At 56.3% G+C, this 103,483-nt stretch overlaps 4 protein-coding genes and 2 long non-coding RNA genes across 24 annotated transcripts; 2 read left to right on the plus strand and 4 right to left on the minus strand.

Annotated features, from left to right (window-relative positions):
- Nucleotides 1-17,722: 17,722 nt before the first annotated feature.
- Cdk5rap3 (CDK5 regulatory subunit associated protein 3) lies at nucleotides 17,723-26,011 on the minus strand. 4 transcript variants are annotated; one of them, XM_004859579.3, is made up of 14 exons: nucleotides 25,877-26,011; nucleotides 25,683-25,728; nucleotides 23,288-23,419; nucleotides 22,774-22,874; nucleotides 22,349-22,397; nucleotides 21,592-21,770; nucleotides 21,275-21,411; nucleotides 20,834-20,978; nucleotides 20,469-20,564; nucleotides 19,949-20,030; nucleotides 19,553-19,641; nucleotides 18,696-18,901; nucleotides 18,099-18,270; nucleotides 17,723-18,019 (listed from the first exon to the last, which is right to left on the minus strand). In XM_004859579.3, exons 1-14 carry the CDS (start codon nucleotides 25,880-25,882, stop codon nucleotides 17,954-17,956), a joined length of 1,506 nt encoding a protein of 501 aa, XP_004859636.1. In that variant the 5' UTR covers nucleotides 25,883-26,011; the 3' UTR covers nucleotides 17,723-17,953. The 4 variants fall into 4 exon arrangements, with proteins under 4 accessions (XP_004859636.1, XP_087058286.1, XP_087058285.1 ...); XM_087202160.1 differs by having other exon boundaries at nucleotides 25,405-25,728; nucleotides 25,877-25,900; XM_087202159.1 differs by lacking the exon at nucleotides 25,877-26,011 and having other exon boundaries at nucleotides 17,723-18,012.
- Nucleotides 26,012-31,888: 5,877 nt separating this feature from the next.
- Prr15l (proline rich 15 like) lies at nucleotides 31,889-36,514 on the plus strand. 2 transcript variants are annotated; one of them, XM_004859578.4, is made up of 2 exons: nucleotides 31,889-32,056; nucleotides 35,419-36,514. In XM_004859578.4, exon 2 carries the CDS (start codon nucleotides 35,432-35,434, stop codon nucleotides 35,729-35,731), a length of 300 nt encoding a protein of 99 aa, XP_004859635.1. In that variant the 5' UTR covers nucleotides 31,889-32,056; nucleotides 35,419-35,431; the 3' UTR covers nucleotides 35,732-36,514. The 2 variants fall into 2 exon arrangements, with proteins under 2 accessions (XP_004859635.1, XP_087058641.1); XM_087202515.1 differs by lacking the exon at nucleotides 31,889-32,056 and adding an exon at nucleotides 32,672-32,856.
- Nucleotides 36,515-39,184: 2,670 nt separating this feature from the next.
- Nucleotides 39,185-45,172, minus strand: Pnpo (pyridoxamine 5'-phosphate oxidase). Of its 4 annotated transcripts, none has more exons than XM_004859577.4 (7): nucleotides 44,880-45,172; nucleotides 43,172-43,296; nucleotides 42,243-42,342; nucleotides 41,291-41,344; nucleotides 40,984-41,112; nucleotides 40,811-40,881; nucleotides 39,185-40,596 (listed from the first exon to the last, which is right to left on the minus strand). In XM_004859577.4, the coding sequence occupies exons 1-7, from the start codon at nucleotides 45,015-45,017 to the stop codon at nucleotides 40,428-40,430; spliced, it is 786 nt and encodes a 261-aa protein (XP_004859634.1). In that variant the 5' UTR covers nucleotides 45,018-45,172; the 3' UTR covers nucleotides 39,185-40,427. The 4 variants fall into 4 exon arrangements, with proteins under 4 accessions (XP_004859634.1, XP_012933093.1, XP_021095954.1 ...); XM_013077639.3 differs by having other exon boundaries at nucleotides 40,984-41,115; nucleotides 44,880-45,157; XM_021240295.2 differs by having other exon boundaries at nucleotides 39,185-39,603; nucleotides 40,984-41,190; nucleotides 44,880-45,157.
- A 70-nt stretch (nucleotides 45,173-45,242) lies between these two features.
- Nucleotides 45,243-82,235, plus strand: LOC147821037 (uncharacterized). Of its 2 annotated transcripts, none has more exons than XR_015447814.1 (5): nucleotides 45,243-45,401; nucleotides 51,020-51,104; nucleotides 60,576-60,748; nucleotides 65,854-74,058; nucleotides 77,269-82,235. It is a non-coding gene; the product is annotated as an uncharacterized LOC147821037 (long non-coding RNA). The 2 variants fall into 2 exon arrangements; XR_015447815.1 differs by lacking the exon at nucleotides 77,269-82,235 and having other exon boundaries at nucleotides 65,854-66,010; nucleotides 67,239-67,398.
- Nucleotides 51,490-73,566, minus strand: Sp2 (Sp2 transcription factor). Of its 11 annotated transcripts, none has more exons than XM_087202512.1 (9): nucleotides 73,477-73,547; nucleotides 72,397-72,466; nucleotides 61,956-62,126; nucleotides 59,587-59,672; nucleotides 57,893-58,888; nucleotides 54,792-55,104; nucleotides 53,653-53,827; nucleotides 53,350-53,543; nucleotides 51,490-52,547 (listed from the first exon to the last, which is right to left on the minus strand). In XM_087202512.1, exons 4-9 carry the CDS (start codon nucleotides 59,656-59,658, stop codon nucleotides 52,447-52,449), a joined length of 1,851 nt encoding a protein of 616 aa, XP_087058638.1. In that variant the 5' UTR covers nucleotides 59,659-59,672; nucleotides 61,956-62,126; nucleotides 72,397-72,466; nucleotides 73,477-73,547; the 3' UTR covers nucleotides 51,490-52,446. The 11 variants fall into 11 exon arrangements, with proteins under 11 accessions (XP_087058638.1, XP_087058635.1, XP_021095946.1 ...); XM_087202509.1 differs by having other exon boundaries at nucleotides 72,359-72,466; nucleotides 73,477-73,511; XM_021240287.2 differs by lacking the exon at nucleotides 72,397-72,466 and having other exon boundaries at nucleotides 73,477-73,566.
- A 111-nt stretch (nucleotides 82,236-82,346) lies between the features above and the next one.
- On the minus strand, nucleotides 82,347-90,655 carry LOC147821038 (uncharacterized). The gene is made up of 3 exons (XR_015447816.1): nucleotides 90,519-90,655; nucleotides 89,660-89,791; nucleotides 82,347-83,363 (listed from the first exon to the last, which is right to left on the minus strand). It is a non-coding gene; the product is annotated as an uncharacterized LOC147821038 (long non-coding RNA).
- Between the last annotated feature and the right edge of the window lie 12,828 nt (nucleotides 90,656-103,483).

Here is a 103,483-nt window from a genome sequence, read left to right on the forward strand (position 1 = left end):
ATTGAAGGTGTACAAATACTCAAGGTTCCCACTGGCTGCATTTGACTGACTTCTTGGCCAGGGAGGGAGGTTTACGAACTCTCCAGCGACAAGATAATAGGACCAGGGCGGGGGATTTAGCTCAGTGGTTCCACTGCCTGCCCCGCAAGCTCAAGTACCTGAGTTCAATCCCGGGTACAAAAAAAAAAAAAAAAAGATAATAGGACGGAAGGATGAGAATTGTATGTAGGAAGACTATTTCTTGTTTGATATGAAAAAATTTCTTTTTTTATTTATTGAGAAACATTTCTACACATTAAAACAGTCTGAAAATAGAAAGGTGTTACCTAGCCATGTTGTAAGTTCCCTGCCATTGGAAATATTCAAAGAACAGTATTATCAGGGCTACCAGAAGAAGAGTTATCATTTGTTTGTTTGTTTTGTTTTGAGATAAGGTCTTGCTGTGTAACCTAGGCCTCGAACTTGTGGTAATCCTGCTTCAGCCTCCTGAGTGCTAGTATTCCAGGCCTGCACCACCATGCCTGGCTTGTAATGAGAATTCTTTTTTTTTTTTTTGGTATCGGAGATCGAACTCGGGTCCTTACTCTTGCAAGGCAGGTGGTGGAACTACGGAGCTAAATCCCCAGCCCTGTAATTAGAATTCTTACAGCAAAAAGGACTCTGGGTTAAATGAACCTCTGATCTCTTGAACTCTGAAATCCTAGGTAATCATGTATCTGTTTAGGAGACAGCTACCCACACCCTCATTACTCTAGGGCCTGTTTTACAGAACGTTTAGCGACATTGCCCACAAACCCCCTGACTGTGTCCAGCTTCGGAACCCCTGGCCCGGAGCCTCCTGGTTTTGAATTTCCTGCCCGTCTCTGTCCTACCCCCATCTGCCCCCTGGTTGTTGCTGCCCACAACTTTCATGTCTCCTTGCAGGATGAGGTTTCCCGGGAGATCTCAAATGTGGAATTGCTAGAGATGCATCAGTCTGTCTCCTGAGGCGGACCTTAACCTATATATTTTTGTTTCTTTCTTTTTTTTTTTTTTTTGGTACTGGAGATAGAACTTGGGTCCTTTCGCTTGCAAGGCAGGCGGCAAAACCACTGAGCTAAATCCCCGGCCCTTCTTTCTTTCTTTTTGAGACAGGGTCTCACTATGTAGTTCAGACTGGCCTCAAACTCGCAGCCATCCTCCTGCCTCAGCCTCCTGAGTGCACCACACCTGGCATCACCTATAGTTGGCATCTTCGAGGCCACAGTGCCTGTATTTGGGAGAGTGGTGGCAGTGGCGGTGGCATAATGAATTTGAACCCCTGAGGGTCCCCCAAGGATGGATTGCAGATCTCAAAGCAACAGAAGCAGAAAGCAGAGGTAGAAGCAGGCTGCCTTCTGGGTCTTCCCCAGCTCCTTCCTGTGTAAGTACCGGAAGTGAGATTAGCCTGCCTGTCTTGGGGGATGGCAGGAGAGAGCTGCTGAGCCGACCACCTGGTCGACTCGGGGTCTCCTCCGTGCCCACCCCGCCCCCTGCGCCTGTCCACAAGAAAGATCAGCTGCCCTTCTCCCCACCCCCTTCATTCCACGGAGTGTTGCTAGGATAATTAGAGCCTGCTGTGTCTGTCCTTTTCTCCTACTCCTGGGAGCCTAGACATTTTCTCCCTTCCGCAGGGGACAGAGAAGCTTGGTCAACTCAGTAGGGAGCTAGAATCCAGGTTTCTGCCCACAGAAATGGCCAAGTTCAACTCTCAGAAGCCGTCCTCCTTATTGTTGTTGTTTGTGGGTTTTTTGTTTTGTTTGTTTTTTGAGACAGGGTCTCACTATGTAACCCAGGCTGGCCTCAAACTCACTGAGATCCTCCTGCCTCAGCCTCCCCAGTGCTGAGGTAACAGGCATGCGCTACTGTGCATGACTTGCATCGATGAATGCACTTGTAAAATGCATAATCATAGGTATCATTTCTGTAAAAAGTCAGTGAAATAATATGAGTAAAGCTGTTGACCAGTGACTGGCAGGGGGCTTGAGACGAACTAGAATGGTATGGATTTGGTTAAATGCAGCTCTCGAGAGGCAGCGAGGGAGGGAAGATTGGCTGAAGAAAAGGGGAAGAGGGAGCTCATCGCAGACCAGCCTAGTGGGGAAAGAAAGTCATGGCGGGGGTGGGGGCCAGGGATTTAGCTGGAAAGAGCAAAGTCTTGAGTTCGATCCCCGGTACCAAAAAAAAAAAGTTAGAAGGGACAGAGTAGGGATGGACAGACTGCAGGTGGGAAGGAAAGAGGGACAGAGGTGGCCCCCGATGCTATGCTCAGACACAGGCAGAGAGAGAGAGAGAAGGAAAAGAGGGAACCTAGGGGTGGGGGGTCAAGATAGACGGACAGACAGATGGCAGCGGCAAGAGGGTGCCCCGCCTGTGTGCTGCTGTGTTTACCAGCTAATTGAGTTAAATTGTTGTCAGAGAGGTAATTAAAGGGTAGAGCGAGCTCTCTGGCAGGCCAGAAACAGATGGAGGGGCTTTAATTGGTAATTAAATCCTTCCTTGGCAGCTGAGGAAGGAGCTGTGTCCCCATCTTCCAGGCCACCACCCCCTCTCCTGTACCCTCTCGGGGCCCTTCGGGAGGGGGCTGAGCTCCACGCACCCGAAGCCTGGCAGGTGGCGGCCTGGTACCGGTGGGGGCACGGATGCCAACACGGGGGAACTGCTTGGCTCCCAGGGGCTGCCCCTTCCGAGCCCAGACTGGCAGTGAACGCCCAGGGCTGGCCCCGAGGGCCACAGGGCTAGGGAAGGATGGCTGGGGTGGCCACGGACCCAGGCGGACTCTTCTGCTGACGCGGCTCCCCCTGGCCGCCCTCAGGGGACCCTGGCGGAGATGCCAGCCTGCTGTTTCCATCCTTCCTCAGCCCCAGCACCAATAAGACAGTGACGGGCAGAGCCCCGGTGGGGAACAGATCGGTTAAGGCGCAGGATGGGGGATTCCTGCTGCAATCCCCGCTGGACCCCAGCAGGCTGTGGGCCATGGGCTTCCTGCAAACCCACCTATTCGCGATGTGTTCCGCTTCAGAGAGAGCAAAAGGTGAGGCGTTCTGAATGAAGCCAAGCTGGCTGTGGTGGCACACACCTGTCACCCCAGCACTCAGGAGGGTGAAGCAAGAGGATTGCTGTGAGTTCAAGGCCAGCCTGAGCTACATGGAAAGACCCTGTCTCAAAACAAAAAACAATGAAGCAAACAGAAAATCTAGGACGCACCCTGTGCATTGCTTGTGCGTTGGCAGCATGTAGCTAGGTTACAAAACCCAGGCCCTGCATTTGCTCACCCCCCCCCACCCCCCCACCCCGATGCAGGGACAGAAGTTTTTTGTCTTGCTGTGGGCTGTGTGGAGCTCAGAGGCTCATGGGAGCTGCATGGGGCTCTGGGAAGGGCAGAAAGACTGGCGGTCTTCGGAGGTGACAGGAAGACGGTGGAGGTTCTCACTGTGTAGAGCTGCTTGGCCACTTTCCCCTCCATCACGCAGTCTGCTCTCTGCCTGGCCTGCCTTCTACCTCCCCAGACTCACTGCCACTTAGCAAGGGGTGCAGCAGAGCCCCATTCCCTCAGGATGCTACCCACCCAGCATCTCCCCATCCCAACACCGCACCACTGCTAGTCTGGCTGACTTCTCCCCAATTCACTGAGCCAAATGTCAGACTGTGATCCTAGCACCCTTGGAGGCTGAGGCAGGAGGATCACAAATTCAAGCCCAGTTCGGGCAATTTAGCAACAAAGCGAGACCCTGTCTCAAAATAAAAAAGAGCTGGGGATGCAGCTCTGTGGAGGCCCCAAGTTCAATCCCCAGTTACACACACATGCACACACACACGCACACACACACACGCACACACACACGCACGGCCAAGATATGTGTCATTTTCCCATTTTGCACCCTGCTCTGCTGTCTCCCATTGCCTAGCAAAGGAGCTGGCAGTGAGTGGGTGCTGAATCAATTTTTGTTGAATGAAGAAAACCAACTCAGGATGCTCACAGTGAAGAGGTAAACTCTGAAGGTGGCAGCAGTCACTATGCCATACAGATGAGAGAGACAAATGGAGCCAAGATTTAGGTTAGCAGCAGGGAAGAACTTTTTATTCCATTGTTCAATATTTTGCTAAGAAAGAAAAGAAGCCTCTCACCTGGGCGTGGTAGTGCACACCTGGCATCCCAGCACTCAGGAGGCTGAGGCAGGAGGATGTCAAAAGTTCAAGGCCAGCCTGGACTACATAGGGAGACCCTGGGCCAGGGGATTTAGCTCAGTGGTTTCACCGCCTGCTCCGCAAGCGCAAGGACCCGAGTTTGATCCTCAGTATCAAAAAAAGAAAAAAAAAAAAAAAAAAAAGACATAGGGAGACCCTGTCTGGAGATTTTCATCAGGAGTTCTGGGCACAGGGACAAAAGGGTGTATTTTTAAAACCCTCCCAGGTAATTCTGACAACTGGCAGAGAGAAACCAGAAGGTAAAATACAGTACTGATCTCTTTCAGCTACATACGTTTGATTTCCTTTTGCCCGTTGGCATCTCCTTCCCCTCAATAGGCTGTGCTAATTCCAATAGTCCCAAAAGCAAGCTGGCCAGGAACGTGGGGTCCTTCACAGAGCCCTGACAAAGGTAGCTCCCAAACTGGCTTGCTTATTGGGTGACCCCTTCCTTCATTACGCTATAAACAAGGTTATGGGCAGGTCTATCTCTACCTCCCCTGGTGAAAGGACCAATTTATTTATTTTTATTTCTTTTCATTTAAAGTAATTTAATTTTATCCCATTCCCCGCCTCAAGCCCCCTCTCCTCCCTATGTACAAAAGCTTTGTTTCCATTATTTCCTTCTATTTTCACTTTTTTTTCTTGTCTCTTGCGAAAGGAGCAATTTAAAATAAAGATTTTGTTTTGTTTTTTGGTACCAGGGATCGAACTCGGGACCTTGTGCTTGTGAGGCAGGCAGCGGCGGCACCACTGAGCTACATCCCAGCCCTTGCTTTGTTTTTTGAAACAGGGTCTCGCTATGTAGTTCAGGCTGGCCTTCAACTCACTACATGGCCCAGGCTGGCCTCTAACTGGCAGCGATCCTCTGGCCTCAGCCCCCTCAGAGCTGATTCCAGGCCTGGCCACCAGGCCCAGTGTTTAAAAAAAGGGGGGGCCGGGGATTTAGCTCAGTGGCACCCTGCCTGCCTCGCAAGCACAAGGTCCTGAGTTCAATCCCTGGTACCGAAAAAAAAAAAAGTCCTCTTTTCCTGCTGCCTCATTCATGTGCTCGGGAGTAAATGATCCCCCTCCCAGGCTGGAAGGAAACGGGAAGCCCTCTCTTCCCTGAATCCTGGAAGTCAAGGAATGAACTGAGGAAGAACAAATCCTTTTAGACAACCATGGGAATGATTACTTTAGCACCTGTTATCTTTTCTCCCTGGATAAGGGGCCAGGCAGGGGCCAGCACAGCAGTAAGGGGGGGACCTGGGTCTTCTGGACCCCCAGGTTCTGGTTCTAGCCCTGCCACTCATGTAGGGCAGGTCTGCCTCCCTATCTGTGCAAGGGAAAGCTACAAATGATACTTCCCAGTGTCCCCTTCTATTAAAATGCCAGGAATTGGGGGCCAGGAATTTAGCTCAGTGGTGCTGCGCCTGCCTCGAAAGCACAAGGTCCTGAGTTCAATCCCTGGTACTGCAAAAAAAAAAAAAAAAAAAAAGAGGAAAAAGAAGAAAAAGAAATATTCAATTTATAATAGTTGTTTTGTTTTTGTTTTGCGGTGCCGGGGATCAAACTCAGGACCTTGTGGTTTTGAGGCAGATGCAGTACCAGAGCTAAATCTCCAGCCCAAGAAATATTCAATTTAAAATTCCAGGAGTCAGAGCCAGACATGGTGATTCACACCTGTATTCCCAGCACTCAGGAGGCTGAGGCAGGAGGATTGCTGCAAGTTCGAGGCCAGCCTGAACTGCAATAGTGAGACCCTGTCTCCCCACAAAAAACCACTAAAAATATAATAAAAATAAAATATATAAAAATAACCCCTTCCTTGTCTAAAGATGCTCCATCCAGATATCTTTAGAGCTGCTGTCTCCCATGTCCCCACGCATGTGTGGTCAGGAGACAGCATCTCCAGGCCTGGATCGCTGGCCGGGCAGGTAGCTGGCTTCATCTCCTGGGACTCTGTGTCTGTGACTCCTAGCAGAGGGGTCATGGTGCCAGGGAGCAGGGCTGAGAGGCGGGGTGGTGTCTTTCTTCCCATCTCCCACCCCACTCTGGGTGATTTTCCAGTGCAGGGCAGGGCGGGCCGGGTGCCAAAGAGCCCTGGGCCTCCGAGCTGGTTCTGTCCCTGTCCTCAGGCCTGGCCCGCTGTCCCTGCCAGCTCCACACCAGGAAAACTGCTGCTCAGCGAGGCCCTTACCACCAGCCTGACCCTGCAGCTGCCTCACAGCACCGGCCCACCCGCCAGAGCCCATCTCATTAAGGGGTTGCTGCACAGCCTCCCAGCCGCCCCCATCCATCTTGGGCCTGGGCTGAGGTCTGGCAGGCGACAGGGTTAATGGCACAAGAGGGCAGAGGACAGAGGGCAGGCAGCTCAGAGTGGCGGGAGGGTGTCTGGGGATCCTGGGGTTCCATGCAGCGCGGGGGGGGGGCTGTAAGTTACAACAGCACCTGGGGGGGGCAGATGAGCCTGTTCCCTTGGGAACAGAGGGGAGGAGGGTGCAGTGGCCTGGGGAAAAGGGCGAAGGCGCTTAGGTGGGAAGAAGGGCTAGAAAGGGGGGACCTGGATATTGTGGGCTCAGCAAAAGAACTGCCTCATAGACCCCTGGATGCTCTTTGGCAAAGAGATACCTATTTTGGCAGGCGTGGCAGTGCATGCCTCTAATTTCAGCATTCAGGAGGCTGAGCCAAGAGGATCACTGCAAGTTTGAGGCCAGCCTGGGCTCCACAGTTCAAGTCCAGCCTGAGCTACATAGCAGAGACTGTCTCAAAAAACTAAAAACAGCCAGGTATGGTGGCGCATGCCTGTAACCCCGGCACCTGGGAGGCTGAGGCAGGAGGATGGCTGCATGTTCATGGCCAGCCTGGGCTACACAGTGAGTTCAAAGCCAGCATAGTAAGACCCTGTCTCAAAAATAACCCCCAAAATAAAAAATACCTAATTTTCAGACATGTGTGAAGCCAGCTGGTATTTTGGAGCCCCGTGGTTAGGATCCAGAGTGAACAGTGTGTGCCAGAGTCTGGCTCAGGCACTGTGTGACCCGGGAAAGTTCCTCAGCCCCTCTGAGCTGATGTTCCCACCTGCAATGTGGATGTGGCAGCTGCCAGCTCCCAGGAAGACGAAGTCGCAGGACACAGAAAACACCTGGATCGCTGCTGTCACCTTTGCTGCTGTCCCTCAGGCCCAGCTTTCCCAGAGCTTCCCCCTCCTCTGACCTCCTCCATGCCCCTGCTGTCCCCTCCAGGGCTGACTGCTCCCCAGGGGCCTCCAGGCCTTTGAAGCCCAGGGAAGAGGGGGGAGGGCTGCCCTGTGCACCTAAGGCTTGGGCACCGGGCGGTGGCTCTGAATGGCAGGGACCCTGTGTTGTGATGTGGCCTCCTGTATGGAAGCTGCCTAGAGCCATTCCAGAAGGGTAGCAGGGGAACCCTCAAGTGCACCCCAGCCCAGGGTGGGTGAAGGAGCCAGCCAGCGCTGCGGTTCCTCGGGCTGATCACCTCCATTAGGTCCTCAATCTTGCGAGGATAATGCACAGCCCAGCTGTGCAGAGGGGACAGCAGGTCGTGCAGGTGGGGGACAGGACGGGGGCACTGAGCCTGAGCAGAATACCAAGCAGCCTGCAGAAGCCGGGCTCCTCTCTCTGCCCGGCACCGCCCCAGCCATCTCTGTGCCCCACCGAAGCCAGACTCCTGAGCCAGTGGACCCTCCTTCTGGTGCCACCTTCTCCATGGGAGCAGCTGTGTGCAGCGCCAGGACAGGGAGCCGCAGACCTCGGGGTAACCCAGCAGCACCCTTGCTAGAGGGGGGAAGACAGTGCAGAAAAGTGCTGTTCCCATCCTGTCACTGTAGGTCACACTTGCAGGGCAGCTCCTGGCTAAGCTCCTCCTATTTCGGTGTGGCTGTCGGCTGCCCCTCACCGTGGGGTCCAGACCTCTGGGCTCAGGCCCCAGACCCCAAACTGAGGGCTTCCACTTCGACCTCTTAGAGCACTTGCTGTGACACCACAATGCATGACAGAGCCCTGTGCATGCGGGGCTCCTCGAATCCACCCTGGAAGGCAGTGTGGCCTGGTAGTTGGGAGCCAGGGCCTGGAGTCAGACCAAGCAGATTGTAAAGCAATATCCCCGGTTACCAGCTGTGCCACCCTGGGCTAGTTCCTTCATTTCTCAGAGTCTGCATTTCCTAAACGAGGCTTCAATTAGCGTCTTATATTAAGGTTGTAAGAATTCATTAAATAAGGTAGTGCTAATGTAAAATAGTGCAGCCCTGGGCGCATTAAAAGGGATAAAAAATGGCCAAAGGAGTAGCCGCATGTGGTGCCCCATGTCTATAATCCCAGCACTCTAGGAGGTTGAGGCAGGAGGATCAAAAATTCGAACCCAGAACGTTATCATCATGCATATCTAAAATATATCGATAAATGTTTTTCTAAAAAATAAAAAAAGAGGCTGGGGATTTAGCCTAATGGTTTTGCCGCCTGCTGCGCAAGCGCAAGGACCCGAGTTTGATCCCCGGTACCAAAAACAAAACAAAATAAACAAAAAGAAAAGAAAAGAAAAAAAGAAAATTAGAGGGCCAGGGACTTGGTGGCCCACACCTGCCTTGCAAGTGCAAGGTCCTGAGTTAGATCCCTTGTACCAGAAAAAAAAGAAAATTCAAACTCAGCCTTGGCAATTTAGCATCTTTGGTGAGACCCTGTCTCAAAATAAAATGTTCTTTAAAAGGGGTGGGGATGGCCAGGCGTGGCGATGCATGCCTGTGACCCCAGCACTCAGGAGACTGAGGCAGGAGGATCGACACAAGTTCCAGGCCAGCCTGGGCTACACAGTGAGTTCAAGCCTACTCTCTGCGGGTTTCCAGAGGGTGAAGCGTCTGTGCCTTGGGCCTCCGGGTCTTTCCTGCAGCTCTGGCTGGTTCTCTGCCTCCAAGCATCACATGGAAAGGTTTGCGGCCTCAGGAACGACGATTAGCTGTCTGTCAGGGCTGCCACTGTATCCAGAATGTGTGTTGAGAAGCACACGGTGCTCTGGAGAGCACATGGAGGTTGAGAGCTGGCTCGGTTTATTAATTCTTTCCCTTCGGGAGTGAACTGGGCCACGGAGGGAGAACGTGAAATTATCTGTGGAAATGATGCCGCTAGGGAGTCGGTGGCTCCTGCAGACCCCGAGGCCTCTCCCGGCCCCTATCCGTCACCTGGCCTCGTCCTACACAGGGTCTCTTATTCCCTTCTGGATCACCTGGACCCCTTGTCTACACCAGCAAACTGTGCGGCCAAGCGAGTAGGAGTGACCTTACACTGTTTCTTGCCAGAAACCAGAACGCCCGTGGGACACGGAAGAGTGGGCACCTGTAGGGAGGATAGCTTGGCATATTTGAAATAAGCTGTGGTCTAGACAATCAGAGACCCAAAGATCAATATTCATAATAAGTCACACTTAGCTGCGTGGGGTTCTGACCTGTGGGATGTCCCAGACACCCTAGGCTGTGGGCACTGATGTGACTAGGACAGAGAGGGCCTTTCACTAGCTTTTGGTTTGTTTGTTTGGAGACAGGGTCTCACTTTGTAGTTCAGCCCTGCCTTGAACTCCCCGAAATGCTCCCGCCTCAGCCTCCTGAGTGCGGGGATCACAGGCAAGCGCCACCACACCGGGTGCCTTCCCTAGCTTTAGCCGTCTGCCACGCCATCCCAGCCTGAGCTGAGTGGGTGATTCCCAAGGCCCGAGGGCTTCTTCCTGGCTCACAGCCGAGGTCCTGGGTCCCTAGCAGAAGACAGGCATGGCGTGGGGCGGTCGCCGTCCTCATTCCCACTCGCGACAGGCACATCAGAGCCCGCGTGTGGCTCAAGCCAGGGCAGGACCGGCAAATCCCAGCTGCAGAGGCCCTGCCAGGGTCTTGGCCTTCTGCTCCCTTGGCTCGGGCCTGGGTCGAACCCATTTCTGAGAGCCTGGATTCCCAGGCGACCCAGCCCCGCCGGCGGGACCCGAGGCCCGGTCATTTAATTGCACCTTAGAAGCGCAGGGCCCTCCCCTTTCCCCCGCCGGCTCCCTTCCAATCACAGCCGAGACCCCAGAGGGGGCTCGACCTGTGTCCTCGGGGGAGGTCAGCCGGGGTGACCCCGCCTGTGTGCAGGAGCGGGAGAGAGAGGCCCAGCTGCGGGCCCCGAGGGCTGGAAGCGCACCCGGAAACAGGCCCAGGTCAGGAGGGCGGCGGCCGGCGCGGGGAGGGGCCGGCCGGGTCTTTGTGCGCGGTGGGCAGGGGGAGATTAGTTCCACAGGCGGCCCTGTGTCTCCAGAGAAAGGGGCCATTATGGCCCGGCCCAGAGGGATGGAGGGGGAGAAAGAGGCCGGGGAAGGGAGGGGACCAGAGGGGACCAGGGCGGGAGGAGAAGGAGGGAGAGAGGGGAGGGGCTCGGCAGCCTCTCCCAGCAGAGTGGGTGGGAGCCGGGTCCCCTCCCTCTGTCGCCTCCCCGCTGCCCTGCGGCTTCGCCCACGACCCTGCAGCTGGCCTGTGACCTCCGGGCCAGTGTCTCGCCGGCTGGGATTGACTTCAAGATGGCCACAGGGAAGGCAGCGGGGGACAGCTGCTGGGCCTCGTCCTCCTGCAGGACTGCACCTGCACCGAGAGAACAGGCTAGGCGTTTATTATATAGAAGGAGCAGATAAAATCCGGACACTTCTTGATGGGAAAAGTTTTCAAAAAGGTACTGAGAAGAAGCCAGGCATAATCATAGCACCCTGGGAGTCTGAGGCAGGAGCATAAAAGAATAAACATAAAAAGGGCTGGGATGCAGCTCAGTGTGAAGGTCCTGGGTTCAATCCCCAGTGCTGGAACAAAGCAACAAAGCTACCAGGAAGATAACTTCGTTGTAAATAAAAACAGTCCACAGTTTAAAAAGCACCCAAAGGTCAGTAGAAGGCCTGGATGGGAAGTGATCCTGGCCCCTGGACACTGGGTGGGCAGGAGGTGGGACACGGCGAGATGCCAGGGGCCTGGGCACTGCCCTGGCATCACCTCAGGGCAGGACAGAGCCATGTGTTTCAGCAAACCAGGTTTTAGGTGAATATGGAACCCACAGGGAGAGTGGGGACCAGAGCCAGGATTTGACAGGAGTCCTGGCTGCTCTGTGGCTGCCTGCCTCAGTCTATCTCTGATGCAAGCTGGAGAAATGTCCTCCAGTCCAACCTCAAAGCTCTTGGAAAGAGGGCCAAGGAGCCAGGCACGGTGCCACAGGCTGGGGATCCCAGAACTCGGGAGGCTGAAGCAGGAGGATCTACACAAGACTGTTTTAAGGGGTGGGGGGCACAGAGCCAGAGGCCCTGTGTTCTTTTCAGGATTCACGGGTGATGGGGTCCCCCACTGGGGAGATTGAAGCTCCAGCCTGCGTACTGGGACACACACCTGAGGAGGCTCAGCTTGGTCTCTGGCTCCAGAAGACTCTGTAGCAAGGTGGGTGAGGCTGGAGCCTGGAGGGTGGAAGAGGGAAAAGAGACAGGAAATTCTTTGGGGAGTTAAAAATAGGGGCCCTAGGGCCAGGGATTTAGCTCAGTGGTTCCGGTACCTGCCTCACAAGCGCAAGGTCCCGAGTTCAATCCCCGGTACCAAAAAAACAAAAAACAAAACAAACAAACAAAAAAAATGGAGGCCCTGATTCTCGAATCAGGAGAAAAGGCTTATTTGCTTGCTTCTTGTTTTTTGAAACAGGGTCTCCATATGTACCCCAGCCTGGCCACAAACTCCCAGAGATCCTCCTGCCTCAGCCTCCTGAGTGTTGGGATGACAGGTGTGCTCCACCACGCCCAGCCCAGTTTCCTGTTTGAGCAATGCCAGGGAGAAAGCCAGAGGCACTGTGGCCTTTTCCCACTCAACTCCCAGGCTCCTGCCCAAGCCAGCGTCCATGTTGTATTTATGACTGTTTTAAGAAGGGGTGACGCGGCCCTTTAATATCCCTGACAGCCAAGATGTTTTAATAGATGGCGGAGCTGGGCTTCAGGAGGGAGGAGGTGAGTGGAGTAGCTGAGGGAGCTGTCAGATCCAGTTTCTATGACGGACCTGGACCTACTGATCGACTTCATAACAAAATAAAATACGGGGCTGTGTCTCTTCTCCGCCCTGTCAGGGTGACAGGCAGCCTGCCACCACTGCTTGTCATCTTTCACCTCCGGATCACTCAGGCGTGGGGAACCTGTGTTTAACAGGGAGGCCCTGCAGGATTTCCACCCAAACCCACGTCCCAGAGGAACCTCAGGTCTTCTCTTAATCTCTGGGCTCCAGTCAGTGGCCTCTGGTCTCCTGCATTTCCAGTGGGACATTTTTGTGTACACAGCCCCGCCTCAGTGGCTGCTGTTGTCTCGTTGTCTCGCTATATAGTTCAGGCTGGTCCTGAGCTCACTATGTAGCCCAGGCTGGCTTCAAAGTCACGGTGACCCTCCTGCCTCAGCCTCCTGAATGTTGGGATTACAGGCTCACATTCTTTCTGGAGTGGCTGAGAGAAACTGGAAGTGAATGAGTTCTTCCTCTTTCGGGTTAAGTTTGGTCGGGCTGGGTCCCCGGCCCCTCCAGGCACAGGGACAGAGCTGACACTCCACTCTGTGACCCTGGTCCCAGACTGCAGACCAGGCGGCCCCTGCCCAGCGCTCTGCATTCGAGTCCTCTGGCAGGAGAGAGTTAAGGGCTTGGGTTTAATTTGCCCGTTAATCACAGTTAAAAGAAGTAATGAGCGGCTCCCAAAGCGAGTGTTTCTCTGCAGATTAAGCAGCAATTTGCATAGCCCCTCACTCATCTGCGCACCTTCCCTCGGGGCGGCTCTCCTCCTTTCAGACACAGCCGAGCACGGCCTGAGGAGGGAGCCGCTTGACAAATGGCTTTGCCTTGCGCCATGGTTTGGGTGACAGGCAGGGAGGGGGGTGCCGGGAGGGACAGGGCAGCTCCCGACAGTAATGGATAGCGGGGCGTTAAATAGCGCAGGACTTTTCATTAGACGCACAGGAGAAGTTTAAATATTCAAACTGGTTTTCTTTGGAGCCGGGAGGGTGGCAGGCTGCCGAGGGTGCAGTCTCCCAGGACTGGTTTGCTCAGCGCCTTGCTCATCCGGGCAGCTGAGAAGCAGGGGAGGTGGTGGCACAGGCACTCGATAACCTGGCCCAGGCCCAAGCTCTGGTAGCAAGCCTGGGTCTAGGAAGCAAGGAGATGGCCGAGAGCATGGGGCCACAGCTCTCTGCCCCAGACGCCCTGGGAATCTAACAGGAAAGAGGACAAGGGACAGGCCGAGGGTCCCTCGGGGAGGTGGTCCCACTGCACAAGTGGTAGAGGGGTTTGGGTCTAACCACTGATCCATTTAAAAAGCTGATTTCTTTTTTTTTTTTTTTTTTTTTTGGCACCAGGGATCAAACTGCGGTCCTTGCACTTGCACAGCAGGTGGCAAAACCACTGAGCTAAATCCCCAGCCCTTAAAAAGCTGATTTAGCCGGTTGTGGTGGTGCATGCACGTAATTGCAGCACTGTGAGAGGCTGAGGCAGGAGGATCGCAAGTTTGATCCCAGCCTGGGGAGTTTGGCCCTTTGGAGATCATTAAGACAACTGAAGTTTAGAGAAGTTAACTTTGAGACTCCAAAGGGAACATTAGAGCGAGCAAGACCCAATTCCTACTCTCAAGAAGCATAGTCTGGACATGGGTGCAGTTTATAATCCTAGCACTTGGGAGGCTGAGGCACGAGGATCGCAAGTTTGAGCCCCACCTGGGCAATTTACCAAGACCTAGTCTTAAAATTAAAAGGAGGCTGGACCGGGGATTTAGCTCAGTGGTTCCACCTCCTGCCTCACAAGTCCAAGGTCCCGAGTTTGATCCCGGTACCAAAAAAAAAAAAAAATTAAAAGGACGCGGGGGCTGCAGCTCAGCACAGTTTGGGCCAGGCACATTGGGCGTGGCTTACAGTGCGGCGGGCGGGAGGCCCCCGTGCGGGGGTGTGGGGTGAGGAAAAGTCCGTGGAGACTTTTCTGACTTCATCTTCCGGAACCTCGGTGGGCAGAGGCAGCCGGGAAAAGGACCCAGGTGGGTTGGACCCCGGGTGGGCAGCGGGCCGGAAGCAGGGGAAGGCCAGTTACCAGGGGAGCGGGGGCGGGCGAGGAGGCAGAATCCCTGAGCCAGAAATGGTTGGGGGAGAAGGCCCAGGGGCACCTGAGGAGGGCGGGCGAGGGGGAGCCACCCCGGAGCCCAAGGGGAGGACGGGAGTCGGGGGGGGGGGGCTTGGTGTGGGGCACCCTGCGGGGCTGTCACGCGCGGCCCGCTAGGCGCAGGTTTCCAGCCTCAGCGCAGGACCCTTCCGCCAGCCACCCTACAGCAGCTGCTGTCTGCCCCACCCCGTGCTGCGAGCAGGCCCTGCACACCCTCAGCTGAGCCGCTGCCCTTAGGCCACAGGAGTCCTTGTCCTCCTTTATTTTTTGTGGTGCTGGAACCCAGGGCCTCTGCACCGAGCTGCATCTCCACATTTCCAGCCTTATTATTTTGTTTCCCCCACACAGGGTCTCATTAAGTCACTAAATTGCCCAGGCTGGGCTTGAACTTGCAATCCTCCTGCCTCAGCCTCCCAGAACGCTGGGATAACAGGTGTCCGCCACCTTGGCTGGCTCTTGTCCTCTTGTACAGTGACAGAAACGAGGCAGAGAGGGGTGCAATGAGAACCCCAGTTCACACAGGGAGGAAGAACAGCACCAGAACTGGAGAACACACTGCAGACCCCAAGCAGCACTGCCTGTGTCCCTTCCCCTTGCTGTTATTAGACTGTTATTAGAGTGGGGAGTGGAGAAAGAGGATCTGTCCCAGTGGCAATTAGAAGAAAAAATACCAGAGATGGTGGTGCAGGCCTTTAATCCCAGTGCTCAGGAGGCTGATGCAGGAGGATCACCAACCCAGCAAGATCCTGTCTCAAAAAGTAAAATAATAAAACATGAACTACGAATTTGTAGCAGGACAGGTAGGAGTGTACAAAAGGTGGCAAAGTACTGCAGGACCTGGGTTTCTAGGGGAGAAAAATAAGCAACACCTGGGGAAGGAATGGGGCAGGGGTCCTCGCTATGCAGCAGGACCCCAGTGCCAGGCAGCTCCTCCTGGTTGAGGCCAGAAGTGCTTTTCTTTCAACCCGGCTTCAGGAGCAGGTGATGCTTTAGAGGTGAGGAGATGTTGGATGTGAAGGCAGCAGCTGGTTCCCTGCCCCGCACCAGCAGTGGGAATGAGTTCCAGATGTGCAGGGCTCCTCAAGCCCCTGGCCAGCCCTCCTCGGGCACAGGGAGCAGGCTGCTGAGCAGAGGGGCGACCCTGAGCCATCCGCTGAGTTTGCATTCATGGTCAGCCACCAGCCTGCAGGCAGGGACCCTGGCTTGGAGAACACTTGGAGAGGACTGGGGATGGCGTGGGCAGAGGCCCCCAGGCAGGGGCACAGCTCCTGGGCTTAGCTGTGTAGTGAGAGGCGCTTCCCTACATTCTCCCTGGATGGAGGCGAAGTTGCCTCAAAACCAGTGTGGCCTTGGCTAGAAATTCACATTGCCCGGACAATTCTCGGGCCTTCCCCCTTCTCCCGATGTTTTTCCCACGGCTGGGAAGCCTGCTGCTGGAAGCCAGGGCTTCAAGCCCAGGAGCAGCCCTCGCCTCTCCTTCCAAGGGAAGTCAGGCCAGGAGAATCCAAAATGAACGAGTTAGCCGGGCATGGAGTGCGGGGAACTGAGGCAAGAGGATTGCCGAGAGTTTGAGGCCAACCTGGGCTCTATAGCAAAGAACCTGTCTCAAAAGAAACAATCAAAACAAAGAGGTCAGTGGTCCAGCCAGTGCACAAGTGCCTTGCACAGTTCTGAAGCAAATGAGCAGGAGCCTGCAGGCACCTGAGTGAGGCCAAAGGAATTCAGAATCAGCCCCCAAAAGCCACAGATCCACCCTGACACACACAGGGTGAGCCAGCCAGGTGACCCTTCAGTGCCCCTGGCCTGCCCAGGAGGGCTGGACCCAGAAGGCAAAGGAGGGCAAAGGTTCTGGAGAACAAACTCAGTGAGTTGAAGGTTTTTTTGTTTTTTATTCTTTTGATGTAGCCCAGGCTGGCCCCAGACTCCTGGCTATCCTCCTGCCTCAGCCTCCCGAGGCCTGGGATTACAGGCATGTGCCACCATGGCCTGATGACCAGGTGAAAGACATTGAGGAAACCTCGCCTATGGGTTAGCGAGGGCCTTCATTTCTCCAGCCAGGCAGTGAAGCAGACCTGGCCCTCCAGAGCCAGAGCAGTGCCTACCCAAGCCACGACCCTTCCTGGGGCCAGGGTGGTACCACTTGCCGCAGCTCCAGGTGGGCAGGCAGGTGACCCAGCTGCTGGAGTCCCATGATCCTCAGGGCTCCTCCATATGGCTCTGGCCTGGGAACAGCAGAGCCTTCGTAACAGCTGTGACCGGGCACAGATGTCAGAGTGGCAAGGGCAGCCAGGTGGTACCTGGAGTGGGCAGTGACTGGGTGGGCGGAGGCAGCAGAGGGCAGCAACCCAGGGCAGCTCCCCAAGCTGAGGCGCGCTCCGTGTCCTTCTGAGGTCGACTTCCCAGCACCACTATTTCTCCTGCCTGACTCTCCCAAAAGGAGGTGACCAGATGGGGGACGTGGACGCTGACATTAATCGATAGGAGCGGCTCGAAGCGGTTCCTTCAGCCTTATCTCTCCCTCCTCCGGCCCGCGTGTGTCCCTGCGTCCGGGTCGGTGATTAATAGGGGCCATCACTCACCAGGCCAGACTGGCTGAAAGGCAGTGGGGAGGGGCGGCCCTCCCCAGAACTGAGATAACAAGCAGCAGGAATAATGAGTGGTGTCATTCCACTTTTCATTTTGATGGAAAGTCATTACAGGAGTCAACGCCAGCGACAAAGAGCCATGAATCAACTGCTCTGCTATGAAATTAAAATCGAATTGCTGGCCACCCCTGGCCCCTGCCCTTCCTGGGAAACGGGATGGGTAGGCAGCTTGGAGAGGGTGCCATCCCAGCAGGAAGTGGACAGGCAGCCTGAGAAGGTGATAAGTCCTGTCCACACCTTGTTTATCAGCTTCTTCCTCCCGGACTGCAGGGAAGCCTGGCTGGACCCACGGAGCCTGCCAGTCAGCTGCTCCCTTGGGCTGTGGGCAGGAGGGGGCACCATGGGCCTGGTAATGAGATAGCAGGACCCAGAGCTCCTGGCTGAGCCATCTGCAGATAGGAAGAGGATCCCCTGTAGCACCAGAACCACAGAGGAAGTCCCTAACCTGGGCTCCATAGTAATAGCTGGTGGCCCCAAGAGGCCACCTGGATCCAGAACCCACAAAAACAGGTGCCTGCTGCAGCTGCCAGCTCAGGGAAATGAAGCGGTCAGTGTGGGAAGCTGTCAGCAAGCCGGGCATGGTGCCGCACACCTGTGATCCCAGCACTTGGGAGGCTGAGGCAGGAGGATCGCAAGGCCAGCTGGGCTACACAGAGTGCAAGGCCAGCCTGAACTACATAGTGAGCTGCCTCACACAGAAACAAACTGTCAGCAGCAAAGCGAGAGTCTTTTCCTTTTTTATTAAGTCCAACTCAACCAACTAGGAAGCTGTGGTCCACAGCAGCAGGGCCGACTGCAACAGCTCCCTGGAGACGGGTGTGTGTGTGTGTGAAAGCCAGTCATCAGGTGACGTTTCCTACTGTTGCTCTCCATGCTCCACGCTGCCGGGCTCTGGCTGGGAAGGCCTAGATGTCGGCTGGCCCCCTCCATCCAATGGCAGGTGAGGACTGGATCACAGGGAGGTCCCCAGCAAGTTCACGGGGCGCCCACCGTATCTCCTGGAGATGTCAGCTTCAATCTGTGGATAGTGATGCAATGGGCAGGAGTGGAAGTGGCAGGGCCTCGAGCCCCCAGCACCTGGCAACCCGTGGCCTCACCAGCCCCTGCAGCTCCCGGGTCTTCGCCAGCAGCAGGTCCAGCTTGGGCTCCAGCGCCGCCTGCTCCTGCAGCGCCTCCTGCTGCTTCTGCACCATCAGCTCCCTCTTCAGGGCCAGCAGCTCTGCCTGCTTCAGCTTCTGCTGCAGGAATTCAGTCACGCGGTCCACATACCTGCATGGAGCCCTGTTGAGTGTCACGAGGCCCAGGGACCCAATCCCCCAACTGGCCTCCACCTTAAGGCATTCTGGGGTGAGGAACAACAATCCTAGGTACCCCTGTGCTACTTGGCTTTTGTTTTTGTTTTTTTTTTCCCAAAACAGGGTCTTGCCATGTAGCCCAGGCTGGCCTCAAACTCACAGTGATCCTCCTGCCTTAGCCTCCCAAGGGCTAAGACCACAGGTGTGGGCCACCATGCCTGGCAACCCGTCCTCCTGGTTGGGAAGCAGGTTCCACCTGCATACGTGAACCACCCGATCCTGACCCAGAGAGAAGTCTATGCTCAGGAGAAAGTGACGTCAAAGTTGGCAGGGATGAGCTGAGGGCCATGGAGAAGAGGAGGGAGCAAGAGGGCAGGGCCCGCATCAGGGGAGCCAGACCTTGGTGAGGCCAAGATCATGAACAGGTGCTGCATCTGCAGGCTGGTGAGCTGGCCAATCAGCTCCTGCAGCGTGGACACCATGGCAACCATCTTCTCCCTGGTCTGGCCCTGCAGGATGGCAGGAGCCAGCTGGAACTGGCTCACCGACAGGATGTCGGCCTCCTCACCCATCTCCACTGCTCTCTGAGACAGGAAGATCTCGAGCTGCAGGCAGAGGAGGAGGGAGTTCGGACCAGGAAGCAAATTCAGAAAGGCAGCCCCAGGTCATTCCAATGTGCATCGTGAGGGCCACACTCCGGGTGAAGCAGGGTCTCCTCCGGATACTGTTGTTGCTAGAAACTCAACAGCTGCGACCTAAGAGCAGGGGACACAGGCCACAGCCCCCATCTTCCCAAGCCCAGGAACCCTGGCCCCTCTCACCGCTCCTCCTTAGCCATGGGATCCAATGTCACCACCCATGAGGTCTCAGCTCAGAACCTGCCCCAACCCGACAGCTTCCTGGTGCCCTGAGTCAACTCAAAGCCCACCCACCTCTCTGCCCCCGTCCACTCCCCAGTTCACTTTGCTTAGCCTAGCAGCCTCCTGTGGCCCATGTGGGCAGTACGTCCACATCTGTACCCTGAGCCCCAGCCGTGAAACTACAGGCTTCCCGGCATCCTGTGTTTCTCGGCGCCATCTCCCATGCAGCACTGTCGATTCCGGTCGGCCTTTCCCACCGGGACCTGAGCTCCTGGGGTCAAGGACTCTGTCTCATGGGCCGGAGACTGGCAGGACCCCCGGTGACAGGAGAGGACAGGGAGGCGACTAGACAGGGTGTCCTCCATGCCCCCAGGAAGGCCCTCCGGGTGACAGAACCTCCATGAGCTCGTCGATGAACTGGTTCCGCGTCTCCGGGAACTCCAACAGACTCAGGGCGTCTGGGCCTCTGGCCACACCTTCTGGGGCTACCGGGAAGGGACAGAGATGAAGAAGGGTATGGGCACCAGGGCAGGGGTCTGTTTTCCTCCCTCAAGCTGGAGAAGCCCTGGGGGGGAGACTATGGCCACAGAAGCTGCACTAAAGCCACTCTGCCGGGGGTGGGGGTGGCCCAGTGAAGCCCCCTGCCGTCTCCAGCCGGCCTGGACCCCAGCTCAGCTCTGCTGGCGGCAGTGGGAGGCAAAGTGCCGTCCTGCACTGCCCTCTAGTGGACAGCCTCTCTGCTGCCAGGGACTCGGTAAACCGCGGAGCTTGCCGCCCTGCTTCTGCACTCACCCTGGGTCCCCGCCTCCAGCACTGTGATCTGCAGAGCCACAGGGTCGGCGTCGCCCCAGTCTACCCCGTCGCCCCCCAGTTCCTGCATGGACAGCAACAGAGCCAGTGAGGTTGGGAGAATTCCCGGCCAGGGGAGCCAGCAGAACAGGTTCAAGGACGGCTTCCTGCCCACAGTGAGGTCTGCAGCCCTGGTGGTGACATAAGTGGCAGTGCAGGCTTGGCTGTGCTGCCACCCTGCTGGTCAGGTTACCACCCTGCACCAAACCCCAGGCCAAAGGAGACAGGGTTTCACTATGTAGCCCAGGCCCGCCTCGAACTCACGGCGCTCCTCCTGCCTCAGCCTTCCAAGCATTAGGATTACAGGTGTGCACCACCACACCCAGCCTCTATCTCTTTTATACTTGAACCGCATCTGCCCTTGAAGGCATGAACTTGGAGCGATGCCTCCACAGACACTGACAACTCTTTCTACAGCTGAAGGGAAGCCCAGAGGGCCTCGGGGACAAGAGGCTGTCCTAACCTTGGACTCTGAGTCCAGGGAGATGCCCCAGTTGATGCCAGCAGCCTCAGCAGAGATGCCAGGGTCCAACTCCACCCCAAAGTCGCCCCAGTCGATCTGGAAGGTGAACACAAGGTGAACACGGTTGGCCCAGGCCAGTGGGGGAAGGAGGCTGCCCTGCAGGCCTGGGCTGCTTCTGCAGGGAGAGAGAGGTCAGCGTGACAACCCTGGGCCCAGGGAGGAGAATGGTTTCAGGAACTCCCGCAACCCAAGGGCTCCTGGTGCGGCTCCAGCCCTCGCCCTCACCCGGCTCTGGTCTCAGGAAGGCCAGGAACCAGGGAGCAGCACCCTCTGCTGCCCTCTCTCCCAGCTGGGGCTGCCCTTACCGCATCCTCCTCCACCGGCTCGGGAGGCTCCTCCAGGCTCGGCCGCTCCACCACGGTGGGTTCTGTGCCCGTCCTCCACTCATATACTGTCGAGTTTCCCCGCCGCTGCACGAACCGCAGCATGGGCAGCACCTGCTCTTCTGAACTACAGGAGGCACAGCACTGACCCTCAGCCTGGCCGCACCACTAGGGGCACAAGGCTCCCAGGCCCAGCGGGGACAGCACAGCCATGGGTCATGTGGGAAAATATGAGTGGAGGCCAGGATCAGTGGCACACGCCTCTCATCCCAGCACTCGAGAGGCTGAGACAGGAAGATCCCCACAAGTTTGAGGCCAGCCTGGGCTACACAGTGAGACCCTGTCTGACAACAAAGGAAAACACAAGGGGAGGGGGAGGGGAGCCCGGGAGAAGGGAAAGCAGCAGCCTGCTGGGCCCCGTACCTCTCACATACGAAGCCCACACAGGCCTGGTACAGCTCGATGGCTTCACCCAGGGACTGCGCCCCCACCCCAATCTCGGTCAGCTGGCTCGGCAGGTCCTTGATCAGGGCCAGCAGCTCCCTCCGGACGTTGTCTCCCTATATGGGGGACAGGAGGAGGACTGAGAGGGATGGGGTTGGAGGCAGAGTCCAGAGGTGAGGCCAAACATCCAAAGGCCACCAAAAGGCCAGGCGCAGTGCAGGGCGGGAAGAGGATGGCGAAGGATGTGCGGCAGCCTTGGGCTGGAGACCCTGGCCCCAGCCCCTGCGCATGCGCACCGTGATGCCGTACTGCTTGCACGCATGCCGGAAGTGCTCTCGCTGAGAGGCTGCCCCCGCCAGGCCCTCCTCCTCCTTGCGGCTGTACTCGCGCTGCAGCTGCTGGCACTTGGTGATCCGCTTCCTTAGGGAGGGCAGCTCGTAGTTGATGTTGCGAACCAGGAGGCTGCAGAGTTCCACTGCGAGGGACCTGGTTAGTTCACCCACCCGGGGAATCTGCACCCTGAGGCGAGCCCGCCCCAGAAGCCCCTGTGTGGTGGATGTGGGTTAAGGGCACCTCCAGCCCTAGGCGGGGTGACGGGGACAGTGTTCACCATGTGGGTCCACTGAAACACCAGGCGGCACAATCCTTGCATTTAGGTGCATGGGAATTATTAGTGATTATCATTGTCTTTTTTAATTTTTTTGGGGGGGGTACTGGGGATCAAACTTGGGACCTTGTGCTTGCGAGGCAGGTGGCGGAACCACTGAGCTAAATCCCCAGCCCCTCTATCTTTTTCTAAGACAGGGTCTCACTAGGTAGCTCAGGCTGGGCTCAAACTCAGGGTGATCCCCCTGCCTCAGCCTCCCCGTGTGATGGGGTGATGAGTGTGCACCACCATGCCCTGCTTGGAATTGGTTCTCTCAGCTATGAATAGGCAGGTTCTTCACTCCAGCCCCTTCCCACACCCAGACTAAGCTTTTCATACGCCCAGTGTCTTGGCACGTGGGGAGTGGGTTTCCCATGGATGCCAGAGCCACTCTGGGGCCAATTTACCTAAGTAGGTGTTGTCCTTCTCATACAGGGCTACGATCTCCTGCCAGTCCTGAGGATGGAAGAAGGAGTCAGCCAGAGACACACGTGGCAGCCACCTCACAGCTCAGTTGGGGCACAGGGAGGCTCTGCCCTGCTCCTCACACTGGCTGGGCTGCCCAGATGAAGACTGTGGGACCAGGCTTGCTGGTGCCTATCTGTAAACCCAGCTACTTGGGAGGCTGAGGCAGGAGGATTTTGAGCTTGAGGCCAGGTTGAGCTACCCAGGAAGAACCTGTCTCAAGAGACTAAAAGCTGGGGACATAGCTCAGCACTCCCTGGGTTCAACTCCTAGCACCACAAGAAAACACCCAGCCCTCTTGACCAGAGGCGCTGACCCATGGACGAGATGTCCCCAACTGTTCCCTGCAGGCCCTTGCCACACTTGCCTTCATCCGCTGGGAAGAGTACCGGCCAAATATGTTCTTTGTGGAGGCCTCAGTGCCTTTGAGAAGATCCACAATCCTCAGGCAGTGGAAGTAGTGAATGTCTAGAAAGCAAGGCAGAAGGAATTTGGTTTTCTTTCTCTTTTTTGTAGTACTGGGGATCAAACCCAGGGTTGCTCTGCTGCGGAGCTATGCCCAGCCCTTTCAGTTCTGAGGCAGGGTCTCACTATGTTGCTCAGGCTGGGCTCAAACTGGCGATCTTCCTGCCTCAGCCTCCCTAGGGCTGGGATTACAGGAGTACAAGAGTGAGGGCTTTGGGGATTTCTCTGGCCGATGCAGGTGGCTGCCTGCCAGCAATGTGAGCATGAGAACCCCCTCCATCATTCTGTTAGAAAAACCAGCATTCATACCCCAGGTAACCTCCCCTTCTGGGGTCAGCCCTGGTGGCTAAAGGGGGTAGTGCCTCAACTCCCTGCCCAGGCAAGAGGGGACCTGGTGACAGCCCGAGAGCACTCACAGGACCCAGAGAGCAGCTGGGTGATCTCCTCGCTCTCTGGCATGTCCTGGATGGCAGTGTTGATCTTCTCCCGGATGGTCAGGACCAGGCTCTGCCATTTCAGGTTGCAGTGGCGCCGGTCCACCAGCCAGTCTGCAGGGGAATACCCAGAGCACAGCTGCCTCCACCACCCAGCCACCTTGCTCTGCAATGCCACAGGCCTGGGATCCCAGTACTCGGGAGGCTGAGGCAGGAGGATCGCCTCGAATGTGAGGCCAGCCTGGGCTACACACCAAGACCATGTCTCAAGACAGACAAACAAAAAACTTGCATCACTAATTCAGCTGGAACATGCTGATATTGGTAAAAAGCTGTCCTCATATCGGTTAAGGTATGGGGGTGGGTTCCCAGGAAGATCAGAAGGAAGAGAGGCACCGAGAGAGGCCTGGGGCTAAGACTCCAGCGGCCTAACTTTATCCCCTGCAGCATGGTTTGTTGTTTTTTACAGAGCAATTGCCTCAATATGGAGATAAAGAAAAACCGAATTGGTCCTGACATGAGGTCCTGACATGAAAGCGCCTCTTTTGACCATTCTAAATTCTCCACAATACTTTGTTTCTTGAGTAATTATATCTTTCCTGTTGACAGAGGCTGCTGCCCGACTTCCACCTCCTGGGGCTGGGATTAACCGAGACAACGCAAAACACAGGCGGCTATGCCAAGAACCAGATGAATGAGCAACTGCAAAGACCCTAATACCTCCAGCGCCCTAAGGACTGGATAGGGAACACCAGGCTTGTTTTTTTTTTTTTTTTGAAACAGAGTCTCCCTACGTAGCTCAGGCTGGCCTCCAACTCACAGCGCTGCTCTTGCCTCAGTTTCCTGGGTGCTGGGATGGCAGGTGTGCACCACCATGCCCAGCTTCACACTGCATTAGTCTTAAAAGTGCAGACCCACCCTGTACGTGTGACTAAACCGACCTCAAGGGGTGTGGGCTTTAGAAACATGCGCATTTTCTCTGCAGATGACCTCTGTAGATGGTCCTGGGTTTTTTTTTTTAAATAGTAAGTAATCCTTTATTTTTTGCAGTATCAGGAATCGAACTCAGGACCTTTCACTTGCAAGGCAGGTGCAGTGCCACTGAGCTACAACCCTGGCCCCCTGGGCTCTAATTATCAAGTTTCTTAGCAAAGTCTCTCTACCACTCTGCCTGTTTCCCAACATGTAAAATGGGCATAGTAATAGCAGGGTGTGGTGGTACATGTCTGTAATCCCACACTCAGGAGGCTGAGGCAGGAGGATCGCCACAAATTCAAGGCTGCCCTGGACTACATAGTGAGTTCAAGGCCAGCCTGAACTACCTTGTGAGACCGTCTTAAAAAACCAAAGCTGTGCATTCCCTGAAGTGGTTGGAAGGAAGAGACCCCTCCCTGGTGCTAAGCCAGAGGTGGCTTGGCCACCAGAAACTCTCTATGCTCAACTGAGTCTTGGGGTCCTTATTTCCCTACAATAAAGATGGAAGCTTTTGTTTTGTTTTTCTTTTTTGGTACCGGGGATGGAACTTTGGACCTTGCGCTTTCAAGACAGGCACCGGAACCACTAAGCTAAATCCTCGGCCCGGGGTTTTTCTTGTATCTTTTTTTGGAAGCTTTTTAAAGGTCAGTTTTTAAAAATTTTTTTCCTGGCACAAACCAAGAAGCATGCACATTTAGTCATACTAAAGCTCCAATTGACATCTGCCACTTACTTACTGACCACCCTTAAATAAGCCATTTATCTCATCCCTAAATGATATTTACTTACTTATTTTTTGAGACAAGGTCTCACAAGCTGGCTTTGAACTCACTCTGTAGCTTAGGCTGGCCTCAAACTTAAGACAATCCTCCTGCCTCAGCCTCCTCAGTGCTGGGATTACAAGCATGCGCCACCATGCATGGCCTACTTTTCTTTTTCTTTGGCATTACTGGGAACTGAACCCAGGGCTTTCACAATCAGCTACATCCCCAGCCCTTAAAAAAAAAAATTTAGGGGCCGGGGATTTAGCTCAGTGGTTCCGCCGCCTGTCTCGCAAGCACACGGACCCGAGTTCGATCCCCGGTACCAAAAAAAAAAATTTATATTTTGAGACAGAGTCTTACTAAGTCGCTAAATTCCTCAGGGTGGGCTTGAACGATCATCCTGCCTCAGCCTCCTAACGTGTTGTGGCCCTGAATGACATGCTTTGGTAATGCGCATGCTACAGATGTTAAAGCAAGAAAGCGCAGGTCCAGCACAGACTCCACATAGGTCCTTCGGGCTGCTCTTGGCGAGACAGGTCCGGCCACAGAACGAGGCTGGTCGGCGCCTCCACCCAGGCGCTCGGGGCCCCGCTGGCGACAGGGGGCAAAGGGCACCGGCGCGCGGGGCGCCCTCCTACCGAGCAGCTTGCCGGTCTGGATGTCGATGGGCACGTGCTGATGGTCCTGGGGGGGACAGGAGGGGACGCGGGCGTGAGCGCGGCCACGTCCCGGCCCGGCCGCCACCCTGCAAGGCCAGAGCGACGGGCCGAGGAGACCTCGGGAACCAGGATTCCCCGGCCAGGATCCCGCACCCGGAGCTCCATCCCCACACCTGCATCTTTCCTCCACTTCCGCTTCCGCCACGGCCAATCCAGAGTTCAGAAGCAAACAGGTCTCTTCGGCCACGTCACTGCCTTCAGCAGAGCCAATCCGGGCGCACGCACCACCCGCTGGGGCAAGCTCCGCCCACCTCAAGGCTCCCCCTGGCTGAGCCCTTAAGGGCGGGAAAACACAGGCCAGCCAATGGAAGCCGGGAGGCGGGCTCTGGGCCGGGAAGGGGCGGGACGCCCGGAAAGAGCTGCAGGGGCGGGATGGCCACGGTAGGTGGCGCCCAAGAGCCAATCCCGACAGCTTCTTCCCCAGGAGGGCGCGGAACCCCTCTGGGCGGCCCGGGATGGTCCTACCGCCGATCACTTCCCTGCTTTCCTCTCTACCATCTACAGCAGCTGTTGCTGTCCTGGCGCTCTTGACGCTTTCCCTTCCCCTTCTGTTTATCTAACAGACCCAGGCCGAGCGCTGCCTTCAGGATGTGCGATTGGGACAGGGCAAAGTGGAAGGGAGATGCCCCAGATGTGGAACGTACACTGGGTGTTTTACACACACACACACACTCACACACACACAGGGTCTCACTATGTGGTTCAGGCTGGCTTTGAACTCATTATGTAGCTCAGGCTGACGGCCGGATAATCTCAGCTCTTGGGAGGCTGAAGCAGGATCACTGCGAGTTGGAGGCCAGCCTGGGCTACATAGTGAGTTCAAAACCAACCTGAACTACATAGTGAGATCCTGTCTCACAGGAAAAAAATTCTTAAAAATATGGTGCAGGGCCAGGGATTTAGCTCAGTGATTCCGCCGCCTGCCTTGAAAGTGCAAGGTCCCGAGTTCGATCCCCGGTACCAAAAAAAAAAAATGGTGCAGGTCCTGCATCAGTCTGCAGCCAGCCTCTGGGCAGTTGGGAGGGGGGTTTAGAGAGAGGAGAGGTCAGGTCCAGCCGAGCTTCATTCAGGAAGGTGGGCACCCACCCACCTCCAACCCTGCAGATAGAAAAACCCCTGGAGGACTAGGAGGCTGAGGCAGGAGGGCCTGGTACAGACTGGCTTCAAGGAAGGTGGGCCGTGGGAGGTGAGACTGGAGAGACGCTGGAAGGAAGTTGTTCTCCACAGGCTCGGGCTTGGCCAGAAGGAGCAGAAGGTTTTGGCGAGGGGAAGGGCAGGTTTGGGGGATGTGTAGAAGGGCGATGAAGGGGATTCGGCTGCCCCAGGGACAGGTGGCAGGGAATGGGGACTGGCAATGCCAGGCGCCCCGGTGGGAAGTGTGTCAAAGGCCTCGTGTCTAAAGCTGTGGGATGCAGGGTGTTGTGGGCTGGCTGAGCTGCAGCCGGGGGCAGGTGTGACATGGACAAGGAGTGGCCGAGGGAGTTGAGAGGGCACGGAGATTCCTGGGGACCTCACTGAGCTGGACACCCCGTTTATGACCCCGCCTAGACGGAGCTGCTTGATGTGAAGCTATGGTCGGTCGGAAGACCTAGATTCCCACCCTGGAACCCTGGACCGTTTCCTTAACACTCAGACGGCCACTGCTTCCTCCACGTGGAGATGACACCTCTCACATCTCGGGATTTCTGTTCAGAGCCTTCAATAAGCAAACAGACTCGGTGGGTGTTGTGGGTCACACCTGTAACCCCATCACTGGAGAGGCTGAAGCAGGAGAATCACCATGGGTTCAAGGCCAGCCTGGGCTACATAGTGAGACCCTGTCTCCAAAAAATAAAAATAAAAATAAATATTAAACATCCTAGATGAACATAACTCTTTACAATTTGTGATGTCGGGGATGTTGGCGCACCCCTGTAATCCTAGTACTTAGGAGGCTGAAGCAGGAGGATCACTCTGAGTTCCAAGTCAGCCTGGGCTACACAGTGAGACTCTATCTCAAGACAAACAGCAACAAAAAACCAAACCAAAACAAAAAAACAAAAAATACAACTCAACAAATTTCAGGTGGGTGTTCTTATACTTTAGAACCTGTGTATAAAACCTCTGACGCCTTCTTCAAGATTGAGCCAGAGCTGAGCGCCTGTCAGCTCTCGTGGGAATCTGGCTCTGACCTCAGAGCCTGACTCAGGCAGGAGGAATTGGACAGGCTCCCCCAGTACTAAACAAACACTCCACTCACAGGGCTCCAGCTCTGTGCGGCTCTCAGGGACACCCCAAGGGGCTTGGCGCTGCCCCACCCTGAATCAACAGGTGGGGCACAGCAGGGTGGGGTAAGACGACCCCGGCCCTTCGGCGGCTCCCATGCTGCCCAGGTGGCTTGGAGGCAGCAGAAGGATGTTTCAGAACAGTTACTTATTGATTTTTTTGGTACCGGGGATCGTGCTCGGTTCCTTGCACTTCCCAGGGAGGCGGCAGAACCACTGAGCTAGAAGTCTCACTGTGTAGCCCAGGCTGGCCTGGAACTCCCTCCCAGCGATCCTCCTGCCTCCACCTCCCTAGTGCTGTGATGAAAGGCAGTGGTTGTGATGAGTGGAGCCCGTGCCGCTTGGTCCCCAGCTCCTTTCCTCAGCCCTCCCTTCACAGCTCAGGCCACAGCGTCCACCCCCTGACACGGGTTGGTCACCCCCGCGTAGCACGCAGGCAGCCCAGGGCGGTCCTGGCTCTGCTCCCGCTGAGGGCCGCACCCTCAACCTTGTCCGGCCCCAGCGCCTGCCCTTTCACCTTCCTGAGTCATCCGGAAACAACTCACTGCGCGCTGTGTGTCGTCTCCCAGGATACCACGGTTGTTTATCCCCACCCGAAGCGCCGGGAGGGGGTCAAGGCCCGTCCTGGGAGGCCCACGCTGGCCCCGCCCTCTGCCCAGGCGCTGGGATCTTCCGTGCCAAGACTCGACCCCGAGGGCGAGGGCGGGGTGGAGGGCCACACACCCCGCGTCCCAGGGCGCCCCAGGCCTCGCCCTGGCCTCACGCACAGCAGGATCACACCTGCGATCCGAGCACTCAGGAGGCTGAGGCCGGAGGAACACCACAAGTTCAAGGCCAGCCTGAACTACATAGTCAGACTCTCAAAAAATCAAAAATAATAAAAAAAAAATTCCACATGAACCATGTCCAGAGTTCTGGGGGCCCAGGAAGGAGTGAGTGTCCAGTTCAACTCAGGCCTGAAGGCGCCGGGAGAAGCACGTGGGCCAGATGAGTGTGAATGAAGGTGTAAGGAAGAGGGGACAGGAGGAGGGGCCGTGGCGAGCGCCATTCAGGGAAGAGGGAAGCCAAGGGCCCAGAGGTTTATCACAAGACCATGGATGTCTATGGAGAGATCACAGAAAAATTATTTATTAGTAGTAGTTTTTAAATTTTTCATGGTACTGGAGTTTGAACCAGGGGCCTGACGCATGCTAAGCAAGTTCTATACCACTGAGCTACATCCCCAGCCTATTTATTATTATCAATCTTTTGAGACAGGGTCTCACTCTGTAGTCCAGGCCTTGAATTCATGGCGACCCTCCTGCCTCAGCCTCCAGAGTGCTGTGATGACAGGTTGGCATCACCTCGCCAGGCTCAAAGAGTGCCACTCAGCCAGAACAGGTTTCTCTTTTTTTCTTTTCTTTTTGGGTACCAGGGATTGAACTCATGACCTTGCGCTTTCGAGGCAGGCGCAGTGCCCTGAGCTACATCCCCAGCCCTGCAAGGACACGCTTCTGAGGACGCCCACCCCCCTTCCCCTGTGAGCGGGGTGCTGGCTCGCGCCTGGCTGGCTTCAGAAGCCTCGCTTGGAGGCACAGCCGCGCTTGGAAGCACACGTTTCCCCAGGCTGTAAGGCAGCGGAGCGGGAGCGGGAGCGGGGGCGGGAGGGGGGCGGGGGCGGGGGGGGGCGGGGGGGGGCAGCGGTGTCCCTGCTCCCCGATAACCTCACCTTGCGCTCCGCCCATGGTGAATGCCCTGCGGCTGGAGTTGGGCTGTCCCAGCCGTCCCTCCCCGAGACCCCAGAGGCCTGGACTTCAGGGCCAGGGGGTGCGGGTGGGAAGCAGGCCCTGACCTGTTTCCTGTCCCCAGGCCCAAGAGCACCCCGACAGCCTCGGCGAGCTGCGATGAGTTTTCTTTTGTTTTGTTTCAGACTTGGGGGGAGTTTTTTGGAGACAGAGTCTCCCTGTGCAGTTCAGGTTGGCCTTGAACTCACTATGTAGCCCAGGCTGGCGTCGAACTTGGGTCGATTCTCCTGCCTCAGCCTCCCTGGTCCTGAGATGACAGATGTGCGCCACAATGCCTGGCTTCTGCAAAAAGCAGTAGACAGGGCTTCCAGAGACTGAGGATCTAGAGGGTGTGGCTACTTCCCGTGACAACTTCCTGCGCCCTCACTAGAGGTGAGGGGACCTTGCAAATAGCTTCTCCCAATCCATATGAACCCCCCTGTATCTCCCAGGGAGGGGGCTGGCCGCATACACAGGACTACGTGAGGTCAAAGACATGGCTTTCCTTTTACATTTACCTGCCCTGGGACAGCAGGGTAAAGCAAAGGGCTGCATGAAGTTTCTGTTTCTCATTCACATTTTCAAGTCGGCCTGAAGCTCTTGCTGAGTGTAGTGTTAGGTCTGTAGCCGAGATTCAGAATTCCTGGTTTAAGGAGCCAAATAAACTAGATGAATAGATAATTATACACTACACGTGTGTGTGTGTGTGTGTGTGTGCGTATGCATGTCACAGTGTGGAAATACACAGAGAATGTTTAAAATGAAACATTTTTATTACAGTAAAAGGCATTGCTATGAGTCCCCCTCAAAACCTGCCCCTCCTTGCCACTTTCTGAAGCAGTTCTGGGAGTCTCTTTCCTTTGCCCAGGTTATTGGGGTCAGGGAGCTATTCGGAGTAGAGGGGAGTAGGGACCCAGGCCATAGGAAGCAGGGTTGTGGATGGTGGGATGAGTTTGAAAGGGGGCCGGTTAGAATTTAAAATGGAGGGAGGAGCGGGATGCGGTGGTGCATGGCTGTAGCCCCAGTACTCGGGAGGCTGAGGCAGGAGGATCGCCGCGAGTTCGAGGTCAGCTTGGGCTACATAGTGAGACCCTGATTAAAAAACAAAAGGGGGAGAGCCCAGAAAGGGGAGCTGGTGATCCCTTTTCTGTCCCCAGTGCCTCGCTCTGCACCTGTCACACACACAGCCCAAGAGGATGGCGGCTGCCGGGTGGATGGGGCAGCACCAGGCACTGGTGTGGCAGAGGGCACGGGGACGGGGCTGCAGGCCCTGAGCGAGGTGCCCCGGGAGGGCACACACTGTCCCTGTCCCTGGTGCGGCCGCACCTGAGCTCCCGTTGCCCTCTTCCCCGCCCCAGGCTGCCTCTCCCCTTCTTTCCAGAGAGCGAACCCCTGGGATGGCCAGCGCCTAAGTACCTACCGAGGAGCCCCTTCCAGTCCGCCTGGGAGTTGGGGGCACTTGGGCTGGGGAACCCGCCACTGTCCCCTGAGGGTCTGAGGGAAGCGTCACCCTCCGCGGAAAAGCCAGGCCCTGGACCACGCAGGGATCTGCACGCGAGGACGCTGAAGTCTGGCTGCGAACACCCGGCCCCTTCCCCCCAGGGAGGTCCCAGGGGGGGCTTGGTGTCGGGGAGGCGCAGCCCCCCACCCAGCCCCACCGAGGCTCCAGGCCCGGGAGGAGCGGGGCGCCCGGAACCGGTCTGCCAACCAGTTTAACCAGGACTGGTTTCGGTTCGGAGTTCAAAGGCGCTGGGGTGCCGGCCCCCCGGGGCTGCGGCCCTGAACCCTTCGGGGTGCGCCCGGCGGGGGTCCCTGCTGGAGCCGGGGTCTGCCCCCTGGCAAGAGCTGGAGGTGCAACCAGACACCCGAGAGCGGGGGAACAGAGAGAGGCGGGGGCGCCCCCTCCCTGACTTCCCTTGGGGTCCCCCGCTGCGGCAGGGCAGTCCCTGGAGGACCCCGGCTTGGGGTGGCGCCGGGGCGCTGAGCTTGAGTTTCTCGGTGATGAATATTCATCAGCCTCGGCCCCTGCTGCTGTTTACTTAGCCGGGAGGGGCTGGGTTTCAGGTTCACCTTGACGCGCTGCGGGGCAGGTTCGGCTCCTGCACCTGCCTCTCTGGCACCTGACAGAGCAGCTGCGCCGCTCACCGCTCACCGCTCACCGCTGCAGCCAAGCCTGGGCACCCTGAGGGCGCCCTCTGCTCCCCACCTCAGCCTCCTCCCCAAGCTTCTGCCCGCCGCTCCTCCAGGGACGCAGCCGGGATTACAGGTACGGGATTACAGAGGGCTAGCGAGTGGGGAGACTGAGCCACGGCCCGGTGCTGCCCGCGTGGTGCACAAGCGCCCCTCCCTCCAGTCCGGTCGGAACTCCAAGCACGCGCGCCTGGGCTGCCAAAGTTCCCTCCCAAGCCGCTCTCCTTGAAATCCCCAGCTCCAGCCCCCTGTGACCCAGGCAGCCTGGACCGTGGGTTTCTGGCTGTGTGGTAGGAGCAGCTCCCCGCTCCTGCCCAGGGCTCCCCAGTCCCGTCCAGGGAGGACAAGGGCCATTAGGGGCCCTGCAGAGGAAGGGTGTCCTGGGTTCTGTGCCCAGCTACAGCCACTTCCTCCCCCACCCCAGGCAATGGTTAACTTGCCAGGCTCCAGGGCAGCCTGGCCCAGTCTGTGCAAAGCTCTTCAGGGCCTCCCAGAACACGGGCAGGGCAGTGGGGCCTGTCCCGGGCAGCCGGGTGTGTGCCATGGTGCTGGTCTCCCATGCAGGGAGTGTCAGGCTGTCCCTGGAAGCCAGGAGGACTCTGATGAGCCCCGAAGCTGTGCTGAGAGGGGAGGCCAAGCTGGCATCCTCAGGGGCTGATTTCCATCTCGTCAAGGATTGCAGGGCCCCGGGCAAGGGCCTGGCACTCAGCGGAGCTAGCCCAGGGCCCGGTTGGAGCAGATTGCAGGGCCTTGCACAAGTCCAGGCCTGGAAATGCTGGATGTGTGAGGTCTCCAGACCCCTTTGGGCAGCACATTCCCCCTGGTTCCTGTGATGAGTCCTGGGCTTGCAACTGGGGATACCCTGCTCTGGCTACTGTAGGTATCTGGACAGCGCGCGCACACACACACACACACACACACACACACACACACACCCTCCCTCCCTCCTTTTAAAGTCAAATTTTACACTGTCTGTTATGCCCACTATTGAAAGATTCCTGCCACTGGATTCTTACGTAAGACAGAAAAGCCCCCAATCCAACTATCTTGCAAATTCAGTTTCCACATGTCAGATTTCCCTGAAGGGACAGACACCTGCTTGCTGAGCCTCAGGTGTCCTGGACAGAAGGGCGGAAGGCCTGCCACAGAGCGTCCTAGAGAGACAGAGGTACCAGTCCAGGACACGAGGGTACCGATGGTTCTGGTCCCGGGCGGAGGCCCCACAGCCGAGCACAAGGTTATTCCTGTCCCCACGGTTTTCTGCCAAGCTCCTTGTGACCTGGGGCTCTCAGTGCTCCAAGGAGAGTCAGCATCTCAGGTGCCAGCTGGAAACACGGTATCTGTATGGCAGGGGCATCTGAACTGGCACGGCTGGGAGCTGCGTGCCCAAAGGAAATGGTGTGATCGGAGTGGGTTTAGGAGCTGAGCCTCCTGTCCCTCTATATCCTGATCCTCCAGCACTTCCAGATGCCAGTGGTCAGGGCACCATTAAGGCAGTTACTGGGCACCCACAGACCATGCCAGCCCCTATCCCTCCTCCCGCCCTCCTCAGCAGCCCCTGCAGAACGGCCTGGAACACAGAGTCCTGTGCAGGCCGTGCAGAGCCTGGTGGGGCGAGCTGCCAAGGCAAACCTCTCCCTTTCGCCCTCCAAGTGGCCCCACAGGGTCTCCCCGGGGCTTCTCGAACTACATGAGCCTCTAGGAAGGGGCAGAGTGGGCAATGCGCGGGCTGTTTCCTGGACAAAGAGCTGAGAAGGCTCCCCCCAGCCTGAGCTTAGGAGATGGGGTGCCCTTTGGAGGGGTGCAGCAAGGAGGCGGCTGATGCAGACTTACAGCTCCTTCCCAGCTTTAGTTTGTCTTTAGCTGGGGTTGATGCCCCTTTAAAAATGTCCATACCCATTATGGTGTTTTGTTATTTTATTATTTATTTATTTATTTATTTATTTATTTATTCTGATTTTTGGAGACAGGGTCTTGCTATGCAGTTCAGGCCACCTTGAACTCTCTATGTAGCCCAGGATGGCCTCGAACTCACAGTGATCCTCCTGCCTCAGCCTCCTGAATGCTGGGATTACAGGTGTGCACCACCACTATGATGCCCAGCCATATTTGTTATGGAAAGTCTAGAAATCAGAAAACCAAAGAGGAGAAAGCATTTTCTATTGCTACATAAAGAAAATCACTGGGGCCGGGGATTTTAGCTCAGTGGTTCCACCACCTTCCTCGAAAGCATAAGGTCCTGAGTTCGATCCCTGGTAACAAAAAATGAAAAAAAAAAAAAGCAAAACTGCAAAGGAGGTGATCTCTCTGGCGGGCCCCGGGCCACCTGGCCATCCAGCTCTGGTGTTCTTTGGGTCCCGTCTGCTCCTCCCTGGAGCTGTCACAGTCACACCTAGGAGTGCAGAGAACCAGACCCCCCCCAGCCTGAGCCTCTCTGGGCGCTTTTACTTTAGCTCTGGGCACTGTGCTGTTGTAGATCTTAGTCCTTCCACCCTGCTGTCCCCTGCTGCTAGCTTCCACGCTGCAACTGCAGTTTCCTTCCCGGAACTTCTGCCAGCTCCTCCAGAGCCCAGGGCGCAGCTCATGGGAGGAGAAGCCTGGCTTTCCCGTCACGCTCCTCGCTCCTCTCCAGAGGGTGCCCTTGTGCGGGGGTACAGCCCGGGGTGCTATTCTCCCCCACCTCTGGCTCGACCTTGCTCCCTTTGGGAGCTGTCCCTTGCTAATTGCTGTCATGCTTCTGCTCCTCAATTTGGCTTTGCGAAGCCCGTCTCCTACAGCGAGTGGGGGTCAGTGGTGGAGCAAATGTTAAGGGCCGGTGGGACACAGTAGGAAAGAGGCCAGAGAAGTAACGTGCCAGGGGTCAGCAGGCCACACAGGGTGCAGGACCTCCGCTCCCAGCCCAGGACTCCCTGGCCTCCCCCTTAGAAAAAGCTCCTCGGACTTCAGCCCTGAGGGTCACGGCCCGGGACCCAAATAGTGTGGAATATCCCAAATCCTGTTTAGGCTGGTGTGAGCTCCGAGCGACACGCTCAGGGTGTTTCCGCGTGTGAGCCCCCTCGGTGGTGGAGGGGAGGGCAGCTACAGTGCCAAAGTCCTCTCTGTCGACTGGCCTAGTGGCTTCCCTGTTGATGTCTGCTTTGGTGGCCCTTTCCCCAGGCCGGCCTTTCTTCTCACATTCTCCAAAAACGTGGGGTCGGCCGGGGATTTGGCTCCATGGTTCCGCCGTCTGTCCTGCAAGCGGAAGGTCCCGAGGTCCATCTCCGGTACTCCCCCCAGAAAACAAACACCTCAAGCGTGGGGTCACACCGCCACCCCAGTGCTGGGCTTCTGTAGCCCTACCTCCAATCCTGTCTTCCGCTCTTGGAATAGCCAGTGATTATAAATGAGCCCAGCGCTCCTCCCGCTGACCTGTCCCCACCCTTTTTGTCGCCCCACCAGTGTCAGGAGCACCATGACCGAGGTCGGGTGGTGGAAGCTGACCTTCCTGCGGAAAAAGAAATCGACGCCTAAGGTGCTGTATGAGATGCCAGAGACCTACGCCCAGACGGAGGGCGGTGTGGAGCCCCCGAGGCCAGGCGCCGGAGGCCCGGACGGCGACTTCAGCACGCGGCTGGAGAAGATTGTGGACAAGAACATGAAAGGCAAGCACGTGAAGGTCTCCAACTCAGGCCGCTTCAAGGAGAAGAAAGTGCGGGCCATGCTGGCCGAGAACCCCGGCCTCTTTGACAACCGGGAAGACAAGGGACAGTGAGGGGGACCCGGGGGGACGCTTGGGCCTCCTGCTCCCTGCCCTCAGCAGGGTCTAGACAGGGGCTCGCTACGCTGGCCTCTTGGTCATAGTGGAAGCCAAGGGGACATTCTGCCTGCTGCCAGGAAGTGTCACTTTTTAGGGTTGTATTTGTGCCCCCAGCTCTGTATAAGCACAGGGATCCCGGGCTCTTCCCACTGTCCCCTGACCATGACATGAAGGCCCTCCAGGTCCAGGATGGTGACCGCCATCCGCAGCAAGGTGGCCGGGCCATGGGAAGGTGGGCACAGTGGGCAGTGGAGAGAGGGGACCCAACCACACTCCACCTTCTCCTGGGCGTGGGCAAGGGTGAGCCTGAAGGCTGCCACCTCTACTCCTTCCGCCAACCCCCGGAGAACATGTCTGCCGCAGCCACGTGACTGGCCACAGGCGGTTTCCTTGGTTCCAGAGCAGAGGTGTTGAACTTGAGCTCACATCTTAACGCAAGTGGTAACTTCCTGGAACTCTGTACCCAAGTGGAGGGCCAGAGGGCCCAGGAGCGCTGGGTTGTGCTGGTTTGAGTCATACATCTCAACGGTCAGCCACACTGGCCAGGAGTCCAAACTGGGGTCACTCTGGCAGGAGCTCAAAGCAGCCAGTTTTCTTTTCTCCCTTCCCCCATAGTATTTAAGATGGATCAGCCCCAGATGAACTCTGGAGCCTTGAATTTTCTTTAAAAAGTAACTGTGGGTTTCTTTGTAATAACAAAGCTGCAAAAGCGGAGAACGCATGTATACTCACATTGCATTTATGGAGGTGGCTGTTTTAATTTGTCCGGGGTGGGCTTGAACTCAGTGATCCTCCTGCCTCAGCCTTCTGAGTCTGGGATGACAGGGGTGCATCACCATACCTGGCTATCTTGGGACCTTTTTGTTTGTTTTTTTGTTTTTTGAGACAGGGTCTCAATATGTAGTCCAGGCTGGCCTTGAACTCACTGTGTAGCCCAGGCTGGTGTGAAGCCTGTGGCAATCCTCCTGCCTCAGCCTCCCGAGTGCTGGGACGACAGGCATGCACCACCACACCCGGTTTGACCTTGGGAACATTTCTGTAAAGAGTCCTCTGAGCCCAGTTTCCTTCCTGTCTAGGAGCAACTGTGTAAAACCTGTTTCATAAGAAGTGGTCTGGGGGCCAGGGATTTAGCTCAGTGGCTCCACTGCCTGCCTTGAAAGCACAAGGTCCCGAGTTTGATCCCTGGTACCAAAAAAAAAAAAAAAAGAAGTGGTCCATAGGAGTGGCCTGTAGCAGTTCCATAGCTCAGTTAAACACTGGTTCCTGTCCCCTTCCTTTATTATGGAATTCTGCCATTCCCATGGCCTCAGTTTAAGAACAAGGCAAGAGCTTTCTTCCAAGAATGTTAGGTCTGGCTCTTTCTCAAGCCACAAGACCAAGGAACTGAAAAAAATTGCCTATATCTCTGGAGCTCATGGCGGAAACAGGCAGAGACCACGCAGAGACCTGCAGCTTCTAAGTCAGCCCCCTGTAGGCTTTGGGGGACACCCCACCCCGGAAGCTGTTGCTGGGGAAATTTATTGCCAAAACAAACAGGCCTGGACAAGGGGGCCTTTGTTAGGTGCCTCACCCAGCCTGGGGAGTGCAGGGGACCAGTGAGGCAGACAGGGGCTCGGGGACCAGAAGGGGGCTTGGGGTGCTGCCTCCTCCTGTCCCCACTACCAAAGCATTCTGGTGTCTTACAAGCCTCTCTAGGAGAAGCCCACATTCACAGCCCTGCCCCCTGGTTTTGTCCCGTCTTCCGGATGAATTAGCCGAGGCTTGGGGGGCGGAGCAGGCTGACCCTGGGCCAGGCACTGGCAGAGGTGGCGCAGGCTCCAGTCAGAGCTGCAGGTGCACCTGACCCCGGCCCCACAGCGGCTTCCACACTGGGCGAAGGGGACGGGAGAGAGGGCAGGGTCCAGGCCTCAGGGTCCTGCCTCTGAAGGCCCTAGGTTCCGGCGCGGGATGAGGGAGCCTCACCACAGGTTCCTGTTCTCCCCAGCGATGTCCCTGCCTGGCCACCTACTCCGATATCACTGTGCCCTCTTCAGGGAGAGGGACCTTGGCCCCGCCCTCTTGCAATTCGTGGGGCGCCTGGCTGGGGTGAGAGCTGGCCGCCCAGGAGTCAGAGCCCGGCAGCTGCGGGTTTTCAGACCAGAGGAGGAGCAACTGAGAATGCAAATATGTGCAGGAGCCGGGAGAGGCTACGGGTTATCGAGCCCAGTTTCACTGGGAAGCAGCCCAAGGAGGAAGGTGAGGCCGGGCAGCACGGGGACCTGCGTCGGCTGCAGAGGACAGCGGCGCCCCCTGCTGGGCGCCGAGCCCGGCCCGAGGAAGGCGGGAGAGAGCAGCCCAGGTTAAACTTTAGCATCGCACAAGGCTTGGGCTTTCATTGCACAACTGGCGCGGTTTCCAGAGAACTGCGGGAACATCGGAGCAGGCTTAAAACTGGGGGACATGCAGCCCCTCTCAACGCAGGTGGGCGCAGCGCCTCTTCACGCCCATACCCAGGAGTCATGGCCCAGGGCACAAAAACAAGGCTGGGTCCCTAAGGGCACCGCAGGGTCCCCCAGGGTCCGAGAGCGGGTCGCACTCAGAGGTGTGAACGCGGGGCAGGGCGGCCCGGGAGGAACCCACAGCGCACGCGCGTAGTCAGGGAAGCCGTTCACAGAGGAGCAAGTCCAAGGCCGAGCGGTACCAAGGAGTCAATTCTCTGCTCCTGGCTTAGTCTCAGCAAACATTTATCAGCCTGGCTGCTCTCCATTGCTTGCCCACGTCCTGGGGCAACAGTTGTGCTCAAGGAAGCAAATGTGCAGGGTGTGGTGGCACACACATGTGATCCCAGCACTCGGGAGGCTAAGGCAGGAGGATCGCTGGGAGTTTGTGGCCAGCCTGGGCTACATTGTGAGTTCAAGACCCTGAACTAGATAGGGAGACCCTGTCTCACAAAACAAAAAAGCAAATGCATCTTGGCAGTTGGCTTATATAAGAGGGGTGCAGATGGTGAAGGTGAAAATGACAGCTTCGTGGGTTTAGAGGCTGGGCCACTGCATCCATTGCTTGCTTGTCTGGTCAAAATTCCAAAACAGGGCCAGGGGTTTAGCTCAGTGGTTCCACCGCCTGCCTTGCAAGCCCAAGGTCCCGAGTTCAATCCCCGGTAACAAAAACAAAAAAATTTCAAAACAGACCCAGTTGGTCTGGGTTGGAACTCAGAGCCTGCACCCTGATTGCCTCCCAGTGACACTGTGGTGTGGCCCAAGGGCGACCGAGGGGAGCAGCGAGGATCGAAGACCAGGACATTCGCTCTGGGCCACACTCAGACCCGTTAAGTCACAGTGGGTGTGGCTGTCCAGATTTTCAAAGCTCCCCTGTGGGTGAAAACCCCAGGGATCCAGGAATCATCTCTAGGAGAGGTGGGAATGCAAATCTCTTTAGTAGTTTTATTTTTGGAAAATGAAATCCATATATTTGTGTACCACCCCACCCCCACGCCCCGCCCCGACACACAAAGTTTCCAAAGGTGACACAGATGGCAAAGCTGAGGAAGCAGCGCATGCACCTTCCAGCTCCGTCTGGCTGGGATCGAATATGTCTAGGGACGGGACACTCATCACCGAGCAGAGAGGACCCTGAAGACTCTCCCCACACTGAGGTGCAACCTGTGGGCCCCTTGGTGGTACAAAGAGTAAATTTAATCTCTTTTCCACATCAGCATGCTTCACATAACAGAAGGCAGCAATCAGTTTGAGGGAAAGGCTATAAAAATATCCTGTCGGGCCAGGGATTTAGCTCAGTGGCACCGAGCCTGCCTTGCAAGTGCAAGGTCCTGAGTTCAATCCCCGGTACTGAAAAAAAAAAAAAAAATCCTGTTGGTGAAGAAGGTTTTTTTTTCTTTTTGGTATAAATCAATTCTAGCTAGTTTAAGAGAGAAAAAAACAATGTGCAGAGACACTGGGGCATTTGGAGGTGGGAGGAGGAGCACACACAGACAAAAAGAGGGACCCCGGCGGCCCTGGAAACTGTACTTCTGGGCTCCCATGGAGCACTTAACCACATCACTCCCCAGCCTCTGACTCTCTGTTTCAAAGTCAAAGTATCATTTTAGGGCTGGGGATTTAGCTCAGTGGTTCCACCACCTCCCTTGAAAGCACAAGGTCCCGGGTTCAATTCCCAGCACCAAAAAAAACCCTATTATTTTATTAAAAATGTATTATTTTACCTTTATTTTTTATTTTGGGATAGGGTCTCAGTAAATTGCTAAATTGCCCAGCCAGAGCTTGCACTTGTGATCCTCCTGCCTCAGCCTCCCAAGCATGCTGAGATTTCAGGTGTGCACCTCCATGCCTGGCTCAAAGTCTGACTTGTTGATGAGGTATCTGATTGGCTATTCTGGCTTCAGTAGCATGAATCCCATGGCAACAGACAGGGCTGCTGGGAACCAGCTCACTGGAGGGGAAGTCACCAAGCCTGCTACCCTGGGGGCTATTCTGGAAAAGGCATAGGCAAGGTCCAGAAAACCACCAGGGTTGTGACTCTGTGACACCCTGACCTTCCACTCAGCAGCTGAGACCCAACTGGGGATGGCTCCAGGGCCCCAGAGGAGGGAGGGAGGGAGAGGCTGTGTGGAGGCGGTGTCTCTACCGATGGCCCCGTGCACCAATGATGCCAGTCATGGTGCCAGCCTCTCATAGAGCCAGCCTTCCTCCCCTCTGCGGGTCATGGGCCCCAGGGAGGGGTCCCCCGTGGGGAGGCCCCGCCGGAAGACGATGCGGTCGTGCAGGCGGTTCGTCTGGCCTTGCCAGAACTCTATCACCTGTGGGTACAGCACATAGCCTCCCCTGGGAGGCGAAGCAAGGTCTCATTATGTGGCCCAAGCTGACCTCGAACTCACGCGATCCTCCTGCCTCAGCCTCCCGAGCACTGGGGTGACAGGAGTGCACCACAACTCTCAGCTCTCTTGAAGGAAGCCTTGGGATTTGCCTGACCAGGGGTCCCAGGAGGGTTAGATTTGTAATTCCCCACTCAGGGGTCCTGGGTCCAGGCGTCCCTTACCAGTATGTCGGCTTGGGCACCTCCTGCTCCCGGTAGAGCTGCTCCAGTTCCTCATTTTTCTTTCGAAGATACTGCAGGGAGGAGGCGGGCAGCGGTGGGTGGTGTATTGAGCATGCGCAGACTGGGGCTGTGGGTGTGGGCGGTGCAGGGGACGAAGGCGCAGCGCCACTCACCTCGCGGTCAGGGATCACAGAGCTCTGGCGGCTGACCACAGCCCCGATCTGGCTGCTCTTGGGGCGGGAGTGGAAGTAGCTCTCGGCCTCGGGCTCCGGCAGCCTCTGCACCAGGCCCTCCACGCGCACCTGCTGGGGCGTCCTGGCTGGGCGGGTGGAGCCCTTGGCCCTGCCTGCCACTCCGGCTCCAGCAGCCCCCGGACCCACCTGGCCCAGCAGGTGTGGGTCCTGTCCGGGGGCCGGCCCTGGGCTCGGGCATAAAGTCACCTTCGCCACCCCACCCGGGCTGTCCCTGGTGCTCACTCACCTGGCGGTGAAGGGGCTCCCAGTAGAAGACAAGGGAGGCAAAGGGATTTGAGTCCTGGAAGTGACAGAGAAGACAGAGGCTGCCATGAGGCCAGGGCGCGGCTCAGCCTTCAAGGGACGCAGGGGTCCGCAGGGCACAGGCCCTCATGGTCCATTCATTTAATGGTACCTCGTCAAACCCTCAAACCAAACCGGGCGTGGTGGGCTTGCCTGGCATCCCAGCACGCAGGAGGCTGAGGCAGGAGGATCTCCATGAGTTCAAGGCCAGCCCGGGCTACCTACTGAGACTATCTCAAAAAGCCAAAAACAAACAAAACAAAAACAACTCCAAAAACAGACCCACTGTCAGTTGTGGAGACAGCTCAGAGAGAGTGAGTAACGCACCAAAGCTCACACGGTAAGTGGGAGAGCTGGGCTTGAGGAGTCTGACTCCAAATGTAAGGCCTGGCCACGTCTCTCACCCACAGACTGTGGGGACTGCGTGTGGGGCTGGTGCTGACCCAGAGAGGCCGACATCATGGGCTCACTCCTCGGGGCACACACAGTGCCAGCTCTGTGTCCAAAGCGAGGTGTGGGGGATGACAGAGACGGAACAGGTCCGACCGCTCCTCCCGCAGAGCTTCCCGTGTGGCAGAGGGACCGACAGTAATCCCACAACACATCCCTAAAACCCAGGCACACATTCAACCCCCGGCAGAGAGGGAAGCTGGGAGTTACAAGGGCAGAGGACAGCACAGGGCCTCACTGGGGGTCAGTCAAGGAGGCTCCTTGGAGGAGGCAGCATCTGGGCCAAGAGCTAAAGGAACAGGAAGTATCTGTCAGGGACAGAGTGGGGCAGCTCACTGGTTCCCAGCAAAGAGAGGGGCAGGTGCAAAGGCCCAGGGACAGGAGGGAGTGGCCAGAGAGGAGTGGGGTTGGGGATGGAGGGTCGGGGACCGACTGAGAGGCCTCACCAGTTCCTTTCCTTTCCGGCTCTCATAGTTGGTGAAGAAGCGAAAGCCGTCCTGACCAAAGCCCTTCAGCAGCAGCATGCGGGCGGAGGGCTTTCCGTCCCTGGGACACACAGAGGAGACCATGTCAGGGCCCAGGGGTCCCCGCTCCATTCCCACCTGCAAGTGGCTGGTGCCCCCCACCCCCCTCAGCAGAGCCTCCTCATCCCTGAGTGCCCCCAGGGGATGTTCCTGCAGAAACAGGGTGACAACTCCGCCAGGAGCCTATGATGGACTGAACCAGGGCCCAGGGCCTCCCAAACCCCCGCATCCAGATCCTCACTCCCGCCACTGTGTTAGATATGGGGCCTTTCTTCTTTTTTTGCTGGTGGTGGTATAGGCCAGGCAAGTGCTCCAGCACTGGGCTTTGTCCCCAGCCCTGTTTCATTTTGAGACAGAGTCTCACTAAATTGCTCAGCCAGTCTAAGACTTGCAGTCCTGCCTCAGCTTCCCGGAGTGCTGGGATGACAGGCTTGTACCACCAGGACTGGCTGAGATGTAGCCTTAGGCAGAGAGGGAGCCAAGGCAGGCAAGGGGTCACATGCATCAAGGACAGGCGTGGAAGCACATGGCTGTAATCTTAGCACCCAGGAGGCTGAAAATTCAAGGCCAGCCTGGGTTACGTAGTGAGACCTTGTCTCAAGAAAATCAAACGAGGACAGAGATGTAGAAGGCACTGCATTTTATCACTGAAATGGGATTTAGTGGCTTGCTCTTCGGTTTACAACTAAGGACACTGAGGCCCAGACAGTACAAGTTACTTACCTGAGGCCAAACAGCATTTTAATAACAGAGCTGGAACCACAAAGTTGGCCACCACTGGGTTAAGCAAGAGCCTCCCAGGCTTTGACTTCCTCTGTAGCCAACTGTACTGGGCCCGCAGCTGTGCCTACCTTGTGCAGGTAGCCAGGCACATGGCGTTGGCTTCCCCTATGTCAGGACACTGGACAGCCTCTTCAAACCAGGAAGCAAACTGCTTCATGGGATCCAGGGAGGCCAGGTGAGTCTCCTCAAATGCCTGGGGAGGGAGTTTTAGTCTTTAGAAAGATGCACAGTACATACAATGTACCTGGCCCCCATCTAAGCACTCTAAACAGTGTTTGTTTTTTTGAGGCAGGGTCTCGCTATGTAGCCCAGGCTGGCCTCGAACTTGCAGTGATCCTCTTGCCTCGGCCTCCTGAGTGCTATGATTACAGGCATGCGTCATCATACCTGGCTCTAGCCACTTTCCAAATATTAATCCACTCTGTTCTTATAACAATAAGCCCCTAACAAAAAAGAGTACCTAGAAAGTAGAATCTGTGTCCCACTTTACAGGTGACAAAACAGGCATAAAAAGGTCAAAAACCCCCGGCTGGCTGGCACAGCCAGTAAAGGATGGCTGTGGAGGTCAAGGTGTCACAATTCTCTATGTATCCAAATCTTTGGAGGAGCTAAAAAGACCCGGGCTGCACCCTCTAAATCCTCACGCAGGTCTGAGGTTTAATCAATGACTGCATTTTCGGGCCGGGGATTTAGCTCAGTGGTTTCGTCACCTGCTGCGCAAGTTCAAGGACCCGAGTTCGATCCCCAGTACCAAAAAAACAAAAAACAAAAAAACTGCATTTTAAGCAAGCTTTTGTGCAAATGCTCACATGCAATCTGATTGTGTAACCACAGCTCAGGATTCCCAAGTCCAAAAAGTTCTCTTAGTCCTGGCCATGAGGAGGGAAGCTCTCCCGGAGCTGGGCAGAAGGAATGACCATGATGAGAGCTGAAGTTCTGCCTCCCCTAATTCACTTACTTTATTTATATTTTTTGGAGTACTGGAGATTGAACCCAGGGATGACTGCAGGGCCTTCACACTGAGCTACAGACCAAGGCCTTTTTTAAAATTATGAGACAGGGCCGGAGATTTAACTCAGTGGTTCCGCCACCTGCCCCACAAGCACAAGGACCCAAGTTCAATCCCCGGTACCAAAAATATATATAATAAATAAAAAATAATTACAATAAAATTATGAGACAATAGCCAGACATGGAGGTGGATCCCTGTAATCCCAGCATTCGGGAGGCCGAGGCAAGAGAATCACTGTATATTTGAGGCCAGCCTGGGCTACATAGTGAGTTCAAGACTAGCCTGGACTACATAATGAGACCCTGTCTCAAAAACCCAAACCCAAAACCAAACAAAAAAATTAAAATAAAATAAAATTGTGAGACAAGGTCTCATGACATCACTGAACTGCCCAGACTGGACTCAAACCTGTGATCTTCCTGTCTCAGCCTCCCCAACTCCTGGGATTACAGGAGAGAATCATCATGCCCGGCTACTTATTTTATTTATCAAACATTTTATAAACTACTTTTTAAATACCTAAGTCCACAGCATCCTCATGGGAAAGGGGGCCCGAGACAAGGTCAGTACACTCACTACACAAGTGACACGGCCACTTAGTGGCTGGATTCCAACTCAGGGTTCTTGCTAAGCGGGGCCCACCTTGGATCGCAGTCCCCTGACCCCATCCTCCCACCAGGTGACCCCAGCCCTGGCTCCCCGCTGGGGCCCTGAAGGCGCGGCCCTCCCCGCTCCTCGCAGGTGACCCAGGGCCCCGGCCGCACCTCGCGGTCCCCACGGTAACTCTTGCGCATGGGTCCCAGGTCCATGACAGCACCGCGACCACACAGCTGGCAGAGGTACCCTAGCCACCTGGGAAGTCGCCGCAACGTCCCCGTGACGCCCAGCGGCCCGCGCGTCATGGGAGCCGCCGGCCACGTGACCCCGCGCCGCCCGCCCCGGTTACGCTAGGTTCGGAACCAAAGTCCCAGCGCAGACGTCCAAACCGGGAAGGAAGGATTTGCCAGGGGCCCCGGCAACCTAACAGGTCCGAATCCTCGGAACCGATGGGCTTCCGGGATTGGAGGCAGGAGACGAACGCGGAAAGGTCATTGGTTAGGTTTTCCGAGAGCGAGGCCAATTAGCTGGCAGAGGAGTCGAGTGACCAATGAGGAGCGCCTCCGGGGGCGGGGACAGAGACACAAGGAACCGCTGTCACCACTGTTGAAGTGCACGTGGTGTGTTCAAGGCGTAGGGACGGCGGCAGCCTGGGCAGGGGCAGGGGAGGAGGCCTGCTTAGGCCTGTGGTGAGTACCAAGTGGCTGGGTCATGGGAGGTGGCTGAGGGTGTACTCTGGGGGCTGGGGAGGTGCCCCGCGTTCAGGAAGGGACAGATAGCCGATTGCTGCCACCATGGTTTTCCTCCACCCGCCTAATGGAGAGAGAGTTGGCTGGACTTGCTTTCTGGTTGAAGCACGTGTTTCCACGTGTGACGTGCTGTCCTCCCCTCCTCCCAAGCCCCTTAGTTGAACCTGTGTGACAGCAATTAGTGCCCTTCATGGGACCATGCCTCTCATGCCCCTTGGGTTCCGCTACCCTGAACCTTATTCCAAAGACACCAAGACTACCATCATTTGAGCAGTTTACTTAAAAGCCAGGACCTCACTGGGCATGGTGGCGCAGGCCCTTAATCCCAGCCCACAGGAGACTGATGCAGGAAGATCTCTGTGAGTTCAACGCCAGGCTGGAACTACATAGCAAGACTGACTCAAAAAAACACAAACAAAAAACCCCCAAGAGCTCAGCAGAGTGAGTGGTACATGTTCAAATACTCACTCAGCAGAGATTTGTTAAAGATCTGCACTGGGCCAGGCACTAGGCCTAATCTGAGAATCCTAAAGTGAAGACCAGGACTGGTCCCTGCCCACCAGGGGCTGGTAGTCTCCGGAGAGGCAGAGGCATGGGCTAGAGAGCTGTCGGTTCTAAACGTGCTATGTGTGAGGTAGAGGGACGCAAAGCCAAGCAGGGCAGACATGAAGGAGCAGACCCTGGGTTTGTCCTCACGAGTGTTTGCCGATGACAATGGACCGGGGATCGAGGGGAAGGGGGAATTGGAGCGCTGGGCGCTCACAGACCTCCTTGAGAAAGACCCGGGGAGATGGCAAAGGTGGCAGGGGCCAGGCTTAAAGACACAGTGATTTGAATTGTTCCTCCTGTGATATTGAGGAGGCAGAAACTAGTTCTTTTTTTAAAGATAAGAAAAGGAAGAAAAAAAGTGCTAGATTCTGACAGCCTTTCCCTTCCCTAGCAATTACTCAGGAAGTTTGTAGCTGACTCCCCTTTGTCGTGAAGATAATGAGTAGATTTTTCTTGTGCTTTTCTGCTTGGTTGGATTTGGTGTCCAGAATCACAAAGTAGCCCTGAAGTGCGGCTTGCTGTTTCTGCTGCTGCCCCGTAAGGGCTTCGGAGAGGGAGAAATGAATTTGTTACTAGAACTACTTGCTTGCTCGCTCTTTCTTTTTTTTCTTTTTTTGGTATCAGGGATCGAACTTGGAACCTTGCGCTTTTGAGGCAGGCACTGGAACCACTGAGCTAAATTCCCAGCCCTTGCCCTTTCTTTCTTCTTTTCTTTTCTTTCCTTTCCTTTTTTTTTTTTTTTGGTACTGGGCATTGAACTCAGGACCTTGCACTTGTGAAGCAGGCACCAGAACCACTGAGCTAAACCCCTGGCCCTTTTCCTGTCTTTTAAAAAATTTTATTTTATTGAGACAAGGTCTCACTATGTGGTCTAGGCTCGCCTTGAACTCACTATGTGGTCCAAGCTGGCCTCCATCTGGCCCTGGAACTGCGTTTTTCTAACACTTTGTGAATCCATTCCCCAACTTTGTAGTATTGCTAATAGTTTCTCAAGAAAGGCTTACATGATGAACCAGGTGTGGTGTGCACACCTAAAATCACAGCACTCAAGAGCCTGAGGCAGGAGGATTACCACAAGTTTGGGGCCAGCCTGGGCTGCATAGCAAGTTCAAGGCCAGCCTGAATTACAGAGAGAGACCCTGTCTCAAAAATAAACAAACAAATAAATAAATAAGGCTTACATGAAGATATTACAATTTTTTTTTTTTGGTACGGGGATTGAACTCGGCACCTTGGGCTTGTGAGGCAGGTGCCGGAACTACTGAGCTAAATCCCCAGCCCGATATTACAAATTTTTATCTTACAGAGAGTTATACTGGTTCCTTGATATGAAACCAAAAACTCTATGTTCAGGGACTATGCTTTGCCTGTTTTCTTCTAATGCTTTTGCATTTTTTATTTTTTTAAGCCACCTATTTGTCTAATCATTTGATAGGATTGTACAGTTCAATATTTCACATTCGTGATTGGACTTGTGTTTTGGGACCTGGCTGTGGTGACCAAGTGGCCGACAGGTAGGGAGGGTGAGACCAGTGGCAGAGAGGTTCCACCACACACTGCTGTGTAGTCTGAAGTGGGAGCTTCGTTGGGGGTGGCTGACGCAGGAATATTGGGCCGGGTGTGTAGAGGGCCAGGACTGAGTTAGGAGGAGGCCGATGGCAGCCCCGAGGGTGAGTGTGCCGGGGGCCTGCAGCTCAGGACTTTTTAGTACTGGAGTGAGCTCAGCCTGGGGCCCCAGCAGCAGCACCACCACCAGGACACGAGCAGGGTGAGTACTCGGTTCCCTGCCAGCAGTTGCCCGGGCTCTGAACAGGGTACTGGGCTCAGCTGGGTGGGGTGAGGGGCCCAGCCCTGTCCGTAGCTGAGGGGACCCTGTGTCTGGCCCTCTGTCCCCCGAGGGGCTCCCCAGCTGACCACAGTGTGTGGACCTGTGGCCGCCCCTCTGAAGCAGAGCCGGAGCCTTCTCTCGGGACAGACTATGTCCCTCACTTTCTCCTGCTCCGCTCAAGACCCCCGCCAGCAAGGCGCACACAGGAAATGCTGGTCTCTAGTGATTGTGTGTAAGCTGTTTTTATGAAGCTTCTCTCTACCTTGAGTACTATGCTTAGTGAGTGGGGCGTAGGGTTCTTTTTTTGCACATGGTATCAGCATGGAGACAAAATGTTAAACTTTCAAGGGCTGAGTGAAAGCCAGGGGTGGTGGTGCCTGCTTGTAATCCCAGCACTTGGAGGCTGAGGCAGGAGGGTCTCTTTGAGTTCAAAGCCAGCCTGAACTGCATAGCAAGACCCTGCCTCAAACAAAAACAAAGGACTGAATGACATCAGTCTAAGTCCTCAGACTGGCAGCTTTGGGTTTGCTGAAACTCACCGCCTCTGTCCTGTGTTTTGGGTTTTTTTTGGTACTGGGGATCGAACTCGGGACCTTCCTGAGTTCTTTTGAGGCAGGCTGCGGAAGCACTGAGCTAAATCGCTGGCCCCTTGCCTCTGTCCTGTGATCGTGGTGGTTCCTATGATCCTGAGGCCATGGTGGTTCCTTTCTGTTAGTGTAACACAGATGCCTGAGATGATCAGTTTGAAAAGAGGGCCAGGCATGGTGGTGCATGCTCGTAATCCCAGGACTCAGGAGGCTGAGGCAGGGGGATTGCTGCAAGTTTGAGGCCAGCCTAGGGTATATAATGAGTTCAAGGCCAGCCTGGACTACATAGTGAGACTCTCTCTCTCTCTCTCTCTCTCTCTCTCTCTCTCTCTCTCTCTCTCTCTCTCTCTCTCTCACACACACACACACACACACACACACACAAAGCCAAAGGAAAGGTTTCTTTTAGCTCACGGTTTTGTAGGTGTAGTTCATGGCTAGCTCTCTTGCTTTCAGTCCCGTGGGGAGTCACAGGCATGGCCCCCAGAGGCCCAGTTTCTTTCACTAGGCTCCACTGAAGCACCCCCCCCCATCTTGGGTTGGGGACCAAGCTTTCCACTCATGGGGACATTCAGGATCCACAGCACCCCCACTTTCCTGGCTCCTCTTACAGAAGCCAGAGCTGCCATTCTAGCATTCCACCACTTGCCAGAAGCCAAGCTGGGACCCCCAGTTGGTGGAAGCAGTGCCCCAATTCTGCAGTCACACACTCCCCAGTATTTTACCCTAGGGCAGAGTCTGGGACATTTATCATGAGTTTCATTTCTGGTCCCCACAAGCCCTGAGTGTCTGAGACAGTGCACTGGAATGTGTGGGTGCTGGAGAGGAAGGGCCCCCCAGTGGTGGTGGGGTTAAGTGCACCCCGAGAAGAAGGGGTAACTAGGAGTCTGAAATTCGAGGGAGCAAGCAGACAGCCTCTGGGGGAGGAGGGGCTCCCATGAGCTCAACAGGAAGGGAGGCCCCCAGACCACTGCTTGGGAAGGTTTGGGGTACAGTAACTAAGAACAGACCAGGGCTTAGGAAGCAGGGAGAAGATGGCTTCATTTTTGCTGTTTACTTTGGGGTTTTTTGGTACCGGCAATCAACTCAGGTCCTCGAATTTACCAGGCAGGCGCTTCACTGCTGAGCTACATCCCTGTCCCCATTTTTGCTCAGTTTAATAATTTTTTTTTTCAGGGCTGGGATTTAGCTCAGTGGTGCCACCACCTGCCTCGCAAGGGCAAGGTCCTGAGTTTGATCCCCAGTACCAATAAAAAAAAAATTTTTTTTTCAAACTAAGGATTAAACATGGGGCCTTTGCACTGAGCTACAACATCCTTAGCCCTTTATAAATTTTCTATTTTGAGACAGTCTCCCTAAGTCACTAAGTTGTCCGGGCTGGGGTCAAACTTGTAATCCTCCTGCCTCAGCCTTTCAGAGTGCTAGGATGTGTGACACCATGTCAGGCATCATTTGTATTCAGAATCTAAATAATCTACAGCTCAGTTTTCGGCTCAGCAGCCCAGCTCCTTCCCCTGGGCCAGGTCTGAGCCCTCTTCTTGCCCTAACCTGGCTTCTTCAAAGTAAGTCATGAAGGTGAGGCTGCCTATAACTTCAGCCTCGTGGTCCAAAAAGTAGGGGCCTCACAGGGGCCCTGGAAAGATGCTCATAAAGGTGGGCTGATTGGTCTAAAGGAAGTTTGTGTGGAAAAATAAAGTACTGGTTTGGATTTGCCCTCAGGCTCAGAGTCCTGCGGCAGCCAAGGGTGCAGGGCGGAGAGTCGCAGTGTTGAGCGACCCCAGAGCAGGGAAGGGTTAAGGGTGGCCTTGGTACAGGCGACCCTGTCAGAGCGGCTGCACCCAGATTGTCATCAGGGGCTGCTGAGGATCCCTGAGGCCTCTCAGGTTCAAAGACCCTGGCCGTGAACCCCTGGATAAAGGATGGAACAGAACCAGACAGGGCCCAGTTTGCTCCAGGTCTTCCTAGGCTTTGTCCTTCCCTCCTCTTCCACTAACTCAGGCTCCCCGGGGAGCAGGGGTGGCCGAGGAGAGCCCTGCTCCCGCACCCAGCATCTTCATTTGCGCAGGGTGCCGAGGAGACATGTCTGTTTCCGCTTGGGAAACGGGAAGTGCTGGTCTTGGACCAGCGCCCAGGAAAGATTGTCCTTCGTGCCTGAGAGCAAAGCTGAGGGAAATGTGTAGAAAGGCCCGCTGGCTAATGAGCCTTCCCTCCTGGCCCACCCCCTTGCTCGGTGCCAGGGAGGCCCTTCCAGTCTGTAACACAGAGCAGATGGGCACACCGCACCCCTGCCCTGGCTGCTAGGGCAGCCCCAAGTCCTGGGGCCCATGGGCTGATGGAGAGGTCTCTAAACCAAGAACCCTTCAGCTGTTCTAGTGGTTTTTGGTTTCATGAGACAGGGCCTTAAATTCACTATGTAGCCCAGGCTGGCCCTGAATTTGCAGCCATCCTCCTGCCTCAGCCTCCTGAGTGCTGGGATAACAGGCGAGTCTGGTCTGGTATTGCCCAGGGGCAGGAAGGGTCTCCCCGTCTACTGACAAGAGACCAAGGGCAGAAAACCCAGCTCCACCTGAGACCTGTGTCTTGTATCTCTTCAGCCCTGGGAAGTTGTTTGCCAGCACAGCAGGAGGCCAGCAACAGAGGAAGGAGTGAGGACAGACACACAGCTGGGTGTCCTTGGAGGTGAGTGAGGGCCTCCTGCTCTTTTGGGCTTGGAGCAGCCTGGATGCTCTGGGCCCCGGGAGGCTGCACCTTAATCTGCACAGCCGCACAACCCGACTTCCTGAGTGGAAAGCAATCCCCGCCAAATCTCAGCTCGCACCCCTCGGGGAACCCCGGGGGCCCGGCCGTCTCCGAGAGGCTGGGCAGGGAGAGAGGAGCAGCGGAGGTGGCAGCGGCCTGTGCTCGCCCCACACCTGCCGGCCCTGTTCCTTGGGCATGGAGCCTTCTCCCCACTCCCAGCCTTAGCCGCCCGATCTCCCAGCAGGGTGAGGTCCTGGGGACAGCCTCAGCTGTCCCAGGCCTCTTCGCCCTCCAAGGTGACAGACAGGAAGTTCAATCGCTGAGGTGCAGATTTTGCCTCAGGCAACTAAATTTATTAGCAAGAAAATTTTTTTGTCAGCCCAGCACCGACCAACAAAGTCCACTGTTAATAAAGGATAACAAATCTGTCACTTAATTCAGAAAACATACCTCAAGCAGTTACAACTAAAAATAAAGTTGAATTTGTTTAATTTAAAAGCCTCAAAAATAACAAGCAATATGTTTTTAAAACATGTAGTAGACGCAGTCATCTATTATACAATATACACTGTACACAGCCGGTGGCCAGGGGCCGGGGAGGGCACCTGTGGGTGTGGACCTGGGGAAATGCGGTGTCACTCGGGATGACATGAAGTTCATACCCTCATCACTGACCCCCCCAAACCCCAAATGAGAGCAGGCACAGGAGCTGACAGGAGGGGACCAAGGGAGCAATTAAATAAAACTTGTTAAAGCAAACAATACACAGTGTTCATCATCGGAAGTAGAGTATAAGGCAACGTTCTCCGCAGAGGGACGGGGCCCACAGCGCCGACCCTGGCTGCAAGTTGGAATGTCTGGAGCGGTCTCTGCCGCTGCGAGGGCGGCCGCCCGGGGAGGCTGCGGGGCCCTGGGACGTCCCTGGTGGCCGGGGTGGGGCGGGGGCTATGGCACGATGGGACCCCGGCAGTGTTGGGGGTGCTGGGGCAGGAGGGGGGTGGAGGGGGCTCACTTTGCTCCTCGACGGAGTGAAATGCACGTTTTCCTTTGGAAATAAGGGTCCCACGCGTCCTGGGTCAGAACGTCTCGGGCAGGGCCCCACTGGGCAGGGCCGCACTGGGCAGGGCCAGTGTCCCTGGGCCAGGTGGCCAGCACCCGAGGTGAGAAAGGGAGGGCGGGTGCAGAGCCCCTTCCTGTGGGGACTCGACCGCACACAGGAGCCGGGCCCTCGGGACTGGGGGAACCGAGGGTCCGAGTCTGCAGGGCCTCCCGCTCGCTGGCCTCACAAGTTCTTGGTGACCAGGTGGGTCTTGTAGTGCTTGGTGAGGTGGTCGCTCCGCATGAAGCGCTTCTGACACTGGGCACACTCGAAGCGCTTGTCCCCTGGAAGAGGCGAGGCCTGTCACCCACATAGCCACCACCGGCACCGGCAGCCCCGAAAAGAGGCTGCCACAGCCTCAGCGCCTTGGTACGAGGCTTCTTGTTCACACTTCTCGGTTCTCCACTGACCCGAAGTCCCATCTCGACCTGGTCCACCCTCTGCGGCCTCCTCTGCCCGCCCGGTTCCTGTCCTTCGCCAACAGCCCTGCGCCTCAGCCCCTGCCCCCAGCCTCTCCCCACACCTGGCTGCGTTGTCCTGACCTGTTTCCCCTGCACCCACGCCCCCCCCCCAAGCTGCCCCAGGCCAGGGCTGGGCCAGGGCCGTGTCTGCTCTCGTCCTGTCCCACCACCCTGGCCGGGAGCCAGAGCTCTGGCACCACAGACGCAGTCCCTGGGCTGCTCCCTGGGCCAATTGCAACAGCAGCGCTTCCCACAGTTGGGTCTGGACCTCCGGGAACCCCAGGGCCTCTGCAGACAGTGGGCAGACAGTCTTCTATGTGCCACACTTCTCTGCCAGTACCTTAAACTCGGAAGCAGGATGTCAAATGTGACACCAGAAATAATGCTGCTTAAAACATAAAAGAGTAAAGAAAAGATGAAACGATTTAAAACACATACTGAGGTAAGTAACAGTTGGAGGGCACCCAGATATAACTAAGAAGGTGGATTAGGAGCCAGAGGGCCTGGGTTTGAGCTGTCCCACCATCAAGAGCTGTGACCTGGACACCTCAGGTCAGCCAGACAGGCCTCTGCCAGTCCCGCCCAGTCCGGCCCCCTGCACGCGCTGGGTGACGGCGCAGCTGACCTGTGTGTGTGCGCGCATGCCTCTGCAGCTCGTCACTACGTGTGAACCTCTTCCCACAGAAGAACCAGTTGCACACAAAGGGCCGCTCGCCAGTGTGCAGGCGCACGTGGGCCCGCAGCAGCGATGTCTTCCGGAAGGTCTTGCCGCAGTCTGGGATGTGGCACACGTGCTTCTTCTTGCCCTGCTCCCCGGACCTGGGCATCGGGGAGAGGAGAGGGGAGGAGACCGGACAGAGGGTGACAGGCCGTGGGGGCAGTCAGTGAGCACAGCGGAGGCCCCGCCCTTGCTGCCCAGCCCGCTCACCTCTTCTCCCCGTCCTTGCAGTTGGGACAAGTGCAGGCCATGCGGCGTCGCTTCTCCCCCGGCTGCGCCTCCCCAGCCAGCGCCTGCTCCATCTGCAGCTGGATCTGGGTGGGGCTCAGCCCACTGATGGTCAGGTTGTTTCCGGAGACATTCTGTACTGTCAGCTGCTGCTGCCCTGTGGGCATGGGAAGGGTTGGGTCAGGTACTTGAGTCTCAGCTATTAGGGACCTCAGGCAGGCTCAGAAGTGGTGGTTACCCCCTGCTTTAGATGGGAGCCCAGGACTCAATGACACAGCAAGGTCACACGGCTAGAAGTGGCAGAACACAATCTGAAGTCAGAGAGTTCACATTAATGCGATGCCTCAGCCCAGTGTGGTGGCTCAGGCCTATAATTCTAGTTACTCAGGAGGCTGAGGCAGGAGGATGGCAGGTTTGAGTCCAGCCTGGGCAACATAGCAACTTAGTGAGACCCTGTCTCAAAAGTTAAAAAAAGAGGGCTGGGGATTTAGCTCAGTGGTGTCTTTGCCTGCCTCATAAATTCAATCCCCGGTACAAAAAAAAAAAAAAAAAGTTAAAAAAAGAAAGGCTGGGGATGTAGCTCAGTGTGGAGGCCCTGTGCCACTAAAAAGGGTCGGGGGGAAGGAAGCAGACTCTATTGACTTTGGGAAAAATCAAGCCCTCTAGAACACCTTGTCCTCCCTCTTCAGGTTCAAATGAGAAAACTGGATTGCAGAAAGTGCCACAGATCCATTAAACATAGGGAGAGGAGCCTCAGGTTTCACGGCCTTGAAATGTGTCCTTTGTCCAGGCACGTGATGCAAGGACCACATGGTGGGCACCCTGGCCTCCCCTTCCCAGCCAGGCCCCTTCTGCTCCTCCTGGCAGAGCTCTCAGGAGCCCTCTGGGACCTCGCCCTGCACCCCGCATCCCTTGGAAAGCGCTCCTTTCCATGTCCCTTCTCCATTGCCTCTGAGGCTGCCATTGTGCAACAGACAGCGTGCTTCCTCTATGCCCCAGCGCTACCGCAGAGCCAGGCGAAAGGAAATCACGGGGCGAGCCGGCTGAAGGAGACTGGGCGTGACCGCGCACCTGCTGCCCAGGGTCAGGTGGCCCTGGGTTCCCCCCACAGCTGCCCTCACCGCCGGTGTTGGTGATGGTGACCGGCACACCCTGGACCTGGACACCGTTGATGTTGATGGTCTGCATGGCCTGCGCGGCGGCCGCCAGCTGCGCAGCATTCAGACTGATGACGCTCCCGGCCGGCGCGATCTTGGGCAGCGGCCGCTCCTTGCGCAGGATGGCGGCCGAGTGCTTTTTGCTGCTCCCGCTCAGGCTGGGGGCGCGGGGCGCGGGGCTGCTGCAGGGAGTGGTGGAGGCAGTCACAGCTGTGGCTGGCGGGCTGTCCTGGACCAGGACCGTCTGCACCTCCCCAGAAGGCGTGCGGATGTAGACCTGGGGGAGAGGCAGCGTGACCGAGCCGCTCCCAGCCCGGCTGTCCTCCAACCAGCTCACCTGCTGCCCACACCGTGCCCACCACGGCCGGGCGGTGCTGGCAAAAGCCGTCTCTGATCACACCGCTCTTAGCACGGAGAGCCAGAGCACTAGAAGGCAGGGTACCGCAAATGACCATCAAAGGAACAACCACAGGTTCACCTCGGTCCTCAAGAGCCATGCAGTAATGAGAAACAGTTGTTCTCCCATTCAGACTGGCAAAGATGGGAACATAAAAATATACTGCACATTGCCAGATGTGGTGACACGCACCTGTCATCCCAGCACCTGGTAGGCCGAGGCGGGATTGGCCTGAGTTCCAGGCAGCCAGGCTACATATTGACTTCAAGACCAGCCTGAAGTACATAAAAAGTGTCATTGTCGGCCAGGGATGTAGCTCAGTGGCACCGTGCCTGCCTCATGAGGACAAGGTCCTGAGTTTGATCTCTGGTTACGGGGGGTGGGGTGTGCCATTTTCATAAAAGGATGAAGAAGCTGGACGCGGGTGTGCGCATCTGTAATCTCAGCTACTTCAGAGGCTGAGGCAGGAGGATCTCAAGTTGGAGGCCAGATTGGGCAACTTAGCAAGACCCTGTCTGAAAATAATAAAAAGGGCTGGGGATGCAGTTCAGTACCCCAGTAGTACAAAAACAAAAAATAAAAAAAGCAGTTATACTTTAATCTTTCTGCATATGTGTAGTTATTTCCTCAGGAAAACCTGGCCTAAGTCCTGTCCCTTTCACTCTCCAGATGGAGGAGCTCATGGAAGAGAAGGGCAGGGCACCCCAGCAAGGGCACATACCTGAGCAGATGCTGCCTCAGGCCCTCACCTCACCTGGCAGCACATAACACAGCCAGAGGCGACCTCTTGCCTGACTTCTGGGTCCCCAGCTCCAATTCAAGGCGCTCTTCTTTCACACCCAGGAAATCACTCAACTTCCAGCTGTCAAGAGTTAGTTCTCTCCAAACAACTCCATTACAAATTCCTTGATGGCAGGAGCTGTTCCTTGCAGGTTTCTCTTTTGTTTTTATGTGGATTTTTTTCCGGGGAGATAATCTCACTAAATTGCCCAGGCTTGCCTTAAACTTGCAATCCTCCTGCCTCAGCCTCTTGAGTAGCTGGGATTATATGCACACATTATAATAAAGAAGCTTGGTCCCCAATTTCAGGGGCAGCTGTGGAGAGCGAAGGGTTGAAAGAACACTGAAAGACTCCTAAGCCCCTTGAGATTCTTGAGTCAGATAAGAACATCATGAGCCAGGATATGAACCTGGTACAAAAACAAGGATGTTGACTTTTAAAGAGAACAACGAATATAGAAAGGATTTGAATGTCTACTGGACAAGAAAGTAACATTCCCGGAATTGTAAAGATGTATTTGACCTTTTCTCTGTAAAAATAATTAGTCACGAGATCATGAGGGGAGGAAGGGAGGGAGGCTGTGGGTAATGAAGGAGGATATATAAAAGGCTCAATAAAGTGGGAAGGAGAAGGCCCTCGCTCTCTCCTCGTCTTTTCTCTCGAGTTGGTGTTGTTTTTTCTTAATCCTCACCCCTCCCCTCAGGTACTGTTCCGACTAGTGACGGCTGGCTCCCCCCGTCAGGCAGTGCCTGTCACAGAGTCGAGGTAGAAACTCCAAGAGTGTGGGTTTGAAATTAAACGTCTGATAGGACTGGGGCCCTGTCGTTTATGTCCTGTGAGGTGCTGGTACTTCACCCTCTCGGTTCCTGCTTCTCCATCTGCCACATGGGCTCATCTCTGGCATTTAAGAAGCACAAACAATGAATGGTCGTTGCCTCCCAGAGCCAAAGAGATCTGGGGTAGCAGGTAAAGGCCAACAAGAACATTCTTGTGAACTCAATATCCCAGATGATCCAAGCCTAAATTTTAGCTCCCAATAGAAAGCTCTTCCCTTTATCTTTCTTGTCATTAACAATGAGCAACAGTTTTCTCCTTAATTGTCTGCTATATCAAATTCTACAGTCCTGACTATAATTTTTTCATTCTTGCTAGTTCTGAATATATAAATTCCATGATAGAAAAAATAAACTAGGCTAGGGGTGTAGCTCAGGGACAGAGGACTTGCATAGCACACGGGCCTGGGTTTGATCCTCAGCAAAACAAAACGAAAAGCAAAACTTGGACCGGGGATTTAGCCCAGTTGTTTTGCTGCCTGCTGTGCAAGTCCAAGGACCCGAGTTTGATCCCTGGTACCAAAGGAAGAAAAAAAAAAACACCCAAAACTTTACTATTAAAATGTGTACATGGGGGCCAGGGATTTAGCTCAGTGGTTTCGCTCCCTGCCTTGTAAGCACAAGGACCCGAGTTCGATCCCCACTACCAAAAAAAAATGTGTACACGGGGCCAGTTGTGGAGGTGCCCAGCTGTAATCCCAGCACTCAGGAGGCCGAGACAGGAGGATGGAGAGCTCATGGCCATTCTGGACCACAAAGTGTGACCTTGTCGCAAAACACCCACAAAAATACTGTACCTCTGAGCCCTGCCCAATCCCCGAGAGACCTACGATAAAGAAAGGGAGGGATTTAGATCAGCGGCCCCTCGCCTCTCTGGCAAGTGCAAGGTTCTGAGTTTAATTCTTGGTACTGAAAAAATAAAAGAAAATAGGGCCAGGGATGTAGCTCAGTGGTTCCACTGCCTACCTCACAAGCACAAGGTCCCAAGTTCGATCCCCGGTACCAAAAAAAAAAAAAAAAAGACTAAATAAAGAGAGGCAAAGGGCTGGCATACCTGAGTGGGAGCGGACTCCGCCGTCTGGATCTGGAAGTTCTGGGACGGCTTCTGCGGGACGGTGGGCAGCGTGGCGGACGCGGCCTGCACCACGCGCAGGGCCTGCGGGGGGATCTGCACCACCTGCTGCGGCTCGGCCTTGGGCGGCACCACGTGCAACTGCTGCACCACGGCGGGCTGCCCGCCGCCCGGGCTCTGCACGATGAGCAGGTTGTTCCCCGCCTGGATGATGTTGTCTGCCGTGGTCTCTATCAGCACGGTCTCCACCTGCTCGGCCACGGCCACGGGCGGCGGCGGCGGGGGCTGCGTGGCGGGGACCCCCTTCTTCCGGGCCTTCTTGGTGGCCTTGGACAGGGGGGCGGGGGGGCTCTCGGTGAGGAGCTGGGCGGGGGTCCCGGGGTCCCCGGCGGCGGCATTCACGAGGTTGTTGAGGTTGTTGACGGGCAGCGTGAGGGTCACGTTGCCGCCCCCGCCTGTCAGCTTCACCACGTTGGCGCTGCTCTGCACGGGGGTGGCGCCCGGCTTCTGGACCGGGGCCGGCTTGATGGGCACGGGCTTGTGGCCCGATGGCGAGGGCGTGATGATGGCCTGGTTGGTGCCGGGGATGATCTGGATCTGGTTGGCGAGGCCGGGCTGCACCTGGATGGTCTGCGTGCTGCCCGCCTGCAGCTGCGGGACCGCCTGGTACTGGATGCTGGCGCCGGAGCGCGCGCCCTTGCCGGCCATGGTGGGGTTCTGGATGGCGAACACCAGCTGCCCGCCTGGGTAGGAAGCGCTCAGCTGCGAGCCCTGGATCTGGAGTATGTTGCCTTTGGAGGACAGGATGCCGAAGCTGCTCTTGCCAGGACTGAGCGGGAGAGGGGCGGGTTTGATGGGGACCAGCTTCCGGGGCGTGGGCTGGGGGGGTGCCGGAGGCGCCACAGCCGATTCCACCGCCGGGGGGCCGATTTTGCTACATGTTGCAGCCAGTAAGGCCAAGGGAGAGGGCTGCGATTCCTGCGGAAACAAGCGGGGTGGGCGTGAGACAGCCAGGCCCTGCCGCACCCCTGCCCTCCCTGCTGCAGTGAGGGCCTCGAGCCCCGCAGGGGACACACGCCTGCCATCCCAGCACCCGTGCTGGCAGGAGGATCGCAAGTTTGAACCCAGCTTCCGCAACGTGGTGACCTTAGTGAAACTGTCTCAAAATATTTAAAAAAAATTTTTTTTCAGACAGGTCCTCACTATGTGGTTCAGGCTGGCCTCAAACTCACCGCGATCTTCCTGCTTCAGCCTCCCAAGTGCTGGGATGACCGGTGTGCACCACCATGCCTGGCCTCAAAATACATTTTTTTTTTTTTTTTTTGGTACCGGGGAAGGAACTCAGAACCCTGCGCTTGCCAGGCAGGCACGCTGCCACTGAGCTACGTCCCCAGCCCACAACTTTTTAAAAGGGCTAGGGATGTAGCTCAGTAGCCAAGTCTTGGGTTCAATCCCGAGTACCGGTGGAAAAAACAACAAATCCAGCAAGGGGACCCTGCTTTCCTCTTAGGGACAGTGGGCCTGCTGGAAGGAGCAGAGCTGAAAATGGCCTAGCCCCTACCGCCTCAGGTAACGGACACGGACTCTCAGATCAGGAGGCCTGGCCTCATGCACCTTCGCCAGGCTCTGGTTCCACAGGAGCCGAGATGACGGGTCCGCAGCCACTGTGCACTCACCTGGGCGGCGGCGGCGGCGGCGGCGGCGGGCTGCAGGTAGTCGCTGGGACTGACAGCGGCAGTGGCAGCCATGCTCGATTGTGGGTCTGCGGAAGAAGGAGCCGAGTGACGCACAGGACGCCGCCGAAGAGGCCCCGGCCCAGCTCTTCTCCCTGCCTCCCCTGCTCCTCCAGGAGCGTCCCTCGCTCGGGCAGCTGCCCCCACACGGAAGGCCCAGCCCCGAGGACAGCTGAGCTTCCTACTCGGCCCTGTCCTGCAGCCACATGGTCTGGGCTCAGGAGCCGGGCTGTGGCGCCCCCTGCTGGGCACCCAGCTCCCCCATGCTGCGCCGGAACCTGTTTGGTACAGGGGAGCCAGCCCCCAGGAGGCAAATCTCCTCTAAGGCAAGCTTCCCGCCAAACCAGCCTGGGAGGGCAGGCTGGGCTACTGACTAGGACACCCCTTTCCTCTCCTAAGGCACAGGGCAGAGGGGGCCCTTATTTATTTTCTTTTTTATTATTATTTTTTTTTGGTACCGGGGATCGAACTCGGGTCCTTCAGCTTTCGAGGCAGGCGGTGAAACCACTGAGCTAAATCCCCGGCCCTACTTATTTATTTTGATGCAGGGCCTCGCTATGTAGTTCAAGCTGGCCTCAATTATGTAGCCCAGGCTGGCTTGGAACCCTCCTGCCTCAGCCTCCCGAGTGCTGGGATTACAGGGGTCCACCGGACAGGGGTACTTTCTTTAAGTGAATTTACACTTTTACACAGGCAACAGGTATGGCCCATAGATATCACCAAGACTAGGTCAGCTAAAGACTGAATACAAGGAGAATGAAAATACAGGAAATTCTATTTTGTCTAAATGTGTAGGTATTTCTACAGATGAATACAGCCAGACAGAAAAAAAAATCTTTCCAAAAGAGCTGGATGTTAAAAGCTGTTATCTCCTGGAGGTAGAATTTTGCTTGACAGAGAATTACTGTCCTTATTTCTCTGTCTCCTCACAGTGAGTGGCGATCGCGCTCTGCAATCCCGACTTCCGCGTCCACAGATCTGACCAACCTCAGATGAGACAGTGGGAAGACAAGTGCACCGCCCCGAGCATGCACAGACTCTGTCTCTGCCCCCTGAACAGTCCAGGAGGACCATTTACAAAGCACTCAATGCTGTTTTAAGGATGGTGAGTAATCCGGGGATTAGCAAAATACGAGGGAGGAGCTGGAGGTGGTGGCACACACCTGTCATCTCAGCAGTGAGGAAGCTGAGGCAGGAGGATTGCTGTGAGCTCGAGGCCAGTCTGGGCTACATAGTGAGACCGTGCCTCAAAACAAAACAAAATCAAACAACAACAAACAAAAACAACAAAACAAAATTGAGCCAGGGATTTAGCTCAGTGCTTCCGCTGCCTGCTTGCAAGCGCAAGGTCCCGAGTTCGATCCCCGATACCAAAACAAAAAAAAACAAAAGAAAAGAAAAAAAACTATCTCCATCTATCTATCTCTGGATGCTCTGGCATTTTAGGTGAGGAACTTCAGCATCTGTGGGCTCTGGTGTCTGCGGGGTCCTGGGAGCCAGCCCCAGTGAACACCGGGGACAACTGTACCTTACTGTATTCTAAGTGAAGGAAAGTAAAGAAGGTTGAAGAAATAACAGCAATCTCGGTCCCGCACTGAAGCCTGATTTAAAAGGAAACAGGCAAAGTGGTAGCCATGAGAATGGAGTGAAAGAAGGGAGAGAAGGTAGGCAGAGCCAGACTGGGTCCCAGACCTCTGGAAAGTAGGCGCCAGGGTCCAGAGACACTGGGGATGCCACATTGATGCAGCTCAGTGGGGGCACTGGACGAGAAAATGATGAGACCTGGCAGAGGTGGTACCGAGCCTTCTAGCCCTCAGCTGCTCCACCTAGCAGAGTGGCTCTGGGACGGGAAAGGGACCAGTACAGGAGGGATGGGACCGGTACAGGAGGGATCGGCCCGGGCCAATGCCGCCTGGAAGGAGGCACCCCAGTGCCTCCTGAGGTCACCCAAGCCCACTGACCAAACGGCCAGGGAGGCCTGAGGCGGCCCAGTCAGGAGGATGTGCAGATGGGAGCCCTCCCGCACCCCACCCCTGGAAACCCTACAGCAGGTAACCCAAAGATGCTGCTGCTCCAGGGAAGGAGGGAGTGAGCTCCAGGAATACTGGGGAGCTGAAGAAACCACACCCGAGTCCGGTACAGTCTGGGATAGACACAGGAGAATGCGCAGACCAAGGGTTTGACTTGAGCAGGCACCAATGACATTTTCAGTATGTTCTTTTTTTTTTTTCAGTAGTGGGGATTGAACCCAGGAGGACTGAGCTACATTCATAACCTCTTTTTTATTATTTTATTTTGAGACAGGGTCTTACCAGATGCCCAGGTTGGCCTTGAACTTCCAATCCTCCTGCCTCAGCCTCCCAAGTAGCTGGAATTACAGGTGTCTGCAACCAAGCCTAGCTTCATAATATTCTTGTGAGAGGCTAGGCATGCAGCTCAGTAGTACAGCACTTGCCTAGGATGTTCGAGCCCCTAGGTTCAATCTCCAGCACCGGAAAAAAAAAAAAAAAAAAATCTTGTGAACAAGAAGGGGGGAAAAAGTGCAGGCACAATACTAATGCAGTGTGGGGGCTCTGCTGAACATGCCTCCCCGAGTCCTGAGGGCTGGCTGTCACAAGGTCAACCCTGGACCACGGGCCATTTTTGTTTTTGTTTTTTGAGACAGGGTCGCTATCTAGTCCAGGCTGGCCTTGAACTCACTATGTAGCCCAGCTTGGCCTCATACTTGAAGTGATCCTCCTGCCTCAGCCTCCTGAGTGCTGGAATTGCAGGTGTGTGACACCATGCCTGGCACAACTGTCTTTAAAAATGAACCCCGCAGGGCCAGGGATGTAGCTCAGCAGCACCAGGCCTGCCTGACAAATGGAAGGTCCTCAGTTTGATCTCCAGTACCAAAATAAATAAATAAAGGCTATCAAAGATTAAGTTTAAAAATGAACCCCGACCACAGATCACGGGCCATGTCCCCCATATTTCAAGGCCTGTGTGACCTCACAGGCACAGCACTACCCTGCGTGGACACATCAGGGCTGCTGCAGCTACATGTGCACCGCATGGCACGCCTATTCCTTGCAGAGCGAGGCGCGCGGGGGAGGATGGCGTCGGCACGGGCGTCACGGGGGCTCGGCTAGGTGCGGCAGGAGGGCCCTGCAAAGCTGCACTCTGGGAGAGCTCCCACCAAACATCCTCCTCCCAGGAAGATGCGGGCTTTTCTGTAGTTAACTTCAGCGAGGCGGAATCGAATCGATAAGGCAACTTTCAGATTTACTATGTGCCTCCAAAATTAAGTTGTAGTTTTGTCCTGGAAATACCTGAAGTCAGCCCCCAAACATAGTTTTTTTCCCTTTAGGGTACTGGTATTCAGGCTATTAGAACATGAACAACAGTTAGAAAAGCGATTTACTTCCGGTCGGGCTGGGGCAGAGCGCAGCGTAGGCGGCTTGCCTGGTGTGGCCAGTCCTGGGTGGAAGCCGCAGCACAGAAAAGGAAAAATCACCCCAAGCCTCAGCACAGATACTGGCACACAGGAGGTATTCCCGTCTTGTGCTCGGCACGAAAGCTTCCTGAAACAAAATCTGCCCTTATTACATATGATACAGCTGACATCTTTCTACTCTATCGCACTTTTCAAAATGCCGATTGTGACCTATTAAATTGGGTTTGTACCCTACTGGTAAAAAACATCTGTCTCTCCGTCCCTTTGTCCACCCCTTTCCCTCTTAGAACAAGGTCTAGTTATGCAACCCAGGCTGGTCTTGGACTCTGGATCTTCCTGCCTGAGGCTCCCAAGTTCTGGGTTCATCACTACACCCAGCTGAAAACACAGCTTTAGGGTAGCCTGTTTGACAAGCTAGATGGCCAATTAAACTTGCCAATGTCACAAAACTGAGAAGGACTGGAAATACAATGGGTAGCCTGCTAGGGTTCAAAGAAATCTTTAAAAACTGGTAGGATGGTTGGGCATGATGACACACGCCTGTAATCCTAGCACTAGGGAGGCTGAAGCAGGAAGATTGCAAATCTGAGGACAGCCTAGGCTACAAACTGAGTTCAAGACTCCTGGACTACATTGCAAGACCTTGTCTCAGAAAAACAAAACCAAACAAATAAAATACAGTACTGGTAGGTAAGACGGGCACACATGTGTAATCCCAGTGACTTGGGAGGCTGAGGCAGAAGGACCCCAAACTCAAGGGCAGCCTGGGCAACTTAGCAAGGCCTTGTTTCAAACCAAAACTGGCAGGTGCAGTGTTTAAGAACACAGACTGCAGCCCTGTGCGAGGTCCTCTCCCCAGGTGATCCAGCCCCTCATGTGACACCGGGGTCAGCAGCCCTAGCACTCAGTGGAGTTTTAGTCCATGCCGTGCTGAGGGTAAAACCAAGTGACTTGCGTACAGGATAGGGTGACAGGTGGCTGAACGGGAACCAGTGCAAACTACACAATTGCCAAAAGTGCCGCTGTAATCTGAGTCTGCATTTCTAAACATCCAGTCTCAGGATGAGAAAAACAACAGCCCCCATGTCCCCTGCACACGTTCGCCCACAGGGACGGTGGGGCTCTGTTCCGGGGGCCGCTTGGAGAGGGCAGTCTTTAGTTGGGGGAGCAGTGGCGAGTGGGCCTGAGTGGGGTGTTCTGCAGCGTGCTCACCTCACACCCGGCCCGGGGTAAAGCAAGACTGTGCGGCGGCCATTTAAAAAGGCAGATTTCAGTTCAATACAAGAGAGACAGGTTTCAAGCGAGGAGTGGTGGTGTTCACCTGAATCCCAGCACTCTGGTAAGGCTGAGGTACGAGGGTTCTAAATCTGAGCTCAGCCTGGGAAACTTAGTGGAATCTTGTCTCAAAATTTGAAAAAAGGGGCTAGGGATGTCGCTCAGTAGATACAAGCCCTAGTGCAATTCCAAAAATAAAAAAAAAAAAAGCAGGCTGAGAACTTTCACAAGGCAGAATCAGTTGCCTTGGGGTAATATTCTTCTTCCTCTGGAATCATTTACCCAAAGCCAGGATGTGGGAGCCGGGACTTGGAGATAATGTGAAAGTTGGAGCATGTGATCTTTAGATTTTTATACTTTCCGGGGCTGGGGGTGCAACTCCGTGGCAGAGCACTTGCCTAGCATGTGAGCCTTAGGTTCAAAATCCAGCAGTGCGAAAAGAAAAAGACCTTTAGAGTTTTCAGACTGTGCTACTGATGAGAACACAAGCTGAGCTCCGCGATGGGGCTGGGAGGGAGGCAGGGGACCTCCCAGGAGGCTCCGGGCTCAAGTTCACTTTGCTAACATTGGCGAAAGGCTCTCCTGGCCCCGCCACCGCTGTCACCCTGGACCCGCCCCCGCCCCACCCGCGGGTCTGGCTCAAGCCCGAGCTGTTACAGCAGACGCTACCGCTACCGAAGCTGCACCACTGCAGGCCGCGTTCGCTTTCCTTCCCCGGAGTCCCCTGGTGTCACTTAGAGCTTGGACCTGGGTGATCCCAATAGGGAACCAGAGTCTGGCCTGGGAGCCACCTCGAAAGGGAGATTTAGTAAGTGTGGGAGTGAACGGCGGATAAGGGGAGGCCGTACCCACACGGCACTGCAGGACTGCGGCCGAGGGACACAGAGCCCCGCAGTTTGGAACCTTCCCTTTAAACCATGTAATCCGGGTGTAAACAGTATACGAGTTCCCCCCATGCTGGTCAAGGCCTGGCCGGGTGGTGTGCTCGGTTACAGAGCTGCCTACACTACCCTCCTTGGGATGGGGCTTTCTAGGGGCGAGTACGTGGGTCTAGGAGACTCCGAGAGGCAAGGGCAGCGCGTGTTCCTGAGAAGCTTCCCGCCCTCAGCACAGCAGCGCTCCGAGGCACAGAACCAGCAGGGCGGGCGCCAGGTGACCCTGCCACACCTGAGCTTGCTTTCCCACAGGAGGGAAGGCAGCTGGATCCCAGCACAGGAAGAGCCCACAGGCCCCACCCCATGTCCCCTCCCTGGGCAAACTTGGGAAACGGCTCTCGGGATGTCCGGCTCTCGGGATGTCCGCTCCCGCTCCAGCGGGTCCCCGGGACCAGCTCCCGGCTGCCCGAATCTCCCATGGGCGCTTGCCCACCTCTTCCCTCGTGGGCTCCACTTCTTTACCCTTAGCCGCGCCTTCAATTCTCACGTCCCTCAGCGCGGCACCCGCTCGCGTGGCTCCGGGTCTGGTGCTGAGCCCCGATCCCTCCCCCTTCCTCCTCCCAGTCTGGAAGAACCCGGATCCCTGCGCTCCGCCCTAGCCCCAGCATCTCTGACTTCCCGGTACAATGGGGCCTCCTCCCTCGGGTCTCAAGCGCTGACAGCCGCCATATAACAAACAGGCTCCTCATGTCTCCGAGGCCTTCCTGGACCCGTGAGGAGGGTAAGTCCTTTGGTGACACAGGCCACCCATTCATTCAATCCAACGTGTGGGAGCAGGGGCGGACGCCCCCTAGCGGCTGGCTCTGTCTGCGCCAGCGGCTGATGCCCAGCCCGGCAGGCTCACGGCCGCTCTCGCTCTGGCTCTGGCTCTCTGGTGGCCTCCACACAGCACACGGCAGCCTCTCCCCACTTCACCGCAAACCCCACCGCCCTCTGGCCTCGGCCCCTCTTCCAGCCTCTCTAGCCAGGTGGGAACAATCTGGGGAAATGTAAATCGATCAGCTACTCCCAGACTAGGTCCCGGCTACCAGGTGCCCCCAGGATAGGCCAGGCCCCAGCCTCCCGGACCCCCATGGCCAGAGCCGGGGACCCTGCCGTGTACCAGGCCTGCTCTCCAGGGGACCCCACAGCACCGACCCCCACGGAGCACAGGTCTGTCCTGGGCTGTCTGCTGCGACTGGATGGAGAGAGCGCTGAGTCCCACTCGGTCCACTAAGGAAACTTTTTCTCTCTTTGCAACACTGGGGAGTGAACCTGGGGGTGCTCTACCACTAGCTCCAGCTCCAGCCCTGTTATATTCTGAGAAAGGATCTTGCTAAGCTGCCCAGGCTGGCTGGAAATTGCGATCCTCCTGCCTCAGCCTCACAGGCCTGCACTCCCATGCCTGACTGGCTTTTGTTTTCTGGTGCTGGGCACTGAACCCAGGGCCTTACCCGTGGCGGGCAGGTGCCCTACCACTGACTGCACCCCTCGGCCCAGACCACTACTCCTCTGGGAGAATTCCCTCTGAGGGAATGAGAGAGGGAAGGGGCCCTCCGAAATAGACCCAAAGCTTGCGGAAGCTTTTCTCCTGCAGGGAGCTGGGACAGAATGTGGCTGAGCCCCACACGCAGGCCTGGGGTCCTTGGCTTGGGCCTCTGGCTCCTACCTCTCAGCCAGGCTTCCTGGGCCCTGGTACAGTATTTCCACGGAGGACTCACCGTGCAAACAGCTCTTCTGTGGCTATTTTGGTCAGCTCAGCCGGGCCAGGAGCCAGCGCAGCAGCCTCTAAGGCCAGGCTTTCCCAGTCGCCTGGCTGGGAGAACTGAGGCCCGTGATGGGAGAGCAAGCCATGGCTGGTTTGAGAACAAAGCTGGACTCACGGGCAGCTGACAAACGGGCTAAAGAATCAGCCTGGGCGGAGGGAACAAATGGGTTGTGAAAGACTCCAACCTGCAAACTGTTTTCAGGAAACAAACCTCCAGCAACCACAGTGGCTAGCACAGAAGAGATTTCACTACAAGAGAAGGGGACACCTGGCAGCCCTGCACTCTGGAGGCTGAGGCAGGAGATCCCGAGTCCAAGGCCAGCCTGGACTACACAGCGAGACCCTGTCTCAAGAAACCAAAAAGAAAAAGGGGGGGGCAGTGACCAGGAACAGAGAACTCTTCTCACCTCTGGTCTCCCCACCCCTCAACTCTGATCAAAACTTCACCAAAATGAAAAATGTCCCTTGGGGCCGGGGATTTAGCTCAGTGGTTCCGCCGCCTGTCTTGAAAGCGCAAGGACCTGAGTTCGATCCCCGGTACCAAAAAAAAAAAATGTCCCTTTTCAGCTGGGATGCGCTGTTTCTCTTCCCCTCCAACACAACTTGCCAGTCACCGTGGCTGATGTAGTGGTTTTTCAACGTCACCCATACCATCATTCTCTCTGCATTCCCTGTGCAATGCTCAGTGAAACCACAAGACCCATTCACCTTGTGGTGATAAGGCGGCTGGGGGGGGGGGCGCCGAGGAAACAAACTGCAGGCTGTCTGACTCCAGGGTGGTGGGCGGCGGGGGCAGTGCTCCAGTCCGTCTGCCTCAGCCAGGCCCAGCAGCCCCGCCCTTCATCCCTTCCTCACTGCACACGGAGCTGCCTTGCCTCGGGCTTCTGCCTGAGTCCCCTTCTCTGCCAGACCTTCCCTGTCACCTGGAGGGAGCTGCCCTGGCCCCCAACACAGCTCTTGCCTACCCTCCCTCTCTTCTTCTTCTCTGTTTCGTTGTTTTTGAAACAAGGTCTCACTACGTAGTTCAGGGTGGCTCTGAACTCAGTCCACAGCCCAAGCTGGCCTCCAACTCGCTGAGATCCTCCCGCCTCGGCCTGGGATTACAGGCGTGCCCCAGCACACCCAGCTTCTTCTATTTTTATGCTGAACACGTCTGACTTTTTAACAAATACCTACTAGTGGTGTCCAACTAAGAACACATGCTTCCTAAATTAAAGATAAAGGGCTGGGGATTTAGCTCACTGGCTCCGCTGCCTGCCTTGCAAGCACAAAGACCCCATATGGAAAAAAAAAACACCTTTATCTAAATTAAAGATAAAGGCTTCTTTCTCTCTTACTGATGTAACACCAGTGCCCAGGACAAATGATTTGGTGAATAAAGTGATGTATTAACAAATCCTATAGGAATGCAGAGGGAGAGCTTAAAAGGAAAGGAGAAACCTGGCAATCTGCATATCCTGGTGCAGGGTCCACTCCCTGGGACCTGGCTCATCCCCAGGGGATGCTCATAGGGCGGGGCCTAAAAGGCCCAGCAGGGTCCCCCCCACCTCGCCCCCCCCCACCGCACCCACACTGGACTCCAGACAATGGCGGTATCTGAATATGAATGCCCTCCCTTCCCCAGTCCCCACCTGGAGCTCCTCGCGCCAAGGAGACGTCCTTTGGCCAGTCTGCGTCCAGCCTGGGTTCACCACACTCTATGGGAAGTGGGGGGACAGCAAGGGCAGGGAGAACTTGCCGCCCTGCCAAGTGGTCCCAGGAAGTAGCACAAAGTTTTTTGGGTTTTGATTTGTCAAAGAACACAGAGCCTCAGCATGTTCTTAGAGGTCAGGAAAGGAAAAAGCAAGCCGACCCACCTTCCCCCTTAAAGTCCCACGAGGCAGAGTGTACCGCGCCTCCCCAGGCATGCGCACTGGCTCACTCCCCACGCGCCCGCGTGCTGCTGCTGGGAGCCCCTCTGTGCCCCGAGAACACTGGCCGGCCACCACTGACTCTCCTGAGTGCTGGGACTTGTCCTGGTAGTTTTTCTAGGCCTATCTGAGATTTCCAGTTAGACACCCAGTGGGAGCTGAAATATTTCGTTGGGATTACAGCCCCCACTTGCTGTCCTAGTCTCTGTTCACTCTCTCCCGGCCAAGGCGATTCCACACATCCCAGGAGAGATGAGAACCCTAAAGAGGAAGCCCCGGGAGGACAACATCTGGAAAAGTGCAGGCCTGGCCTGCTGGCTCCCCCTCAAGCCACTACACTCAGTGGCCAAGACAAAAAGCCACCTAACATCTGGGCAGGGTGACACAAGCCTGTAATCCCAGCACTCAGGAGGCTGAGGCAAGAGGATCGCTGCAGGTTCGAGGCCAGCCTTACATAGTGAATCCAAGGCCAGCCTGAACTACACGAGGGCCACCCTGAACTATGTAGCAAGATCCAGTGTCAAAAAACCAAAAGCAAAACAACAACAACAACAAAACCAACAATAAGACGCCACCTAACAATCCAAGGTGCCACACATGGCCAAACTGGCATCTCAGGACACTTGGCACCAAGCAGGTCACCGTGCTAAGCCTCTGCATGACAAGGTACAAGCGGAGAGCAGCTTGGAGTGAGACCACGGGTGAGAGAACCCAGTGTGGCCCACAGCCCACCTGCCTGGGTGCCCTCTCTGGGGCAGCTGGAAAGCGCTCTGCCCATCCCCGCGGTGCTGGGCAGAACTGATTCGCCCAGAGCACCAGCCTGAGGGCCACTCCGAGGAGCAGCACCATGACCCCACAGCTGCACCCAGAGACATGCAGAGGAAGCCCGCTCCCCACACTGCAGCCGCAGAGTCAGTCACCTGGAACCACCTCCCTGTGCCACCTGCGCCCCTCTTCAGGGGCAACCGCTCTGGCTCCGTCCCAGTGGCCTGCAGTGTGAAGGCCTCTATGGTGTCCCTGCTCACCGTGCACCCTGCTCCAACACAGTGCAGACAAGAAGGTGAGGCCTCACCACCAGAGGTCCTCAGAGAAAGCTGCTCCCCAAAGACTGGCTGGCAGCTCAGCAATAGAGTTTGTCCAGGGGGTGGGAGGAAAGGGGATGAAAAAGGAATTAAGATGCGTTACGGGCAACTTCACGCAAGGACTGTAAACATTATATCTACACATATGTACTAACAAACTAAAACTAGAAATAAATAAAATGAGGCCACTAGAGTGAGTCATTTAAAAAAAAGCCCGGGGATTTAGCTCAGTGGTTCCGCCGCCTGCATCACAAACGCAAGGTCCGGAGATCGATCCTTGGTACCAAAAAAAAAAAAGAGAGACCTTGCCCAAGCCAAATGAGCTGACACTCACCTATGGTCCCAGCACTCTGGGAGGCTGAGGCACAAGGATCAAAAGTTCATGCCCTGCCCTGCCCTGGCAACTTAGCAAGACCCTGTCTCAAACTAAAAAATAATCAAAGTTTTTCAAAAGGGGGCTGGAGGGGGCGGGTGGCGCACACCTGTTAATCCCAGGTCTCAGGAGGCTGAGGTAGGAAGCTGCCAAGTTCAAGGCCAGCCTGACCTATACAGAGCCCCTATCTCACCCACCCCCAAAAGGGTTCAAGATGTAGCTCTGTGCAAAGCCCCTGGGTTCAGTCCCCAATACTGGAAAAAACAAAAATTTAAAACTGCTGGTCATGATGAGCATCTTAAGAGAAAGTTTCCATTTTATTTCTGAAACAGACTTAATATCCTGGGTTGATAAAGTAAGAAAAGAAAAAGAGCTTTTTTCTCTCCTACAACAGGTCTAGAAATCCCACAAGGAGCTGAATGAGTATTCAAAACAAAAGCAAAGGGCAAAACCAACAAGTGCATTCCCTACCGAGGTCTGCTCCTCAGGCTGGCAGTGGCCAGCTTTCTCCAGCCTCTAGCAGCAGCCCCGGTGCAGGCCAGGCTAGGGAGACAGTCACAGTCGGCTCAGCCACGGGGAACACTTCAGATGCTGCACCGAATAAAGCTGTAAGAAAGGGCACGGCAGCCCACAAGGTCTAAGCTTGGACCCTGTGACCCTAGGAAGGCAAAAGTCCTCCGCTACCTCCCTGACTTTCTCATGCTCCACATAACCTGTAAAGCACTGGCTCTGCCTTTTTTGTGTGTGTGCCAGGGATCGAACTTGAGTCCTTGCGCTTGTGCACCAGGCGGTGAAACCACTGAGCTAAATCCTCAGCCTTGGCTCTGCCTCCTTTTCTCTGTAGCCATTGCCTACCTGATCTGAAATGATTCCTACATTTTTCAATGTTTGGAAGCAGGGCTTCCAATGTGTGTGTATAGAGAAGGGAAAGGGTAAAGAACACGCCACATTTCTATCACAGAAATGGTCTAGAAGATTGCTAAACCAACTCAATCCAAGGGTCTACTGGCTATCATAAGCTTAAAAATGTCACCATAAAGCCAGGCGTGGCGCTGCACGCCTATAATGCCAGCACTCAGGAGGCTGAAGCAGGAGTTTGAGGCCAGCCTGGGCTACACAGTGAGTTCAAGGGCAGCCTGGACTGCATAGCGAGACCTTATCTCAAAAAAAAACACCAAAAAACCAAAAATGTCATCATAAGGGCCCTGGTTAGGCAATAGTTGAAGTATTGCCACATACTAATAACAAAAGACAGCTCACTGCTTAGTATAAGGGACCTTAGAACTTCTCCAAAAGGGTGCTATTAACCACCAGAAGAAGTTAAAAAATAAATAAAATAAGAAGTTCAAGGCCAAGAGAGCAAAATGAACCACCCTACCTGCTGGAATACCAGGAGGCTCCTTTCCCCAGTCATCTGCTACAATCTTACTGCTTCTCGCCTCTGACTGGCCTCCAGAGGCCCAAATGAACAGTCAAGAGAAAAAGTACCCACTCTATATGCGGCCCAAAGGGCTGCCTGACTCTCCTTCCAGAAGGCAGTTCTCCCATAGGGCACAGGGAAGTGGATCCAGTTACAACAAACTCTGTGGTTCTCCTCACTATGCCAGACGAGCCTTCTCCTTCTTACTGCGCTTCTAACCAGAGTCTAACGCTCTGCACAAGCAATAGAAGAACTGGCAAACTTGCTGAGGGCCTAGCCAATGAGAATTTATTTCCTGGTAGAAGCCACTGAACAACTGAGAACAGCAGGTCAATGGACAGGTTGTCTCACACATTCATCCCTTCGATGTACACAGGAATTTCAAATAAAACCAGACACTGCAGTTACATTCAGGATCTCAGGCAACACACTTCTTTGTGTTAGTCATCAAAATGACCACCGTGGTCTGGAGCCCATCATTCCCTTTGGGGCCTCTCTGAGAGCTAGCCAACACGTTAAACTTTCTAAAAATCTTACCACAAATACGGACTCAAGCTGGGTGTGATGGCACACACCTGTAATCTCTGCGCTCCGGAGGCCCAGGCAGGAGGAACACTGAGGGTACACAGTGGGTTCAAGGCCAGCCTGGAATTCAGAGCGAGACTCTGTCTCAGAAATCAATTAGACATGACAAGATATTGGAATCAAAACCAAGGAATCCAGCGAGGGCAGTTTCTCAATTGCCCAGAGGAGAATCACACTTCTTTCAAACTAAAACTAGAAAGGAAACAAACCAAGGAGGCTGAGAACCATGAAGTCAGCAATGGCGACAGAGGCGAGGTAGAGGAAGAAAACATCTATTTTGTTTTATTTCTGAAGTCATCCTTCAGGTCACCGTGGGCTTTGGGATTTCGGTGGTCACCCCCGAGGGACATCTGGTTCACAGGCTACGAGCTCTGTTAACAAGCTCTCAAGCGTCTCAGGGTTCTGAGAACTTCCAGAAACCTATCCCGAGCCTCACGAGTACAAGTAGAAACATGAAGACAGGACATTTTTGCCCACTACGCAGACCCAGGCCCAGGCTCATCAGCCCGGGGCGCGCCCTCGGGCCCTGACCCCAGCTCCCGCCTGGGATTCGCCTTGGGCAGGCTGGAGTCCACGCCCAGCAATGCCCATCTGGCTGGCGCCTTCTGACTTCACGCATCCCTCGCCCTCTCGGCACTCCCAAGACCAGATCAGGCCAGATCGCTGGTGGGGCCCCGGGGCAGGGCGAGCCCGCGGGGTGTCGACCGCCGCTCAAGGCCGCCCCAGGCGCTGTCCCGCGGAGGCCGGCGCGGAGGCGACCCGGGCTAAGGCCCCGCGCCCGGTGCCCGCCGCTGGCTCGAGCCCCCGGAAGCGCCGCCCTCCTGCCCAGCGGGCTCCGAGGGGGCGGGGAGTCGAACGCCCCCTTCCGGGTGCCTCCGCCCGGCCGGCCAGCCGCGCTCCTCCTCCGGGCGGGAATCCTCCCTCCCTCGCCCCTCCCGCGACCGGGCCCCGGCGCCCGGCTTGGCCCCAGGGGGGAACCCTCGGACCCGGCTTCCCCTCCCTGCGGCCTCTGCCCGTCTTCCTGACCCTTGAGGGCCGGCAAGACCCCGCCGGCAGAGGCCAGGACCCACCGCTCATTACGACATCTTCCTCCCTGGCCTCCGCCGCCTCCGCCGCCACCGAGAGCCTGACACCGCCCGCCTAGCGCCCGCCAATCCCGGAGCCCGCCACCGCCCGAGCGACGGCGGAGCCCACCAATAAGCGTCCGAGACATTGGTGATCGACAGCATTACTAACCAATCAGGGAGAGGCATCTAGAGCGACGTTGGTCTGGCCAATAGGACTATTAAGTGTCACTGATCGACGGCAGCAGGCACCAATCGAAAACCTACTGAGGAATGAAAGACGCGTTCGCCAGCCAACTGAGGGAAGGCAAGGTCCCGCCCACGGGGTGGTTGATGGACAGCAACAGGAAGCTGGGTGAGGAGGGGCTTAGTGAGGAGTGTTTCCGTATTGGTCGTGGTTGACCTTCCCCCCACCTCTAACCCAGAAGACGAGTGATAGATCTGCCCTAAAACCAATCAGAAGTCTTCAGGATGAGGCCGCGCAGTGCCCTATAAAAAGCATACAGTTTGCACCTTAGAGGTGCAGTCTCTCCCAGGTGAGGTAGGGGTGTCCTCCCGGTCTGCCGCTTCCCTCGACCCCCCCACCCGGTGAGTGGACCAACACCATCCTCTGTTCAGTCCCTTGGCCGCCATCCCCTTGGGAGAGGCGACTTTGTACAGTGAGGCCCCGATCCCTACACCATAGCGGAAGCTGGGATTCCACGACACTTCCGAGATGGGAGATGGGATTTTCATCGTATCAGCTAAGCCCCTCTTCATTCTCACCGGGATGCAGTATTCTCCCATCCCTTATCTTTGTCACCCAAACGGAATCATCTGAACTTTTTTTTTTTTGAGATGGGGTCTCGCTATGTAGTCCAAGCTGGCCTGGAATTCAGCCATTCTCCTGCCTCAGCCTCCCAGAGTGCTGGATTACAGGCGTGCCCCACCACGCCCAGCTTTTTTGTTTATGTTTTTGTTTTTGTTTTGGTACAGGATCGAGGAACTGGGGTGAGCAAAACCACTGAGCTAAATCCCCGGCCAGCTTTTGAAATCTTTCCAAAAACAGATTACTGGAGCCTCCTCTCTTTACCAGACTTGGCACTTAGGGGCGTGTCTGGAATGTGCATTAACCAGTCCCCCAGTGCGCTCCAGTTGGGAGACCCCTGCTTGGTCTCTGAGTGAGAAAAAGCATCAGGCAGCTCAGTCTTCTCTTCAGGCCTCTCCTGTAGCCTGGCATTAGTGAGACAGAGGCCCAGTCTGGCTTTGACCAACCTGGCTTCCAGAGCTGCCCATCCCACTTCCGGTGAGACTTTAGGCAGGGCACCAAAACTCCTAGAGCCCTGTGTCCTCAGCTGTGGAGAGACTCCTCAGTCACACCCACACCCCACACAGTGGCCTTTCCAAGCCATTCCCCACAGGGAGATAACGTGTTTTGCATCCTGGTCCGGCATGCTACATGCATATGGGGAGTGTATAGCAAAGTTTCCTGAAACAATACTTATCTTCACTGCTGGTGATGTGCTGATTTCATATCTAAATATACATCAGACCCGAGGGATCGAAGACAAGTCCCTCATTCAAGGAGCTTGAATGCCTGGCCCCCTTGCAAGTTGGCAAGCCCTCTACCACTGGAGTTAGGCTCCTAGCCCTGATAGATCTTCTGTACTATCCTATCTTACTCTCCTTCCCTTTGTCCTTCCTTCCCAGCTTACATCTTTTCTTTCTTGATCATGACTAGCTGTTTGAAAAGCACTGCCAGGAAGGGTTGGTGTGCAAGCTAGGCTTGGTGGTGCACACCTGAAACCTCAGCACACAGAAGGCTGAGGGAGGAGGATCACTGTGAGTTCAAGGCCAGCCTGGACTACATAGCAAAACCCTGTCTCAAAAAAAAAAAGTTCAACCCCAGCTTAGGTGATTTAACAATTTAGTGAGACCTTGTCTCAAAATACAAAAAATGTAAAAGGAGGGCAGGGAGATAAAGCTCTGTGTGAAGTACTTGGTTTCAATCTCCAGTGCCACAAAAAATAAAATACAAAATAAATACGTAGGAGGCAAAGTACTTAGTATACAGCACATTACCAGTGTGCCCTGTCGGTGTTAGGCTTTGAAAAGTAAGGCATAGGAGACAGGTGAGGGGGCACAGGCCTGTAATCCCATCCCTCAGAGGCTGAGGCAGAAGGATCGCTGAGTTCAAGGCCAACCTGACCACATAGCAAGACCCTGTCTCAAGCTCTAAGGGGTGTCACTCATGGATAAGACCCTTCTCGGGATCCCTGTGCCCTTGGATGAAGCCCAAAGTCATTACTCAGCAAACAAGGTCCTCTACACCCTTTTGTGTATCTCATGCTTTATCTCCCTCTACCCAAATTTTCTATATGTCCTAGCATTTTCCCTCAAAGAAAATTCACATTCCCTGAAGGACTTCACTGGTTCTCTTCCTAACCTACCCTTCCTTTCTCCTGGTAAACTCCTATGCATCCTTCAAGACCTTACCCTGCCTAGCCAAGCACGGCCCTCTGTGCTGTCCTACACCCTTCTTGGCACCTGCAAAGGGCTCCACCCTACGTCCCACTTCTGACTCCCCTAAGACTGAGCTGCAGGGCTGGGGATTTAGCTCAGTGGTTTCGCCACCTGCTGTGCAAGCGCAAGGACCCGAGTTTGATCCCCGGTACTAAAAAAAAAAGACTGAGCTGCCGTGAGATTGAAGCCAGGAAGTGTTAAAAACCCAATATTTGCATGGAGTTGCATCTACACGGGGCTTGTTTATATGGACCAAACATTCTGTTGTGGGCCAGTTTTCAAATTCAGATTGCTTCATTGTCAGCCAAGGATTCTACCTGGGTTCTGTGACTCAGCTGCCTCGGGGGTGCAGGGACTTGGGGGGGGGGTGGCATATCCTGCTGGGCCACTGCCAGACCTCTTCTGGGACAGAAGCTGGTGGTCACTGCTCTGACTCCAGGGGCCCCGTCGTGAAGACAGTAGTGTGCCCATGGGGGTAGAGGGACAGGGTGAGGGCTTGGAGGACCTCACCAGGGGTTTGGAATCATTGGAATGGTTTTGCCCTTTATTATTATTTATTGTGTTGTTTTGTTTTTCAAGACTGGGTCTGGCTATGTAGGCTGGCCTTGAACTTCCAGCGATCCTCCTGCCTCAGCCTCCTGAGTGCTGGGATTACAGGAATGCGCCATCAGGCCTGGGGCTTTCAACACATTTGGAAGTCTTTGTCCCATCCCAGGAAGGGAGTCCCCGGGGGAAGCCAGGCGTCCAATGAAAAAGGCCATCGGGGACAGGCTCTGAGTTGCCCGACACCCTGGCCTACTGCTTTCCCAGCCCCGCCCCTTCCTGGTGTCCCACCCCACCCTACCTGCCATGGTCTTCCTGTTCTGGCTCACCACAGCCAGAAGCCTGTGCGCTTCCAGCAGCTGCTTCTGCCATCTTCCTCCAGGGCCCTCGATGCATCGGGCTCCTCCTCTTCCAGCTGTCACTTTCTCCCCATTTCTAACCTGCAGCTTGACTCATCCTCCACCACTAAAAAGTACTAGGTGAGTACTTTACCTCTGAGCTATGTCCCCAGCTCTTTTTATTTTGAGACACCTTCTCACTGAGTTGCCCAAACTGGCTTCAGACTTGAGATCCTCCTGCCTCGTCTTCCCAGGTAGCTGGGATTACAAATGTGCACCACCACTCCCAGGTTTGCCTTCTCCACCCTTGCACCTTCCATTCCCAGCACACTGTCTGATGGTAGTGGGTGCACAGTAAATGTTTGTTGTCTGAGTGAGTGTCCTTTTAATATTTCTGTTACCCCTTCTCTTTCAGGGCCAGCTCCCTCCACCACCACTTCACTTCTTCCGTGTCTACCTCTTAAGGCTGGCCTCGAACTCGCCTCGATCCTCCTGCCTCAGCATCCTGAGTGCTGGGATCACAGGCGTGTGCCCCCATGCCCAGCCACCTGAGCCCTCCAAAGATGGCTTCTTTGGCTTAAGGATTTCCCAGGAGCCTCTGCGTCTCCCCTTCACTCCTGCGGTCTGGTCTTTTGTTTGGACGCCTGTTCCCTCTGCCTCCAGGGAAGACTTTCCAAGCCATCCCTGTCCTCTCCTGCGCAGGCTTGAGAAGGATCCCAGGGACACAGACCCAGGGTGCAGGCGTCACTTTTGCTTGCCTCCTGGGATCTCAGTGACCCAGGCTGCCCCAGGCGTCTGAGCCATGAGAAGTGGCAGAAGCTGGGACCGCGATCCCCTGCCCCCTGCCTGCCCTGCCCGGCGGGCCGGGCCTGACCGCACCCTGCTCCTTTCCTGTGCCCACTGCTTTGCCCAGGCCAGTGGCCGCCACCAACTGCCACAGAACCTTCTGGCAAGGACGTTCTGCAGGGTTCTCCCTCCTCCTTTTCTGGTTCTGGCCGGGGCTGGGGTCTTCGGGGCCTGGCAAGGAAGGACAGAGACCAGGGGTGGAGCCATTAGGGCTGAATCTGGATCCCGGCCCCCTGCTTTCGCGTGTCACCGCCAGGGGGCGCCCACAGCATTCCCAGAGCGCGGCCCGGTGTTCAACACCGGGAGACTCTCACGGGTCGGGACTGGGGCCCTGCTGTGCTCTGTCCCTCTCCACCCTCTGCCAACCCAGACGCAGCTCCACAAGGCTGTCCACTCTGCTCCTTGGAGTCAGGCTTCCCACAGTGGCTGGGCGTGGAGGTGCACGCCTGTCATTCCAGCACTCAGGAAGCTGAGGCAGGAGGATCACCGAGTTCAAGGCCAGCCTGGACTACTGGAATCATACTTAGGGACAAAGGCAGGCTCGGCCCCTCTCCATGGCTCTCTCTCCCTTCTAGGCCCTGAATTCTTTCAAAGCCACACCTGGTTGGACACCAGCCCTCGGAGGGTGGCCTCAGCCCCGGAGGGTAAAGCCTGTGCCGTCACAGAGGCCAATGAGGCCCTAGAGTAGGGCCCAGCTGACAGACTCGGGAAGTGGGGGCAGTGGGTGAGGGGGAACAATAACAGTGATTGCATTAATAACAACATGGGGGCCCCAGAAGGGCTGTGAACTACCCTCTAATGATGCCTTGTATTTATAGATCACCTCTTCAGAGCCATGGCCCAATTAACTCTCCCACCTCCCTAGGGGGGACAATTAACCCCATGTTTTATGGCCAGGGGAGACCCAGGCTCTGTGACAGGGAGTTGGCTGAGGTCACACAGTGCACCAGCGACAGCAGAATGAGTAGGCTGGCACTGTGTCCCTCCAGTCCCCTAAGTCCAGGTGCTCATGGCACCCCCAAGGCTGCCTGGCCCGCATCTCAGCCAGGACCTTACGGTGCCACAAGGATATGCCTTTGGGTTTTTTTTTTGTTTTTTTTTTGAGGCAAGGTCTTACTATGTAGCCCAGGCTGGCCTTGAACTTGTGACAACCCTACCTCAGCCTCCTGAGTGCTGGGGTGACAGGTGTGTACCACCACACGCAGCTAGGATATACCGTTCTGGTGCCAGCCACCTGTTCCCCCCGAAAGCCCTACTAACCTCTCTGGTGCCACAGTATTGGAGATGGCAAGGGTAACACCTAGCAAGAAAAGTCATGTGCTGCCAGGCGTGGTGGTGCAGCCTATAATCCCAGCATTCAGGAGGCTGAGGCAGGAGGATTGCAGAGTGTTCTAGCCTGTGTGGACTACATATCAAGACCCTGTGTCAGAAAACCAAAGTAAAAAGTATGGCACTGGAGCAGGTGACCAAAGGGGACAGTGAAACCAAACAGCATTTGGTTTCTGTTAAGAATGCTGGCCTAGGGCTGGGGATTTAGCTCAGTGGCACCAGGCCTGCCTTGCAAGCTCAAGGTCCTGAGTTCGATCCCCATGCCACAAAAAAAAAAAAAATGCTGGCCTGGAAAGACTCTTCCAGTTGGTTTGGACATCGGAGCTGGGGAGCTCACAGGTGTCTCCCTGTGTCAGGGACAGCAGTGCCCACCGAAGAGGCCACAGGCCTGACCGGAGCCTTCAGGCCACCCTGCCACTTGTTGCCACGCTCTGGGCCTCTGACCCCTGGCCAGCCCTCCCCCAGCTCCCAGTTTCACCTCTGAAACTCCCAGGCTCCACATGGCTGGGATTTTACTAGGGCTCCCAGCTGGGTCCCACCTTTGATCTGGCTTCAAAAAATAAAAAGCAGCAGCAGGAGAGTAATTTTCCCTGGGCTGCCGGCAAGAAGGGCAGGCTGCAGGCAGGTCCTGACCAGCCCTGGAGTCAGAGCTGGCGGTGGGAGCTGGGGCCACCAGAGCGAAGCCTTCTCCCTCCCTTGCCTTCCTCCTCCTCCTCCTCCTCCTCCTCCTCCTCCTCCTCCTCCTCCGGCTCCTTCCATTCCTGCCATGACCCTCTCTCCTGTCCCCACTGTCCCCGTACCACCCTGGCCCATCGCTGGACAGGGTTACTGACCATGCAGGGTGGGGCCTGGCGGTGGGCAAGCCTGTGCCCACTTGGCTGGGCACCTGAGACATTACTCAGGTGGCTCTGTGCCAGCCGCGCCCTCTCGGGTGGCTGCAGCGGGGGAGGCTCAGGCCTGGCCTGAGTGCACAGCATCACCATCGTTGGCCACAGGGCCCTGCCCGCTTGGGCCTCACCCGATCTCAGGGACCCTTTTAAGTGGTTCCCATGCAGCCCGCTGCCACTTCCCTGAGGTCCAGGGCTTCTGTATCCAAATGGAGGACAGGGGACTTGGGCTTCCCCTGTGGGCACAGTCTTTCCAGGGTTGGGAAGGAGTCCGGTCTGATCAGGAAGAAACTGACAGACGAGTTTGGTTGGACAAGAGCTGTGGGTAAGAGGCTGGGTTGGGCACCTTCTATTCGTCAGGGTCCCACCTCGGCCTTTCCACTCATGGGGACTTCCTGTGTCTCCATGTCCTCCTTTTGCCATCTCTGTCTCCCCTCAGGTAAGAGGGATACCCCACATATACACTCCCAAAGTATTTCCTAAATATGGGACGCTGAGGCGGGAGGATCGAAAGTTTGAGCCCAGCATGGGCAATTTCATGACTTAGAAAGATCTTGTCTGAAAAAGGAGCCCCCCCACACCTGTCCCCACTGCAGGAAGCAAGTGCCCCCCCTTGAGCTGCAGGGGAGGGAGTTGCCCCTCTGCCTCCTCCTCTCCCTGAGGTGGGAGATGGAGGAGGAAGCGGGAAGCCCCTGTCTCCATGGGGCAGGGCGGGATCCCACAGCGATAACCATCAAGCTGGCAGCTCCAACCTGTTCCATTGATGAGTAATTTCTTTCCTAGAGGAGAAAGGTGAAGGGCTCACTGGGGAGTTGTGCTGGCTGAGGTGTCCCTGCAGGCTTTGTGCAAGAGCCAGTAGTAAATCTCTCACCACCCACAGGCGGGGTGGGGGGTGGGGGGTCCGCTACTTTTATGTCGGGAGGTTTTACGCATTTGTGCTTCGCCTCCACCAGGCTGTGCGGCTCCTGCCCCGCCCTCTCCCCGGCCTGTAAAAGTCCAGCCCATCCATCTTCGAGCCCCTAGTCCCTCCCACGACGCCCCCACCTGCACGGATCACCCCCCCACACACACAGGGCGGTGGCAAGGACAGGAAGCCAGAGGCTTCTGAGAGGGACACCAGCCTGGCAGGGGCTGCCTCTGCCCACGTCTGGTGCCACCTGGCTGGGTGGGGACCCTGGGTTCCAGCTTCCGGCCCTGGGGAGGCTCTGTGGGTCCAAGGCTGTGGTCCTCACTACCTGTCAACTTCCACCTGTGCCTCCTGAGACAGGTGGCTGTCCGTGTGCCAAGCCCCCAGGGGCAGTCAGAGGTGGCAGGCAGCCCAATGACTGATGCTTTCCTGGAGCAAAACAGGGAACCCAGGGAGTGGGAAATGGGGGTACCAGTGGGTGAGGCCCAGAGGGTCACTGATGACTCACATGGTCCAGCGGATTCTGTGGGGAACACATTTTTTAATGTTTTGTTTGTTTGCGACAGAGTCTCACTGTGTGGCCCAGGCTGGCCTCAGACTCATAGCAATCCTCCTGCCTCAGCCTCCTGAGTGGTGGGATGACAGGTGTGCGCCACTACAGCCAGCCAGTGAAACACGTCTTAACTTCCCCTTCTGACGGGGAAGCCAGGGCCCTTACCCGAATCTCGGGCATGGAGAAGGGGTCAGTGGCAGGTGTCTCAGGGCCATGGCGGGCAGGGGAGGGGTGGAATTGCACGGGGGCGAAGGCTGCAAGGGGAGCAGGGCATCCCCAGAGGGCGGAGCCATCTGCCTGGCAGCTCAGCTGCTGTGGCCCGGGCGGAGGCGGCAGGAAGGTTCCGGGAAAGTGCAGAACTCCTGCCCGGCTCTGCCCTTCCTGCTGTGAGAGGCAAGGTGGGAAGGCGGGCTGGAGCGAGGGCACAGAACACCCTGCACTGGTTCCCACCCGCCCACCGGGCCACGGGAGAGGACAACAGGAAGCCCGAGGTCCTGACCCGGAAGTACTCTCCCCCATCCCGGCCGTGTGCAGGTGCGGCTGACCACAGCCCGTCTCCGCTGACCCACTGCCAGGGCCAGAGATGCCAGTGGACTGCGTGGCCGCTGCGGGATTTCACGCTCATCTCGTTCCATCCTCCCAGCCTCTGCTACTGCAGCTCCATGAGCCTCGCTTCCGGGAGGCAGCTTGGCCATCGGGGCCACACATGGGCGACAGCACTGGCCACAGGCGTCAGGATTCCTGGTCACCTCGGCCTGCCCCCGCCTCCTGCCACCTCCCTGGGCGTCGGGGGAAGCCGCCTTCTGCCCTGGCGCCCACCCCGAGGCTGCCTGGGCTGGTTCCCACCTCCCACGGGTGCCAGGCTTCCGCTAGCGCCCAGCCAGCGCTGGGAACTGGGGAATGGCGAAAGTGAAACCGACTCAGCCGGTTTCCCACCCCCAGGGAAACAGGGAGCAGGCCCTGCTGGACAACAACCAATTAGGCACTTTTTATTGCCCACGCTGTCATAATCCTCCAGTTTGGCTGGGAGGAAGAAGAGGAAGTGGGACAGGATGGATTTCCAGGACGCTTCCCGCGGAGGCCCTGCTTCCGGCCGCCAGGACTTCCCTGCGGGGACGACAGCCAGGCCTGGGGGTCACGGGGCTGGGCGTCTGTGTATCCGTTCAGGCAGAGCAACCATCTCTGTCGAGGCCAAGGACAGGCCGGGGGGCAGCAAGACCCGTGTGTTTATGGAGCTTTGGGGGCCACCAGGAGCCAGGGAATGGCTGCTTCTCAGAGGCATCTGACTCTCAGACCAGCATCTCCCCGGGGAAAGTGGTCCAGCCTCCTCCTCAGACTGGAGGCCCCTTGAGCCGGTGTCTGCCCGAGAGAGCTCTGTCCCTGAGGGTCACTGCTGTCCATGCACAGTGACTGTGGCTTTGGCCCAAGGGGCTGCACTCTGGTTGAGAAGCAACCCCAACTAGCCGGGGTAAAAGTCCCCACCTCCTCTGTAAAACGCAGGATGAGGACACATCCCTGGGCTTCTCCTGGAGACTGAGTGTGGCCGGCCAGCTGGGTGTGGTCCAAGCCCGTGATCCCAGCACTCAGGATCAGCACTCAGGAGGCTGAGGCAGGAGGATCACTGGGAGCTCAGGGACATCCTGGGCTACACAGTGAAAGCCTGTCTCAAAAAACAAACAAACAGGCCTGGGAGGGAGGGATCTCGTGGGCCCTGTTCCAGGGTGATGCCCATCCAGCAGGTTGGGGGGATCTGGGCGCAGGCGGCAGATGCTGTGGTCCCCCCCAGACTGTGGATTCCAAATCACCTCCAGGAGTCGAGGGGCCAGGAAGGCAAAGCAAGCAGGGCGTGACGCTGGCTGCAGAAGGGCCCAGGTAGGGGAGGTGCGGGCAGGCTGCGTCCTGGAGGCCTCAGGTTCGTCTTCTCATTCTTCTTGCCTTCCCCGTCCTTGTGCAGTGGCTGAGACACAGACTGCTGTTTGCCCATGGGGCTGCAGAGAAAGGAAAACTGAGGTCTGAGAGCCTGGGTGAGCTGCAGAGGTGGATGGAAGTGGGGCGCAGTGGCCAGGCCCCTCCACATCCCATGGGATGGACAAGTACTGGTGTTAACTGATAATACTTAAACCAGGCACGGTGGTGTACATCTGTGATACAGGCAGTCTGGGAGGCTGAGGCAGGAGGATCCAGGTTCAAGCCTAGTCTGGGCAATTTAGTGAAGTAATGGAACTCTGTCTCAAAATTGAAAAAAAAAAAAGGGCCGGGGGTTTAGCTCAGTGGTTTTGTTGCCTGCTGCGTAAGCACAAGGACCTAAATTCGATCCCCAGTACCAAAAAAAAAAAAAAAAAAAAATTTAAATTAATAAATAAATAAATAATTTAAAAAGGGCTGGACCTATGAATGGTGACACATGCCTGTCATCCCAGCACTTGGGAGGCTGAGGCAGGAGAATCACTAGAGTGTGTGGCCAGCCTGAGCGACATAGTGAGTTCAAGGGCAGCTTGAACTGCACAGTGAGACCCTGTCTCAAAAACAAAAGAAAAAACAGGGCCAGGGATTAGCTCAGTGGTTCCACCAGCTGCCTCACAAGCGCAAGGTCCCGAGTTCGATCCCTTATACCAAAAAAAAAATCAAAAAAGCCAAAACAAAGCAAACGTACAAACAAAAAAAGGCTGAGGTTGTATCTCAGTGCAAACCCCCTGGGTCCAATCCCCAGGACTGGAAAAAAACCAAAGCAAACAAAACCCAGCACCCAGTGTGAGCACACTCCCACCTCCCCTGTCCTAGGCAGTCACACCTCGGTTTCAGGGTGACCCGCAGCTGCTTCCCACACCGATACTGCTTCTCCTGGTTTGGGGGTGCAGGTAGCAGGGGTGGCGGCTGCTGGGAGGAAGAGGCACTGCCACCCCACCCAGCCTGCCCCGAATAAGGACCCTGGGTGGGACAGAGCAGTCCACACTCGGCAGGCAGCCAGGGCCTCGGCAGGCTGGGCAGGTGAGGGGAGGAGCAGGGAGTGCCGAGTGCCATGAGGTTTTTAAAAGGTGGGAAAGACAGACAGGCACACGCACGTGTACACCCATCTTGGCCTCCAAGGGTGAAGGGAGTGGGATGGGGGAGGAGGGCAGAACCCTTGCTCTGGGGAAAGCTTGGGGGAGTCACTCGAGCATCTTCTCAGCTTCTACGCAGTAGTCACCTCCACTGCTACATATATATTCTTTTTTTTTTTTTTGGTACTAGAGATTGAACTCGGGTCCTTGTGCTTGCGCAGCAGGCGGCAAAACCACTGAGCTAAATCCCCAGGCCGACTGCTACATATATATGATTGCAGTTTGGGGGGATAGAATGGGTCTGGCTGTGCAGTCCAGGCTGGCCTCGAACTCACAGCAACCCTCCTGCCTCAGTCTCCTGAGTGCTGGGATTACAGGTGTATACCATGCCAGCTTATGACTGTAATTTAAAAATTTTTGGCACTGGGGATCAAACTCAGGACCTTGGGCTTTCGAGGCAGGCACAGCGCGACAGAGCTAAATCTCTGGCCTTTAAAATACTTTTTTATTGGGGCTGGGGATTTAGCTCAGTGGTTCCAGCCCAGTTTCACAAGTGCAAGGACCCGAGTTCTATCCCCAGTACCAAAAAAAAAAGCCCCCCCAAAAACAAAAAAATCCACATTTGTAGTACATAAAGATTCCATTCATTATGAGGAGTTGGAGAATTAGTATCTTAATTCTTTTTCCATTCCCATTCCCCTCTTCCTCCACCCTACAATTGTAATTTTTTTTTTTTGGTACCAGAGATCGAACTCAGGACCTTGCACTTTCGAGACAGGCAAGGGAACCACTGAGCTAAATCCCCGGCCCCAATTGTAATTTTTAAATTAGAAGCAGGAATAAAATTTAAAGTCATAAGAACAAGGAAGAGGAGGAAGAGGGAGAAGAAAAGGAAGAAGGAAGAGGAGGAAGAGAACAGCAGCAGCAGCAGGAGGAGGAGGTGGAGGGAATAAAAAAGGAAAAACCAGGTGACCACCAGGCAGTTTCAGGTGGCGGCTCCCAGCGTACCTTTGAGGAGCTGGCTCTGCTTGTGAGGTGTCGCCTGAGTGGAGATGGGAATGTGCCTCCCTGCCCCCTCCTGTCCTTGTCCTCAGAGCTGGTCCCCAGCAGACCCTTGGGGACCAGGGGGAGGCGGGTTCCTGACCACAAGGGTCTGGTCCACAGGGGAAGATGGACAGGTCCCTGCTTCACGGGCAGGGACGGCGGGGCAGACAGCGAGGAAAGGACTCCCGGGCAGAGCTGGAGGGGCTGGCAGTATCGGAGAGCGCCAGGCGGACTGGTGAGCTATTGGCAGCAGATGCAGCAGGGAGAGGCTGCTAAACCCCACACACCCTGACACTGTGCCTACTCCCTCCTCGGAGCAGAGGTCCCAAGCCACCCCGTCCCCAGGCTTGGCAGTGTGTGCCAGGCCGGGTGCCCACACGTGGGAGGCGGATGGGGGTTGATGAGCTCCCCCCGGGCCCGTGGGTGACCCAAAGTTGTTTCGGTGGAAAAGAGAGAGGTGAGGTGCGCAAGTCCCCGTCTGGGTCTGGCCACAGTGACTCAGGGAGCCAGGCTGTCTGATCCCACAGGGCCAAATCCCCGGATCTCCGGGAATCTCTTAAAGGCTCCAAGTGTCCAGCCTCAAAGCCACCGACAGGTACAGATCTGCCCCTTCCCTGACCTCCTCCGTTCCTGCCCTCTGGGTGCCCTCTGACCTCTGACCCCAGGCTGATTGTGTCTCCTTCCCCACCCAGCGATGCTGGCTCAACAAGGATAATCAAGACAGCAGCGACCAGGGCCTCTGTAGACGGGCACGTGGGGGCCAGAAAGAGCCCGAAAGGCAGGAGAGCCCTTCCCGGCCACCTGGGGCAGTGGGGAGAATTGACAGGGGTCCCCAGAACACCCTTACCTGGTGCTAAGGAGGGTGTGAGATAGAAGGAAGTGTGCCTGGCCCATCGCCTCAGGAGTGGCAGTGAGTCCCAGTGAACCCCTGCTCTGGAGAGCCCGGGGCCAGGGCCGGCCCAGCCCGTCTCAAGGGCTCTCCAAGCTGAGGCACTTAAACGGCCCAACTTCTCTTTCATAAGGATAAAATAAATAAATCAAAAATCATAAGCAGGAGTCAGGCCTGGTGGTGCATGCCTGTCATCCCAGCACTTGGGAGGCTGAGGCAGGAGGATTGCAGTGAGTTTGAGGCCAGGCTGAGCTACATAGGGAGACCCCATCTCAAAAACAAAAAACACAAGGCCAAACAAAGGCCAGAGGGCCCCTGAGGTGGCACACAAGTGTCCTCTCCTGCCCGTCCGCAGACGTGCACATGGGGTGAGCCTCCTCGGGGCAGAGCCAAGCTTCCTGATGGCCCAGGAACCATGGGGCAGTCTGGGGGCCTCTCAGGGTCTCTGGGGCCCCCAGACGCCCTCTCCCAGCCCTTGGGAGCTGCTCTTTGGGCCGCGCCTGCCCTGGAGGCCTGGAGCCTGGCTGAGCCCCAGTCTTAGGCGGGAGGGAGGGGGTAGGATGTCTCTTCCGCCCCGTAGATTAGTGACTGAGACAGGAGAGGGCCTGCCACCAGGCCCATAAATAAAGCAGCAAGTCTCCCTCCATCTGTGTTTATCTGTCTGGCCTGGAGTTTCCGGGAGAGGAGGTGTCTCAGCAGCCCCGCAGCAAACCCTGGCACTGGCTGGCAGGGAGGGCCGGCCTCCCTCCTTTCCCTCCAGCTCCACATCCCTACTTCTGCAAACTCCAGCCCCCTCCCCTTCCACCTGGACCCTGACTCCAAGAGCCCCCTGAGTTGGGTTAGGGAGTGTGGGCTGGAGGCTCCACCTCCTCTCCCCACTGGGGTTCACCCTGCAAGGCTCTGGAGGGGAGACAAACTGTAGGAGTCGAGCCTAAGACCCTCATCCTGCTTTCTTCTTCAGTCGGCCCTTAGATTTCAGGCTATCCCGTCAGGCTTTTCAAAGTGAGTCACAAACTGAGCTGGGGCAGGGAAATGCTAAAGTGCAGGGTCCCAGCCCCATGGACTTAGTGAACCCAGAGGGGCGTGGTGGCGCACGCCTGGAATCCCAGCACTGAGGAGACTGAGGCAGGAGGATCTCTGTGAGTTCAAGCCCAGCCTGGGCTACATAGCCAGACCCTAACTCGAAAAAAGCTTGAGAACCGCCAGTTGTGCTACATGAGCACCCAGCCCAGTGCCCAGGACAGAGTTAAGTGTTCAGTTAATGTCCCTTAATTGCATGCATTCCTAGACAGTGTCTCTGCCTTCTTTCACCCCACATCTTCCTCTGTGCTCTCCCCCAACCCCAAATCTACCATGGGATTCCAAGTTCTTGCCAGCATGGTAACACTGGAATACCAGACCCTCCTGGTCACATGGCTCTGAGCAGAACAGAAGCAATCTAATGGGACCTCGGGCTGGGGGGACAAGCCCGTTGGGGTTAATGGGGCGCTCCCAGGGGGACAGGTGACCCTCAGCTGTTCTCAGATGCCTTGAGGAACCGCCTCCCCCAGGGCTCCTGCACTGAGAGCAGGGAGTGGAAGAAGCCAGGAAAGGGGCAAATCACATAAAGAAAAGTACTAAAACCGTGTGGAAGAAAAGCCAGGGTAGCAGGAAGTTGCAGGGCAAGCCGAGAGCGCAGCTGTTGCACAAGTGAGGGCCTCTGAAATCTTCCATGAGATTCACTGTCCCAGCTAGGAACGTATGAGCCATTAGCTGTCCTCTCTGAGCCTCAGTTTCCCTGCATGTTGAATGGATGTCTCTAGGGGAAAAAGGACTCCTCTATGGAGTGCTCCCGAAGCGCCTAGTATTGCTGGCATTCTGTTTGCTTTGCATTTGCATTAATTTGCTGGGGCTGCACCAGCAAATAGAGCAGGCAAATGAACATAATGTGCTGGGGCCAGTGAGGGTGGTGACGCCTGGGGCTTCAGGGTGGAAAGGGCAGTTGTGAACTTTAGGAGCCTGGGAGGGAACAGGGGAGCAAAGTACCCAGGCATTCTGGGAGTGGCACAAGAGGAGGAACAGGGTTCTCGGGTCCCTTGGGTCAGCAGGGGGCCTGGGAGCCAACCCCAGAAATGCACTGAAGGCAGAGGCCAGCTGCCTGCCCTGAGGCCAGGAGAGCAGGGGGAGGTAGATGCCAGCCCAGGTTCCAGAGGCAGGAAGGAAAAGGCAGGGTGGCTCCTTTGCAGAGGTGCATGGAGACCCCAGAGAGTTGGCTAGCGTCTGTGTTCCCCTCCCCTGGGAAGCGGCTCTGGGGCGGGCAGGACTGTGCCTTTGGACGGCTCTAGTCTAATGGAGGATGGACACACACTTTCAGAATTACTTAGGAGGCTAGGCATAGTGCTGCACACCTGTCATCCCAGCACTCTAGGAGGCTGAGGCAGGAGGGTGGCCAAGTTCAAGCCCAACCTGGGCAACTTAGTAACTTAGAGAGACTCCATCTCAAGGTAAAAAGGTTTTTCAAAGAGGGCTGGGGATGTAGCTCAGTGTGAAGGCCCTGGGTTCAGTCCCAGCACTGCATATAAGCAAATAAATAGGCGTTTCAGGAAGATCTCCACAAGGGCAACAGGAACGAGTGAGGGGAGGGACCAGACATAAAGGAGCGCAGAGCTTCCCAGAGGGACTTTTGAGTGAGATTCTGAAGATGAAGGAAGGCGGATAGGCACTGGAGCTCATCCTCTGTGCCCGGATCAGGGAGAGCCCTGTGAGAGCTGCTGAGGGTGAAGAGGGGACAGATGGGTCTCAGTCAGGCCTCTCGGGGTGAGGCCAGGTGGCCCTGACACAGGAGAGAGCTCCACACCAGAAGAGCCTTTTTGTGGTTTTTCTAGAAATGGTCAACTGACATTCAGAGAAACTGAGGCTCTGAGAAGAGAAAAGACTTGCTCAAGATCACCCAGCAGGCTAAAGGCAAAGCTGAGACAAAATCAGACTTCAGGCTGGAGGTGGTGGTGCACACCTGTCATCCCAGCTCTCTGGAGGCTGAGGCAGGAGGATCACCAAGAATTAGAGGCCAGCCGGGGCCACATAGTGAGACCTTTTCTAAAAAAAGAGAAAGAAAGAAGAGAGAGAGAGAGAGAGAGAGAGAGAGAGAGAGAGAGAGAGAGAGAGAGAGAGAGAAAGAAAGAAAGAAAGAAAGAAAGAAAGAAAAGAAAACCGACTTTAAGACTCACTTTGGTGCCAGAGATTTAGCTCAGTGGTTCTGCCACCTGCCTCGCAAGCGCAAGGTCCTGAGTTCAATCTCTGGTACCAAAAAAAAAAAAAAAAAAAGACTCACTTTGGTAAGCTTGGGCCGTCCTCAGAGCTCTGGAGCCTGCCCTCCTCCAGGTGGGCCGTTAGGTAGAGCGGGAAAGTACCTTCCCGAGTCTCAAGGCCTCTCTTTCCCCATGTGCACCCTGGCCCCTTTCATCTGTGGAGGGAGGGGAAAGTCCTTTGCAGGAAGGTCCCAAAAGAGACAAGGCCAAGGCGTTGGCGGCCTTACTCCTGGCTCCCCTGTGGGGCCGGGTGGGGAACCAGGCGGGAAGCAAGAGGGGCCTGCGGCCGCCACTGATCAGACCCGAGGGGGGGGTCTTCCAAATGGGCTCATCTCAGGACAGCGAGGGGAGATTTGCATCTGATTTGCATACCAATTATGTGAGTCCCAGGCCCCGGCCGCGCTCTGGAATCTCCCTGGCCCCACTGCCTGTCTGTGGTTCCCCCCACCTGCCCCAGAGGCTCCCGGTTGCCCGTTGTGTGGCCACAGCTGGAGAGGGGGTGCAGAAGTCGCCCACTGGCTTCCCCGGCCCAGCCAAGGGCCTTGCACTCTCCTAGGCTTTGCGGGAGGCTCCGGGTTGGCTGGGCCCGGGACCCCCTGGAGGGCACCTCGCGGGGGTCCCTCGGGTCCCCGCTCCCGGCCCAGTCCCCGTGCCCCCTCCCGCCGCGCCCCCCGCCAGGCCGGGCTCTGGCTGCAGTGGGCCGGCAAAGGGCTGTCCCCTCCCACTGGAGCCAAATAATTGCCTCCTGCTTTGTTGTGTGGTGTCTGGGGCCCGGGGCCTCTCATTTGTGGGGACGTGCTGTGGCGAGAGCCTCCCTGCGTAATTACCCTCCTCCCCTTCCCGCCGCCACTGCGCCTCCTGCGTCCGCAGGGCCTTACTCACCCTCCGGGCCGCTGTCCAGTCCCGCAAACCACCCTCGCCTCCGCCCAGCGCCCGCCAGCTACCCTGGCCTGGGGACTGGGACGACAAGGTCTTTCTGGGCCCAGTGCGCCCCCCACGCGGCCTCTGCCGGGCAGGAGAGGTTGGGCCCTGGGCACGCGCCGCGCCTTACGCAACATCTGGACACAGCTGCACCTGTCCGGACTCGTCCCCACTTGGGGCTGGAGCTACCTGCGACCCTGATACCTGCGAGAAAACACCCCACTCTGGCTTCTGCCCCTCCCCTTTTTCCTATTTCTCAACCACCTGTTTACCTATCTGCGAGAAGGAAAGGAAAGAGAGGGACAGAAGAGATCGACCTGGGGTCACAGGCCCCAGCCCCAGGAAAGACCCTCGGGCTCCCTGGAGGGGGACACAGACACAGAGAGCCCGGCACACGGAGAGACGAGGGGGTGGAGAGGTGGAGACTGTCATTCCCTTTCAGTGGAGACCAAAGAAGAAATCGAATAGACAAACAGAACCCTGGTCAGAGAGCAGACTTCTTGTTTTGTTTTGTGGTACTGGGGATGGGACACAGGACCTTGCACTTGCCAGGCAGGCGCTGCTCCCCTGAGGTACATCCCCAGCCCAGTGCAGATCCCTTGTTCTTGTTCAGTTTCACTGCCTTGGGGGTCTTGAGAACGGGCCTTTGGAGGTCAATGAAGGCTGGGATCAGAGAGGAGAGAGGACACCAAGCCCTCTTGAAGCCCAGAGTCTTTTGTTGTTGTAATTGGTTTTTTTCCCGGTGCTAGGGATCCAACTCAGGATCTTGTGCTTGCCAGGTAGGCGCAGTGCTGCTGAGCCACATCCCTGGTCCTTGTTGTAGTGTTGAGACAAGGTCTCACTTTGTAGCCCAGGCTGGCCTGAACTCACAGTAAATCCTCCTGCCTCAGCCTCCCAAGTGCTGGGATGACAGGTGTGCACCACCACGCCTGGCCTGAAGCCCAGAGTCTTAGTCTGTGAAGTGACAGTCACAAGTCACAACGGTTTGCACACAGTAGGTTCTCAGTAATGATGATTCATGGAGGGCGATTGACTTCTCTCTTCTGAGATCAGAAGTGAAAATTGAGATGGCAGAAATAAAGATGCAGGAGGGGCTTGCTGAACATCAGAACCAGAACCGTTCACTCAGCCAGTATTTACGGAGCACCTACCATGTGCCAGACACACTTCCGGTGCTCAGAGCACAATTACTGAACAAAACTCGGCTTCCCAGAAATACCTGGCAGTCTTCTGGGCTCTGCCTGACAGAAGAAAAGTCACGCTCCTCTTCCTGTCCTGTTTTAGGGGAGCTACCTGGGCGGGATTAAGCGGGATTAAACATGGGAGGGCCACACAGGCAGTTTAGGAGCCCCGAAGGGGACCCCATCTGTCTCTCTGCCCCTTGGCCAGTCAGTCTTTTTTTTTTTTAGTACCGGGGATCGAACATGGGACCTTGCTCTTGGGAGGCAGGCAGTGGAACCACTGAGCTAAATCCCCGGCCCTTTGTTCTCAGCCCCCCACAGGCCTCTCAGCACCCAAGGACGCCCCGCTTGGAGCAGTCTCCCAGCAGCTCAGGCAAGCATTGTCCTTGTCCTCCTCCTGAGTGGAGGAAGGACAAAGAAGCAGGGTGTCAGGTGAGGTGGGCACCAGGCTTCTTTCACAAACACTCCTCCTCTACCTCTTCCCATCTCCTTCCAGGCCCTGGAGCTGGGGTGAAGGCAGGGAAGGGGAGGCAGGGTCCCCTACCTGTGCTGACTGCAACCTTTATATCCCCCTTTCATAACCCTCCCAACACACACAGGTAAATTCTCAGCCAGGCATGGCAGTGCACACCCAGAGTCCTAGCACAAGTTCCAGGCCAGCCTGAGCTACATAGTGAGTCCCTATTTCAAACAAACAAACAAACAAGCAACAACAACGAAAGAGATTCTCAGACTGAGAAGGCAGCTCCATATGCAAGGCCCTGGGTTTGATCTCCAGCACCACAAAAAATAAATAAATGAGTCAGTATAAATAAAATCTCCAAGCCTTTCCCCTTAGCAGAACTTTTTTTGTTTGTTTGTTTGTTTTGTTTTTGGTACCAGGGATTGAACTCAGGACTTTGTGCTTGTGAGGCAGGCGCAGGAACCACTGAGCTAAATCCCTGGCCCTCCCTTAGCAGAACTTCATCCTGTGTGAACTCTGTGATCATTGAACCGAGGAAAGAGACAAACTTGAGAACCCCAGGAAGGAATAACACCAAGTCTTCCCTTGACCTGTAAGAATATTTTCATGTAAATGTTTATTATTATTATTATTAATTATTGACACAGAGTCTCACTGTGTAGCTCAGGTTGGCCTCAAATTCAAGGGGATCCTCCTGCCTCAGCTGGGATTATAGGCGTGTGCCACCAACACAGCTTTAAAGTAAATGTTTACAGACCTATGATGCAGGTATGGCAAAGTATCCTAAGTAAATATGTGACATGAGTAAATTATAAGTATAAAACTGAGGGATGGGGTGCTCCGCAGGTATGAGGTTCCATGTTTAATGCCCGGTACAAAAACAACAATACCAAAATACCAACCTGGATGAATGTTCACAAAATGAACACACGCAGGCCACCCCCAATTACCTATGGTGCCCCCCACCCCGAGTTCCTGAACCCCATGAGGACAACGCAGCTCCATTCTGATTTTAAATAATACAGATTAGGGTTTAGGGTTTGGGGCTGCTGGGGGGGTCTATTTTTGACCTTCATGTACATGGAATCCAGAACTGTGTCCACACCCTCTATACTCTGCATATTTGGCTTCTTTTTTTTTGGTATGGGGGGGATTGAACTCGGGTCCTTGCGCTTGCGCAGCAGGTGGCGAAACAACTGAGCTAAATCCCCGGCCCTACACTCTGAATATTTAAGTTTCCCCCTTTGCTTGAGTTTGAGCCCACCCGTGAGGAGTGGGAGCTCCCAGCACTCGGGAGGCTGAGGCAGGAGGATCACCACAAATTCAAGGCCAGCCTGGGCTACATAGTGAGTTGAACTGAATAGCGAGACCCTGTCTCAAAAAACCAAAACCCTAAATAAATAACTAAAAGTGAAAAGAGGGGTGTGAGCATCCAGAATTCCTGGAGCCTCACACTTGGGCCCCTTGAGCATGGTGTGGGCACTCCCACCTTGCTGCTGGTGCCATAGACTGCTGCATCCCAAACAGGATGAACAACCGGCAGGCCTTGTGGTCCCGGGGCGCCTATCCAAACTGGGATCTGGAGCTGCTGGTCCCAGACCACACCCCTCCAAAAAGACTGCAGAGGAAGTCCCCGGCCTGGGCGGGGTTCATTTGATGGCGCTTTGAGATCTCAGGATGAAAGGACCGCCAGGGGCCATTGTCCTTGGCCTCCCCTCGGCTCTGCAGGGGCGGGGAGGGAGTACCCCATCCCTTCAGGCCCCGGGCACGGGCACGGAGCAGGGCCTGTACCGCTGGGCTCCGGAGGGCCAGGGAGCCCAGGGCTGAGATGCTGAGGAGCGGGGGCGTCGGGGTCTGTCTCCCCGCCTCCCTCCCGGGCGGGCAGTGCCCAGACACCCCGGCTCTGGTGCCGTGTGTGGTTTTAGGATAAGCTGCCGATGCCACCCAGAGCGGCCTGCTGACAGACAAGGATCTTGCCCGCTTTCAAAGACGCCCTTTCATCTGCCAGGGCTAATTACACCTGCAGAGCGGAGGAGAGGGCACAGGAGCCAGCCTCTCCCCTCCCCGTCCCAGCTCCCAAGCCCCTTCCTCAGGAACCTTCCCTCCCTCCCTCCCTCCTCAGCCTGTTCCCAAGCCTGGCAGAAGCCTCAGCACCTGCCACTTATGGCTCCTGCAGTGACAAGTGGCCCTGTCGTGGCGGGCTGGACAGAGGCCTGTGTGTGTGTGCGTGTGTGCCCGTGCACACGTGTGTGTGTTCACAGGGTCAGGGCTGGGGCCTGCCAGGCACCAAGATGGCTGGGATGGACCAGCTAGGAGGCGGAGGCCGAAGAGCATGACCCTCACAGGTGGGATGGAGACAGTGTAATGCTGGCCCTGGTCGGGCGGCCCCAGGCTGGCTGGTGTGGACAGATGTAGGAAGGCTCGGTGTGCTGTCTGCTCCCAACATCTTGCCAAACCTCCTGGAGGCGCCATGTTGGCTGGTGTCTGTCCCTCAGCATCAGCCCAGGGCCAGCGGCCCGTGTGGGAGTGGAGACCGTGAGGGAGACACACAGGCAAGGGGACCTCGGCAGCCCGCGCCCCAGTGTCTCTGGGGTGGGAAGGCCCAGTGTAAAAGTGAGCGAGCCTGCTCAATGCCACAATGAGGGGTGGTGACGTGGGCCCCAGTGGTCACATGGGTGTGTGAGGAGCCCAGGGCAACCTCAGTGCCTGTCTGCATGTGTGTGTGTGATGGTGGAGCACCTACATGTGTGCTGGTGTGTGATGCTCTACTGGACAGGGAGCTGTGTCTGTTATCTATATCCAGGTGTGTGAGGGACCAGGCTGTGCCTAAGGACCTGTCCAGGGTTCCCACTGGTGGGGACATTTTCAGAAATGCGAGCCGAGCTTGGTGGTGCATGTCTGTAATACCAGCACTAGGGAGGCTGAAGCAGGAGGATCACCACAGGTTTGAGGCCAGCCTGGGCCACATAGTGAGTTCAAGGCCAGCCTGGACTACATAGCCAAATCCTGTCTCAACAAACAAACAAACAAACAAACAAACAAATAAAAAGAAGTGCAGCTAAGTCCCCAAACAGAGGGGACTTTGGCAGTCCTGTCGCCCCACAGCTGAGAGAGCAACATGGCAGGATCCCGCCGCTGTCCCAGGAGAGGAGAAAGAGGGAGCAGCGGTCACCTAACTGTGGCCTTGCACTCCCCTCCTGGTCTGAGGGAACAGGGGAGACGTCGGTGGGTGGTGATGGCTTCCACAGGGCCTGAGGATGGGGATGGGAGGACCAAGTGGCAATCTACTCTCCCGCAAGGTGTGGCGCCAGGCTTCCGGGGTCACTGTAGGGTCCTTCACTCAGGCCATGAGTGGTCCTTCTGCCCGAAGCAGAGCCGTTCTGTGGGGTGTCCAGCCCCGCTCCTCTGTGGTCCGGGCCACCGAGCCCTGCCTTCCATTGTCAGCTGCTTATGTGGGTGGTTCATGGGGAGCCTGGATGCTCAGGTTATTGATATCCTGGCTCCACTTCCTTCCGCACGTCCCCTCCTCTGACCCTGTCCCTCTCTGGCCAAGGCCAGGCCTGAGGCCACCCCACAGGCCACCCCTCTGGGCCCCTGACCGCCTCCTTGAGTGTTCTCAGTCCCTGTTAGGCGGCAGGGTGCTGGGGAGCCCCTGGACCGCACAGTCAGCCGGGGTCTGGTGGCCCTGCTGAGGTCACCGGCCGCTGAAGTACGTCAGCGGTGGGTGTGTTTGTCCCGGGGAGCCGGCACAGGTTCCTTTCATCCTTTGTTCCGCCGGCCCAGCCCATTCCCACCGAGGATTCTCTGGTTCCCAGCGTGGCGTGTCCGTGAGCAGGAGTCTTCGCCCGGACACGATCCTCTCCGGGCCCTGCCCTCTGCTCACTTCCTCCTCCTCCTGGTCCCTCTCCCACCACTGTCAGCCTCCTCCAGGCCTCTCCTTGCCGGCCTCCAGTGGGCACACAAGGAGCTGTGGTAGGGACAAGGAAGCGCTGTTGGGAAAGTGGTGCCAGGCAGGGACCTGGGGGAGGTGGTGAACCCCGCAGTCCAGAGTGGTCCCCGCGTGGGGTGGGGGAGGGGACAGTGCTGGAGTCCAGGGATGGGCAAGGTGATCCCGTTGCCCTCCCACCGGCTTCTGGTCCAGCAGCCCGGTGCCAGACAATGGCTTGACAGTGGGTCTCACACTGCTGGAGGGAAAGGCTGTTTGGAGCAGACCCTGCCAGGCACCTGGCAGAGACTTGGACCCCATGTCCTGGCTCCCAGCCTCCCTCAGGCCATCGGGACACCCCAGTCTGAGCCCATCTTCCTCCAAAAATGTGGGGGTTTGGATTTTTTATTAGTGGAAATTGGAGACACACATTAGTGACACTTATTTGGGAGCACTGATAGATTCATGGACACTCACACATCTGTGTCAGATCTTGGTCACTGTCGATCCCTTCACCCCTTCTCAGTCCCCCCTACACTGCGGTGTGGGTTTTCCATTCCAAGCACCTGCTCTCGTCTTCCTGCCCCATCCCCTGATGCCCAGGGCACGTCCCAGCCCTGCTTCTCCGGGCGTGGGTCACACGTCCTTGCTGGAGCTGCCTGCGCCCTCCCAGCTGGTCAGGAGCTGCCTAGGGGACAGGAGCCTCTATTCCCTCAGTGCCTAGAAAAGCCCACAGGACCAGGGCTGGAAGAAGCGAGACAGAGACTCCCAGACAAAGCGATGACAGAGAGCTGGCAGGGGGAGCGGGATAAAGGAGAAATGTGTCTCCCAGGCTCTGGCTCTGGGTCGGGTAGAGAAGTCTGCTGGGGTGTAGTGGGGCAGGAGGGGGTGTCCTGAGCCTCCCTCTGGGGGTCTGAGGGAGGCTCCCGGAAGAGGAGGTAAAGGCTGTCCCAAGAGGGCAGGGAGGAGCCCACCTCCCTGGAGTCTGGACCCCCAGCTGCCTAGCAGGAGACCTGGGAGTGACGGGCTCACAGGAGCAAGCTGGAGTCCCTGCAGTGTGAACGCACGTGCCCAGACACCCTCAGTCCCGGCCTGCAGAGAAGGCCCTGGGCTCTGATCCTGCCCTGAGCTAATTTGCTGAGTGATCTCTGGCAGTCCCTCCACTTCTCGGGCCCTGCACAACTGAGCAGGTGCCTGAGAGCGGAGGCGGAGCCCCAGGAGGACGGAGGAAGGATGCAGCGACCTGAGTCCCCTCAGGGGCAGGCCCTCGGCTGGGCCTGGACCTCGGATCCTCTTGCTGGCTGGGGTGGGAGGCTGTGCAGGGGGAGAATCTGCGTGGAGAGGCAGGTTCACCTCCTGGCACCGGCACCCTCTCCTGCACCTCCTGGGGGCCGCCCTAAGCACCCCCTCCTGGCCCGTCCTCCTCAGCTGCCGGCCAGGCCAGTCCAGCAGCGAGCGCACCCTCAGAGTGAGCCCGACCAGCCCAGCTTTCCTTATGAGCAATAATTTGTTTTATGACAGAAAAGGAAATTGTCTTCAGTTTCACAAGAGCGAAACGAATTCGTTTGAAGTAGTTTGCCCCGCGGCAGGCAGGAGAAGGCTTCTCTCTAGCAGCTCCCCCCTTGCTCCCTCTCCCCTCCTAATTACTGCAGCTTCCAAGCTGTTGGTATGAGCTGGTGCCAGGCGGTCAGATGCCAGCTGCCCTAGGATCTCACCTCTTGGGTGTGGAGGGGGGATGGAGCCACAGAACAAGGTGGGGTGGCTCTGGGCTCAGCCTCTGCTGTGGCTCGAACCTCACCTGGCACCACTGGGTAGGGAGAGCAGGTCAGGGTGGAGGGCAGCTTGCCAGAGCCTGGGAGACACTAGTGCCCAGATGCTAGGCTGGGTCTGCCGTGGCCTGGGGGCTCTCCTGGTGGACTGTCCACCTGGGCAGCCCTCCTTCCATCCTTCTGTGACCAGAGCCTGCAAGGACCGCAGCCACCTACTGGTGTCCACTCAAGTACATGGTTGGCTGGGCGTGATGGTGCACACCTGTCATCTTAGCACTCGGGAGGCTGAGGCAGGAGGATCACTGTGAGTTCAAAACCAGCCTGGGCCACATAGTGAGTTCAAGGCCAGCCTGAATTGCATAGTGAGATCTTGTCTCAAAAAAACAAACAAGGATGTGTCCAAGGGGATGGGGAGAGGGCACGCTTAGATCACCCCTCTCTGATTAAGAGCACAGGGGCTGGGAAGTCTCCTTTGCGCACTCTAAGGGACCTGCCTTTCCTTCCTCTGATCTTTCCTTCCACCCATTCCCCCTGCCACTCATCCTTGCCATAACTTACAGAGCACTAGGCCCCGCCCCAAGAGCAGAGCAAAGAGCAGCCCCTCACCCTCACCGGAAGGGCTCACAGCCTAGCCTGTGGGTGGTGAGGTAAGGGGCTCTGCCTGGCACGTGCCTGGAACCCAGGGGCACTTAAAAAATATGTTGGAAGCTGGACCTTGTGTGCACACCTGTAATCCCAGCACTCTGGAAGGCTGGGGCTGAAGGATGGCAAGTTTGAGCCCAGCCTGGGGAACTTAGCGACTTAGGGAGAACTTGTCTCAAAACATAAAGTTGTAAAGAGGGGCCTGGGTTCAGTCCTCAGTGCTGGGGGAAGAATGAAGGGATAAAATAAATGAGCAGGATGAGAGCCTAAAGGCCCCGACTGAGTCAGAGCTCCAGCCAGCGCGGCAGAAAATCACCTGCTGAACCCCTTCCCGGCCGCTGCCCTAGACCCTCCTCTCCCGGGAATCCTCCAACCCTGGTCCTGCAAGAGGGTGTGAGGGAGAGCAGGCAGATGCCAGGCCCCAGGGCTGCCAACCTGGCACCGCTGCTTGGCGCAGGGCACCCTCTAAAACAACAACCTTTGTGCCTCTAATTCTGTGCTTCCTGTTTGTCTTGATACTATCACCTGCCCTTGAAGCCCACAGGCCCAATCAGGGACGAGGAAAAGCTCCAGAGCTTGGGGACTCAGAGAGGGGACAAACCCGTGCTGCCCACGGATTTCTAGCTGGGCCTCTGGACACCAGCACAGGGTCTCGAGTGTGATTCTCCACGTACCGGGGGCAGAGCCCAAGTGCAGCTCCCCGAGGGCAGCTCTGAGATGGGGGAGCCCAGCTGTCTCTGGTTCCTGGCTCAGTGTCACCCCTTCCCTCTGGGCCTCTTGGACTCTGTCACAGGGAAACTTTCGGGACAGAAGCCATCAAGCTCCTTTGCTCTCTCTCTCCTCATCCTCTCTTTCTGGTTTTTGTTTTTCGAGGCAGGGTCTCACTATGTAGTCCAGGCTGGGCTCCAACTCATGGCGATCCTCCTGCCTCAGCCTCCCAAGTGCTGGGAAGCTTTTCCTAATGACTCACTGGAGTGTCTTTTAGCACCTTGGAGGAACAGTGGGGGCACTGGATGCCCCACCTGGGCCAGGTTCTTGGATCCATTCTGGGAGCGCTGACAGTGAAAGTTTCTGTAGGCTTGGAAGCCCCCCGGGACCAGGCCCCCCATAAAGCAGCCCTCCATGGCATCAGCGTCCACCGGCAACATGACCACTCGTGGGTGGCAGGACCCGCAGACTCCAGACAGGCCCCCACCCCAGCCAGAGGGGCAGCCTGTGCCACCCCCGGAGCTCAGGTAATAACCTAGGGGCCACGCCAGGCTCCCCAGCACCTGAGCCACCGGCAGCAGATAATGACGGGGGGAGCCAGGCAGGCAGAGCCAACCCTTCAATCAGGAAGCAAATTAAAAAGGGGAGGCATCTCCCAGACAGACCACAACAATGAGGCCGGCCCTCCCCTGACCAGCCGATGCTGCCCCCAGGTCCTGGTGCCCGGCCCTCCTCTCTCCTCCCCCTGGTGGGCTCCAATCAGCCAGGTCACAGCATGCTGGGCCCCTTGTGGCACCCCATCCTGATGCTGGAGCCCTGGCAGCCTTGGGCATGGCGTCCAGGCCAAAGAAGAAAGGGAAGGGCAGTCTGGTGCAGGCCCATTGTGTAAACCCTGGGTGGCTCCCATCAGCCTCCAGTGGTGCTGTGGGATGTAAAAATGAAGAGAGAAAATTCCAGCCCCTCAAAGGGGTCTTGATCTGGCACACACCCAACCGATGGATCACATCACCCATAGAGCAGCATCAACCCCCTCTGTATTTATTCCAGGACTGTGGGAAAACAAAAAGTGTAAAGTGGAGAACAAGAGAAGACTTCACAGAGGAGGGGGACAAATGAGTAGGGTTTCGAAGGATCAATAAGAGCTCATCAGGGCAGGAAAATGAGAAAGAGGATTTCATACAGGGAACAATGTGAGGTGGGAAAGTTTGTAAATAGAGAGGGTGGAGTAAAGTCCCCTGCGGAGTGGAAAGGGAAATGGCTGAAAAGGTAGCCCTGAGGGCAGATGGGAAATGGAATTTAAATTCCAGGCCAAAGAGTATCCAATGGTGAGCTACTGAATGGTTTTGAGCAGAAGCATGAAGAATTTTAACTTTCCACAGAGGGAAAAAAGGACTCTTAAGTTTCTGCTGTGGCTCACTATGGCTGCCACCATGCCAGCCCTTTCTCCCAGCTCCCACTCACTATCTTTGATCCTTTTGTCCCAAACCAGCAAGCAGCCTGGCCAGGAGGGAGGGAGGCTTCATCCTCCCTCGGCCTGAACCAAGCCTGCAGGTCCCACATACTCTTTGGGCACAGTGGTGGGCAGCTGGGAGGGACTAGGGAGGCTGGGCCCACTCCCCTAGTGCCCTTCATGTGCCATGGCCCCTGCTGTGCCACCCCCGGACCTGACCCAGCTTCTAGAAGCTTGGATTCCAGGGGGACCCTTTCCCCCCAGTACTAGGGATGGAACCCAAGAGTGCTCTACATCCCCGCCCTGCCTCAGTTTTTATTTTGAGCACTAGCTCCTAGGTTGCCCAGGCTAGACTCAGACTCTGGGATCCTCCTGCCTCAGCCTCCCAAGTAGCTGTCCAGTTCATTTTTCTAATGCTGGCCTTACCCACCCCCTTCACAGGAGAGGTGCGGGATAAGGGAGGACCGTGTGATGGAAGGAGAGATAGTCCTTGCCCCCAAGGAACTTCAACTAGCAGAGGAGATAAGGGCAGAGCCAGTGCAGAGGCCCAAGCAGCAAGTGCGAAGGGAATTCCAGGAGCCAGGGATGCGGCGATAAGAGCAGATTCCTAGGTTCCTAGAGGAAGCAGCCTTGGAGCCCACACACAGCTGCCAGGTGGAGACCCTCACTTGCTCGCTTTCCGAGGCACGGATGGGGTGGAGGGGCGGAAATCACCAGGGCAGAAGCAGAGGCTGGATGTGCTGGGGAACATTGTGTCTGTCTGTCCGGCCGGCTGGGCCAGCAGCAACGCAGGGCAGTTTAGGCGGTGGGGACAGATGGGAGGAGCCAGATGAGAGGTGACTCGGGTGCCTTTTCCACTGCATTCATTCTTTCAATCATTCATTCGTCATTCAACAAACACTGGTGAAATGCTGGGTACTGGGCACCCCTTTAGCTCCGTCTTCGTCCCCATTGCTCTGACTTAGACAGCAGCACAGCACTAACTGCCCATCTGGGGGACCCCAGGCCAGCCCTGCCCCACCTCATCAGGTGGCTTCCGCCTAAGGGGGAGCACGCTTCAGGGGCTGATGCTCTAGGAATCCGGAGGTGGGAAAATGTGGCCTGGGCCTCGTGGGGGCAGCTGGGGGAAGCTGACAGCTTAGAGTAGGGAGCCCGGGAGGAAAGTTGGGGGAGACAGTTGGAGACTCCTCTGCGTCTGAGGCTGAGGCCAGAGAGAGAGGGAAGGGGGACAAATTAGAGAGCTGGGGGAGGAAGCAGGGTCTTAGCAGCGAGGGGCGGAGGGAGGCGCTGGGGCAGGGGCAGGGGCCGAGGAAGCGGCCGAGCTGGAGCCCAGAGTCCGGGAGTCTGAGCCTCCCTGGAGACACCTGGACGGGGCCGGGGTGCAGGCAGCGGCAACATCAAACCTGAGATCCAAGGGTTGGCGCTGCGAGTGAGCTGGGGTGCGTGTGCGTGTGTGTGTGTGTGTGTGTGTGTGTGTGTGTGCGCGCGCGCGCGCACGGGGGAGGGGGGTCGGCACCACCCCAACTCTGCTGGGTCTTCAGGCTTCCCTGGGGCTTCTTCCTCCAAAGACAGAGCCAGTATCCGGGGTTCACCCCACAATCTGCAGCTCTGGGCTGCTCTCTTGGCGGTGGAGGCACACAGAGGAGGAAAGGGGGGTCTCCTACCAAGCAGGGACCTAGTTGTGCCCAGTGCCCTCCTCCCCAGAAACCAGTGTCCCCTCTGCTGATCCGGAGGCTGAAGGTCCAGGCCCAGGCCTGGGTCTTCCTCCTCTCTCCAACTCCCCCAGCCCAAGATTCCCCCATCTTCTGCACTGGACCTGCTACCTAAGCATATGGAACCGATTGAAAGAATTTGTATGCTCACCTTATAATTTATGCAAATCAACTCTGTAATTAACTGTAATTTGGAGGCATCCTTTGGTATTTGAGACATTTATCCATGAGGAAATGCCCTGGTGATAATGCTGCCGTATTAACATTATTTACTCCACCTGTGTGGTCTCCGGAGCTCCCCCCTGCGGGTTTGGGGCTGGAAGGTGGGGCGGGACCGGGAAGCCCCTCCCTGGAGCCGGCCCGGGTCCTGACGCCCGGCTTCCCTGAGAGCCGGCTGGCTCTGTCCTCCTGATCTGGCCCAGGACCGAGGGATGGGGTACAGCAGTTTCCTGAGCCCCCTGCCACCCCGCTCGCTGAGCTGTAGTCTTTGGGGCCTCGATGGTCCGCTCTCTGAAATGGGGGGAAGACGAGCCTGTCGGGCGCGCGGGGGGGGGGGATAATTACTGAAAAGCAAATGAAGAGGCCGGGAATCCCCAGTGTAGGGCTTGCTGGAGGGCGGGGAGCAGGAGTTGGGGTGAAGGATCCGGAGCAGGCCTGAGGCGAGGGAAGGGAGGAGTCGCGTGAAGTCCCCAGGCCGCTGGGCGGGACTCACGCTCACCCCCGCTCTCTGAGCCTCTTGTGCCCTTCTGCTTCGGGGCCTGCCTGTCGCGCACCCGGGCGCCCCGCTGTCTCCCGTGCCCCAGGGGGGACCCCGACCCCGAGCGGCCGGTGTGGGTCTCCCGGGGGAGCCGAGTCAGGAAGGGGATGGGCGGGGAGGACGCCGAGTCTCCGGGGTAGCCGCGGTCCGCGCGGAGCTCCGCGAGCCGCGGGTTTCGGGGTTCAGGCGGGGCTCCCCCTCCCCGCCGAGCCCAGCCCCACCGTCTCCTCCGCGGGACCCCGCCCCGCCCGCACCCGCCGGCGCCCCCTCTCCTGGCAGCCCGGGAGGCTCCGGGCGCCCCCGCCACTCCCCCGGGGAG

The sequence above is a fragment of the Heterocephalus glaber genome, unplaced genomic scaffold, assembly GCF_053883595.1.
Source record: "Heterocephalus glaber isolate CG9 unplaced genomic scaffold, H.glaber_assembly_v1.0 deba00001773, whole genome shotgun sequence".
Taxonomy (NCBI): domain Eukaryota; kingdom Metazoa; phylum Chordata; class Mammalia; order Rodentia; family Bathyergidae; genus Heterocephalus; species Heterocephalus glaber.

What these genes read in the sequence shown, in the direction of transcription:
- Sp2 (XM_021240283.2), bottom strand. Translation starts at nt 72,678, where the DNA reads ATGTTTTCTTCCTCTACCTCGCCTCTGTCGCCATTGCTGACTTCATGG. An exon ending in CCGGAGCGCAGAGATTACAG is followed by an intron (nt 59,673 to 72,396) that starts GTGTGTGCCATC and finishes CTTCTTCCGCAG; the next exon opens with ACCCACAATCGAGCATGGCT. An exon ending in CACCATCACCAACACCGGCG is followed by an intron (nt 53,828 to 54,791) that starts GTGAGGGCAGCT and finishes CCATGCCCACAG; the next exon opens with GGCAGCAGCAGCTGACAGTA.
- Prr15l (XM_087202515.1), top strand. Translation starts at nt 32,813, where the DNA reads ATGAGTCCTGGGCTTGCAACTGGGGATACCCTGCTCTGGCTACT. An exon ending in GATACCCTGCTCTGGCTACT is followed by an intron (nt 32,857 to 35,418) that starts GTAGGTATCTGG and finishes TCGCCCCACCAG; the next exon opens with TGTCAGGAGCACCATGACCG.
- Cdk5rap3 (XM_004859579.3), bottom strand. An exon ending in CCAGACCGGCAAGCTGCTCG is followed by an intron (nt 23,420 to 25,682) that starts GTAGGAGGGCGC and finishes ATTCCCCTGCAG; the next exon opens with ACTGGCTGGTGGACCGGCGC. An exon ending in ACTCTTCCCAGCGGATGAAG is followed by an intron (nt 22,398 to 22,773) that starts GCAAGTGTGGCA and finishes TTCCATCCTCAG; the next exon opens with GACTGGCAGGAGATCGTAGC.
- Pnpo (XM_021240294.2), bottom strand. Translation starts at nt 45,017, where the DNA reads ATGACGCGCGGGCCGCTGGGCGTCACGGGGACGTTGCGGCGACTTCCC. An exon ending in TGCCTGGCTACCTGCACAAG is followed by an intron (nt 42,343 to 43,171) that starts GTAGGCACAGCT and finishes TGTGTGTCCCAG; the next exon opens with GGACGGAAAGCCCTCCGCCC. An exon ending in GCCGGAAAGGAAAGGAACTG is followed by an intron (nt 41,345 to 42,242) that starts GTGAGGCCTCTC and finishes TGTCACTTCCAG; the next exon opens with GACTCAAATCCCTTTGCCTC.